Source organism: Nipponia nippon, unplaced genomic scaffold, assembly GCF_047370975.1.
Source record: "Nipponia nippon isolate SJK-2023a ecotype South Korea unplaced genomic scaffold, ASM4737097v1 scaffold_12, whole genome shotgun sequence".
Classification (NCBI taxonomy): Eukaryota; Metazoa; Chordata; class Aves; order Pelecaniformes; family Threskiornithidae; genus Nipponia; species Nipponia nippon.
Window position 1 is genome coordinate 147300 of NW_028262313.1, and position 133580 is coordinate 280879.

Here is a 133580-nt window from a genome sequence, read left to right on the forward strand (position 1 = left end):
TGCCGGGGAGGTGGCACGGTGCTGCTGCTGCTGAGCTGGCTCTGGGTTGCCCTGGGCCCCTGCGTGCCAGCCGGCCACCGCGGAGCGGGTCCTGGCACCCCCTCCCCGTGCAGCCCCACGACCCGGGGCAGGGCCGGGGGAGCCGCGCTGCAAGGGCAGCGCTGGCCGCTGGATGGCACCAGCACCCGCCTGTCAGCACACGCGCACGGGCGTGGGCGCGTGCGCACGCACACACATAGGAGTGCAGGTGTGTGTTAGCACACGCCCGTGTGGGTGGGCACGGGCGCGCATCAGTGAGTGCGTGCACATGTGTTGGAGCGTATGCCCACGCACGTTGGCACGGAAACACGGGAGGATGCTTGCGTGTGAGGCCGTGCCTGTGAGGGTGAGCACATGTGCACAGGGGTGAGCGTGCGTGAGCGCATGTGAGCACACACCGGGGTAAATGCATGCACGCACATGGGAGCATGTAGATGAATGGCTGAAAGCACGCTGAGCGTGAGCACGTGGCTGCATGGGCGAATACAGGCACACGCACTTCAGTGCGCTCAGGTGAATACATGCAGACACAGGTGAATGCATGCACACGCGTGTGAGCACACATGCACGCACAGGTGAGTACACACCGTGCGTGTGAGCACACGTGCACAGGGAGAGGCACAGCCCTGTGCCGGGGAGCACGAGCACCGGTGGTGAGTGACTGCACATGCAGGTAAACACACATGTGGGTGACCGTGTCCACGTATGTGTGATGTGCACATGTGAATGCATGCACACACAGGTGAGCAAATGCATAGGCAGCTAAGCACATACGGGTGAATGCATGCGCATGTGGGTGAGTGTGTGTATGTGTGCATGGGCAGGGCCACTTGTGCAAGCCCATGTGTACAGATAAACACAGGCACACGGGAAGGGGGCCGCATGCAGGTGTCTGTGCCCCGTGGCCTGTTTGAGACCCGCTTGCCCCTCCATGCGGCTCCCACTGCTGCCAGGCAGGACCATGGACCCAGGACACGGGGGGCATGGCTGGGCTGCTGGGTACTGGGGCCCTCAGTGCCTGCGCTGGATGTGGCCATGAGGTGGGGGGTCCTGGGGATCCCTGCGTGGGACCCCAGGGGAGCTGTAGGCCAGCAGGACCCTGCATTGTAGCATGCAGGGCTCCCGGGTCTCCCAGAGGTGCAGACAGGATCCAGACACGCTGGGGTAGCCCCTGGCCCTGCTGTCTGCCTCCCCATCACTACAGTCTCTCCGTTTCGCAGATCACCAGTCCGTCCCCCCGTATCCCACACCTCTGATGGACCAGGACCTGGGGGAGGATGAGGATGTGGTGGGCAGTGATGCTTCAATGAGAGCCAAGCCCCCCCACCAGCCCCCTGCCCCACATGGGAAATGGGGAGTCCCAAAACACAGAGGTCCAAACCCCGCAGCAGCCCCCCCTGCCCCCCTGCTTATCACAGCCAAAGGGCAAAGTCATGCACAAGGGGGGGGGCACAAGGGGGGGGGCACAAGAGGGGGGGCACAAGGGAGCCCAAGGCCCCCTGCCCCTGGGCATGGCCCATCGGGGGTGATCTGCGGTTTGGGGGGGATGTGGGACTCCTGTGTGGGCCTGGCCAGCTGCCAGCATGGGGGTCCCAGAGCAGCAGTGGGTGAGGGCTGGGCACCCCACACTGTGGGGCTGGGGCCCTGTGCACACCGTGGGGTGGAAAGTGGGGCCAGACCCTCTCTCCCTCCCCGTGGTGTGTTTGGGGGCACACCCCCACGCGTGCACACGTACGTGTGAGCTCCATAGGCATGCTTTGGAGCATGTTTCTACACAAATACACCTTTGTGGGGTGTTTGCATGCATGCACACCGTAGAATCACAGAACGGTTTGGGTGGGGAGGGACCATCCAGTCCAACCCCCTGCCGTGGGCAGGGACACCTTTCGGTAGATGCAGTTGCCCGAAGCTCCATCCAACCGGACCTTGAACGCTTCCAGGGATGGGGCATCCACAGCTTCTCTGGGCAACCCGGCCCTGTGTCTCACCACCCTCATCGTAAAGCATTTCTTCCTTATGTCCAGTCTAAACCTGCCCTTGTGCAGTTTAAAGCTGTTGCTACAGGCCTTGGTAAAAAGTCTCTCTCCATCTTTCTTGTAAGTCCCCTTTATAGATTGAAAGGCCATCGCGGGGAGTACAAATTTAGTGATATCCTCTCTGCATGTTACAGATTGAAATGCCACAATAAAGTCTCCCCGCAGCCTTCTCTTCTCCAGGCTGAACAACCCCATCTCTCTCAGCCTTTCTTCCTAGCAGAGCGGTTCCAGCCCCCAGACCATTTCCGTGGCCTCCTCTGGCCCCGCTCCAACAGGTCCATGTCCTCCTTGTGCTGGGACCCCCGAGCTGGAGGCAGGGCTCCAGGGGGTCTCCCCAGAGCGGAGCAGAGGGGCAGAATCCCCTCCCTCGCCCTGCTGGCCACGCGGCGGGGGATGCACCCAGGACGCGGCTGGCTGGGCTGCGAGCACACGTTGCCGGCTCACGTAGCTTGCGTGCACGTGTGAGTGTGCGTGTAAGTAAGTGTGTAGAGGTGTCAGTGCGTGTGCTCGCCCGTGTCTGTGCATGCTGACGCGTGTGTGGCCATATGCACATACAGTCGCATGGAGGTGCTGCATGTGCTTGCCCATGCCTGAGCTGTGCGTGCTGATGCATGCGTGGGTGTGTGTACACGTATGTGCATGGCCGCAGTGTGTGTGCTCGCCCATGCCATCCACGTGCATGGTGTCGCCCTTGTGGGTGGTGCACACGTATGTGCGCAGCGGCGGTGCATGTGCTCACCCATGCCTGTGCACACAAACGCGTGTGGATGCGGTGCACGTGCTTTCCCCACGCCTGGGATGCGCATGTGTGGCTGTGTTCACACGTATGGGCACGGCAGCCGTGCGTGTGCTCGCTCATGCCCGTGCGTGTGCGTGTGCCCGCCCGCGCCCGCGTGAGCGGAGCACCTGTCCGCGCAGGGCAGCGGTGCTTTGCTCGCCCGCGCCCGGGCGCTGCACGCGTCTGTGCGCGGCGGCGGTGCGGGTGCTCGCCCCTGCCCGCGCGGGCGCCCGCCCGTGCCCGCGTGCTCGGGGCCGTGCGTGGGCCGCCCGTGCCGCCGCGCAGCAGCGCCCGCCGCGCCGGAGCAGGCCGGGGCTTGCGGCGCAGGGCAGGGCCGGCGCTGCCTGCAGAGGCACGTCCCGGCGGGGCCGCGCTGCGGGGCCGGGGGGGCTGCGGGGCGGCGGGCGGGGGGCCGGAGGAAGAGCGACCTTGCACAAGCGGCGGCGGCGGCTCGGGGTGTGCAAGGTGTGTGCGCGGGGGGGGCCGCTCCGCCTCCCCCCTCCCGGGCGTGCTGCGGGATGCTCGGCGGAGACCCGGCACCCGGCAGCCTGAGGTCGGAGGGGGGGTGCGAGGCCCGCAGCGGGGGGCGGGGGGTGGGGGGCCGCGCCCGGGGGAGGGGGGGGGGGGACGACACAGCAGCGCTGCGGTGCCCTCGCTTCCCCCCCCCCCCCCGCCCCGAAACGCTTGTTGCTGCGCGGGGAGACGGCAGCACGTTTGCCGGCAGCCGCGGGGGGGGCGGCGGAGCCGGCCCGCGGGAGCCGCGTGGGGCCGGGCACGGCGCCGTGGGGTGCCCCCCGCCACACCGGCCCGGACACGGCAGCCCTGCAGCCGGCCAGGCTCGCTCGCCCAGGTAGGTGTCCCCCCCGGCCGCCCGCAGCCCCGGGGCGGGCAGGGATGCCGTGGGGAGGCGGCTTCCCCCGCATGCGGGGGGCCCCGCGCCCCCCCCATCCGCAGCCACCTGCTTGGGACCGGCGAGCCACCGGCGCGGCGCCCGGAGATGCTCCCAGCCCTTGCCGGCTGCCGGAGCAAGGCGGATGGCGGGAGGCAGCTGCTGCTTTTCATGGAGACCCCCCTCTCCCCCCACGCCCGGCCACTGAGGGCAGCCCAGCGCCCTGGGGATGGGCACCGGAGGGGGGGGCTGGCGCAGGCTGCGGCAAGGGAGGTGCACCCCAGTGCCAGGGCACGGGTGGCTGCCGTCTCCCACGGCGGAGTGAGGGATGGTGTTGGGATGCCAGGCAGGGTGAGGAAAAGTTGGGACATCGAAAAAAGGTAAGGAAGGAAAACTTTGTCTGCAAGGAAGCCACCTGAGCAGTGTTCCTGGGCGAGGAAGCACCGTCTCTCCTGATTTCCAGGATTGCACCTCCTGGCTGGCTGAGCCATAGAGGGCGAGGGGCTGTGCACCCCCTTTCAGCGCTTTTCCTCCACTCCCGTGTGTCCTTGTCCTCCCAGGGCTGTCACAGGAGGCGGCGGAGCCCTGAGCCAAGCTGGGTGGGAAGATGGCCGAGAAGCTGGTGCCCGGGGAACTGTTCCTGAGGAAGACCCGGGAATCGGTGTCATCCCTGGACTCGGACAAGCTGGCACCCATCTCGCCCGAGGCAGGCGGCGAGGAGTCGTCCGACAGCGAGGGCGAGCAGGAGGACAGTTCCCACAAGCTCATCCGGAAGGTGTCCACCTCAGGGCAGATGAGGAGCAAGGTCAGGGGCGCGGGGCTGGCTGGTGTGCGCGGTCCCTGCCGAGAACGGGGTGAGGGAGTGGGGGGTTCGCCCGCTCTGGGGTGTAAACCAGTGCCAGGCACTTGCTGCTTGCAGACCCAACCCAGCCAGTGCCCGGGGCAGTGCCAGGAGGGGTCCGGCCCCCTGTGCCCTGCGGAAGGGCACATGCAAAGGTGTACACCCCATGGTGGCAGGGTCAGCATTGGTCCTGTGGGGCTGTGGAGCACAGATTTTACCTCACCGTTCGGGGACAGGGTCTCTCCCATACCCGGACTGCCCCCCCCCCCCCCGCCCCGATTGCCTTTATCCCATGTTTGTATCCCCTGGGTTCCCCCCACCTGCCTCTGGGGAAAAGGGGGCTCTTTTGGGAAGGCTCTGCCCCACGGATGCTCTGGGGGTGAGATTTAGGGTCACTGTGGTGCTGTAGGCTCCTGGGATCCCGCACCCCGTTGCAGGCAGTGTGCATGTGGGGCCTGGTGGGCGGCAAAATGGAGTCGGCATCTTTCCTGGCGCCCCGGATTAATTTGGCTGTGCCAGCTCTCCTGCGGGCCCCGTTCCCGCAGCCTTCCCTAGATCCAGTCCCTTGTGGTGGTTTGCTAGGTGGATGGGGACACCTCTGAGGTCAGATGTGACACCGGCTCTTGGTGTGAGGGCAGCTTGTGTGTGTGTGTGTGTGTGTGTGCACGCAGCTTGCTCAGAGGAAGCTATTTTGGTAGGACCTGCAAAAATGTGGAGTGTGGTGCCTCCTGGCCAAACAGGAGTGGGTGGCCGTAGGTGTCCTAGGTGGGGATGGTGAAATGGCCAGGCACCTCCTACCTGAAGTGCAGGGAGAAATAACCTGGGCTGAATGGCCAGGTGGGAAGTGGGGAGAGGAGGAAGTTTTGGGGGGGGGGGCGTTTGGGGAGGGGGGGATCCGGGCACGGCGCGGGGAGGATGCTCTGGGCGATGTGCCGGGTGAGCGGTCCCTTTGCATTGCTCTTCCAGCTGCAGGAAGGAGGCGGTGGTGTGAGTCAAGCCGGTGCCTGCAGTGCCGGCAGTATGAGGGGGCTGCTGCGCCGCGGGGGGGACCCTCGCCCTGGGGCCATGCCAGAAATCCCGCCGCAGCCGGCTTCTAGCCCCAGCCACCCCTTGGTGGGGATTTGGTAGCCGTGCTGCCCTGGGGAGGGGGGACAGCTGAGAAAACACAGCGGGGGGAGGCAGTTGCGGAGCAGCGGGGTGCCCCCGGGCTCTGGTGTTGGGTGCTGCGGGCATGGAGGGATGCAGCGGGGATGGAGCAGTGTGCCAGGTCTGGTGGCAGCTTGGGGCTGGGGCGAGCTCCTCTCCTGCTGGCCCAGGCCTGGCTGTTTTGCCAAGCCTGACGCACTGGCACAAGGGGGACAAAGGGCATTTGCCCAGGGGTGCGGAAGTCTCATGCTCCCAACTTGGTGCCGTGGGGTTTTCTCACTTGGTAGGAGACGTTTCCGGGGTAGGCAGCACTGGGGGGGCTCTTGCCGAGTCCCTCTTGCTGCTCAAGGAACGTGCCTCAGTTTCCCCTTCTTTGGAGCAGGCTGGCATCTCCTCTGCCTGCTCCAGCGTGGCTGCCAGGTGGGTGTCGTGGGCTGTGCTGGGGTGCAGGGTGCTGTGCGGGGAGCACAGTGGGAAGCCAGTGGGCTGGAGGATGCTTAGCACTGTGTGCAAGCCCTCAGCACCCTCCTGGAGGGGTGGCAGCAGCCACTGGAGTTTGCCATGCAGCATTTGCCATGCCAGAGGAGTTTGCTGTGCTGTGGGGCATGGGGGATATCACAGGGGTCATCAATGCCAGGAAACCTGAGAGAAAAGGGCAGATGGCCGGGCTGCACCCATGTCCTGCGGCAGCAGCACAGGGACACGAGCGTGCCCCGAGCCCCCAGCCCAGGCGCCAAAGCCCCTCTGTGCCATCAGCAGGTCCGGCCTCGCCGGCTTACAGGCTATGCGTGGGGAAAGGCTGAGCTGCCAGCTCCCTGCCTGCCATGGTTGCTGCCTGCATCCTGCCCGGCGTCAGCAATTAGCCATGCAGGAGGTGATGCTGCCTAGCGTGCCGAGGGAGGCGGGCGGCATGATGGATGGGCAGGCGGAAAGGATGCGGCTGGGTTAATGGTCCGCGGAGCTGGGAGAGAGGAGGAGAGAGGGGTGAGAGCTGGGCAGGGCTGGTGCTGGAGGGGGCTGAGAGCAAGCTGTGTGTGCACCCTTCCCCCTCCCCCAAATCTAAGTGTTTTCAGTGTTGGGGTTCAGGGTTTTCCCCGAGGATTACTTTGCCTTGGTCCGGATGGACAGGACCACACTTGCCACCCTGGCTCCTCGCCAGATGAGCTTCTTCCTTCCCTATGGAGATGAGGATTTTGGGATGATTGCTGCTGCCATCCAGGTCGGGCTGTCCCTGGCTCATAGCCGTGCCGCGGTACACGTGCTGCCCGTCCCTCTGGCCGTGGCCACAGCTGCAGCTGGAGGGATGGGCAGCCCATGTGCTGTGGCAGACACCTTTCCGAGCCACTTCGACACCCCTGTGCACCCATGTGGGTTTGGGATGGTGGGGGAACCATTGCCTGCACTGCAGAGACTGGGGCAGGTACCTAATTAGCACACAGTTAATGAGTGAGGAGGAGTCTAGTGCCAGGGCTGCAGCTACCAAGAGATAACCGGGTTAGCGGGGCGGGGGGCGGCCAGGCTGGCCTATTTTTTGGCCGTCGGTTGTGGTCGGGGTGCTGGAGAGGCTCTATAGGAGCCTGCCATGTTGGGGGGCTGGAAGGGTCGGGACCCCCATCCCATTGCCCACCCACATTGACTGGGGGGACCCTGGTCCCTGGTGATGGGAGCAAGCAGCTTACCCCACGCCAGGGTGTTGTCCAGCCCCGTGGGGAAAGGAGCGGGCAAGGATCATTTTGGGATCTGCTGAATCCTTCCTGATTGCTGCTCCCCATTCCCAGCGCCCCCCCCAAAATGCCTCTTTCCCCATTCCCTCCTCAAACCTCCCCATCAATCACGTCTCCCCACTCCACACCCCCAGCTTGGCTTTCTCTGGGCTGTAATTGCCGGGGCGCCCCACAGGGCGCTTTGTGCCGGCTTCTGCGTGGAGGCGTCGAGGCCATTGTGCTCCGTGACAATGACAGCTGCCAGGCGCAGGTGCCCCTGCCGGGCTGAATGGCCCCAGGACGGATGGGGTCTTGCTACCGCCCCCTCCTTCTCCTCCTCTTCCTCCTCCTCCTCCTCCTCCTCCTCACTGTGGCCAGGGGCTGCTGGTTGCCTGCACTGGGTTTTGGGAGTGCAAGGGCAGAGCGGGAGGGGGATGCTGTGCTGCACTCCGGCACTGGTCCCTTTAGGGCTGGGCATGGAGGGAAGGGGCAATGGGGAAGGAGGGAGTGCCAGCTCCGGGGTGCATCAAGACATTTGAGGTGCTGGCATACGGGGGCGGGGGGGGGCACATCCTGCCTGCGTGGGCCGGGCACTCGGCTCCCGGCGCTGCCTCAGCACAGCCTCTCCCAGCAGCTGAGCGGAGGCAGGGAGCAATCCAGCAGCTCTGCTCTGTTTGGCTCCAGCTGCAAGGAGCTGCAGTGAGCGACTGGTCCTGGGGTGCTTGCACCAGAGCTGGGGGGCTGCAGGCACCAGGTGCATGGGGGGGTGCATGCCAGGGATAGGAACATTGCCCATGGGGTGGGCACAATGTGCATGGCCATGGCGGGCAGGGGCATGGCTTGTCTGCCCTTTAGAAAGGGGGATCATGTTCCCGAATTCCTGATGCTGGGGTACTCACAGACACTTGGTGGGGCTGGGGGACCCACCAGCATCCTCCCGGGGGGCTGGGGGAGGTCGGTGGGGTTATTGGTACCCCGAGGGATGAGTGCTCTTGGTCCTTACTGGAGGCACTGGGCACCCCACAGGCTCAGGGTGCCCCAGGGATGGGGTGAGCGGTGCCTATGGATGTAGTGGTGCTGGGGCAGCTGCAGGAGGCCTGGTAGGGCAGTGCTGCAGAGCCAGGCTGTGGGGAGTGCTGCCTGCCGAGGGCCAGATCCTGGCCAAAAGACAAGGAAAGCAAGGTAGGGCCCCTGGGGCCAGGCCTGGAAACCTCCTTCCTGCAGCGAGAGGGTGGCACGTGGCTCCTGGGCAGCGCGTCCTCCTGGCTTGACACTGGTAAGGGACTGGAGCATCTCTCCTACAGGGAGAGGCTGGGAGAGCTGCGGCTGTTCAACCTGGAGGGGAGGCTGGGGCCAGGGGGTCCTCAGCGATGTGGGTAGATATTTGAAGGGGAGGGTGCAGCAAAGAGGGAACCAGGCTCTTTTCCGTGGTGTCCGCTGATGGGACAACGGACACAAATGAAAAAAATAGGAAATTGTGTCTGAACACAAGAAAACACTTTTTCTACTGTGAGATTGGTCAAACACTGGCGTGGGCGGGCCAGACAGGCTGTGGAGTCTCCATCCATGGAGATATTCAGAACCCACGGGCTGAGTATCTCCATGATCCTGGGCAGCTCCAGGTGGCTCCCCCTGGGCTCCATCCCAGAGCTCCCTGCCAGCCACAGCTGCACTGCAGCCAGCCGACACCAAAGTCCATCTCCACCCCAGCCGTGCCCCACATTGCTCCCAGCCTGGCGCCATGTGGCCTGCCGGGGGCTGGTGAGGGGACTGGCCGGTCACTGGGTCACCCCCTGCAGTGGGACCGTACCACAGGGCACAGTGATGCTGCCTGGGACCGTCCCTGCTGAGGAGGCTGCAGCAGGGCAGGGGAGGCTGGGCTTGCTCTCGTTAATCAGGGCTCGCCGAGCCGGTGCCTGGGGTGTAAAGATAGCCCCAGTGTCGCCAGCCGGATGTTTGTGAGGTTTCTCAGACACGCTGCCCTCTCCCTGCTCACATTTTCCATTATGCAAGCACCGCTCTTGCCTGTCAGCGGCTGGGCAGGGTGGGAGAGCTGTGGCGCTGCCCGCCAGTACCCAGGCACGAGGGGCAGGGGGGGACTGGCACAGGGCGGGCTGGTGCGGGATGCCTGCTGGCAGGATGCTTGGGGACCGATGTGGCTGTAGACAGGGAAGCACAAGCTCATTTCTAAAAAGCAGCTGAAGGTCGTGACTGCTGGAGGATGAGGTGTAGGGGAGATTGCCCTTCTTTTGGGGGCTCCTTCCCTTGTTCCTGCCCATTAAACCTCCATCCCCTTTTGATGGCCAGAGGGGTGCCTCGTGGCACCATGTAATGGCATGTCAGGACCAGTGCTGGAATCTCCTTTCAAGGATCCCGTAGCACTGGGAAGGGGGATTTGGGGTCTTACAATGGCGGCAGGCTACATTCTTGGGGAGCGTGGATGCAGCTGAGCCTGTGGGGCTGTGGCACCCCCCAGGGCACTGAGCCCGCCGGCTGCCTGGTCCCGGAAGAGCTCTGCCATATCGCAATGCCTGATAAGGTTTCCAACTGACTCCAGCCCATGGGTTGCCCAGCAGATGCTGGTGGCCCTGTGGCCGGCTGTTTGCAGAGCTGCCGGCTCTCCCCTGCTGTCCTGATACCCGTCGGCTCAGGAGGGGGATGAGCTCTGACCCAACCGGACCCTGGCACGTGCCTGGTGGGCTGCTGCGTTTGGAGGAGGGTGGCTGCCTAGGATGATGCTGGTGCAATGCAGGTCAGTGTGTTGGCGGGTGTTCGGTCCCCTCTCCTCCTCCCTGGGCAAGGCATCGTGTTGCCACAGGGCCAAGCAGATCCCATCAGGAGTGGTGTAGGGCTGCAAGCCAGGTGGGCAGCCAGTGTGGTGCCCACCAGCTGTATGTGCCAGCATTCCTAAGTAACTCAGCCTTCCTGGCTCTTCTCTAGCAGCTCCTTCGCTGTCCAAGCTGATCCCAGCAGGAAAACCCTCCTGCCCCAGATGTGGTCAAGCCTGGCTGCACTACAGGCTCTTCCCAGGGATGGCGGTGGCAGAGCTGGGAGAGTGGGGTGGGGGTTCAAAGCAGCATCCCGGGGCTCTGCCTTAGAGCCAAGGGAAGAGCTGACATTTTGGGGTGCACCCTGCCCTGGAAGAAGCCCTGCTGGGGTGCGGTCCTGGAGGGAGACAAGCTCCCTTGGGCTGCGCCTCAAGCCCCCTTGCCTGTGCCGAGCACATAGCCAGCCCGCAGCATGATGGCCCTGGAGACCAGCCCGGTCCTGGCGGCGCACATTGCCAGTGGCCAGCCATCCTCGCAGGGGTATTTTTGGCTTTGTCCCCTCCAAGACCGCAGTGCTGCTTACCCTCCGCCAGCTGTGGCTGAGCCGGAGGTGGCAGTTTCTCCGCAGACCCCGGGTGGTTTTGTTCTTGCCTTCACCGCCCCACCCTGCGCCTCTGGGACTTCCCTGGTGCTGAGCACATCCCAGGTGGTGCTGAGCACCCCCAAGCTGGAGTGAGCAGGGAGGGTCCCCAAGATGGGGCAGGGGAGGGTGGGGGCAGAGCCCTGCAGAGGGGTGCCAGCCTCAGGCTGGTGGACAGGCAGGTTGCACATCGCTCTGGGCATTGGCATGGCACATCACCGCCTCTGTTGCTGGGGTGGAGCCAGCGTTGGCTCTGCTGTGGCTCCTTGCAGCGCTGGATGGGGCTTGCCAGCCAGAAAAGCTGTGGTTGGGGTGAGTGGAGGGGCTAGGGCTCGGTTTGGGGTGCGAGTGGCACCCCATGCTCGGGGCTGTGCAGCGGCCAGCGCAAAGCTCCCACCCCAGTGGCGGGGGGCTGTCACTGCCTCCGAAAGCTCTTTGGGAGGAAGAGGCAGCTCCCTACCCTCTGCTGCAGTTGTGGGGCTCCTGCTCCTGGGAGCTATAGGGTACCTAATAGCCATTTGTTATCGGGGATTGTATTATTGTGGTGACACTGAAGCCCTGGTTGGGGCTGCGGGGGAGCCAGCACGGCAGGGGTGATGCCACCCTGGCACATCCCACCCGCTGCTTGCCCCGAGTGCCGGCCTTTGCCCTCCCCACCCCTTTCCTGTTTGCAAGGGGAAACGACAGGCTTGCTCGATGCTGCCTGCCGCAGCGTGGCTTCCTACGGCATGGCCGGGTCTGCTGGTGGCCTTGGCTGTCAGGTGCATACCAAGTCTCCTCCTGTCCCTAGTGTCAAAAGCAGGGGTCCAAACCTGCTGAGCCACTGGGGAGCTACTCCCGGCACAACGCAGCACTGGGTGCTCCTGGCTCAGACCCATGGGCAAAAAATCGGGTGTGTGGGGGTGGATCGCCCCAGTGAGACCCTGAAACATCCCTTCGGCACCCCAGGCAGAGAGACTCATGTGCCTGCCCAGGCAGTGTGGCTCAGCCAGGCTCCATGGCTCATTTCGGAGAGGGAACCTGCCTCCTTTTCCCCAGGGAGGGGGCTGGCTGGCTGGCCCCACCCTGGCGACACCGGTATCAACTGAACCTGTGCCCCACCATGTCAGTGCTGGGGGTGACGGAGCCTGGACAGGCAGCTGCAGGCATAAGGGGTTATGTGGTAGGATGCTGTGCATAGTGGGGCAGAGGGCTTGGGCTTTGCTGCCATGCCTGGGGCACCCTGGGCATGTTTTGGGAAGCACCCAAGGGTGGACATGGGGAGAGGTGCCCCCCAAGCTTCTCTGCACCAGTGTTGCTGCCCCCACGCTAGGATGCTGGCGATTAGTTAGTCTGCACTGGGCCAAAACTGAGGCACATCCCCCATAACCATGGCACTGCGGGTGTGGTAAAACTCTCATGGGTGTCATGGCGGAGGTGGTGGGGGGCTGGGGCTGGCACCCTGCTGGCAGCCACGTCGCTGTCCCCGGAATGGCTGGGACTGTGACATCCTGGGGCCGGGTGATGCCTTGTTGCCGCTGGCTGCCAGAAGAAATTGCTGTAGTGGCCGCAGCGGCGCGGCTGGGGGCATTTCAGCTCTGGCCCCCTCGCAGGAGGGGATGCCTCTCCCAGGCAGCCTTCCTGGCCGTGTCCTGCCACCCACGTGGCCCTGGAGCCAGGCAGAGCTGAGCGCCCGCACCCCACTGCAGCGCTGGCTCCGGCCCCTGCTGCGATAGCCCTGAGCCACTCTCACGGACCTGCCTCTTCTTCCTTCTCCTTGTCATCACGTTCTGCTGCTCCTCGCCATCATGGGCTCCTCCGTGCCGCTCCTTGCCGTCACATGCTGCCTGTCCTTCGCAGCAAAAGTAATGATTGCAGCAAACTCGGAGCCTGTGCCTGCATCCGCCGCCTGCAAACAGGTGTGGTGGAAGTGGCGTTTGTGGCTGGATCCACCTGGCTGTGGCAGGACCCTGCCCTGTCCCCTCCTGATGTGGGGCAGGGACTGCTAGGGTGCATGGTTTGTATGTGGATTTGGGGGTCGCAGCTGGACCCTCCTCAAAGGCCATGTTCCCCTTTCTGGCTGTGTCGCAGCTCTGGGGTCGCCATCTCCTCTGTGTGCTCTTGCAGCTGAGAGGCCAGGGAGGAGACGCGGTGGGTCCCTGGGTGCTGGCACTGGGGACACCAGGGCTGTTTGAACTTGCACTGACACTTGCAGGCAGGATGGGGACCGACCACAGCCAAACCCTGTGCCAGTCCCGGGGGGCAAAGTGTTGATAGGGAGCGATAAAGGCTGAAACCATCTCTCCCCGAACTCCGGGCTGCAAGCTGGAAGAGAGCCGGACACATCCCGGTGCATGCCCTGGGGGGCTTGGGGAGCGGTCAGGCATTTGGGGGAGTTGAGGCTTGGGGAGCACCCCAGGTGGGGTTTTGGCTTCTTTGTGACCTTGGAGGCTCCTGCTACTCCTGGTGCTCTGGCCATCTCGTTTAGAGCTGTGGGGCAGTGGATTAACACTGAGGCCAGGGGCCGGTGTGTTTGCCGACTGGTGGGTGCCTGGGTGCCACCTCTTACAGCACATGGGCTGGGCATGGGAGCGCGGAGCCCTGGGGCTGCAGTTCTCTCATGATGCCCTTGGTGCCTGGTGCTAATTCGCCGTTAAATGTGCCTTGTTGTCATGTGCCGGGATCTGATACAACCGCTGTTGCGGCTAATTGCAGAGGAGCAGCTGAATGGGGCTGCCGGCGGTGTTTAAAGAAGATACAATCAAAGATTAGGCAGTGCCAGAGCATCTCTGCCACCCCGCTCAGCACAGGCTTGTAGCCGCGTCGCAAACACTAATTAATTGAGTCTTGTAAACACCACTGCGAGGAGGGTAAATATTGGCAGGTGCTGTGAATTGGGGAGGGCAGAGGACAGGCGGCCAGGCTGCAGGGATGCGCTGCACTGCAAGGGGATGCTCTGCCTGCCACGGGCTGCCCTCGGCCCCAGGTTGTCCCCTCCGGGGACTGCGGGTGCCAGGCGGGGCTGGCCATATCCTGGCCATCTGCTCTCCAACCTAGCAAAGAGTCTGGGGCCGCAGTGCCTGAGTAATGCCACCTCCAAGACGCAGTCCTGGTGGCTCTGGGGTGTCAGTATCACCTCCAAGGGAGCTCTCCTGGCCCCAGCTCTGCCCAGGAGAGCCTCAACCTGCTGCAGCTCCCCAGCAGCCAAGGGGATGCTCTGGGGTTGGGGAGGAGGCGACTGGCAGCAGTGGCTCTGTGCTGCTGGAGACCTCCAACCACTGGCACTGCTGTGCCCGGCCACCCCCCCAAATCACATGAAGTGCCAAGTGCCCAGGGTACGGCGGGCGATGGATATCATTTACCCTGCTACGTCCAGCACAGTGTGAGCCCCAGAATGTCCCGTCTGTGCTCTGGGCACTGCTTAGCTCCTGGGGACCCAGAGACCGGTATCACTGGAAGGTGGGGGGGTGGCTTTGGGGGTCCTGGGGGCTGCGGGAGCTCATGACCCTGTGGTCTCTGCAGAAGAGCGTGAAGGAGGGGCTGTTGCTGAAGCAGACTAGCTCCTTCCAGAGGTGGAAGAGGCGATACTTCAAGCTGCGGGGCAGGACGCTCTATTACGCCAAGGATGCCAAGGTAGGCTTGGGGGGACTTCCCGCGTGCTCAGCCCAGGGGGCTTGAGCCTGCAAGTCCGGGTAGGAGCCCAAAATCCCTGCGTGGTGGACTGGGGCTCCGGTTTCTCCCTCACAGTCCCTGATCTTTGACGAGGTAGACCTGTCCGATGCCAGCGTGGCCGAGACCAGCACCAAGAACATCAACAACAGTTTCACGGTGAGGGAGGTGTGGGGCTACCCACTGTGCCCCTCCACTTCAGCACCTCAGGGGGAGGCACCGCAGACCCCTCCCTGCAGAGCTGTGGGGCACCCCACAGCATGGCCTCGTGCTGCAGGAGGTGGCACTGGTGGTGGTTGTGCCGGGGTTTGCTAGGGGCTGCTCTCCTGGGGGCTGGCTAGCTGCGGGGTGGCCTTGCGAGGGGACACAGGGATGGTGGCTGTTGCAGGTGATCACGCCATTCCGGAAGCTCATCCTATGTGCAGAGAATCGGAAGGAGATGGAGGACTGGATCAGTGCCCTGAAATCTGTCCAGAAGTGGGAAATCCATGAGGTGACGCAGGCGGGGGGCTGCGCGGATGCTCATCTGTGAGCGGGTACCCCTCAGGAACTGGGGGTGCCTTTGGCTGCTGGACGGGAGCTGCTGCCCTTGGTGTAGCCCCATGGGGAGGACAGCAGCCGGGAGTGGGGCTGGGGGGACTCAGGGGGGCTAGGAGGGAGGGAGTGCCAGCTGGGGGTCCAAGGGGTCTGATGGGCAGGGCTGTGCCCCCCAGCAGGCCACGCAGTTCAACATGGAGCACTTCTCAGGCATGCACAACTGGTACGCCTGCTCCCATGCCCGCCCCACCTTCTGCAATGTGTGCCGCGAAGCCCTCCCGGGGGTCACCTCTCATGGCCTCTCCTGCGAAGGTCAGTGCCAGGGTCCTGCTGGGAGGTGGGCTGGGGCTGGGAACGGGGCAGGGGACCCTCTCCGAGGCTGGCCTGGAGCAGGAGGGATGCAGGGTGATGCCCACCAGCTGCCGGGACAGCACCATCACGAGCTGCGGAGGGGTTGGGGACCAGAGCTGTGCGTGCCTTGGGGACCGTCCCTGCTCCTCACCTGCTCCCCCCTGCGCAGTCTGCAAGTTCAAGGCACACAAGCGCTGTGCCGTCAGAGCCACCAACAACTGCAAGTGGACAACCCTGGCCTCCATTGGCACCGAAATCATCGAGGACGAGGATGGGGTAAGCAGTGGAGTCCCTGCGGGGGACCCTGGCAGGACAGAGCCACCAGCAGAGCTGGCCTTGCTGTGTCCAAATCAGGAGCAGGGGTGACCCTGGCACCCAGCTGTCCCCTGCACTGTGTGGCCTCTGGGCTTGACTCTGTGGGGACATGGCCTGGGGACACCTCTGCCACCTGACGTCAGTATCCCTTATTACTTTCCAAGTGGGGCCACCCCTAAACATTTACTGGGGACACCCCTGCCCTGCCTCACGCACTGGCGGCTGCAAGGGGCCAGGCGGGGATGAGAGGGCACGGGAGGGGTCCTACGGCTGCCTTGCCCTGCTGCGGGGCATCATCCCCTGCCCACCTCTTCCATGGCGCCTGGGGAAGGGGGTGGCCTGTGTTGCTGTCCTTCAAGCACGCGGGGGCAGCAGGGGTGATGTGCCGTTGGTGACTGCCCCTCTCCGCAGGTGGCTATGCCCCACCAGTGGCTGGAGGGGAACCTGCCTGTCAGTGCACGCTGCGCTGTCTGCGACCGGACCTGCGGCAGCGTCCGGAGGCTGCAGGACTGGCGGTGTCTCTGGTGCAAGGCCATTGTAAGGATGTGTCTGTCGCTGTCCCCCCCTCCACGGCACAGACAGCACTGCCCCTCCTGGGTGCATTGCTGGGGAAGCTGAGGCCGGGGGCTTTGATGCTGTGTCCCCTAGCTTTGCTTATGCACGTCTCTTTGTCCCCAGGTTCACAGTGCCTGCAAGGAGCTCTTCGGCAAGAGGTGCCCCCTGGGCCAGTACAAAGTGTCCATCATCCCGCCGACTGCCTTGAACAGCATCGATTCGGATGGTGAGTCATGGAGGGGACAGGGCTGGGCTGCGGGTGCGGGGGACAGGCTGTTTGGGACACAGCTCTGAGCTCCTCTGCAGGCTTTGACTTGTGGCACTTTCCTGTGGGGCACCAGGAACACCACCATCAGTAGGCTCCAGAGTCAACGCCCCTCCCTGCCACACCCTTGGTTGTAGGCTGCTTGTTGCCTTGCGCTCTGCCCCAGGGCTGCGGCGGTGCCATGCTTTGGGGTGGCACTTCTTCCCCGCATGTGGCTTCAGTTGGTCCTGCCAGGCTGCCTCTCGCGGTGGCCCTGGTCATGGTCCCTCTGTGCTGGAGTCAGCGACGCCAGCCCTGAGCACCTGATGTGGGGTGCCCCCTGTTGCACCCCAATGGTTCAGCACCTTGCAGGGCTGGATGAAGCCCTTGCTTGGGCTATTTCTCAGTGTCTGAACCTCATCTGTTATTTTGGTAGTGCAGAGCACAGCTTCTCCCTGGCATGGGTGGCTGCGGGGTGCTGGGGAGAGAAGCAATGTGCGGCCCTGGGGGATCCCCCCCACTGTCTCCCTCACCCTCTCCGGAGGGGCCCAGCTGGCCTCCACCAAGCAAAATCTGTTCTTCTCCTCCGGATATTTCTTTCCTCGTTCTTTAATGATTTTCACCACTCGGCTCAGCCGGTGGCTCATCTGCTTCTCGTTACTCATCAGGATGCTGTCAGGGTAACCATCACGCGGCTTCTCCTCCGGCTTCAGAGCCGCGGCTGCTCGCGGCTGTCTCCCCTGTAGTGTCTCTGCCCTGTCCCTCTCGTGGCAGTCCAGTCAACCGAGGCTGGCACGGCTGCGGGACCTGCAGCCGTGACTGCTGCTGAGCCCGACTGGGCTCTGCTACTGTGGGAAGCAGCCCGGCAAGGCCTCGGCCCCCCTCCTCCTGCCACACTGTTCCCCCTGGCGTACGGGTGCCGCTGGCAGCGGGCTCTTCCGCGGCAGCCCACGCTCTGACTCAGCAGCCCCCGGTGTTTTGCTTTGCCGATCTGCTCTGCTCAGCTGGGTTGGGAGCGGAGATCGAGTGATGCCCGGGCTGGGTGGCAGTGGGCTGCGGGGATGCTGCTCCCTGGGCGGTGGAGGCACCGGGCTGCCGGCGGCACCCCGCGGGGCTCTGGGTGCAATGGCTGTGGGGCCGGTGCCAGTGGCAGCGAGGGCTGATGCTTTCCCTGCTGCAGCATCGCCGAGTCTGCCAGGGGAAGGAGCCAGCGGGCACCGGCCCATGGCCTGGGTTGGCCAAGATGTGCCTGAGGCGGGTGCGGGCTGCAGGCCAGCTATCGATCCTCCTCTGCCTTGGGCACATTTCATTCCCCATCTCATTTCTTTAAAAGCACAGTGCTGGCTGCCAAGCCTCCCGAGGCGTCTGCGTCATTCACACCTACCCTGCCAGAGCCCTGGTAGGAGCAGGCAGCAGAGCTGGGGGTGACAGTACAGCCCCCCAGGGCTGCAGCTGGTCCCCTGTGGTCATGCCAGCTGCCAGTGCCACCCCTGGGAGCACCCCCAGGTGGGAATGTGCCCCGTTCCCCCATGGTTTTGCTGGGTCGGTCCCAGCTGGGCTGTTGGCACAGCAAGGAACTGACCCTCCTGTGCGCTCACCACCCCTTGTGCCCCTTTTGGAGTGGCAGGCCGGGGACATGAGTCAGCTCGGTGACACACTTTGTGCCTGCAGGGACAGTGGTGGAGCAGGAATCTAACTTGGATCTGCCCTAGTGCTAGCCTTGCCAATCCCTCACCCCATCCCCATCCCCATTCCCATCCCCATTGCCATCTCTTACTCTTCCTCCCACCCCTCACCATCACCTGGGCACTCTGATCACTGTCCTTCCCACCTGGCCCCAGTAGCCTGCGGGTCGGGCACAGCACTGTCAGGGTGTCCGTGCAGCCTCTGCTCTCCTAAGGCATCTCCATCAGTGTCCTTGGTGGGGTGGGAGCCGGGGCTGGGGACTCACGCGCTTGGGCTCCCCACAGGTTTCTGGAAGGCCACCTGCCCCTCGACCTGCTCCAGCCCTCTCCTGGCCTTCGTCAACTCCAAGAGCGGGGACAACCAGGGCGTCAAGTTTCTGCGCAAGTTCAAGCAGTTCCTCAACCCAGCCCAAGTCTTCGACCTCATGAACGGGGGCCCACACCTGGGGTAAGCGCTGGCTTGGGCGCCCCGGGGTGGCCCCGGCGGGTGCCCGGCACAGCCCCCAGACCCTCTCTCCTGTCCCCACCCCAGGCTGCGCCTCTTCCAGAAGTTCTCCACCTTCCGGATCCTGGTGTGTGGGGGGGATGGCAGCGTGGGCTGGGTGCTCTCCGAGATCGACACCCTTGGCCTCCACAAGCAAGTGAGCGGGAGTGCCTGGCCTCGCTGGCACGAGCTGGCACCATCCCCAGTGCTGGCACCTGCCACAGCTGGGACCCCCCCCCCGTGTGCCCCGGGGTGCTGCAAGCAAAGGGCACGGCAGGGTTGAGGGTGTCGCAAGTACCCTCGGGTGTGGCTCTGAGCCCCCCGCCCCGTCCCTCTCCCACAGTGCCAGCTGGGCGTCCTGCCCCTGGGGACTGGCAATGACCTGGCGCGGGTGCTGGGCTGGGGCAGCCTGTGCGATGACGACACTCAGCTGCTGCAGATCCTGGAGAAGCTGGAAAGGGCCACCACCAAGATGCTGGACCGGTAAGCGTGGCATGGGGCACGCGCCTCTCTGCTCCCCCCCGCCTTGGCACCTCTTAGTCAGCCTGTCCTCGTCCCCTGCCCACATGTCCCTGTGCTGCGGTGCCAGGAGATGGCAAGCAGCCGTGGTCTCTGCTTGGCAGGTGGAGCGTGCTGACCTACGAGGCCCCCAAGCAGTCCCCGCCAGCCCTGAAGGAGGAGGAGAATGGGGACTCTAACATACAGGTGGGCACCATTGGGGCCCGAGGGCTTGAGATGGGGGAGGGCAGGCTGGGGGGCAGGTCCCCATTCACCCCGTCAGCCGATTCGGGGGCATGCAGGGTGGGATCGCACAGGGAGAGGTCATGCTGGGGGTCCCTGGGGACTGGGGCTGCAAGGGGGCTGGCAGCCGGCTGCATGCGATGAAATGAGTCTGGCAAGTCTCGGCCTGGCACATGCACTTGGGAGCAGGCAGCGGGGTGAGGTGGAGCTGGCCTGCTACCAGCAGACTATTTTGGACTCTTCCGTGTGCTCCCCCTCAACCCCTTGCCTCAGTTTCCCTCCTGCAGTGGCTGAGCATCCCTTCTGCCCGGTGGCGTGAGCACGGCCACCCTCGGGGCTGGGGGAGTGGGCCAAGGAGGGCTGTTCATCCCTGGTCCAGGGCTGGCTGGGCAAGGCTCCATCCTGGAGCAGGGCACCCAGCAGTGTGTCATGGCTCCAGCTGTCCTCCCCGTCCCCCCCCAGGCCCAGATCTCCCACTATGCCGACTCTGTTGCCTTCCACCTGGCCAAGATCCTGGAGTCGGACAAGCACTCGGTGGTGATATCATCCGCAAAGTAAGGAGAGGGCTGGTGATTGGGGTGCTGGAGCAACTCTGCTGGGTGGGAGGCATGTCCCCGGGGGTGCTGAGCCCCCCCCAGGCTAGGCTGTCCCCTGTCTGGCCACCAGCAGCTGCCGGCTGTGCTGGTGCCTGGCAGATAACCCCGGCACTGCCCCCCTGGTGCAGGGGGGCATCATCCCAGCAGCCCCCGGCTGGCATCTGTGCCTGGCTGGTCAGGCCGTGCCCCTCTCCACCTGCCTACTGCTTCCCTCGGCAGGTTCCTCTGCGGCACTGTCAATGACTTTGTGGCTGAAGTTGGCCGGGCTTACAAGAGGGCAACGGAGAACAAGCAGGAGGCTGAGATGATGGCGCGGAAGGTGGGGAGCTGGAGGGCTGGGGCATGCCGGGTGGCACAGCCTTCGGGCAGTGGGGGGGCTGGCAGGGTCTGCTCCAGTGGCCCGTGCCCTTGCTATACATGCATTGGCGTGTGTTGTGCTTGGGGTGCCCAGGCACTCGGGATGGCCTGGCAACCATGGGGCACCCAGGCAAGCGTGGGGTGTCTAGGCACACGGGGTTCCCAGTCAAGCACGGAGTGCCTAGGCAAAGATGGGGTGCCCTCATGCTCGGGATGCCCAGGTGCTGCAGGTGCCCAGGCAAGCACGGGGTGCCCAGGGAAGCACCCAGCACTGGCAGTGGGCAGCGGCTTGTGCCAGGGTGCTGAGCATGGTGGGCGTCCTGCAGTGCGCCATGCTGAACGAGAAGCTGGACTCGCTGGTGCGGGAGCTGAACGAGGAGGCTCAGGCCATCGTGGTCCCCGAGGGAATGGCACAGGCCACCCCTGCTGACACCAAGGACCAGGAGAAAGGTGGCAGCTTCAACCCCAGCCCCGTGCCTCGCATCTTCAAATCCAAGGAGCAGCTCATGTTGCGGGCGAACAGCCTGAAGAAAGCCCTGCGGCAAATCATTGAGCAGGCTGAGAAAGGTGAGGGGGTGGCGGGGGCTGACAACTCGTGTGGCGCTGCAGCAGCCTGGCATGGGCTGTGGAGCCACCGCAGCTTGGTGCTGGACCTGTGCCTTGGTTTCCCCCTCTGAATCCTTGGGGTGGCAGCAGTGCTGTGTAATCCAAGGGCATCAGCCCTCTTCTGATGCTTGGCATGGCTGAGGGAGGTCCCCAGTGTGGGGCAGAGGTGCCACCCTGGGCCCTGCCTGGCAGGAGCCCACAAGGCTGACCTGGAGAGGGGGCACAGGGCCATGGGGCTGCCCAGGACTCGCTGTCATGCCCCTCTTTGACTCCAGTTGTGGATGAGCAGAACAAGCAGACCCAAGCCTACCGGGGCAGTGCGGGCCCCAGCAAGAAGGACAGCTCGGAGGAGCTCAACAAGGAGGAGGAGAGGCTCAGTAAGATACCAATGGGGCACGTGGCTTTTTGGGGGGCCATGGGGGTGAGCTGTGGGATGGGCTCAGGGTAAAAGCCAGTTCAGCAGCTGCCTCCTCTCTCCCCACCCCGGCCAGGCTCCCCACGGGAGACAGTGACCTCTGCGTCTTCCTCCGTCATCCTGGACCGGCCGGATACCTTTGGCAGCTTGCAGTTCCCTGAAGACCCCAGTGCCCTGTGAGTCTGGGGTCCTGCCTCCCCCAGGACCCCTGGCCCACCCTTGCTGCCCATCATGGAGTGGGAGCAGAGCTAGGACCACGCTGGGGCATCCTCTGCCCACTCGTGTGGCAGCCCTGGAGCACAGCCCTCCCTGGCCTGGTGGTGCCTGTGCCGGGGAAGCCTGCATGTGCCTGGTGCTGGATGTCTTGCTGCCAGCCCCCGGGTCTGGGCAGGTCCTGAGTACACCATGGGTGTCCCACCATGGGGACCGAGGGGGATCCAGCCATCCTTGCTGGCTTGCATCAGGCTTCCCAGTGCCAGTCCCTCTGGAAGCTCACACCACAGCTCTGGCTGGTTTTGTACCCCGTCCCTCAGTGCCAGCCCAATGGTTGCCCATGTGCAGCTGCCTCCCAACTCACCCACCCTGTCTGCTGCTTTCAGCCACTTCTCGGAGAAATGCGTCATGAATAACTACTTCGGCATCGGCCTGGATGCGAAGATCTCCCTGGAGTTCAACAACAAACGGGATGAGCACCCCAAGAAGTGCAGGTTGGCTGAAACCCCCCAGATTCCCTCGGAAAAAACATGTACCTGCCCCGGCTCTCTGATGCCCACACCAGGAGGGACTGTCAGGAGCCGGGAGCCGTGGGGTTGGCTCGGGGCTGCTGTGCCTGGCTGGGGACCCCTTCCTGCAGCAGGTTTTCCACCTGCACCCAGTGCTGCGGTGCTGGGGTGAGCACTCCTGGGTGGGCAGCAGATTGCAAACGCCCCTGGGAAGGGGAAGGGCTGCTGCGAGGCTCTGGCTGGCGATGCCCCCTGGGTGTGTGAACGGGCACAGGAGGGCTTGGTGGGATTTATTCACTCTGCACCTGGATAGAGCAGACATTGCCGTGCCGGCGTGGAAGGTGCACATCTGGGTGCCACATGCTGCAGCCTGCATCTCCCAGGAGGCAGTGAGCAGACCCCTGTTCTGGGAGTGGGGAAACTGAGGCAGGTGCAGGGCCAGCGGTTCAGGCCAGCTGGTTCAGCCCAGTGCCCCAGGGAGGGCCCAGAGCCTGCAGCAGGCAGCAGGGAGCCTGCAGCCCCTCTCACCAGGCCCGCTTCACCCTGCAGCAGCCGCACCAAGAACATGATGTGGTACGGGGTGCTGGGCACGAAGGAGCTCCTGCAGCGTACCTACAAGAACCTGGAGCAGCGGGTGCAACTGGAGGTACAGGGCCGGGGGGAACAGCGATGGGGCAGGGGGGGCGGCAGAGTGGCGGCCCCCCAGGCTCAGTCCTCTCTTGCAGTGCGATGGGGTGCCCATCTCACTGCCCAGCCTGCAGGGCATCGCTGTCCTCAACATCCCCAGCTATGCCGGGGGCATCAACTTCTGGGGAGGCACCAAGGAGGACAATGTAAGTGCCAGTGCTGCAGGGTGGGGAGGGGGGCACGATGCCCTTCCCACAGTCCCAGGGGAACCTGGGAGCCCTCAGGCAGGGCTCCAGGGTGTCCCTGCCTTGGGCACACATGGCGGAAAAAGCTGGGTCCCAAAACAAGCCCGGTTTGGGGTCTCACTTGTACTGGTCCTCTACAGAACTTTGGGGCTCCATCCTTTGATGACAAGAAGTTGGAGGTGGTGGCCGTCTTTGGCAGCATCCAGATGGCCGTGTCGCGGGTCATCAACCTCCAGCACCATCGCATCGCACAGGTAGGGGGGCAAGGGACCCTGTGGGACCCTGCATGGTGCCGGAAAGCTTTTGGGGCAGCAGCGGAGCCTGGGGTGGTGTGGCTCAGCCGGGCTCCTGGCTGGCACTGGTGTGGCGCTGGGAGGCTTTTCAGCCCTGGCACAGCAGCTGAAGCCAGTGATACAGTGCTAGCCGCAATGCCAACCCCAGGCTGTCCGCCCCACAGTGCCGCGTGGTGAAGATCACCATCCGGGGGGATGAGGGTGTCCCCGTGCAGGTGGATGGAGAAGCCTGGATCCAGCCGCCTGGCATCATCAAGATCCAGCACAAGAACCGAGCCCAGATGCTGACAAGGGACCGGGTGAGCTCAGGGTTGCGCAGCCCACGCGATGAGGCCATGCTGGGGCATGGGGAGGTTTGACAGGCTGAGGGGGGGCTATCTCCGTCCCCTGCAGGCATTTGAAAGCACCCTCAAGTCCTGGGAGGACAAGCAGAAGGGGGAGAGCTACCGAGCAGCTGCCCGGCCACGGCTCAGCTCCCAGCAGTCCATGGAGTATCTGACTGAGGAGGAGAGCAGCCTCTTGCAGCAGGTCTCTCGAGTCGCTGAGACCCTCATCGCCAGGTCAGGCTGCGGGATGGGGGTATGTGGCAGGCACGGGGAGGGGGGGGCTTCGCTGTGGCCACCTAGAGCTACAGGGGTCTCCTAGTCCCGTGCTGCCTGTCCAGGCCGGGGGAGCGCCGGCAGCTTCAGCCCCTCTCGCCCACAGGATCCACGAGGCAGCCAAGGCTCACAAAGCCGTGGAGCAGGAGCTGGCGCACGCTGTCAACACCAGCTCCCTGGCGCTGGGCGAAGCCCTCTCAAACAAAGCTGCTGGCGCCTCGGAGGTGAGCTAGGGCTGGGGGTGCAGGGCAACCTTCACCCGTCTGCCCTGGAGCCCTGCCACTCAAGGAGTCGCTCCTCCATGCCTCCCCAGTTTCTCAGCAGGAATGCGGCTGTGGAGGTGGTGCTGAGCATCAAGGAACTGTACGCTGAAACTAGGGCATTCCTGGAAGGGAAAGCGGTGAGTGGGGGGCTGGAGAGCACCCCAGGCCCCACAAAGGAGGGACTTGTGCCCTCGGCTGGCACCTCTGGGGGTGGCAGCAGGGCTGGGGATGGTCCCTCTCCCCCACAGCTGGACTCGCCGCAGGAGGAGGAGGTGCTGCACGGCCCCCTGAGCGTGCTGGGCCAGGAGCTGCAGAGGCTGCTAGACATCCACTGGCTGGGGCCCATTGCCCACCCCGCTGAGGAGGTGGGTGCACAGGGACCGGGGGGGTGGTATGGCCCACCAGCTGGCCCCAGAGGGGCTGTAGCACCCCACTCAGCCTGGCTTCTCGCAGGAAAGCGCTGGCAGTGCCAACAAGGGCAGCTTCAAGCTTCGCCTCAACATCCCCAAGCCCAGGAAGGACAAGGACAAAGTGCAAAAGCAGAAGACCAACAGCACGCTCCCAGGTAAAGTGGGCGGCATGCCAGGGAGGGAGACAGGCACAGCCCACACTGGTAGGGACCCCTGTGTGCTGACCTTTCCGTCGGCCTCCTGTCCTGGGCATGCTGTGGCAGGATGCTCTGGAAGGGGGACAGGGCATGTCCTGGCTGCCTGGGGATGTCACCTTTGTCACCAACAGCCCCTTAAAGCTTCATTTTTCTGCTAACGGACATGCAGAGCCCCCCCAGCCCTGTAACTCCACCACCACTGCAAGGGGGAGAAGGGGGCTATGGTACAGCTCAGCCTGTCGGGTAAGTCCCTGCCCCAGGGCTGGGGGGTCTCGTTGAGGGGGAAGAAGCTTGGATGCTCCGTAAGTAAGCTAAAGAGAGGAGAAACCTCTCCAGCCGGAGCCTGCTATGGCCTCTGGCCCTGCCAGAGCTGAGGGTGGGAGGAGGGTATGCTGGCTGCAGCCTGCTGCCTGCCCTGCTGCGTCCGGCTGTCGCCACGGGGGCCCAGTCCACCTCTGTGGTTTTCCTCCCTGCTAGCAGACAAGTGGGGCTCCGAGGAGGTGGCAGCTTGGCTGGAAGCGCTCGGTTTAGGGGAGTACAGAGACATTTTTGTCCGGCATGACATCCAGGGCTCTGAGTTGATCCTGCTGGAGAGGAGAGACCTGAAGGTACAGCCCCCTTGTGCCCCCCCAGAGGGACCCCCAGCCCTGGGGAGCACAGTGTCCTCCTTAGCTCCTCTCCCCATCCCTCCTGACAGTGGGGAGGGAAGGCGGGTGCTGGCCCTGCACCCAGCCTCAGCCCCGCAGGGCTGAGCTTGCACCGCTTGCTTGGCTTGCACAGAGGGGCTGGAAGCAGGGGATGGGGTGGGCCCTGGCCCCCGGCTTGCAAGGCTCTGTACGCCTGCCCAAAGCAGGATCAACAGCACCATGCCCTCTCCTGCACCCAGGCATGGGGATATGCTTGCAAGAGGACAGAGGGCTCCTAGCAAGGACCATGCTCTGGCAGGGAGAGCATAGGGAGCTGGGCTTCGCAGCCTCGTCCTCCACCCTGTGGCTTCCCTGCCAGCAACAGCCAAGGGCTGACCCGCTACAAGCACATCAGCTCCCCTCTCTCCTTCCTGCAGGACCTGGGGATCACCAAAGTGGGCCACATGAAGAGGATCCTCCAGGCCATTAAGGAGCTCAGCAACCCACCCTAGGCCAGCAGCAGGGCAGCAGCCTAGCCCACCCGCTGGGTGCTGCCCCTAGGGACCAGGGGTCAGGCAGGGGGGACTCCAGGTCCCTGCCATGCCCCATGTGTGTGGAGCCCCCCTGCTTGCCTTGCTTTGTTTGTTTGTCCCCCGGTGTCCCTGGAGCCACTGCTTCTTCCTGAGCCTGTGGGGCTGGAAACACTAAAGCAGAGGTCTTGCCCTATAGGCAACATGGCGTGACCCCCAGTCCAGCCCCTGGCAGGGTCACTCCAGGAGCCTGGGCTGCCGTATGTGCACCCAAGCTGGGGCCAAAGCAAAGATCCCCCTTCCTCACGTGGGTATTTAAGCTGTGTAAATATTTGGAGAAAAGATACTCATTGCTGCTGCTCGTGTAGTGTCATTGCTTAGGGGAAGGCAAGGGGGAGGGTGATGGGGACCTGCCCCTTCACCCATCAGGTTCCTGCTCCCCATCACACAACACTCCCCCACCCCAACACAGCAAGTGGAAGCACAGCTCAGGGGCTCAGCATAATCTCCACCACCATCCCCTACTCCTATTCCAGCAGCCACCACCACGTAAGACAAACATCATATTTTATTGACAGCTTCAAATTACTTTTTTCCCCCCCTCCCTCCCCTTCAGTAAAAATTGCTATTATTTATGTACACAGTGCTCCCCTGCCAGGGAGCACCCAGCTATTTACAGGCTATTTACAGAGACAGGGCTAGCAGCTCTTCAGTATCTCCTCCAGCTTGAGCATGTCCATAGGGGTGACTTTGGCAACCTCAAAGAAGACCCTGGAAGGAACCATGTTGGCTTAGAGCTCACCCACAGCCAACACCCATCCACAGCAGGGCTCCCCAGCTCTCTGCAGCACCCAAGGGTGCGTGCTGGAGGCGCCACCCTCCACAGAGGGGGCAGGCACGAGGCAGAGCCCTGGGATGCTCACCTGTGTGAGTACTTGGTGCGCACAGCCTTCAGCTTGTCGTGGGGCTGGTACGTGAGCAGGAAATTCAGCCTCTTCACCAGCGGATGCAGGTCCTGGGAGCGGTACCCGCTGTAGTACTCCAGCGTGGGGGTCTGCAAAGGGACAGCGGGGCTAAGCTGGGTCCTCTCAGCAACAGTACAGTCACCATCTTCCCTCTCCAGCCCCCCAAATCTGAGCATAGCCCCAGAGCATCATCCCCGCAGGCCAGTCCATTCACTCCTGCATGCCCACGGTGCCTCCCATGATGCCTCGGGGGGGGGGGGACAGCAGGTTGGGCAGGCGCTTACCCAGCCACCAAGGTTCTTCATGGTGAGTGCCAGCAGCAGGCAGCTGGCAGCCAGCTTGGAGGGGCTCTCCCGGGCATAATCATACTCCTGCAGGGTCATCTCGCAGAGGAAGCGGGCCAGCGTCAGCGTCTCCATGGTGGCACGGGCGCACTACAGTCGGGCAGGCAGGGAGAGGCTCAGTCTTTTGAGGAACACTGATCCCTGCCTCGGCCTTTTTGGGATCTAGAGTGCTGCCCCTGGGGCACAGGACACAGACCCCACACCCCCAGCCTGCCACAGACCAGCATCCTCACCCCTCAACCGTGTTGGGGGGGCCTGGCCAAACCCTCCTTGCTACCAGCTGGGAGCTCAGGGCATGCACATTGCCACCCCAGGGAGCCAACACAAAGGGTGCCTGGAGGCACCCTGACACCAGCCCGCCCTCCTGCTGCGCCCACCTTGGCAAAGCGTCGCAGGAACCGGTAGGGGATGGGGATGTTGATGTCGAACTTGAGGGTGCTGAGGATGCTCATCTCCATAGCAATGAGCTCTTCCCGCTTGTAGGCATCGTCACAGATGTAGAGGAAGTCATCCACGCACGGTGGGCAGCGCTCCTGCTGGGGCACAACTGCTCAGTACCCTAACGGGAGCTCATCCTGGCAACACTCAGGAAATCCTACCAGTTTGCAGGGCCTGTAAGGGCTCATGCCCTGCCAGACCCTGAAAGGACTGTTACAACATCCAGAGGGGCTTGTGTGTTGTCTATACTCCCCCAGCCCTTGGCCCTAACTCCAAGCCTTGCTTGCATGAGGTGAACTCAGGTGTCCTGATGGTCTCTGCAGAGCAGAGAGGAGCCAGGTCTCCACTGACACCAGGAGATGGGATCCAGCCCACTGGGACTGCATTTGCAGCCCTTGGGATAGAAGGGGTAACAGGACAGACATGCTGCCCCAGCAGCTCTCAGGGCAGTGGCCTGGCACCATGGGGACCTGGCCTTCTCCAATAACCCATGGGGACCACAGAGGCACAGCCTCCTCTGCCCCGGCACCCCAAGACAGCACACAAGGAGTCACCTCAAATTTGGAGGCGATGAGGATGGCAGTGGAGCCGATGAGCTGCAGCTTGTCCCTCATGCTCACCACCTCCACCAGGTAGTGGTCCACCAGCTTCACAGCCAGGTACAGCGTCTCGTGGTTCAGCTCAAAGTTCTCCTGCAAGAATGTGGGCAGGAGGGGGTGTCAGGCAGAAGCTAGGCCCACCTGGCCTCCCCAGGTTCCCTCACAGGGGCCAGAGCTGTCCACAGGGCCAGGCTCGGAGGGAGGGATGCAGGCTCATCCCCAGTCTGGGGAGGGGGTAGAGCAGCTTTGCGCTAGGGACACTTGCAGGAGCCTCTGCCAGCATACTGAGGTCACACATGCCAAAGGCAGGGTGGGGACTGCTCTGGAGAAGGCCATGACCCCTCCCCATGCCCACATACCTGCACCTCCACCATCCAGTCCACCAGGATGGCACGCATGTCCCCACTGATGTCTGGCTGCTTTTCCATGTAGTCAGGGAGCATGAATTTCTCCTGCCAAGGTACCAACTGTCAGGGACTTGCCAGACACCACCACTCTCAAACGAGCCCCCTCGTGGTGCTCAGAGCCTCTGGGCAGCAAGTGGCCCTGCCCGCACAGTCATCCCTTCCCTGGACAGGGCTGCTGGCCCCTTGGCCAGGCATCACCCACCTCTCTTCCCCGCATGTATTCAAAGATCTCCTTGGCATACTGTGCATTGGCGTAGGGGTCATCCAACTGCTCCTTGTCTATGTCCTCCACAGCTGGTACCTGGTGGGATGGAGGAGGCAGCAGTAAGGGGGAGGCCCCAAGCTCTGTGGGTGCCAGTCACCCCTTCAGGGCAAGGCTGCTGCACCCCCTTCCCCATCCACCCCCATCACCCTGCAGCCCCCACCCCACTCTTTCCCATGGGAGATAAGAAGGAAGAAGATGAGGGGGTTTACCCCCCTCTCCAGCTTCCCATCACACTGGCCCAAGTATCTCTGAGGTCCAAAGCACTGCCTGGTGGCCCGGTATCACCAGCGGCAGCCACAGACCAGCACCATCAGGATGAGACTGGGGGCCACGCTGCAGCCCAGGGTCCCTGCCCTCTCCTTGGAGGGCTTCAGTACCTGCGCAGGCACCGGCTCCTCTGGCACAGGATCCTTCTTGGGCTCTGCAGGAGCTTCTGTCGGGGGAGTTTTCTTCATTGACCTGGACAGGACAAGAGCATAAATCATTGCTGGGAGGAGGCCACATCTCCTGGCTGAAATGGGGCCTCCAGAGCCCCTTGCTGCTTCAGGAAGGGGCTAAACCACCCCTAAAATATCCCCATAGAGACTCTTAGAATCATTTAGGTTGGAAAAGACCCTTGATATCACCAAGTCCAACCGTAAACCTCACACTGTCAAGTCCACCACTAAACCATGTCCCTAAGCACCACATCTACCTGTCTTTGAAATACCTCCAGGGATAATGACTCAACAACTTCCCTGGGCAGCCTGTTCCAATGCTTGATAACCCTTTCGGTGAAGAAATTTTTCCTAATATCCAATCTGAACCTCCCCTGGTGCAACTTGAGGCCATTTATCTACTGTCTGCCCTCCCCATCTGACTCAGTCTCTATCGCCCAAAGGAAGCCCCCACCACTGCTTGTTCTTCCCCATGGGACAGGTTTGCAGGTGCTGGCCCTGCAGTGTCCCCCCTGTCCTGGTCCCTGTCCCTGTCCCCATCTCCCCTGGCTACTCACTTTTTCAGGTTGATCTCATTGTTCTTGGCCACCCCCAGGGCAGCATGGGTCCTCTGTGCCTTGTGTGGTGCCACTTTCACAGCCTCCTTCTTCCCTGCCACCACCTGGTTCTTGTGAGCCTGTTTGGGTGAGAACGAGGGTATGCAGAGGTGCACAGAGGGAAGCGAGGTGTGCCCTGCAGGGAGACCTCTCCTCCTGCTGATGGGGCACAGGACACCCCTCACACAGGTGACACCCAGCCCCACCCTCACGGGGGACTCACAGGAGGCACCAAAGCCCCCACCCCCACAGAAGCACTCACATTAGTGATATCCCCGAATGCCGACCTCTTCTTGGGCCCGCCCTGGGGTGAGGATGGAGACCTCTTGGCCTGACAGCTCTCCTCCTGCAATAGAGGCTGTTAGAAGATGGGGGCCAGCTGCCCCACAGGAGCTCCCCAGGGAAGGGGCCCAGCTCAGGACTCACCTTCTCAGGGTTGGCATTCTCCACAGCAGGACCCACCTTGCCTGCTCGGGGCTGCTTGGTGCTCAGCATCTTGGCATTGCGTGGCAACGGCATCCTCTCCCTCAGCCTCTACGAGCAAGCTGGGAGCAGAGCAGGGCTTGATGTGGGCAGCTGCCTGCTTCAGGGACACCCTCAAGGGCTAGGGGCAGAGCCGTAGGGCACTTTTCCCTCCTGGGGGGGTAGTGCAGCAGGGACAGACCCAACCCACTCCCTGCGCAGTCAGATGGTGCCTTGAGGCAACCCCAGGGAGGGTGCAGGTCTGGCTAGGGGTGCAGGGAAGAGCTGGTGTGCTCCTCCCAGGGAGGGGGGGACATGGAGCCCCACGACCCCCCCAAAAGCACCCTGCTGGGAGCGGAGGGAGGGGCAGTTCCCAGCTCCCTGCATCCCGGAAAAGGGCGTAAGGGCTCCCGCTCCCTTACCCCCTGCCTCAGCACCAGGTGGGGAAGCAGGTTCGGGGGTAGCTCCCACCCCTGCCCTCCCCCGGGGCACTGCGGAACGGGCCGGGGGGGGATACCGAGCCCATGGTGGAGGGAAGGCAGGGCTAAGCCTCCAGGGGCCCTCATTCAGCAGCCGCCCCCCGAGTAGCAGGCCCCAGAGCCCGCAGGCCCCAGAGCCCCCAGGCCCCCGCTCACCTGCGCCGCCGCCCGCGGCCGGCCCCGGCTCTTTTGAAAGTAGCAGTTCGGTAGCGGCCGGCCAGCACTGGCCGAGCATCGCCCAATCAGAGCGCGGGGCGGTGCCAGGCGGCGGCCAATCGGCGAGCGGGTGGGGATGCGGTTGCTAAGGGGCAGGGCGGCAGGGTTTAAAATTCAGCGCCGGGGGCCAATGGGAGGGCGGACTTGCGGCGGGGGCGGGGCGAGCCGGCAGGCCGGCAGGTCGAGGCGGGCGGTGATTGGTGGGACGGGTTGCCGTTTAAATCCGTCTCGCGGGGGCTGGTGGGTCCGGTGTCGCGTACATGGCGGCCGGCGGGCTCGGCGTGGTGCCGGTGCCCTGGTGGGACCCGCAGGACCCGGAGCTCCGGGGGAGCGGCCTCGGCTCTCCCGCCCTTCATGGGGGGGTGGAGGCCCTCCACAGGCCTCCCGGCCTAGCGCCCCCCGCAGGGGCCTGGGCCCCAGCCTGCGGCCCGCTTCCTCTGCCCTCAGCCGGGGCTGTGGTCACCCCTTTTGCCTCCCGGGGCTGCCCTTCCTCAGCGGGCTGGGGGTCTCTGGTCGGGGGGGCAGGGCGTGCCCCGGGCTGGCCGTGCAGCTCCCGTGCCCGCTCTCGCCAGTGGGTGATGTAGCTCGCTTAGAGAATGGTGTCAAAAGGATCAGCAAAAGCGGTTTCAGTGTGACGTCCTAAAAGCGCGATTTAACCAAGTTTGATGGCAAGGTTCGCTCCGTTACTCTACTGCACAGTCATTTGAACAATGATTCGAAACCACCAAGGCGGAGTCAAAGGTACCCAGGCACAAGCCGGAGTTACCATACTACAAGGTTATGCGTGATATCAGTCGCTTGCCGAAGACCTGCCGCTGGTGAGAGGTCTCCCTGCCTCGAGGAGCGACGCTGAGGGCGTCCCAGCTCACGGGGAGATCACCGCCAGGCTGCCTGGCTGGGAGAGCTCAAAGGCGGCTTGCTCAGGCTGTCGTATTTATGGAATAAAGTGGTTGGCTTGCAGTCAAATGACATGCGATGGGAAAGGTATGCATGAGGCTCCTTGTACCCACAACTTTCTTTGTTCCTTTGTAAATGATTCTTGGAAAAGCCACCTGCTTTTCGTGTGTTAATCGCATGATCGGTGTTCCAAGCTCATACGCATGGATGCTCACTGTGTCACTCTGCTCCTTTGGGGGTTTTCAGAGAACGGATTGGAACTAGCGAAGTTCTTGGCCTGGTTACAGCTTAGGCCTTTACCTTCTTTGGAGCCTGAACCAAACTACCGCGAGTTTGGTTAAGGGGTCGAGTGCATCTGTCACGCCTGCCCAGGCAGGGATGGCACCAGCAGCCACCAGTTCATCCCTGTTGGTCGAGCTCTGAGGGCTACAACCCACTGCTGCAGACACAGCCTCAAATGGGGCACGAGTAGGGGCTGTTTAACATGCTGGCCAGGGACAAAGCCCCAAAAAACCCTTGCAGCATGCCTAGGGGAAAGGGTCGTCCCTCTTTCCTCCTCCCCTGCCCTCTGTTCCTGCCTGCTGGGCTCGGGGGACCCAGGAGGGTCCATCTTGGGCTCTTCCACCAGCTCGGTTGCTCTCAGAGGGTCCCATCCACTTCTCATCCCCTGCCGAGATCACAAAGAGGGAGGGGTTGACGTCCCCAGCTCCCCTGGTGCTGCCGCTGCCGTCCCTGGCCTGGGAGCTCCCTGAGGTTCACTTGCTGTCGGTCTGGGATCCTTGTGGGATCCAGGTGTCTGCCTCTCCTTAAGCATATTGGGACAGTGCACACTCCAGCCAAAAATATGAGTCGGGTGCATACTTGCCAGGCAGAGCTGGGACGCATCCCACTGCTGATGGAAACATGGTGCATCAGCCTGTGGGGTAAGATCCCCAGCCAAAAACCCTCATCCAAGCCTGCCTGTGGCTCTGCGGGGGCTTGGGCGGGCTGCCTGCTTTGGGACAGGTTCACATCTGCCCGTCCTGCCCAGGCTTGGCAGGGGGAAGCCGGCTTTTCCAGTCCCCATGGTGCTGCCGCGCTGGCGCGCCTCAGGAGGCTCTCGGGAAGCCCGGCCCCACCGCAGGGGCTGTGGTTCACACCACACATGCCAAAATCTCACCCATCTGTCGGGGGGTACTGGAGGAAAGATGGGGGGAGCAAGAAGTGGACCCTGCAAGGTGAACGCTGTGGGTCTGCAGCAGGAGCTGTGCCAGCTGTCCAAGCATGGAGGCAAGTCTGTGGTCTCAGTCCTGCCCATCATCTAAAGATGCTGGGGTTTGAGGTGAGAGCCCCCCAAACTCTCCCTGGGCTCTGGCATCCCTCAGCAAACTCCCAAATCAGGCAGGATGCCAGTCCTTGCCCCGCCTTGTTGGAGCAGGATCGCAAGGCTGCTGCATTGCCATGGCACTCGGCTCCGCACCGGGAGAGCATCCACTGCCAAGCAGAGCGTGGCTCTGGCCGCAGAGATGGGGGCAGTGCCTCCCCGGCCCCCCGCAGACCACCAATGCCAACCGCTGGGTTAAGGGGCGCACTGATGTCCCCCATAGCCCTCTCTTGCTGCACCCAGCCCAGGCACGTGCAGTGGCAGATGGAAAAATAGACCCCGCTACATGCTAGCTCAAGAGCATCGGTGCCCGGAGTGTCCCTATTGTGAGAAGAGCTGGGTCACTGCTTCCATCCAGCCCCTTCCCACGGCACTACAGAGCCCGCACTGCCATTTGGAGCTGGAGCAGCCCCCAGACCCAGCCCGGCTCCCTGGCACCGTGGGGCTGCCGAGAAGCCCCTCTGCTTGGCATCTGGGGACGTTCGCTCCAGGTTTGCTTACCAGACAGAGAGCCTCAGGCTCAAGAGAAGCAGCAAGGGCAGGGAAGCATCGTTCATGGGATCCATGGGGACTGCTTTTCCCCCATTTCCCTTCCCCAGGCTAAAACCTTATCCTTTCCCATGCTAAAACAGGCCCAACTTGTTGCTCCCCATGGCCCAGGGCCAGAAACCCCAGCGGGAGGCAGGGAGCTGATCTGCACAGGGAGGGCTGAGCTTTGCTGCTTCCTTTTTCCTCCCTTTTCACTGTTAATGGCAGAGGTCAGGGAGGGACATTGTGTCTACGAGCTGTTGCATTTATTTACTGGAAAAAGCCCCAGCAACATGAAGGAAAGCACAGATTAACGCAGGGTGACAGAGCTCCCAAATACCTGCAGGGAGGTGAGAGCCAGCGCCGTGCCAAGCTGCTGGCTGCCCCAGCCCCGGGGTGCAGCTCCCCTGGGGATACCGGGGCTGCAAGGCACGTGGCATGGTAGGGCTGTGCTGGGTGATGTTCGTGGCGCTCTCCCACCCGCTCCACCTGCATCCTCCCTGCATCCTGGCCATTTCTGGGTCTCTGCCGGCGGCACGCTGCCTGAGTGCTGGGGGGTGTTCACGGCACCAGGGGTAGAAGCCAGCACCCAAGAAGAAACAGGAGCAAACAGCCTGGAAAGGCTCAGGGTGGGCTTGGCGTGGCTGAGCAGGGTTAAGTACTATAGAGCCAGCCGATGCGAGCCAAGAATGGGGAGGTTAGCTTAGGGTTAGCGGTGCGTTTGCGGCAAAGGAGCCAGCAGCCCCATGAGCCATCCCACAGCCCCGCATCACACGCAAGGACCGCATCTTGCCCCCAGGTTAGAGGTTTCCAGGCTGGTGGAGCAGTGGGTTGCCAGCCACGCTGGGGCTGCCATGGCCCTGCTGCCACTCAGGATGCCCACTCACCCCGAGGAGCCCAAACTCTTGTGTCTCTGCTGTGTCGGATCCCACTTAGCCTCCACCACCCACTGCTCTCTGGCCATTTTATTCTAGTTCTTATTTGGTGGCCGATTTGATCTTGTGGATGGCATATGGGCTCGACTCCTTGGGCATCCAGATCTCCTCCCCGCCGCGGCCCTGGTGCTCCACTGCTCCCTCCATGGCCGCCGTCAGTTCAGGGCTGAAGATGCTGTCGGTGGCCCGGTAGGTGCGGGTGAGGCGGCGGAAGGAGGAGTCCGAGGAGCTGTCGTCAGGAAGGTCTTCGTCCTGCTCATCCCGCAGCTTGGTCCTGCTCAGCTCTGAGCTGCTCCCCAGCTCCGGGTCTTTGAGAGCCTTCCCCATCTCCTGGAGGAAGGTCCTTTTGGGGCTGATGATGCACAGCAGGAGCATGAGGCCTCCCGAGACCCCGCAAAGAAAGTAAAGGCCAACTTTCTCTGGGACACCTGGGGGGCGAAGAGCAAAGAGAGACACCAGGGTACAAACTGCCTCCGCAACCTGTGGGGTACCAGAAAACCCCCTCTGCCAGGCACATGGGAGGAAGAGGAGGGGAGCAGGGATGCCCTCAGCACCCAGGCTGCAGGGGCAGGACAGACCCTGCCCCAGTGATCATGGCAGCATCACCCAGAGCTTCATCAGCACCCACCAGTGTCGTGAAATGCCCCTTTCCCCATAGAAAACCCCCACTGGGATGCAGGGTAGGCAGCATGGTGGGAGGATTCATCTTGCCAGGGATTTAAATGAGTAATTTCCCCTGGCAAGGGAAATTTTTGCCCGCAGAGGTGCCCTCCGTCAGTGCCCCTGCAGACAGGGCGGGAAGGAAGGAGACCCAGCGGGTAATTCAGCCCGTTGGAGAAGGAAGGTCCGCAGGCAGGACTGCAGCACCACTGCGACTGCCAGTGCTGCGGGACCTCGGGGCTCGTTCAACCTCCAAGCTCCCGCTCCCCATGGCCCCCCAAACTAGCGTGGGCGCTTGGTGCCCTCCTCCCTCGCGTGCCTGCCGACACTGCTGGAGGGGTCTGGGGTCCGGCTGCCTCTGAGCCGAGCCCTGGGCTGAGCGAGGGCCATCACGGGACCTGAGTCACCCTCCCAAGCCTGTCCCGCTCCCCCGGGTGCTGCGTGAGAGCCGGGGAGGGCACGTACCCCAAAGGTGGGCAAAAGCTGCCAGAGAGCTAGTAAAAATCATCCGGTCTTCCCGGAGCCTGGAGAACCTGGGCCCTTTGTACCATCCACCTGCAGCGAACAAGGGGACGCGGGCTGAGACATGAGGTGCTCCACAGTGCCCCGCTGCCCAGCTGCCTGCCCCTGCCTGCCTCCTTCCCCATGCCACACTCCTTCCTTCCTGCACAAGTGCTCCTCTGCCCACGGGGATGCTCCCCTGTGGGTCCTCCTCTCCCCTGCAGACAACATATCTCCAGCCCCTCAGACATGGGCACTGACCGATGGGTGGCTTCAGCCACGGGACAGCGATGCTGGGATGGAGCTGCAGGGCTCGTGCCAGCGGTGGGTACCACAGATGGAGACAGGCCATGGAAGGGGTAGTTCACCCGGGCGCAGACACGGTGCCGCACCAGTTTTGGTGTAGTCTCCCCCCCACGTTACCATGCATGTAGTCTGAGAGCAGGAAGGGGTCCGAGGTGTCAGGGCCCACCTCCTCCAGCAGCTGCCTGGGCACTGCAAGGAGAGCACACACTGAGCATCACCACCCTGCTCACCCCTAGCAGCCCCCTGTCTCCCCAGGGAGCCCCGTGCCCCTGCCTGCATGGCACTGGGTGGGCACAGGAGGGGCTCAGCCAGTGGCCCCCATGCCCCCAGCCCCACAGGTGGCTCTCACCGCAGGTGTAGGAGACTCGCAGCTGTTTCTTCGTGCCAGGGAGGCATGGGTCGCCGAAGGTGGCCCGGTCAGCAGCTATGGTGCAGTTCCCCTTGCGGTGGCACTTCTTGGAGACCCTCCGCAGAGCGTCCGGAGCCAAGCACTCTGCAAAGACATGGGGCATGGACCCGCAGGCAGACCTGCCTGTCCCTGCTCACTGGGCACCGGCCAGCTGGGGCCAAGGGGCACAGGTGCTGCCCAATGGCATACTTGTGCCACGCTCTCTGCATGGCTCCTGGCCCCATTTCTGGCTCGAACTGTTCCGGTGTACCTATATGGGGTCCCCCAGTGTTCAGGGCATCACACTCCGGTTTGCCCCGCAGGAATCGTCCGTAATTTGCAGAATAAATGGCCAGGATGGATTTTGGTCGGCACTGCAGCCTCAGCTTGTCGTTCTCGCACACGGTTTTGACCCGATGGTTCCCTGGGGAGTGACACCGCCGAGCGTCCCAATGCAGAATCACCTGCAGCCCCTTCCCCCCTTAGCCCAGCCAAGGGTCTGAGAGCTGCCAAGGGCAGGGCTGGAGGAGAGCTGCAAGATACAGGAGCAGCTCAGCTCCCCTCTCTGCCCCTTTCCGAGCAGCCGAGGCCAGGGAAGAGCCCACACGGCGTTGCCCAGGCCCCTCTCCACCTCACCTGGCCGGCACTTGTAGGAAGCGATGAGGTACTTGTGTGTCCCAGGGCATGGGTCTGGCCCAAAGACTTGGCTGTGCACGGAGAACTGGCACCACTGCTGGTCCTGGCACTCAGCCAGCAGCTTCTGGAGAGCAAAGCGGGACAGTCGTGAAGATGGGTGAGGAGTCCTGAGGCTGTTCTCGCCTCCTCTCCCTCCGTGCCATCACCAGGCTCAGGGAAATGGCCTCTCACCCCGCAGAGGTGTCCTATGGCTGCTCACAGCCCCCTGCCACCGCAGTCACCCTGCTTCTTGTGGTGGTTCCTGAATCAGTTCCTCCCCTGCACCTATACAGAGCTGGGTGCCGGCACACGTCTGCCAGTACCTGTGTCAGCACGCACGCCAGCACCGCAGCATGCCATGCATGTGCAACACCCGTGCAGGCGTGCACGCTAATGCAGCCCTGTGCAACACCCATGGGCGTGCACGCTGACACGGCTCCGTGCAACACCCGTGCAGGCGTGCACGCTGACACGGCTCCCTGCAACACCCGCACGTCCCGCCCGCGCGCCCGGGCACGGCGCTCCGTGCAATGCAGGGGCGCGGCCGCAAGATGGGGACGCGGGTTCGCACCGCCGGGCTGCTCGGGCAGCGTCCCCGCTGGGCACCGGGGTGGCCTCTGCCGCTGCCCGCTGTCCCTGCCTGCCCACGGCGGCCCGCGGCTCTGGCAGGGATCTCCCGGGCAGCCTGGGCTCGGGCAATTAATCTCTCTCCCCAGGTTTTGCCTAAACAGAGCTGAGCCTCAGCAGCAGCCTCCAGACGTCCCTTCTCCTCCATGCCAGCACGGTCCAACTCGGTGCTTGGAGAGCTCCTGGGACATGCGGGATGCCGGGAGGGGATCTGCGGCTGGAGCAGGACCGGGCCGCAGAGCCTCACGAGCTCCCAGAGCAGGGAACCGGCCCCTCAGCTCTTGTTCCTCTTCTCCGGCTCCATGTTCCCCTCCCCACAGGCAGCTGCACGCAGCCGGGTTTGCTGCGGTTTTGCCCCAGCCCTAGCAAGGAGCTGGAACAGGAATAGAAAAGTAGCACATGAAACCCTGTCCCCATGGAGGGACCCTCCTGCTGGCCCCCACCAGGCATCCGGCTGCCCTGGGTTTGTCAGAGCCCTGTGACCGGGAGGGAGAAGCGGCTATGGTTCAGGCGTGCTGTGCCTGGCGCGGCGCCTTGCCCATTTCACCCACTCTCCCGCAGCCGGCGGGTGCAGCCTCTCCCCGGCCATGGGAAGAGCTGAGTAGCCGGACCAGGGACTTGCAGCTGGGGCCGAAGAGCATTGTCCGGCTGAGCAGGGCCCTGGAAAAGGCAGCGACCAGGCTCCTGTGACTACAAGGCCAGCTCCAGCCCCAGGTGCTCCTGTGGGAGGAGGGGGTCATGGGCAAGTGCAGCCCCCAGGAGATGGGGCTCCATCCCGTGTTCAGCCAAGGCTGAAGTAGCTGAGAACTGGAGGAGTTTGGCTGGCAAAGGACACGCGCTCGAGGCTTTGCAGAATGAGCGTTATTGGTCTCCTTGCTCCCTCCCAGGTGCCTGCTATGATGCCTGGACCGGGCTGCTGCCAGCTGCAACGGCCCACCTGGTTGAAGGCATTCCAAGGCCATGGATGCTGAGGCCAGTCATGCTGGCGTGGAGAGCCAGAAGCCAGGGTGAAGCTGCAGGACGCCAAGGGACGACATCCCTCCCAGCTCCTCTCTGCCCCATTCCTCAAGCTGCTCATGGTGTCTCATGTGTGGGGCTGGTGGAGGGCTGATGTCCTCACCAGGCACAGGGGTTTCCCCCAAACACAAAAAGGAATTGAGCACGGAGCAGGCCGTGGAGCTTTTGGAGCAGCCTGGCGAGTGCTTCCTCCAGCCAGCCATCAGCTTCGGAGAGGTCCCTTCCCTTCTGCCAGCCCCTGCCTTCCTCCCCTCTGCCTGTGCTGGCTACTGCAATCAACAGACCCTACTTTGGGCTTGCTTCATTAATCCACTTCTTGGGAGCTGCCAGCACGGACGGGTGCTTCTTCTGGCTGGGGAAGAGCCGAGCTCTGTGCTAACCGCAGGGGATACACCTGCAGGGCTGAGTGCAGCATCCCTCATGGGCCCCTCTCCCGCTTCCCGAGCCTGGCACCCCGGCTGCTGCACCACCCCTCTCCCGGGACCCAGCCCCAGCTGCCAGGGCTTTCTCCGAGCATGCTGTGTCCTGCAGGATTACTCCAAAAGCCAGCTCAGGATGCAGCAGTGCCTCCTGCCAGGCTCCTCTGGCAGGGCTGCCCCACCCTGGGACCCACCGCAGAAGGTCTTGTCCACCCTTAACCCACCCAAAAAGGAAAAGGATCCCAAAGGTGAATCCTGATGCCGATGGCAGCAGCCTCCCTCAGGGCACGGGGAGGCTGTGCTGCCTGCAGCCACCCAGCCCAAGCAGGCAGCCCAGTGACCTGGGGAAGGAGGGGTGTGCAGCCCAGTCCCTTGGGACCCCTCACCCTTACCAGGTGGGCGGTGGTGGACGTACACTCAGTGCTCTCCTGGGAGGCATTGCCAGGGCTGGGGCAGAGGTTGGGGCTGGGTACGCGACGTCCGTAGAAAGCGCCGAGGATACTGATGGTGGTCTTGCGAGGGCAGACGATGAGGAGCTGCTCCCCGTCACAGGTGTGGGCGGTGTGGTTCCTCAGCACCTTGCGCAGGTACCCTGGAAGGGGAGAACATGGGCGGCATTGGCTGGAGGAGACACCAGGACCACGGCAGTGGCGGTGCTTGGGCTCCTGACGGTGGCAGTGAGGACGTCCTGGGCTGGGGCATTTATGGGGCAAACAGGACCAGAGTGGGGCTGTGGCAGAGAAGGTGGGTTTGCAGCAAATCTTATATCCAGCATTGCAGCCAAGAGGCTGGAAAGCAGCATGGAGTAGCTGAGCTGGTTAGCAAAGGGAAGCAAAAGCTGGAGGCAGAATGACAGGTCAGAAAAAATGGATGGAAGAATCCCATGAGGAGTACTCAAGGGTTTAGAGAAAGTCAGGCTTGTTATGGAGACATGGGGAGGATAGAGCAAGGATGAGCCAGAGATGATCACCCAGAGATGATCACTGGAGTCAGGGAGAGGATGATGCTTTCTGCCACATGATGCCGAGCCATGAGCTGGAGGAGAGAAGGGTCCAGCGGCTGCTGCGAGCTCCCACAGTTGGCTGCATCGGTATGGATGGGCGTGAGCCACCAAGTCATCATCTGAGCCCAGCTGACCCTGGGTCTCTGCTGGAGAAGCCCAGCGCATCAGTGCAAGCCATTCCCAGCCCACAGCCTTTCCGACATGCACTGGCCCTTCTCTCCCTCAGTTTCCGGCACGGGGTATATCTCTCTTTTAATCCTCCCTAGTTTGTGTCCCAGACCGCTTACCCTGTTGTTTTCCCTGCAAGGAACAGTAAGGTGGGGCTGTCCTGCTCAGCCTTTAAGAGGGTTTAACACCCTGCCCGGTATCAGCTGTGCTGGGTGAGTGAGGAAGCTGTTTTAGTAAAAGCTCTGCAAGCTGCCAGAGGTGCTCTGAGCAGGCACTGGTTGCTGGAGGAGGCTGAGGAAGCAGGAAAAGCTGACAAAAAATGATGTGTATGGCCCTGGACAGAGCAGTTTGCATCAGGCCTTTGAACAAAACAAAAGCAAAGGGGAAGCATCATTTTGAGGCTGGGAGGAGGCGACAGGGCAACCTGGTACCTGCCAGGCAGGACCCTGGGCTGCTGGGTGGGTCAGACCCCAACTGCCAGCTGTGGGGTCCTTGGAGGGACTCACACCCCAGCCCCAGCCCGGTGCTGGGGTCCAGGGCAGGACATGCACCCTGTCCCCCAGCCCACAGCGTGTCGAACTCCCCCAAGCCAATGTAAGAAGGTGGGAGCGCTGGCTCCAGCCCCACGCTTCTCCCTCTGTCCCTCTGTAAACGGGTACCAGGCTCAGCTGCACAAAGGGCCCCTTTCACCTTCCCTGCTGCTGCTAACCCTTTGGCATCTGTGGCCAGCATCCCTCTGTGGGAGACATCAGTGGACACAGCTGGGAGCTGACCCCGCTCAGAGTTAATCTTTCCCCTGGACACGGGCAGCTACTGGCATTTCTCCTTGCAAGCCTGGGATGAGCAAGTGGGAGGGCCACCAGCCTTGTGCAAGTGAGCCCTTGCTCGCTCCTCTGCGTGCTGGAGGAGAGAGGAAAGGAGAGGTGGAGGAGGGTGGATGGGAACAGACAAGCTGTTTTAGCCGGGTCAAAGCTCCAGTGAGATGCTCCTTGGAGGACACAGAGTTAGATCAGCCCCTTGGGGTGCAGTGCCCACGAAGAGGGGGGCAGGACAAGCCCCATCCTGCCCCTCTCCACCGGTTGCCCCATATCACCAGACACTGGGGGCCACGAGGGGCAGGGGACCCTGCCTGGGCTGCCGGTCCCCATCTCCTTCCTCTGCATCCCCTGCAGCAGCTCCACGCCTACAGCAGCAGCCAGGCTCTCGCGGAGGCTGCAGAGGGGGAGAAACAAGTTTCCCCAAATCCAGCCTGCCTTGCAGCAGGCACCCTCCTCTGCTGCCGTGCCTGCTGGCAGTACCCGTGGTTTGTATTTTAAAACCAAGGCTCAAACAGTGCCACTGGGACAGAGGTTTCTCCATCACACCATTTTGGGGCAGTGAGCAATCGTGAAGATGGGTTTTTTGGGGGGGGTGAAACCATGGCAAGGAGGCTGCAGGCAGATTTTGCGAGTGATTCTGGTCGCCTGCGGTGCTGCTGACTCAGTCCGTGATGGTGCGGTCGTGCAGTTAGCTTTGCCCAGATGAAATCACATCCTCTCTGCCGCAGCCCGCCCTGCTGCGCTCGGTGGCATCGTGCCGGGCTCTCGCAACCGCCTGGGCCCAGCAGAGCGGAGTGGAAGGTGTGCGTGGCTGTTTCTGGAAGATCCCTCAGAGGAACGGCAGCCCCCGGGCACCCAGCCTGCCTGCACCCATCCTGACTGTCCCAAGCACTGGGACACAAGGGATCCCAAATTTCTGCCTCAGCTACATCTATAAGGCTCACCGACGTTGCCCCCGGGGAGAGGATCTGGCCCTTGCTGTGCCTTGTGGCAGTGCACCCTGCAGCCCCCCTATTCATGGGTGGCTCTGGCTAGGGACTGCAGCCACCGGCTCCGGCCAGGGACTGGGTAGAGCTTCAGCCCATCTCTTCCCTCGCCTCCTCAGAGCAGCAAAGGCTTGCTGGGGAGCCCTGGGTGCTCCAGGAGCCTTCAGCTCCACACACTGCCCAGCACCGAGGGCATGAGCATCATGGCTAGGGGGGGTCTCAGGAAAGCTTGGGGACTGTCTTAAGATTTGTTTTTTTTGCATTTCTGCCTCAAAACCGTCCGAGGGAGCGCAGCAGCAGTGGGGGGAGCTGCTCCCTCACTTACACCAGGGCTGCAGGATGTGCACGGGGTGTTTTTAGATCCCAGCCCTGCTGTGGGGATAAAAAAAAACAGTTTTTTTTGCAAACTCCCTCTGGCCTGCACTGGTTTGTGCCTCACTTGTCCCTGCTCCACGAACCCGGCTGACGCTTCACCCTCCCCTCACACCAGCCCGGTCCCCGCCATCCCTCATCGCCCTGCCTGCGCCCCGACTCACCGGAGAGCTCTGGGCTGGCCTCCAGCCCCACAGCCAGGCAGAGGAGGACCAGGGCTGCTGCTGGCCCCACCAGCCCGGCCATGGCACAACCGCTGCCGGCTCTGTTGCGTCCCACCAGGCAGCCTCCGCCGGTCCGGTCCTCGGCAGCGGCTGGTGCCGGGGCTGGCAGTGTGCAGGGACAATGGCTCGCTTCTCTGCCCTGCCAAAGCGCCAGGGCCGGGCGGGCGCCTGTGTACCCGCTCTTTGTCTGCTGCCCAGGGCAAGGGGCTGCTCTGGACAGCTGGGACACTCTCAGCGCAGGGACACCTCCCACGGGGAGGGAGGGACATGTTTTCAAAGGCGCTCCATGGCGGGTGAGCGGGTGCTGTGTCTTGGCATCACCATCGCTGGCGGAGAAACCGGCAGCCCCTTCCCTCCCGCCTCTGTTCCCCTCTGAGCAGAGGGATGGGGCTTGGCGAGGTTTCCAACGTGCCCCCTGCTTTCTCACGGACACGGTGAGGCAGAAATCCGGCTACATGTGTGCCGTAATCTCCATCTCGGCAAATGTCCGGTCATTCACCGTTTGAGAAGGAAGGGAAGGGCTGCCTGTGCTGCCTCCCAAGGCAGCTGTTCCTGCAGAAAAGGCAAACACCCTCCCTGCATCAAACACCGCAGGCAGGGACCTCTTTTCTGCTGCCCTTCTGCCCCCACAGCCTCCACAGGGCCAGATATTGGGCGCTCTGACATCTGGCGAGGAGGGCACCGTGCCATCTCCATGCCCCCCGTCCCGCAGAAGTTAAATCCCTGCCTCCTGCTTCAGCTGGCAGCTTGGAGGGAAACACAACGGGCAGGAGCTGCTCGCCCTGCCCCTGGGCTGAGGTCAGCAGAGAAGGCAGCGGCCGGCAGTGCCAGGAGCCGGCGCAGCTCCCCGCAGGCTCAGCATCACTCGGGGAGGGGCAGCAAGGGGGGGGCCGGGGTGGCAGCAGGGACCGGCACACATCACCCAGGGGTCCGCAGCGGGAGCTGGGTCGGGGAAGCGAGATGGGCGCCGAGCTTGTGCTGAGGGTGCTGCCGTGGCCCTGCTTGGCACTCGCAATGCCATTAATTCATCCCTCTCGCTTATGAGAACGTCAGACAGCGTTTCCTGTCCCATTGGGTGAAGTTTCAAGTTCTCCAAAAGCTCTGATAGGGCAGAAAGAAAAATGCCCCCCCCCAGCCCCTGCTGTGCAGCTGCCAGTGCAAGCACCACTCTGGGCTGTGCAGCAGTACCCCGGAGAAACATCTCCCTTGGGGAGACTCCTTCAGGAGCCTGTGAAATCATTTCCCAGCCTAATTGCCTTGGGGTGGAGGCTTTCTTATCTGGGTTTGATTATTTTTAGGAAAGTCTGAGCTTAGCTGAGCTGGGAGGGTGCTAAGTCAAGCAATCAGGATCCCCATTTTGTGCAAAGCTCAGTACCAGCTACAGCGTCCCAAGGTGCGAGACGGGACTCACCCAAGAGAGGAGTTAAGCCTGTGGGTGCTGGGAAACTGCCTCCGCTGGGACAGCAGCCAGGACGATCTGATGGATCCCTCCCATCCTGGGGAGGAAAGCAATCTGGTCATCCTTCCTGAGAAACAGCCCGAATTCCAGGAACGGGGCCCTGCAGGGGGTCAGCCCTGGAGACATCCCTTCCCATCACCCCGCCACGCACTGCCCCAGCTGGGCTGCTGCCAGTGGTGCTCTGGGGTTCCTCGCTGTACCCCGACGTGCTCCAGCCTCTTAGCTTTCCTCCTTGGCTGTTTTGCCATGGCTCTTGCTCAAGGTCTGTGCCCTGGCAGCGCTTGGCCAGCTGCAAAGAGCTGGTGGCAGGCAGCCAGGTTGCCCCGCTCAGCTTCCCTGAACCCTTGCCCCACTCAGCCCCCACTCCTTGCAGCGGGGGGTGCTCAGAGGACCCCACCTGGGGGGGAACCCCGGGGGTGGTGGGCAGGAGAGGAGCGGTACCCTCCCTCCTGGCAGCTGCCCGTCGTGATGCAGCAGCAGGAGGGGGGGAGGCAGTGGGAAGCTCAGCTTGGTTCACCTCAAAGAGATAAAGTGGCGAGCCCTGGGGCACCAGTGTCCGGGCGCGAGGGTGGGAGGCTGGTGAAGGGGCAAGACCAGACCGGAGCAGCACGAGGAGTGGCAGGCGAGATGCGTCCTCTGCGAAACCCCCCCGCTCCCAGCTGGGAGGTGACGGCAGCGGTGCTGGGGCCGCCTGGGCCGCCAGCCCACTGCTCGGAGGCACCGGAGCAACGCCTGGGAGGGTGTGATAGACTGGAAGGGGACCCGTGAACACATCCAGATAGACCCGTGCTGAGTCACGACTGGGAGGTCCCGGCGCACACCGCATCGCTCCTCCCCGCTTCAAGAGGAAGGAAAGGGCAAGCCCCAGCCCTCCACAGGGCGCGAGCGCAGTCGAGGTGCTCGAGCCGCCAGCCCTCCGAAAGCCTCCCCTGTCGGCACTCTGCAAAGGACGAACCAACTCACCACAGCAGTGAGCGGCCAGCAGTCCCTCCCCACGCTGCTGGGATGGAGAGTCGGCAGCACAACGCCACCAAGGAGCCTGAGATCGAGCTGTTTGTGAAGGTGGGTCTTGAGGGGGACGGTTGGTCTTTGGCAGTTCCCTGCAGGCTCATCCTCACCAGGCTCCAGCTGGGCGTAGGGTGGAAATCCGTGGGTGTCTTCGCGTTTCAGGAGGCTGGAGATGGGTACCAAGTTTGGGATCGCTCGCCATGAAGACTGGCTAGGCGGGTGCCCAGAGGAGGGGACCAGGCACACGGTGGTGCGGGGACCGGTGGGGCGTCACGCCCAGCATCCTGGCAGATGCCCTGGTCTCGCAGCGGTCGCATACTCCGGGGGAACGGCGCTGCTGGCAGCTGGTGTAGCGAAGGAGTGGGCACACATGGGCCTCTCAAAACCCAGATAAGACAATCCCCAGCCTGGGAACAGCAAGCGTGAGGGCTGAGAGCAGCCACTTCAGCTTCTCCTGCAAGCCAGGGTTGCGAAACAGAGCGTGGATGGCTTGGGCAGCCAGCGCGGGTGCCCATGTGTGGGCGGGATGGGGCGGCTTCGCAGAGCAGCCTGGGGGGGATTATTCGCTGGAAATGTTTTTTTTTTTCCCGTTAAGCAATTTTCCAAGCACTTCCCCTGGAACATTTTAACACTCGAGTTCAAAATATCTGCAACGGACATGTGGGGTGTAGAAAGAGAGGAGCCAAAGCTGGCGACTGGTAACTGGGTGTATGAGCAGCAGTGCCAGCAGTGCCCTGGGACACACCGTCAAGTGACAGCGGCCGGGGGAAGCAATGCCTCCCTGTGCCACCACATCGAGGTTTTTAAGGGCGGTTTCCCTGCTGCCACTCAGCCCCGCGGGTTTCGCTCCGCTCCTCCTAGGGCAGCTCGGTGCCCGAAAGGACCGCGGTGCCTGGCTGGAGGCACTGGCTTCCGTGGCGCAGGCACCCGGCAGTGCTGTGTCGTAGCTGGAAATATGTGTTGGAAAGGATTATCTGAGCCTTTGCAGGAGGGATCTCTCCAATCTCCTTGCCAAAACTGTGGCCATGGCAGTGCTTGCCAGGCACTGAGCTCGGCCGAGCCGAATCCAGACAAGTGTATTCTCTTGGTGAAAGAAATTTGGGTCTTGAATTCCCTTCTTAGCACCACTTTTTCCTCAGGATGGCTGGGGAGAAGAGGGAAACGATACATGAGGTGACTGCAATGGCGGCAGCACCTTCAAGGGGGTTTTCAGAGGGAACGGAAACCGAAAACAAAGCAGCAGCGTCGTCAGGACTTCCCCGATGCCTTAATTTAGCGCAAAAAAACCCTTCTGCCTTGTCTGTTAACAGACAAATTGATGCTGTGCCTCCTTCTCCTACCATTCAGGCCCCAGTTTTACCAAAGTCATAGCAGCTCCCGGCTGCAGACAGGCACCCTCCCGTGCCATCAGCATCTCGCACCTCTCCTGGGCTGGGGTCTGCCCGAGACACAGCTGCTGGTGTAACCCGCGACAGCCGTAAATCACAGGGGCGCCGGTGCTCCCACAAGCGCCTATCGGCACGCTGCTCCTGCCCACCTTTCGCTTTGGCACACGCTGAAGTTAACTTGGTGAGGACAGGGTGGGTGCGAAGCAGCTCCTGCATTGCCTTTGGGTTGGGGTGGGCAGTCCCCAAAGGGCTGACTATTTCTCACCCTGCCGTGGTCCCGGTGAGAGCGTCGTCCCACTGGGACCCTGCCCGGGAGCAGGCTCTGCCCCTGAGCCCCGTAAGGCATTTAGCCACCCCCAAGGCTGCTTCCCGGCTTTCGGGGTGGCTGTAGGAACCGTGGGCAGGTCCCGGTGGGTGTTGAGCACTTAGCAGTGCCCCAAGCATGCGGAGCTGCTCTCTCCTCCCACTGCGTTTCATGCTGTTTCACCGAGGGGGAAACCACAGGAACTGCTAAGTAACTTTGGGGTTTTGATGCCTCGTGCAGCCTTGTGAGGCCTCAGAGAGTTGGGGCTAAAAACCTGCACCTCCCTGGAGATGCTGTGCTGGCCCATGCTGCGTTTATCCATCATCCGGAGGGGAAAAGAGTGAGGGAAGTCAGTCTGGGGGGCTGCAGGCTCCGCACCCCCTGCTCCAGTCCCCGGGCAGCAGCCTAGGGAGAGCAGGGAAAGAGGCTCTCTCCCGAGAAGGAAGTGAAGAGCGATGACTTCCCCGCCGTACTGCTGGGCTTTTGCTGGGGAGGAAGGGCGTGGGGCTATGAGTCTCCCCAAACCCCTTTCCCCTGAGCTCCCCGAGCTCCAGGAGGGTTCTCTCCATGGCCCCGTGGGTGCCAGCAGGACCATGCCAGAGCCTGGTGCCCTCCCGGCAGCGCCCAAGTGCTGGTGGAGCTGCCCTCCGCTTCCTCAAGATAAAGATTTGGCTCTGAGCATCCTAGGATGGTTCTGGCTTAATTTTTTTCCCCTGCAGAGGCCATCCTGATTTTCCTTTCACTCTGGTCCAAAATTCCCCACCTCTCTATTTTTAGAAGACAAGGGGGAAAACCAGCCCGAGCTGCTCAGAGGCTGGAGCTACAAGACAAGCACAGAGAAGCCTGAAGCAGGCAAGCACAGCCTGAGCCCCGAGCAGCCCCAGTGCGGGACGTCCCACCCACCCCCCTGTCCCCTCCAGCACCACCATTGCCCCTCGTGTGACTCAGAGCCACTCGCTGCCTCGCCTCGGCACAACGGCTCCCGTGGGGCCAACAAGATAAATTGCAATTAAGCCCCCTCGCTCCCAGCCTTGTGCTGAGCGAGGAAAGCAAAGGGGAGTGCAGCCGGCTGGCTGCCCTCTCCTCTGCCACCAGCAAGGGCCATCTCAGGAGAGCAGGGAGGAAAGCATCGGTCCTCGTGCCAGGCAGCCACAAAAGCACCTTCTGAGCTGTTGGTGGTGGAGGTGCTCCAAAGGACGGCATTAGTTTTGGCTTGTGGGTGCCAGCGACGATGGAGAGGGGAAGGGGAGCAGAGATACCCTGCTCACATGCCAACAGGTAGCCCCTGTGGCTGTTTTCTGACTCTCCCCTCCAGCTCCCTCACAGGACATCCGATATACACAATTTTATCCGTTACCAAAGAAGCCTTATTTGTTATAAGCTGACACGGGACGCTCCTGAGCGGCAGCTACCCAGGAGCATTTCTTATTAATAGCCAGCAAAAAGCCTCATGTGTGAATTCAGCTTCACTTATGGGTGTATCCCAGAGAATCAATACATTTCTCAGTTCCCATTTCCTTTCTCAGGAGCATCATTTCATGACAGCTGAGCATAGGAAATACTGGTTAAAAGTAATTTGCATTCCTCTAGAAGGACTAAAAAGTGTTGGCAGAGTGGAAAAGCAGACCATCACCTCCAGCTGACCACTCAGAGTGTCAGGGTTTTGTTTTCACCAGTTTACCGTCTCCCTTCGGGCGAGTTTGAGGCTGGCGTCTCTCTCCTGGAGAAGCTGAGCACTCCAGAGTCCACAGGTTTCTGGGCACCTGTAGATACAGACAGGTGACTCGTAGCATTTACCTCCAGCCCAGGAGAGCCAGGCACAGGTCTCTGCATCTGCTAATGAAGCATCCGCAGCCATCCTGCCTTTGGGGTCCCAGTGAGGTGTGAGCTCTGGAGCCACCTCCAGCTGCCCACCCTGTATGTTATTGCTGCTACTTGGCTTCTGCACCACCAGATCCTCCCAAATCTCATCACCCTCCTGCTTAGCCTCTGGACTTCAGCTCGCCAGCTGATATCAAGGCTTAGCGCGGAGCCGCAGGGCACGAGCCATCCCACTGGGGCTCATGGGCTGACACAAGCCGCTCCGTGGGAGCAGCGTCCCTCTGTGAAGGAGCGGGCGTGAGCTGTGCTGCTCCTCCCTGCAGCGGCAGGACTGCCACATGTGCCGGAGGACCATGGTTCGCGTGCAGCTGAGGAACCAGTTAATTCTCTTAAAGAAGTCGAGTTTCCTGTGAGCCATTTTACCTCTCATACCACAGCGCAACTTCCCTCTCTGAGCAGCATCTGTGCCAGTTTGCTCGCACTGGGGGGAATCTGCCCCATTCCTCTTGACCAAAGTCCTCATAAGGAGTTTCAGTCCTTTTTGCAAAGGATATTTTCAGTTGCTACACAGCAAGGAAATGGGCTTCACTCCACCTGCTGTTGCTTTCCCTTGGGATTGCTGAATGGGCATCATCTGGGTGAGACCCTGATGAGGGAGCCCTGGTGGGACTCAGGCAGATTGCCCAGGCTCCTCGTTTTCCCATGTCCCCGCTGCTGTTTGACCCCATCCTGGTCACAGAGCAGCCCCCGAGTGCTGAGACACCACGGCTGTGTCCATGCAGAGGCGCTGAAAGGGACTGTCTGCACGTGGTCGAAGCTTTAGGAGCTGACACGCAGCTCTGTTCCCCACCGATGCTGGGTGGGATGCCAGTGCGAATCCACCTCTGCGCAGCCTCACCACCGCCAGCCTCTCCTCCCCGAGGCTGAGGAGGCTGCTCGGGTAGTTCTTGGCCATCACCAGCCCGGGGAAGTCATGCCTGGGTTCGTTAAACGCACACAAGACCGGAAGCAGACGCTAACAGCACACGAAAACAAACCGCTCTTTTCCTGGCAAACATGAGCACATTTCCCTTCTCACCGCCCTCTCCGGCCTGGCCTCCCGGCCAAGCGGACCCTCCCTTCCTCCCCATCCATCAGCAAGCACTCTCCACCTCCTTCCCCTGCCTCCTTGTCCTCTTCCTCCTGGCTTTATCTCACATTTCTGGGAAGGAGCTAACCCCGGGCATCCTGAGGATGCTCTTCAATGCTTTCCAGTGGCATCAGGACCATGGCTTAGGGAGGGGATCCTACAGCCAAGCCCCTGGTGCCGGGAGGGGCTGCCTGCAGCATGCAATGCCAGGGTGCCAGGCCCAGCCCTCCGTGTGCCTTCCTCCAGAGGCTGGCTCCAGTGGCTCTCCATCTCCAGGCATCCCATCTGGGCTGGGTGAGCCCAGACGATGGGTTAAATCCTCGTTTCTCTGCTTTCTCGGCAGGCTGGTCTGGATGGAGAAAACATCGGAAACTGCCCCTTCTGCCAGCGCCTCTTCATGGTGCTGTGGCTCAAAGGGGTCAAGTTCAACGTCACCACAGTGGACATGACCAGGTGAGATGGCACCATGGCCCAGCCCCGTCCCAGCAGCCAGGCGAGACACCCGAGGCTCAGCTCCCCCCATCAGCACTTTCCTCCCTCCTGCCTGCACCGCAGCCAGCGTGCCACCGCGAGAGTGACAGGGGTGACAGTCCCTGCCCACACACTGGCTGTCATGCCGTGGGGTGCAGGGGGTGGGCCAGCACAGAGCTGCAGCTGCATGCCAACACGTGCACGGCACAGGGACCCCCTGTCTTGCGGGATGCGGGCATGAGTCTGAGGCACCGAGAGGCTGGAGGGTGCTTCTCAGCCCCCCAAACCCAGCAGAGCATGCAAGCGGGGATGCTCCCTGTCCCGCGCCCCCTCCCACACACCCACCGCAGCCTTGTCCGTTTGCCCCGTGGAGGCTGGCAGGTGCAGACAGACTGCAGGCTCTGAGCCCACTTATTTTCTCCACTCCAGGAAACCTGAAGAGTTGAAAGATTTAGCGCCGGGCACCAACCCACCCTTCTTGCTCTTCAACAGGGAGCTGAAAACAGACTTCATTAAGATCGAGGAGTTCCTGGAGCAGACCCTGGGCCCACCCACGTAATTGCAAGCTCGCTCCTTCCCCCTTTCGGGGCCTGGCAGGCACGCCGCAGCATTGCGTAGTGCTCGGCAAATTGGGAAACCGAGGCAGGGTTCTAGATGGTGCCTGAGAGCAGCTCGGGGAGGGGGCTGGCTCCCCACCCAGCACCCTGAGCCGTGCTCTGCAGGGCCAGGGGTTGCGATGCTGAGGGGCTGCGTTCCCCCGGGGAAGGCGGCGGGTTGGGCTGCGGGGGGACTGGGATGGGCTAGGATGGAAAACAATGGGAGGAAATGCACCGGTCCCTTGGCGCAGGCAGAGCTGGGGGGAGAGGGAGAGCGGTGGGAGGTTGCAGGGACCCCCGGGAGCTGGTGGTTTTGCACCTGGCTGTGGCAGTTGGTGTCGAGGCAGAGGGGGAATGTGAGACCCCCTTTGTCCGCTCGTATCTGGTGCGCTCAGCTGAGCGAAAGCAAATGCCTTTGCTTGAATGCAGCAGCGCAGCTGGCCGAAAGGGCTGCCGGGAGGGGCTCGGTCCCCCTGAGCTCATGCAGGGCACTGCCCGCAGCCCGCCGAGCCAGCCTGCGCCGTGTCCTGCGTGGCTGCAAACCCTCCTGCTGCATGCAAAAGAGGAAGCTTCAAATGCATTCGTCATCCGCCTCCTCGGACGTGTCTGCCCTTGCAGTGCACCCTGGGACGCATCAGCAAACAAGAGACTGTTACTGAGGAAGTCATGGGAGCTTCTGGCTCCCCCAGACACCTCCCGTGCCAACATGCATCCTCTGGGCTGGGCCAGAGCTGCCTGCAGGCAGAGCTCTGCTCCAGGGCTCTGCTGCCACCAGAGTCCCCAAACCGTGCAGTTTCTGCCCTGTGATTTTCCCCTAGCAAACACCCAAGATAATGGAGCTCCCAGGGTGGCAGCTGCAGTAATTTAAAGCACCACCATTCTCCCACAACCAGCTGAACATCTCCCACAACCTGCATCCTCCAGTACCAGCCCTGGGCACCATGGCCCAGGAGATAACACAGCTGAGGACCATGCAGCTGTATCTCTGCCTGCATCCTTGCCTGCACTGACCCGAGTGTCTCTTTAAAGGTATCCACGCCTGAGCCCCAAGTACAAGGAGTCCTTCGACGTGGGGAGTGACATCTTTGCCAAGTTCTCGGCGTACATCAAGAACCCGCGCAAGGAAGCAAATATCAGTAAGAAATGCGTCTGGGGGCTGCGGGGCTGTGATCTGCCATGCGCAGGGGGGAGAAATGCTTTTGTCTGCAGGCAAATCCTACCACCAGGTTAGGGTTCCTGCTGTCTTCCCCACCAAAGCCTCCTTGGCAAGCGGCAGTCCTGTGCTCCACCGGGCTAACGGCCCCGTGTGCAGGCGCTGGGGAGAGCAGGTGCTGGAGGGGAGCATGGGGTGATGCTGCTGGGATCCCCTGGGAGCAGAGACTCTGGCCAGGGTCCAGTGCTGTGCACCACCGGCGTGGCCCTGAGGGCTTTGTCCCTGTATGCAAAGCCTGGGAGAGGCTCAGCCGCCCTGGCACAGCCCTGGGCTGCGCTGGGAGCCCAGGGCACCAGACTAACTGCACTTGTTTCCCTGCCCACCCAGATTTCGAGAAGGCCCTGCTGAGGGAGTTTCATCGGTTGGATGTCTACCTAAACACTCCTCTCCCCGAGGAGATTGACCAGGACAGCGTGGAAGACATCACCGTCTCCAAGAGGAAATTCCTGGATGGAGACCACCTGACGCTGGCTGATTGCAACCTCCTGCCCAAACTGCATATCATCAAGGTAATGGCTCCGGCTCCCAGGGCCAAGGTGGGGGCGCCCGCTCCAAGAGGGGGTGACAGGGTGGGGTGATGCAAACAGGGGGCTGGGAGTTCCGCATTTGTCACCCCCTCAAAACCAGAGAGCGGATTTTCCCCAGGTCTGGGAAGTCTCAGCCTCCTCCTCCTCTCCGCTCTAGATCGCAGCCAAAAAGTACCGCGACTTTGAGATCCCAGCAGACATGACGGGCATCTGGCGCTACCTCAACAACGCCTATGCCTGCGATGAGTTCAGCCACACGTGTCCCGCGGACGAGGAGATAGAGCACACCTACGCCAGCGTCGTCAGGAAGATGACCTAACCCCACTGCGGGGTGTGCCGGCAGCACTGCCTCTGGCCGAACCCTCCACCTCCACAGTCCTGACACAACCAAACCCCGGCCGAGGGAGGGACTGGAGGGGGTTTACGGCATCGCTACCCTCTGCCTTTCAGAAATAGCACCTTGCTTCAGAGCCCCCCGCCGCTCCCTCCTCCTCCTCTGCCGGCTGGCTGCAGCCCCAGTGCGCCATCAGTGCTGACCGTGTGTATGGACCGATCCCTGTGTGGCTGCAGTAGCAACTGCATCCCTACTCCCCGAAAACGGGTCTCATGGCCTGTGACCACATGTCATGGCAAAAGCTGAGCGCTAGCCTTCTGCAGCAGCACTTAGTGGAAGAGATGAGACCCCCCCTAAATGGCTGGGCGAGCCCTGCCTCCCCATCTGCTGCTGGAGCTGCTCTGCCAGCCCCACGTGGCCCCAGCCATCCTGTACACTCGGGAAGAGGTGTCCCGGGATCCCCGCATGTTACCTGGGCTGAAGCTCTTTGAATTTGCCCGGCCGCCCTTCCGCACAGCACCCTGCAGCCTGCGTTTGGGCAAGCCCTCTCTTCCACCAAGGCATCCAGGCTCCATCTGAAGACAGTGAAAGGCTCTGCCCCAGGTAGTTTATTGCAGTGGCAAATTGTTCTCACTTTTAGAGAGTTGCAATGTGCATCTACCTCCCCATTAGGACATGGGGTAGGAAGATGCTGGGGATGATGCCTGGCGCGAAAGTGTCAGGACCTGCTGTGGAAGGGAAAGAGGAGTGTGGGGACTTGTGAAGGGCTGACGATGGAGGGCTGAGGATCAGGGCATCCCTCCCATGTGTGCCAGCACCCAGGGCCGAGTGCTGCTGGCTGCAAGGTCCCGCTCCTGTGAGCTCCAGCTCCAGCTCCACCACCCCCTCCCCGGTCCCCACCAACAATTCAGGTGCCTGACTGGGAGATGGAGGCATGGGGTAGGGCATCCATCTGGTTTCCACACCCCAGTACCGGACAGCCTAAGAGAGCAGGAAAAAGCTGCTTTGCAAAGTGCTGTGTCTGTGGGAGATATGTGGGCAGGTTTGGTGCTCCCTGGCTCAGCGGTGTGCCTTCCCATCCAGTGTCGCTGATGCAAGAGGAGTCAAAGCTGCTCTGCACAGCCATGACATCCCATCCTCCCCCATTTGATGCCTCCAGCTCCCCCAAGGGCTCCTGCCAGTGCCTATGAATTCAGCTAGCCCTCCCCAGCCAGCCCTGTTGGCAAAAAAATACTGTACAGTGAGTGTGGTGGGTCCTTTGGGGACACGGCGACGGCAGACCCCCCCCTCCAGCCCTCACTGCCACTTCCCTCTTTGCACTAATGGTGTGTCCTCGCATGCCTGCTTCTGATAGCACTGGGTTTGGGGACAGGTTTTGTTATCAATGGGTTTGGTTTGTTTGGGTTTTTTAAACTAAGAACAGCAATAAACTATATTTTAATATGCCTTGCTTGTGTACTGTCAGTGCACGGGCCAAGGCCACCAGGCATGGAGGGTGCTGCAGGGGGTGGAGCACCGTGGTGGAAACCCTTTTGAGATTTAGCATAAGTGAAGCTGTAGCCCCCAGTCTCTGTTGCCCCGGATCACTGGGATGCACATGGCAGCTCCTGCCCTGCCTGCAGGAGAGATGTCCCCTCCCCAGGGCACATGCACTGCGATCTGCCTGCGCCATGCACGTGGCGGTGGGAGGATGTGGGACCCTGCAGTGTTGGGATGGAGTAACCACAGGATGCTGCTCCGGTGTGAGGGGTTTATTCAGCTCCTGCTGGCAGCCAGCATGTCCTTGCCAGACCATAGCAGCAGCTCTGCCTTGACATGGGTCCTGGAGGTCCACTGGTATGGGAGAAACACTGTCCTGCACCCCGGATCCTCATGGAACTCTCCCCCTACCCCGTGACACCCCTCCTCTGCTGCAGGCCCTCTCCCCTTTTCCCCACAAGGGACCAGAGACCTTTCAAAGCTCTGTGCAAGCCAGCCCACAGCGAGGTGTGGGGTCATGCATGGGTGGGCCCGCTGGAAGGCACTGGGATAGCGGTGGCAGGGAGCGGGCTGGCAGGCAGGTGACCGGCAGAGCTCCTCCTGTACCCCTCATTTGGTGACACAGTACTTCCAGAAGCAAGCTGGGAGAAAAAGGAAAAGATGCCCATGTGAGGGGCTGTAGCAGTGCTTGGCTACAGCCAAAAAGTTTAAAGGAAGGGAGATGTCCATCTCATCTCCCAGGCTCTCGTTCAGCCTTGAAGTCAGTTCTAGGATCACAACCTGGGAGCTGAATGCCTTAGTCCACACCATGGGCACCCTCTACCCCAAACCACGGGCACCCTTCGCCCCACGTCATGAGCATCCTCCACGCCAAGCCCAGCCCCTGCTTGCCATGGCCTCTTTGCAGGTCAGTGATGGGTCACGTCCCAGGACCCGTTGGGAGCTGGGCACTCACCTCTTTTGCTGGGTTGCTGAGGGGCCTGGTCTGTCTGGGTGAACCCCTGGCTCTGGAGCTCACCCACTGCCACCATCCCAGAGGACTGCATCAAGGTCTTCCACCTGCCATGGCACAGCAGCCCCATCATGCGTGTGTGGTGCCCATCTGGCAAAACCAGCCCCCAAACCCCTTCTCCTCACTGCCGGACCAGGGAGGGGAGCAGTGTCGGCACCTGAGCAGGACTGCCTCCGTCCCCGTTTACTGGGTAACAGGGATGGGGTTTGCTGGGACCTCGTGTGGAGCTGGCCCATGGGCGTCCCCTGCCCAGCGGTGTCTCCCTGGGCCACCCTCCTCTTGGCCAGAGAGGCATCCCCCACTCACCAAGCGGTCGGGGACATCCTTCTGGAGAGTGCTTTTATTTCCTGAAAAGAAAAAAAAAACAACAAAAAAACCCCCCTATATATACCTTACCCTCTGGTAAGTGCAAGCAAAAATCTTGCCTGGGTGGGTCTGTCCCATGGCCTGTCTGCGTTGCTGAGGAAAGGGATAGTCTGAGGTCACCACAAAAACAAATGTTACGCATGTGGCTACGACTAAGGCAACAAGTCCCTTGCTGTCTGACTGTATTTAACTGGAAACCAGCTGGTGTGTCAGGGGCTTTCCAGCATCTCACCCTTCGACCCATCCCTCCTCCAGTGCCTGCCTGTGCACAGCCCCCAGGAAGCTCCCACCAAGCTCTGGGAGCTGAACAATCCCAAGCACTTGGCCTTGTATTTCCTTTGCCTCAGACACGTGGTCAAGCTACTAAAGCTCTGGAAGTCCCCATGAGTCACCCAAGCTAGAAGAGGAGCTCCTGTGCCTGCTCATTTCCCAGAAGCACCAGGCAGCGTGCTGTGCTGGGTCCGCTTGCAGGGGCTGTGCAAGCGGATCATGGGGCTGGGGTCATGCTCTCCTTCAGAGCTCAAGCTCTGCCCAAGTGACTTTTTCTCCAGCACCAGGAAGCCCAGAGTGTCTAAACTGGTGCTTACCCTGCCGGTCAGTACTAGCACATATGGACCAAGACCGCAGGCTGGATGCAAACGGGTGTCGTCAGCCCCAAGCCCAGCAGATGCTGGCTCTACCGCCTGCGGTCCCCTGGGGCACTGGCCCGCATGCAGTGATGCGCTGCAGGGCACCACGCTGCAGCAAAGCCCCCACACATGGTGCAGTCGGCCAGCATCGTGGTGCTGGGTATCGCGGCTGTCGGGGAGGCTCATACCAGCCCTGTGACCATAAGCAGAGCTCACCCCATCCCAGACCATACCAGGCAACCCAGCGTGCACCGCTCGCTCCGCACGTGAGCTGCAATTCCCTCATCTCCACGTAGGGTGTCAGAAGAATATCCAGTCTAGAGGGATTTTTTTTTGTATGCCCCAGGCTGTCTGATTTCCAGGGCAACATTGTCTGTCATCCCAGAGTACCCGGACACGTCAACCAAACTCTGCTGTCTGCAGATCACAACAGCCAAAGCAGTCCCTCTGGTACAGGATGGTCTTCTCTTGTCCAACCTGGTCACACTAGGAATGGGTTTAACCCTGCTGGACATACACTACTCCTAACAATACTGGGGAAAACCCTCCCCAGGCCAAAAGCTCTTTCTGCCCAAAGAGAAAGAGGGGGAAGCTGCACTGCTGTGCATTTCTGCAGCCACCAAGCCCCCGTGAAACACCTGATACGAGCCACAGGGTTTCAGCCAGCATTCAGTGCCAGCCATAAAGTGGTGCACAGGGACAAACCCCACCTGGCTTTCAGGCACAAACACCCAAGTCAGTTGTCCTTACCTTGGGCACTGTCACCTTCAGGGTAGACAGGATAAGTGCTGATGCAGCAAGCCCCCAGCAGTAGGGCCAAGGTGACGACCATCCTCTGGGAAGGCATCTTCTCTCCTTCTCCAAGCCTTGACCAATTTCCTAGGAGCCTGTGAGTGAGAGAGTGTGAGGCCGTTCTCTTTTATGTCCTCCAGCTCTCTGCGATCAATATGCTCTCATCAGGTGGGTTATCTTTTCTGCTGGGTTGGCCATCCATCCTGATGGCAGGAGATGACTGGCCCTGCTCTCCCCTCAGTTCGATCTCTGCCACTCTCGAATGAGGATGCTTGATAAATGCTTGGCTGGGTTTTCAGAAGCGTTGCTTTTTACCATGGCTCTGCCGTGCTGGGGGAGGAAGCGCTACGGAAGCCTGGACAGGTTAACCATGCCTCTGGTGGGGCCTGGAGGAGGATCAGAAGAGAATATGGGGCCAACATTTGGACAAAACATGTGGATCCATGCTTCCTTTTTTCACGATCTTCCTCCCCAAGGGTCACCACGTCTTCCGCTCCTTTCACATCTCATGGCAACACGAGGGCAGTGGCAAAGCCCTCAGCATCCCAAGCTGATTCTCGCTGGGCGCCCCGGTCCCTAATGACAGGACTCAGCGAGTGACAAGGCTCATCCTCTGCAGACGGCAGCAGCAGCAGCTTCCTTGCTGGAACAGTATTCGACCTTGCTGGTGTTCCGAGGAGCCTCTCTCCTTATCCCAGCAGCTGGCAGCACAATTCCCCCTTCTGGGGGATGCACCTGTGAGCTCCAGGCGACCGAGAAGTCCCAGCCCCACTCGGCTGTGGACATCCAGGCCAGTAAGTCACTGCAGACTGAAGGGACTCAGGCTGGGCTTCACAGCAATATGAACGTGGTGCAGTTCAGAGTCAGCGCTGGTGTCTGGATAGTTTTGGCTAAGAGTTAAATACACATTTTTCTCTCTGGGAAAAAAGGTAGCCAGCGATGGAGGCCTTGCAGCCAGTGTCCCAAAGCCACATCCAGGAGACAGGGTCATGAAAAACGGCTTTCCTGAGAGAACAGTACAGGGGTGGTGCACACTCTTCTCAAAAGCTGCAGGTACAGAGGCAGACCCCAACCGTTCACTGTGTCAGCAGGGGCCTGGCCCAGCTCTCCTGTGTCCAGGTTTCTCTAGTTCCCATTTGAGTCCCCGTCTTATTCACAAACTTCACTTTCAAATTACCGTAATGTCAGCCAACTGGAATTGCTTCTAATTAAATCTCTTTGCCTGGAAGGCTTAATTCAGAAAAACCCAGCTAAAACTGGTCCCTTTGGTGACCCCAGCCGGGCCATCTTTGCTGTGACAGCAGCCCGCACCCTTGTGTCATGCATCCTGAGAGCAGTGACGAAGAGTCTGACAGACATGAGAAGACTTTTTAAGCTCTCAGGAGCTGCAAATGAACCTTGGGTGTTATTTGTGGGGGAGAGGAGACAGAAAGGTTCCTTCGGTGCCCCTTCCTACCCCTGCCAAGGCAGGGGCTCAGCCAGGTTGAGCAGTACCTGCTTCAGAGGTGCCATGAGGAAAGTCCCTTTGAAATCTTGGTGGGAGATCTATGTTTCTCAGTCTCTTCTGTCCTCTCCTCTTGTGGGGTGGGACATCATGGAGCCTTTCCTAAGGGAGACTGGACAGAATACTTGGGAACCCGAGCATCTGTTTCTTAACCAAGAGGCTGACCATGACCCTGCTGACCACAAAACAGGGAGACAACATTGTCTGCACACCCAGGTACAGGCTCTCATTCTTCATAAAGTGGTTGAAGGTGCATTAACAAGAGAACATTACTTCTGTCTGAAAATCCCTGTCTGTCTGGCACAGATCAGACTGGGAGACAGATGAGGTGAAGTGTTCATCCATCTCGACCAGGCACACCGCTCAGCTGGGACCTTTCTCCTAACAAAAATCCATATATAGCCTGTTTTCCAGTTGCTCCCATCCCCTGGATGCCAGGTTTCATGCCACATAATGAAAAATCCTGGAGGCAGGCTCATCACTTCTGCTGTCAGGACACAGATAGGAAGCACAGCCTGGAGAGGGTCGCCACAGGGAGAAAGCATGGAAACCCCCTCCAAACTCACCTGTGCATCACATGAGATGATGCGCACCCAGCTCAGAGGGCAGCTCTGCCCATGCCGTGTGTCACCGGGAGCACGAGCGGTCTTCACGAGCAGAGAGCTACACACAGATCAGCGTGCCCAGAGCAGGGCAAGGGGAGTGGGAAGGCACTGAGCTGAGCCACCTCGTCCATTCCTTGTCCACAGACCAGAAATCCCCTGACACGTGCATCAGGAGGATGGGGAGCACAAGGACTGGCCATATCTCACAGACCCTGCCTGAGCCCGCTGCTGGGAAGAGCAGGGGCGAGCTGTCAGGCTCCTCCATCCAACACAGGGGAGTTCATCCTGTGGAGCAAGGGGACCTGGTGACAGAGCTGGGTGACACATGGCTCTGTCAGCGCGGCTTCAGCAGGGTGCCCATGGCACCTCCCGAATGCAGACACTTGCCACGCGTCCCCAGATGAGGGCACTCCCAGACTAGCACATGAAGTGGGAACAGTTTCACTCCGCAGCCTCCGAGCCGCAGGGCTTGGCCCTGGGGTGACCTGGGCATCCCCATCACCCGTCGGTGCTCAGCGCTTGGGTCCCTGCTGAGCTACAGGGAAGCTCCTGCCTGGGGAGAAATCACACAGGTCTGAATCAACAAGTTCACATCTCTATAGCCTGTTAGCCCTGCAGCCCTCTCCATGCACATGCTCCAAACACATTATGCTTAGTCTCAGCTTTTTGGGCTTCCATAGTCCCCACCCGCATCCTGGTGGGCTTCCCAGCCAAGCCAAGCAGCTAAGACCACCCATCTCCCGACCCGCTGGCCCAGCACTGCGGGGAGAGATGCAGCAGGAGCCGGTGCCCTGGGTCACGTTGCAGCTCAGACCTGTCAAACCGCAAAGACCTTTTGGGCTGAAGGATGGGGTCAGGACAGCTCTGACGCTGCTGCTCCGTGCCACTCCGGGGACCCACCTGGAGCTACAGAGCCATCGCAAAGGCAGCTTGCACAGGGGTGGCTGGGTAACAGGGCCTCAACTCAGCATGCCTGGGGCCCCGCAGTCCCAGGTCCCTTGCCAGATACGCAGGCACATGCTGGACAGTGCTTGGGCTGTCTGCAAGGATTTGGGGTGGCTCTGGGCTGTCCCAGAGTGCTGGCAGGATGGGGAGCGGGCAGAGCAGGGTGGGCACAGGGCCACGGCGGATCCAGGGGGTGGGCTGCAGCTCTCTGTATCTCTGCCTCCCATGGCTTTCAAAGGCAAATGGGGATCTTCCTTCGTTCTGGCAGCCTGCAAAATATTAGAGCTTAACTTTTCCCTGTCATTTCAGGAGCTGCCGTCTCCCTCATGTTTGTTAGGTGCTATGTTTCCTATGTGGCAGCTGCAAAAGTCCCATTAGCCCCCGCATAGCAATTTTCCACTCTCCAATACTTTTATAGGCTGGCAGCTCAGCTCTCCGAGAATTAGTAATAAGAAATACCCTCTTGCATAGTCCTAAAACTGCTGTTTCTAATAAAGAGCTGTTTTCAGCTGCATTCCTCTCATTGCTTTGATCTGGTACCGGCAGAAGCTGAAAACACTGCCAGCAGCATGGAGAGCAGCCAGGAATGAGCCTATCGATCATGGTGAGCCAGAGCTTTCACAAACCTCCGCACCAAATACCTCCAGGCACAGCGTTGTGGCTGTGGGCCTGAGGCCAGCATGAGAAACCGCAGCCGACCCCCGAGATGATGGGTGCTGCTGGGCTGGACGTCTGAGGACCCATCACTGGCTCGTCCATCTGCAGGCTGCGGAGGGAGCGCGGCATGCCCGCGAGCACAGAGTGGGAGGCAGGTGCGTGCACATCCCTGAGCACTGCAGCAGTGATGGAGGGACCCGACCGGGCACCCTGCTGCGTGGGCTGGGCTGGGGCTGGGGGCCTGCCCCTGGATCCAGCTCCATCCTCCAGCACAACCCCATCCTGCTCAATGCGTAACGGCTGGACCGGAGCAGGGCGTGATCCAGACACACTCCACCCAGACCCTGAGCTGTGCACGGTGGTGGCAGGTCTCTGTTGGGGCATGCTGGGACCTCACCCCCGCAGACAGCATCGCACCTTCTTGCTGTGCCTCTGCAGAGCCCCACACACCACTTGCACCTCTGAGGTGAAGCAAAAAACCCCCTCTCACATCAACTTGGAAACTTCAGCTGCTAAAATGCCATCTTGAAATGTCACGAGCCTTTTGCCTTTTTCCGCTCTGCATGAACATCTCTGTTTCACACAGAATGGGGACATCTCAGCTGCTTCAACCGCCTCCTGGGCCGGGGTGAATCCCCGCTGCCGGTGAGTAACTCGCCTGAATCACCCGCGGGGATCCCAGCACAGCCGCCCTGCCAAAAACTCAGAAAAGAGCTGTTTTTCTTTTGATCTTTAAAGACAGGCTGTTATAAAAGCACCGGCTGTGCCTCAGCACGAGCCCAGCATCCAACAACAAGGCGGCTGTGGGAGCCAGTTTAGTCCCACCGTGCTGGGCCAGCATCTCCCAGCAAACAGCCCAGGTCTCGGCTGGTGCAGCACAGGCTGGACTGGCACGATGCACGCTCTTTGCTTGGCCTGGAGGACCTCAAGCTCAGGATTCGGCTCTTTCCCAGAGTCTAATGGCACAAACAACAGGGCAGCTTCGATCGATGCTCCTGTTGAATGGCTCCTTGCAAATGCCCTGCCACCATGCAATGACCTCCAGGAGCGGTGGTGGGGCTGGAGGCCCCACTGGCCCTGCTGGGGGCGAGGCGGCCAGTCAAACAGGGCTCCCCATGCCTAGGGTTTTGACTGTGACATTGAGACACACCGGAGACTATGAAGCACAAAGGGGATGGTGACCAGACACCACAACGAATGATGGGAAGAGAGCAAGCCCTTGGCATGTCATCTCTGTTCATGCCTGAACAATGGCCCCAGCCTCCTTGTCTTGCTGGCCAAACGCTCCCATCACCAAGGGCAGTCCAGGACTGCTGCAGGATGCTCAGAGTTGTGCAGTCTCCACCTTCAGAAGTTTTCAAGGCCAGACTGGAGAAGACCTGATCAACCTCATCTGGCCTCAGGTTGCTGACCCTATTCTAAGCAAGAGGCGATTGCTCCCAAGGCTCCCTTCCAACCTTGACCTGCTGCATGGGGACACGGCACCGCTTTTACTGAGCTCGCTGCCTGCAGCCAGCGTCCTGGCAGTGAGAACACGCCTGCCTTTCTGCACAGCTGCAGCACCGCACTGCTCCAAACCTCAGCTCACACCACCCGTGAGGAGGCAGCTTCGCGTTACCCACCTCCGGGTGAACGATGCGCAGATGCGTGCTCCCTGGTGCAGATGTAAAGTGGTTTTTAGGGCTCATCCCAGGCTGCAGCTGTGATACTGGCCAGCTGCAAATGCTCACGTTGCTGAGACACATGGGGCCAAAGGAAACGCAGTGGTCCAGCTCTGAAAGAGCTCAGCACTCCAATACAGGGCATAACAAACACAGTTTATGAGACCAGACCAACAGGATCAAGAAGTTAGGCTAAAAGAGAGACTGAAGGAAGATGTAGAGAGCTGTGGGGAGAAAGGGAATAAGCTGTTCCTTGGGGAACAGGACAGGAAACCACAACATGGAAAAGTGCGACGTGTCCTTGGAGAAACCGTTAGTGGAGAAAATTGACCGTTTGTGGGGAAATTACAGGGTCTCCACTCCCAGAGGTCTTAAAACAGAAGCAGGACACACAGCTCGGGCACTTGTCAAGGAGATCAGTCACCACGAGGTTCCTGTTCACCCCCTAGAAGGATGGCATGGCCGTGGGGCCACAGAGGAGGAAAAGCAGACACGTGGTTTTGGCTCCATGAGCTTTGGCAGAGCAGTCACAACTACAGATCAAATGCCTCAAAAGCTTCAAGTTAAAAAAAAATAAGAATTGGGGTGGTGGGAGGGAAGGTCAGCATGGAACATTTTGCTTGAGGATTTACAGATTGCAATGTTTCGGCCCCTGTGTTTGCCTCAAAACCTCAGCTCCTCTGAAGTCTGCCTGATTTTAGCATGGGAGAATTCTTCTGTCTCGGCTTTTGGTTTGCTTTCTAAACACCTGAAAGTTAAAAAGGTCAAGATGACGGCAGATACCTAAATTTTCATCCTATCAAAAAGAGAAAGTGAAACAAATTAAGGAAAATCAGACTCTTGTTTCAGCTGAGCCTAAGAGGAACTTTGTTGGCAGCAAACAGCATGTGGGTAACACGCGTGGTCCTTCGAGCAGCTCTTGGGACCATCGCTCTCCTTTTTTTAAAAATTCAGCTCAATCATCTATTTAATACACCACATGTCCTCACATCATCACTAAGGGAGATTTTGCTAACAAGATGCACAAAGCACAGCTGCCTGCTTTGAAGCAGAGACAAAGCTGTCGCAGCAGCATCGCTGCCCGGGGAGAGGACACCTCTTTGCCCTGGTTCGGGAGCGCTCAGACGGGGCTGCCCTGCGGCCCCGCTCAGCTGCCAGAAAGCCGCAGCTGGTGCTGCTGCAGGTCTCCAGCTGAGCCAGCCATGGCGGCAGGGGACGAGGAAGGCTGGCCGCCTGGCAGAGTCACCCTCGGGAAGCTGCACCGCTGGGGTGTCAGGGACGACTCACGGGGCTGGAAAGTGGCCCCGTGCGGCCCTGCTTTACCCAAAAGGCTCCCCGAGGCTGGCAGCGCTGTCCTCTCTCTCCCTTCCACCAGATGCCTGGATGCTGGACACCAGTTTCTCACCTGTTCCCAAACCTGGCTTAAATCCCTCGAGTCCAGGAGCCTGGATTTGTCCCCCAGAGCTGGCATCCACCAATCCCAGCCGGCTGCAAAGCACAACGCTGCCTGGCGCTGGGGGAGAGGGTTTCCCCTTGCCTCCGTGGCTGCAGGCACAGCCTCACAAACACATCCCGGAGAGACAACCGCAGGGCTCCGCAGAAGAAAACTGCCCTGGTGCTGGTAGAAGGAATAATAAAACTATCCAGCGGTTGCTGAAGAACCAGCCTTTCCCCACACAACAGCAACACGCAGACCAGCTGTGGGTGCAGTTTTCTCCCAGGGAAACCCCAAGTTTTCCTAGCGCCTTTCCCAGATGCTGCTCAGGCAGGGCAGCGCTGGTTCTGTAACACAGAAAGAATAGCACAGAAGCTAGTTTTTCATAATAAATTAATGTTTTTTAAATAACAGCTCCAGTGCACAATCAGTATTTCCAGACAAGTAAAAAAAAAAAAAATCTCCTCTTTCATTAAAGAGGCTTATATATATATATATATATATATGAGTATATACACAAATCTGCATCAGTATATATACTGTACACACACATATAGACACATATAGATGGATAAATAGATAAAAGTTTTGGGGCTTCAACCTTGGTATGTTCCTTATGCTTTGGCTCAAGAGCACCAAAACCACAGAGGGAAGCTCTGAAGATACTGATCTCACCCATCCACGGCAGCCGTGCCTGGAGCGTGCCTGTGCCTGCCTGCACAGGAGCCTGCCCCAGTCCTATCCCCAGCAAGGCGCAGGCAGGTCCGAGCAGGCAGCCGTCGTGACCAGGGCAGCTCCAGGCAGCACCTCGAGCTCTGCTTGACGCTGTGATCTGGGTCCCGGGAGCTCCGGGCGTGCCCCTGCCTGCCTGCTACAGCTCACCATCAGCTGGGGGACGCAGCTCGTACCCAGAGAAGGCAGCTGCCCGCAGGATGTCAGGGGGCAACTGGGGTAGCTGGCAGGGGCTGGGGAGGGGGACGCCCAGTGCTGCCTGCTCCAAGTCACCCTGCTGCATGGTGCTGTCATCTGGCTGCGGCTCAGTCCCACGGGCATGCAGGGGCTGGAGAGCACAGACAAGCTGGCCTCCATCCTCCTCCTTGCTGGCCAGCAGCTTCACGGAGCTGAGCGGTACCCAGTGCCCTGCCATGCCAAGGCTCTCTTGCAGGTCCTCCTGGCTGAAGCTCCTGCTCGGTGTGGGCAGAGGAAGGCAGCTGCCTGCTCCCAGGGCTGGGCACTGGCATTTAGAATAAAGCTGGAGCGGCAGGGAGAGCCACGTCTCAGATGTCCGATAGTCCCCGTCACCTGCGTAGCTGTCTCTGGTCAGTCCCACTGGCACTGGCTGCTCCGGGACATCATCCCCATCACACGCCTCCCCATCCTCCTCCAGCCGCAATGAGACCCCAGAGCCCAAGGCATGCCCCAGCTGGCTGTGGGTGCAGGATGGGTCCCTTCCCTCATGGCAGTCTGGCCCAAACCCGTTGGCACAGTAGCCACTCACGTCCTGGGAAAGGCTTTCTCCGAGGAGCAGCTGGACTGCAGGTGGTGTCTGCTCAGCTGCAGGCAGCCCGCGGGAGGGGAGTACGGTCGGCAGGAGCAGGGTGAGCGAGTCCTCCTTGAGCTCAGGGGTGGGCACCCTGATGGTCACAGTCAGCTCCCTGTTCAGGAGAGCCTGCTGAGAAACAAGCAGTGAAGCAGTCAGCCTCAGCTTGCTGAACCCTCTGCCAGCCTGGGGGTGATGAACCGCACACCCCGGGGAAGGGAATGGTCCCGTACGGCCTGCCTGCCATGCTCACGCCCAGGAGAAACGCAGGCAGGGCTCTGCTCACTACGGCACGGGGGCTCTGGTGCTGGGGGATGGTCACAGCAGCTATCATGCTGCTGCTTTTCAAGCTATGCCCCAGCTGTCAGAGGCTGATGGAAGAGCTCTCATCTGCTCAGAGACGGAAGCAATCCCTGAGCAGAAGACAAGAAGAGGAAAGCAAAGGGCGCTGGCACTAAGCTGGGCCAGGGCAAGCGGAGCAGCCTGCCACCTCCTCTCCACACTGGCACAGGGGACTTCTTTAGCTTAGGAAGTTGGTTTTTTCCCCAGAGTGCTCAAAGGGCTGCTGTCACCCCCAGCACTGGGAAACTGGGATGCAGGAGGGAGCTGGGACTCAGGGATAAAGGCTGTCCTGGCTTTCCACAGGGCTCATTCCTGCCAACGCAGAACATGTTTTGGATCTGCTGAACAGGGCTCTGCAGCCCTGGGAGCCTCTCCGAGCCTCAGGGCTGCATTTATCCCAAGGGCAGAACAGTGAGGGGCTGCCTCTCACCCAGGCCAGACTGCCCCAGGATAGCAGCCCCACTGTTTGCTTCTCTTCCCCTCTTTCTCCCCTTCAAGCTGTTGTAGATGGACATGCAGCCAAGCAAAAGTCAACCGCCTAAAGCAGGAGGCTCCTAACACCGAGGGCTGTGCTTACAGGCTGTGTGACCCTCCAGTGTGACCCATGGCTGACTGATGCATCCCACCAGTATCTTCTCCCATGCAGCAAGGCCTGGGAGTACGGTGGGTTTGATAGTGGGGGAGGCACCTGGACGCTGAGACGGGTTTGGTGGTGCAAGAGGTGGAGGGAAGGAGGTGCTGAGCCCCCTGCAAACACAGGGGCCCTCGGCTCAGCCGTGGCACACGCAGGGCAGAGGCTGGAGGGGGGTCGTTCACTCACAAGCGTTTTCGGGAGGTGCATCTCCGAGGGACTGGGCCAGACGTGCAGGTGGATGAAGCAGAACCCGGCCACACTCAGCAGCAGGAAGACACCACTCAGCGCAGCAATGAGGACCCAGGGAAAGCCTGCCAGGAGGTCACAACAGGCTGAGGGGTGGAAGGACCCCAGCCGGCATCCCCCCCACCCTGCCCTATGCCAGCGCTTCCCCAGAGCCCCCACGGCAGACTGAGATGTTCAAGGAGGAGATGCAGGGCAAGCCCAAGGCGGATGGCAAGAGAGCATCTCCCCAAGAAAGGTCCCCACAGGGCATTACTGGGCCACCAACCCTGACCAGAACGGCTGGGGGGTGAATGACCCAAACCTCCACACGTCTGTGCCGCAAGCAGGACTTGAGATGCAATGGCAGTGTCTGAGCCGGCGAGAGAGCTCCCACCTGCGGGGTCTGCCGGCGTCACCATGCACTCCTCGGCCTCCCGGCTCTGCTCCCCAGCCACGCTCGCAGCCACCGTCCGGACACAGTACTGCGTGCTGGGCTTCAGGTGCCTGAAGGTGCATGGCGCTTCCTCCCCGCTCCGTTTGCAGGGCACCTGGAAGCAGAGGGGGCACGTGGCCAAGATGGCTAGAGGTGGGGTCTGTGCACTGCTCCACTCCCCAGTGCAGCATCTCCCCACTGGCCCCACGGTGTGGAGCACAGACCCTCCCTCCCTGCTCCCCAGCACCTCCAGCACTTGTTTCTTCACCCCAGGAGGCGTTCAGGTCCTAGAGCATCTCGTTAAACACCTACGGCATGCTTTCATCTAAACAGAAATTGTTACAGGTTTTTCTTATTCATGCAGTCTAGAAGAGGAAAGGGATCTCCTGCCACACCCAGGTTACGAGCCCCGAATTGGGAGCGCAAGGCATCTCACGCCCGTTTGCACTGCTGGATGTGGGCAGGGCTGGGGCAACTCTACGGGCACAAGCACTATCACACCAGTGCAACTGGACACGGGCACCTTTGCTGCACCAGGAAAGCTTTTGCAAGTCCTGTGCCCTCCGAGCCTTGCCCACCCTGCCACGTACTTGCTGGATGAGCACGTCCCCTTCGTACAGATTCAGCCGGTACCACAGCTTCAGCAGCACTTGGTCAACTGGCTCAAAAGAGCCGGTTTTGCTTCGGTAGGGAGTGAGCGGCATGATGATATTTACGCTGAGGTTGTGACCCTGGAGCAGCCAGGACAACTTGGGGGGGCCCACAATTGCTGTAGGGAGGGAAAAAAAATGGAGGAGGAAAATTAAGCACTTCAAAACAGAAAGCAGGCATCTCATTTCTTTAGAAATGATGTTTTTCCGTTGGACATCCCACTCCCAGCACACAGAAACTTCCTCAGGTCTAGCCTGATGGCACTTTGTGCTGTGAAACCAGCTCTAGAAACGGCAGCCACCAGATCTTTGTGACAGCCAGCGCTGCTTCTGCTTCCTCCGGTCACACCAGCACAGGCCAGGCGAGACCTGTTAGCACCTCCGGCTCCCTGCCGCTGAGCACTTCATCTCTGAGCCATCAGACAATGGTCGAGACTCGCTGCGGAGTGCAGCAATTGCTCTTTTAGCTAAGCGCATCTATTTCCATGCCAGTTGGATGCAGAGGGAATGAGAAAGGGAACCCGAACAGCCGATGTCTATCCCACTTTAGCCGCTCGCACATTCAGTTCATTGCGACACCCCCCTGCGAGGTGGATTAGGGGAAGGTCCTGAAGTTCTTCCTTCCTCCAAAAGACAGCTAGGCTTTTTGGACAGGACAGCCAGTCTGTGACAGAGAAGAGGCACGTGCCCGCACCTTGCAAACACGGCAGCCGGGGCAAAGGCAGCGCTGGAGGGACTACTCCTGCTTTCACCAGCCTGCGCCAGCTTTACTTTGCTGGAACAAAAATGCCCTCACCCAGCATCTCCCAGACCCGTGGCAGGGACGAATGGGATGCTTTTAAAAGGCAAGCCTGGAGGGGTATCCTCTTTCCTACTCCTTCTCCCTGCGTTCTCCAGAGACCCAAATTCTCACAGTGCCTCAGTGGCCTGGGGCCTCCCATCCGTGGCCCTCACCTCGCTGTGTCTCCTCCTCTGTTCCCTTGCTCTTCACCCAGCCCTTCTCCAGCAGCTCTGCTCCCATCCCTTTCCTCTGGTCGGGGCTCTTGGCACTTTTCCCACCAGCATCTTCATATGATTTCCCACCATATCCCACCAGACCTCTCCAAGGACCCCTCTCCCCATCAGTCCCCCGGGAAGAGCAGGAGCCCAGCTGAAGGAGCTCCCTGGTCCTTACTGTCTCTGTACGGCTGCAGCTCGCTGGAATAGGCCCACTCCGACAGCTCATCTCTGGCCACCGCTCTCACCCTTGCCCAGTAGATATCGTGGATCTCATCAAAATACAGCTCACACACCCAGGACGAGCCGGTGCTGTTCCCCCAGCAGACATCTGCCTTGGTCCAGTGAGAGGTTCTGCCCGTGGAGAAAATGCAGGGATTCCTCCTTTTCGGCACCTTCCTAGCCAAAAAGGAAGGCTGCCTAGCCATCGCCATCCTGTCTGAGTGGAAAACGTGGGAGAGCACAGATATTGGCCAACAGCATCCTAGGCTGCATTAGGAAGAGCCTTGCCAGCAAGTCGAGTCCCCTCTCATCGGCACTGGTGGGATGGCACCTGGGATGCTGCGCCCCGAGCTGTGCTCTCTGCTACAAGAAAAAACATCTCCACGCCAGAGAGAGCTCACTGAAGGGCCAAAAAGATGACCAAGGGCTTGAGGCATCTGTGGTATGAGGGAGGCTGAGCGAGTGGGGACTGCTTGGCCTCAAAAGAAGGTGGCTTAGCGTGGGGGTCTTATCAACATGATGGAGTAAAGAAGATGGAGAAAGGACAAGAGGCAGCAGGCACAGGTTGAAATACAGGAAATTAAGTTTCAGCATAAGGGGAAAAAAAAAAACAAAACCCAAACGCAACCCCTATTTATTTTTTTAAAGGGAGGGTGACGAGGAAAGGGAACAGGTTGCCCAGGCAGGTCGTGGAGGCTCCGTCCTTGAAGGTGGTCAAAACCCAACAGGACACAGTCCTGAGCTGACCCTGCCTGAGCTGGGGTTGGACGAGCTGGTCTCCAGAGTTCCCCTTCAGCTCTGCTATTCTGTTATTCTGTGATATTTACTGCCAGATAATAATCCTCTGGCTACTGGGGGTCCCCGACAGCCCTCTGCCAGCGGGCAGGGGGACGAGCCACCTCCTCCTCCTCGCCACCCCACCTACCGATTCCTCCACTCCACCTCGTATGTGGCACTGCTGGGCGAGCCAGGGTCTGGTTCCCACCGCAGGTGGACGTGGAAATTTTGTGCCTCCAGCCTCACGTCCCGTGGAGGCAACAGCGTGCCTGGGGAGGGGGGGAAGCAGAGGGGTGTCAGGCAGCATCGCTCTGCTCTGCGGCTCCTTGGCGGCTCACCGCTTGGTCATGCTGCATGGGTCTCCCCGCTTTGCACAGGCATCGTGGGGCCTCCCCCCACCCTACAACCCCCAGCTTCAGTCCCGCACAGGCAAACACCGACGCTCTGCAAGGCTCAGGCAAGCGCTGGCTGCCCATGCGGTGCTCAGCATCTGCATCCCATGGATCTCTTGCACATCCTGGAGCATCCTATCTGCGGTCTCGCGAAATGCACCGACACCCTGACGTGGTCGCTGGTGACCCTGGGATTTTCTTTCCCATCACGTCTTGAAGACCACTCAGTCCCCTCCTCCCTGCAGGTACCTCCTGTAGGTCTGAGAGTTGTCCCCGTGCTTCTCCCCCGCCCACTGCAGCCAGGGCCACCTCCCAGCCCACCGCGGCAGCTCCGGAGCTGGACTTACCCCGGAGCAGGGTGCAGCTGGCCAGGGACAGAAGTAGGCTCAGGGCAGGGCTCATCCTGCGGCGCCCCGTCCATCTGCCCCCAGCTCTACGCTGCCGCGTTGGGTGCCATGGTGAGAGGACGGGCGTGCTGTTCTGCCACCCGCAAGCACGACAGGCAGCCGGAACCTGGCATTCGAAAAAATATTTTTTCGTGAAGCCGTGGCCAGCAACACCCACTGCAGGCACGCCTTGCACACAGAGGTTGCGTACCCAACTGTGGCACGGAGGTGCCTGATGCAGAGTGGCGGGGAACCCCCTGCCGCCCCCCAGGGTGGTGTGAAGCAGCACCAGGGCAGGTGCCCTCAGGGCTGCGGTGGCAACCAGGCCCGTGGGGACAGCGGGCAGCTGCCACGCTCTGCCTTGGCACCGTGCATGTGCTGCAGGGACCTTCTGCTGCACCCACCTCTCACTGGTTCCCCTGGCGTTTGGTCCCTCCCTAAAGGCAGCAAGAAGTCACGCCGCCGGTGTCACCGAGATGTGCGTCTGAGAAAGCTCCCGGCCCGATGCTCACACCGCTCTGGCAGTGACTCAGCCTTGCTCCGGGTGTGACTCACACCGGCACAACCGGTGATACAGCTGCCGCAACACTCCCAGCCCTCCCGCAGCCTCCGTGGGATGGGGAGGGTGCCATGCGCGCTAGCACAGGGCCAGGTGAAACCGGGCACCATAAGGCACCCCCTTGGGTTGCCGGGTCCTGAGTAGAGACCTCGGTCCGTGTGAGCCACAGCAGAGGCCGGTCCCACCGGGCACCTGTGTCGCAGCCCTGCACAGCCCCGGGGGGACGCTGGGGCAGCGCTGCGGCATGTTACTGCCCCGCTTCCTCCTCCCTCCCTCTGAAACGCGGCCGGTAGCTCCTTACCTTGGCCCTGCCCCAGCACTCAGCTCCCGGGGGAATTTTTTTCCCTGCTCTTGCCAACTATGAAGGTAACCTCGCTCTCCGGGGAGAGATGTGCAAGGGCTTTGAGTCCACCAGTGCCGACCTCCTCGTCATGGGGACATGTCCCCCAGCGAAGGTGGGGAGCCAGGGGCCACCTCCAGAGGCAGATGGGGGGGAGCATCCCCTTGGCTGGACTGGACATCCGTAGAGCTGGCTTACTCCCACCCGTTGCCTCTTGCTCCTCCCGTTTTATACCGACTCTGCATTAGTGTTATGAGCGTGATTGTCTTGGCAGGTGTGTACACAATGCTTTCGCCATGTTTTCCGTCCCTTGCAAGCATTCAGAGTTGGAAACAAGGCGGAGCAGCCAACAAGCGGGGATGGGCAGCTGCAAACTGTGGGCAAGGGCTCCTAGCCCCAAGGCGAGACCTCTAAAATGCCAGAGCTGAAGCGCAGGCGGTGGGTTTATGGTTTCCCCCTGCCCTGACATTAGCATGTGCCGTCCTGGCTTCGCAGCCGGCCCCCAGCGACGGCACTGTTTCTCCCCAGAGGGAGAAGGGGCCCCCAGGACTGCTCCCGGGACTCGCAGAGGTGCAGAGCGGCAAGTCAGCTCCCTGGGGAGACCCCAGGACCCGGCTGCCTCTGCAGGCAGGGACAGGGCTGCTCCTGCCACAGGAGGAGGCAGCACGCTGGGCGTCAGCACTTTTGCAGCAGCGAGGGCGGCTGCAGGATGGTCCCTGCCAGGCCCTGCTGACCCCAGCACACCCGGTCCTGGTCTGCCTTGCCCAGAGGGAAAAACCCAGCACCCTCCCCATGTTGCGGTTTCTGTAAAAATATGATTTAGAAGCTACCCCATCAGCTGGGCCCACAGAGATTAAACCCCCTCTCCTCCACGCATCTCCTCCTCTGCCCGCATCCCCCATTGCCACGCCACCCTGAAGCATCAGCGGCCTCCCCTACCTTGGGCTACGCAGTTGCTCATCTGGCCATCGCCGTAACAGGAACCCGCTGGAGCAAACACAGTGGTGCCGTGCGTGCCCACCACGCTCTGTTAAACACAACTGACTTCAGCTCAGCAACCCCCATTAGGCTCCGAGGGTGTTCGCTGGAAGCGTCATCAGGGTCCACCCAGCTCCCAGGCTCCCTCCAGCCAGGGGCCTGTGTCCTCTGTGCCACTGCGCTGGGAGGCTGCAGGAGACGTCCCACGGCACGGCACGTGATTTGGCTTTGGTGGTTCGTGCCCTTTTTCCTGGGTCAGGGCTTTTTTTTCTTTCTTCCTTCCTTGTTGACGGTGTCTCATCTGGCTGCAAGCTCCCCGGGCTGGCAGCCCTCGGCCGGCTCAGCAGTGCCCTCTGCGAGCGGGTGGCGAGACGCAGCCTGCCCCCAGCACCCTGGCTGCACCGTGCCCAGGTCCCCCCTTGCAGGGACCATTAGTGGCCTGGGGACAGAAGACAGCAGCACAGGGATCAGGCCAGGACCAAGGGTGACACGTGGCAGGACAGACACAAGCCAGGACACCCCCGTAAAGCCAGCGCTGCGGGGAGGTTTCATCCTTGCCAACATCAGCACTGCAGGCTGGGCGTGCAGGCCTGGGACCCCGCGCCCTGCTCTGCCCTAGAGACCCCAAGGAACTGGCGTCTGGCTCAGCATCGCCCTGCGAGCCCCAAGCCTTTGGCAGCCCATCGGGGAGAGAAAGCAGCGGGGCTTACACTTTCTGAGAGCATAACATTGTCCAACCACTACAAGACTAACAGAGCCATCGACTGCGACACCGCCGGAGCTCCCGGCACCCTTCAGCTCTGCCAGGAGCTGAGCAGACACCGTGAGTCCAGGCATTTTAAAACAAGAGCCCAGCAGTGGCCAAGTGCCACCGTTGGGGCAGATGCTAGCACCTCCACTGCTGTCCCCGCACTGCGCCCACAGCCAGCAGCATTCGGCACCCCCGGCGCATCCCACGGCGCGAGTGGAGACAGGGCCGGTGCCCGGGGGGACAGCAGCCCCGCAGCCGGCAGGGCAACAGCTGTCAGGAACAAGGACACACAGCCAGCGGCAAACTGGACAGATTGTTTTAATACCACCCTCGCTGAGAACATCTTACGCTTGCTGCCTGCCCCAGGAACAGCCAGCTGCCCACGTTTCTGCCTGTGTCCGCTCGTGGGGGCAGAGGCTGGGCAGCTTGGGAGGGTGGTGGGCAGGGGACACCAATCACGCTGGGTGAGCCCCCCAGGGCAGAAGACAGAAGCAGGAGATGCTTTAGCCACCTCAGCACATGGAGAGGAGCATTTAAAGAGCTCTTCCAGTGCTGTCAAAAGCTCCTTCTCCCTTGCCCACCAGCTCCGCACTGGGCAGAGCCCAGCACCATCCACCCCACAAAGCACCGCTGGCGAGACGAGTGTACGGCTGCCTGCAGCACCCTCAGCCCCGCTTCCTTTTCGGTTAGAGGGTGGGGAAAACCCTGCAGCAGCTCAGGGAGGCTGCAGGGGCCAGCAAGCCTGCAGTGCACCAGGTGCAGTCCCAGCCCCGCAGACAGGGTAGGACCAAGGAGGATGGATGCACCCGGGGGGCCCCCAAGGGTGGCGCTGGGTGGTCGTCCCCGAGCAGCCTGGCAGCACCTCCTCTCCCCAGCCTTCACTGAGCGTCTTCAGAGCAGCAAGCATTACAGAGAGACGGCTATCTCCACACCTAGGAGGAGACAGGTGCCCGCCGCAGGCAGGATGCGGGCAGCCTGCTGCCAGCCCACGGCACCGGGGCTCCCGAGGGGGCACAGGGCGGGGAGGCCTCTGCCCTGGCAGAGGGTGCTGCAGGGAGGAGACGACTCCAGCGGCAACAGCCTGGCTTCCTCAGGGGCTGGAGGCACCGCAGGCCGCTCCCAGGAGGGTGCAAGGTGGGGTGCAGAGGGAGCAGGTAGTGACATGATGGGACTGGGCATCAGCACCCGTTGCTGCCTCGCTGGGCACCACCATCTCCATCCCTGCCTCCCTGCAGCACCAGGAGCCCAGGCTAAACTTTCCCAGGTAAAACCCATCCTCCGAAGGCCTTCTCCAGGTATCGGGCTACCGCCAGCGTCAGGTGGTCATTGTAGGAGGCTGCCACCAGCTGGATGCCCAGCGGCAGGCCCTCGCTGCTCAGGCCCAGCGGGCACTGCGTCACCGGCAAGCCCAGGACGTTGAAGATAGCTGGAAGAGAGAAGGCTGCATCAGAGCAAGCACAGCAACCGGGATAAATCACTGCCCGGCTCTCCCACCCCAGGCAGGTAGCTGCTGCCACACACGGCGCTGGGCTCCTGGGAGCTGGTCCTTGCTGGAGCGGTGCAGAAGCAGGATGACAAGGGGACATCGCTGGGCAGAGGTTCCCAGCGCCCACATCACTTATGTGGCACTTGCTGCGGCATGCCAAGGTCTGCTTTGGGACATTCCTGTCCCAGGCACCATCCCTCCATTACTCCAAAGCCAGACAGCATTGCAACGTGGCGCTGGCATCAAGGAGCTCAAGCCATGGGAAAGCCACAGAGAGACCCAAACTGTACCCCAAGAGACACAGCAACTCTTGGGGGCTACCAAACAACAGCACCAGCTGTAACAGCATGAGCGCATCCCTCTGGGGCAGGGTGGCCCCCGCCCAGAGATGAAACCTGCTCTGCTGTGGACAGCAGGTACAAATGCCACAGTTTTAAAGCATGACCATAATCCTTGCCCCATGTTCTGGAGCAGCGAGACACCCCTCTGCGCTGCAAAGCCCGCTGTCACTGATGGAAACACTCTGGGTAAAATACCCTGGCTTCCAGCCTGCACTGCTGCAGTGGGCAAGGGCATGCTTGCGACCCCTGCCTCCACCCCAGCAGAGGAGTCAGAGCTCCTCACCTGTGTAGGCGAAGTTGAAGGGCATGCAGATGGGGGAGTGGTGCCTGGGAGCGACGGTGGGGTGCGAGGGGTAGAGGAGCACGCCGTCAGGCCCCAGCAGGGCCTCCATCTCCTCCTGCAGGCTCTTCCCCATGCTCACCAGCTTGGCATTCCCACCAGGGTTGAGTTTCATCAGCTTCTCCGTCAGGCCCAGGGCTGCAGGGCAAGGGCACAAACAGGAACAGAGAGTGAGCGAGAGGACCGTGGGTTAAGCAGGCTAGAAAGCGCATTGCCCGGCCACACGCAGCATCCCCCAGCTCCTAGTGGGCCCCCCCAAGTCCCCCTCCCTGCTGGCATGCCGGCTCCCAGGGCGGATTGCCCGCTGCATGGCTCTGCAGGCAGCGTCTCCCCAGCTTTGCCAAGGGAAAGGCTTTCAGCCTGCCCATCACTTCAAGGAGTTTTTCCAGTCACTGGGATCGAGCAGAGCTGGCAGTGACCTCAGCACTCATTAGACAGCAGCACAACAGCACTAATTAGGGTTCTCTGGTATCTGCTGCTAAGAAAAAAGATCGGTGCAGACCCCTGACTGGCTCCCTCCAAGCCCCAGCAGTTCTGGCAGGGCTCACAGCAGGAGCAAACCCTGCCTGCAGCTCTGTTGTCCTCACTTCTCCCAGGATATCCAATCCCAGTTATCAAAGATCCAGCCAACTCCCCCTCAAACATGTGTTCGACTTGAAGACACTGAGTGTCATTATAAAAGACCAGTCTGAAGCTGCTCAGTGCAAACTCCAGAGTCCCTTCGAGGGGCACTGCAAGGGCACTATTTTCATTTAACAACTCGCCCGCCCTACCACCGCCTCTGCACACCCCGGGGCTCCTCCCAACCTTACCAATAGCTGGGAGAGTGTGGGAAGACATCCCCATGAGCCACTTCACCAGCTCCCACAGCGGCCACACCGGCTTCCCGTGATCCCCCAGCAGGTCTGTGAATAGCTGTGCCTCCTGTAACACAGACACACGCTCCCTCCATCAGCACCGTCAGCTAGCGTGCGACGGGGAAGGACAGGCTGACAAACGGCAGCGAAATCTCCAGCTGTCCAATTATCCTGACCCAAGCTGTTCCCATTTTCAGACAAGAGATGCCCGTCAGGAGCGTTACACAGCTCCAGCACTAATCCAGAGCGGCAGCGGGAGCATCTCTCCCTGCCAGCGACAGCAAGAAGGGGACCTCGCTCTGCGGAGGGAGAACCCCCCAAAGCAGCACCTTTCAGTACCCCTCCTCTGATGTGAGGCACGGGATGACGCTCCGGATAACGTCTCCTGGAGGCACTTACTGCTGTTATATGGCTGTGGGATCAGGAAAAAGGAGGTAGAGGGAGCCAGGCATGCCCACCTTAGCAAGGTGGGGTTGGCTTATTTTTCACCGCTGCCTGTGTGGCAGAATGCACAAGGTATAATATTCCCAAGAGTTTATTTTTGCTACAAAATACTTCCATGCATGCACAGAGCATGGCGCAGGGGCTACAACTCCAGGAAAAAAAAAAACACATGCAGGCCTGCTGCTGCAAAGCTGCTAATCCACCGCCTCAGTCCTGGCATCCTAACAGCCATTAATCCCAACCTACAATGCCAGGAGACACAGTAGGGAGGCAAGAGCAAGGCAGGATGCTACCTGCTTGGCTGACTTACCACCTTGCACAGAAAAGGTCAACATGCTGAAATGGCCTCTCCCTCCCTAAGCCACGTTGCTCCTCTGCTGGGAGCCACATCGCCATCTCATGGGAAAGCGAGGGAGAAGGGGCTGCATAGCTTTGGAAAGAGATGAAAGCAGGATTTGGGGGAAGAAACGGAGCAGAGAAAGCCCCCTGGCAGGTCTGGGAAGCCTACAGCTCTCTGTGGCTGGCCCCAAGCAGCCGATTCTTCCCTGCTGCCGCGAATCTGTGCCTTTGCCAGCTCGGTCTGACACACCTGCCCATCGCTGTCCTTGGACGACATCATGGCTGACCAGATCTGGAAAGAATACTTCATCTTGTGGATTGCCACACGCCGAACTTGGACACCCAGCTCACTTTCGAGGTGCTCCACCACCTAAGGGGAAGAGCAGGAAGGGTTTGTTTCTGCAAGGATGTGATACACTGCGGTCAGTCCACGGAAACTAGGGACAGGAGAGAGCCCAGGAGCATCTTCTCTTTGCTGCCACGCAGGGGATCCTACAGCTCCTGCCCACTCCCCTCTGCCCTGAGCAGCAGGATCTCCTCCATCCAGTAACAACCTTGGAGCTCCCCAAACAGCCCTCCGCACCACCCCCAGCGATGCTCCAGAAGAGCACCAAGAGCAGCATAGAAGATTTCATTGAAAAACAAGAGTTCCTTTGCATGACTAAATGCCAGGCAGCAACCCTGGGAAGACTGCAAACACACAGCCACCCCTTCGCCATGTGATGTGCCCCCAGGAGGTCTCCATAACATGGACAAGAGATGGTAAGAAAGCAAAATACAGCTATTGCAATGGAAATTGGGCCAAAAACTTTGGACACCCCGGTGTACTCCAACACATGGGTGGTGCTGGCAAGGGCATCTGCAGCCACTTGCAAGATTTTCGCCTTGTTTCTTCTTTAACACAGAAGAAGAAAAAGATCTTTCCACCTTTTTTCCACTGGAAGCACAGGACCGGGACTCGAGGCTGCCTCCATGGCACTGCAGCCTGCAGCCCTCCAGGAGCCAGGCACAGAGCAGCTCACCTTGCCTCCGAGGGACTCCTCGGCCTGGTCTCCCTGGGTTTTATCTCCAGGCTCACCCCAGTGAGAGCTAACATCCAGTGAGAGCCAACCTCTGTTCCTTCCTACCTTCTTTTGGGCCTGCAAGATCTCCTTGTCCACAGGTGACACAAAAATGGACCCGCCATCATGATCCATGCAGTGAAATTTAATTTTCTCCAGCGACACCTTTTCATTCAGCTTCAGCCTGGAAAGGAACGTCACTTTGCTCACAAATCCATCCCTGAGTCCTCCCTGGCTGCCAGAGCTGCTCCCACACTTGTTAATGCGTCCTCAGGACACCTGATACGCCCTCAGGACACCTGCTCTACCCAGCAGGGTGGGAAGGAGAGTCCCTGAAGACACACAGACACCTGCTGCCCACAACCCATCCAGCTGCTCGCCCGCCCCATCAATCCCAGCTAGTTCTGCATATCTGTTGCTGTTAGGAAAATCCTCAACTCTTGAGATGTGCCTTATAATTACAGACCCTGGCTATGGCTGAGGTTGGGATTGCACCACAAGAGCCATGGAGAAACAAAAGTGGTAACGGAGAAAGCAACCGTGTGCAGGCTGCAGCAAGAAGCAGGACCTGTCCGGTCTGCCCCACCTCCATTCTGCTCCTTACTGGTACACGCGCATAAAAGGCTGCTTGGTTCCACGGACCTATGAAGAGACCAATGGGGGCCATGGTGTAGGATGGAAAACTCGTTATTCAGCAACCAGAAAAAGCACACATAAAACCCAAAAGAAAGGCCAGCCCCAGGAGGGAAGGGCCATGCTGGACGGCACTGGCTGGAGCAGTTCACAGGCAAAGTCTTCCTGCGAGGAGGACCCAGCTGACCACGGCTGCCTGCTCCCCAGAGCACGTGGTGCTGGGAAGGACAGCCCTGGCTGCAAGGGTCCTGCTGAAGCCAAGGGCGGAGGAAGGAAACCAGTAACAAGCAATCAGGGTGGTGCAGACCTGCCTTGTACACCAAACAGGACTGACCCGCTGCGCTGGCCAGAAAGCAGCTGAGACTAATTTGGCAGCTTGAAGCAGCAGGAGCAACTTACTTGTTGACTCCAGGACCAGCCATGACCCTCAGCATAGGCTCCAGGTCCTCTGCGTAGCGGCACATGGGCCCCGTGCACAGGAAGCTGGTCCGCACCCCTCGAGCGTTTGGGAACTGGCCGTCGTTAGGCACCACCCCTGCGAGCACAGAGGGAGACGTCGGGCACCACCCTGCAAGCATCCGTGAGCGCCCACAGGCATCGCCTCCGGCCGGGGCAGGCCATGCAGGAGGGCGGCCTCCAGGTGCAGGGGGAAGCTGTTGCCCAGGGATTGTGCACGTTGGCAGCGCTTGCAAGCTGACGGCGAGGTGCACAGGGCGGGGAAAGGAGGAAAAGCACCCAGCCAGGACACTGGCTGCCAGGGAAACACCCCAGCAGCAGATCCTGACCCTGGGAAAACATCCCACGCTGAGGATGCAATACACGGGGATAAAACGCCTCCCATCTCCCATGCGCTTGGAATTCTGCCACCACATGGCTCCCCGCTGCCAAGGCCAAGTTGCACTCATACAGCGGGCTTGTCCCGTGCAAGAAGTTGCCTGTCCCCTTACAGCAATCCCACCAGAGGCAAGCACAGGAGTGTCCCCAACAGGTTCCTCCCGCACCCCGCATTCGGCCTCCTGGCACTTCTGCTGGGGAGGGGAGGAGATCCTCGCGCCTGCTTTACCTGTTGTGGGTTTATGGCCAAAGACTCCGTTGAAGAAGGCAGGCATCCGGATGCTGCCGCCGATGTCGGAGCCCACGCCTATGACTGAGCAGGCAGCTGCCAGGACACCACCCTCCCCGCCTGCATGGGAGAAAAAACAGCAGAAAACCCCACAGGCTTGTAGTGCAAATCATCCAGCAAAGCAGGAGCATCTCACGGCAGCTGCTTCCCTTTGCACGCAGATAGGGTGGGAGCCACCCCGGCTTTTGCGATGTCTGGGGGACAGCTGGGGAACATGGGTCAAAGGGATTTTTCTGCCACAGTGCCACACCAGCACTGCTGTTTGCACATAGAGTAACAGAGAGGGAGCCGAAGCAATGCCAGGTGTAACATTCAGGAGGTGCCAAGCTGTTGGACCTCCAAATGGCCTACTGCAACGCCCAGGAGAGGCCTGTGAGCTCTGCAGGAGCCCAGCAACAAGTTAAAGCAGCGGGCAGAGGACCTGGGAACTCTTTCCTTGCTGCATTTTAACCCTCTGCTCATGCAGGACCGTGCTGAGGTGCCGGGGCTCACCTGAGCTGCCGCCCACGATCCTCTGCAGATCATAGGGGTTGTTGGTCCGGCCGTAGACCCTGTTGCTGGACTCGTACCACATGCACAGCTCGCTGCAGTTGGTCACGCCCAGTGGGATGGCACCAGCCTGCTTCAGCCGGGACACCACTGTGGCATCCGAGGTAGCAATCACATTGCGGCGGTTGACCAAGCCAGACGTGTTGGGCATCCCTGCGGTGCCAGGGACAACAGATGGAGGGAGGTGTCAGAGCCAGCTCCCCCTGAGGTCACCCTTGGGGCAGCAGGCTGCAGGGCCAGTCGCAGGACGTCTGTGAGAAGCAGGTCCCCAGCAAGGGCTGCTCCCCTGAGGCACCACAACCCCCATAGCGTTTGGGTGCTAGAAGTGAACACGGATGCATGAGAGGAGTGCAGAGCTGGGAAAGGGAAGCTGCTTCCCTCTAAGTGCCCTGCCACTGCCACCCGCCACCCTGGGGAGCACGCGGCCACGGAGGAGCGAGCTACGACCTGTGAAGCTGGAGAGAAACAAGGGCAAACGTACCGTGCAGAGAAAAGGCCTCCTTGACGGTGATGGGAACCCCTAGCAAGGGGAACTTCTCCTCCAGGTAGTCATCGCTGGGGCCCTCCGAAAGCAGCTTATCTACCTGCCGGGCTTCCTGCAGGGCCTCCTCAAACCTGCAAAGAAGCAACCGGTGGGGATGCTCTGGCGCTGCTCTCCAGCCTCGAGGGCCTGGCAAGGAGCAGGCGTCTCCGCAGGGCGGGCGCGCGGCAGGAGCTGGTAACGGAAGATGAGGCTTCCCCAGCTCTTCTTCACGGTCTTGCAAGAACGTCTTGCTTCCGCACCCGGCCAAACCAGGGCCAGCAGCGGCGGCGGGAGCAGCCGGCACCAGCGCGGCGCTGCAGCAGGGGCAGCGGGGCCGCACGGAGCCCGCTGCGCCCCCCGGTGCGATGCAGCCCCCGGCCGCGGCGGCGGCGAGCCAGCCCTGCGCTCCCCTCCCCGGCTCACCTGTCCTTAACGACGGCGTTGATGAGCGGATTGACCTCCCTGGTCCTCTCCACGTACGCCTCCACCACCTCGACGCACGTCACCTAGGGCACCAAACGGAGGGGAAACGGCGGTCAGCGCGCGGCCGGGAAGGGCGGCGGGGCGCCTCCGCCACCGGGACGCGGCGGCCCCGCAGGGAGGCGCGCGGGCCCCGGCCCCGGCTCCGCTCCCCGGCCCCGCCCCCCGGCCCCCCGGTACCGGTCGCACCTGCCGGGCGCGGAGCCGCGCCGCCAGCTGCCGGGCGGGCAGCAGCAGGAGCGGGCGGCGCGGCGGCGGGACGGCGCGCGGTGGCGCGGGGCGGGCGGGGCCGGCGCGCGGCGGCGCGGGGGCCACGAGCCCCAGCAGCGCCAGGCAGGCGCGCGACAGCAGCCGCAGCAGCAGCGCCAGGCACCGCTCCGCGCGCGACAGCGCCATGGCCGCTCGGGGCGGGGCGCCGCTGCCGCGGAAGTGACGCCAGAGCGCCGCGTCGCGTCGCCATAGCAACCGGCAGGCCGCGCTCCGCCGCCTTCCCCGGCGCCGGCCCGCCTGCGGTCACGGCCGGGCCCCGCGGCCTGCGCCGGCCCGCCCGGGGCTGCTGCGGGCGCCTCCGCCCCGCCGCCCGTCCCTCCCTGCGGGCTGGGAGCGCAGCGCGGAACGCGGGCCGCGCCTCCGCCCGCCCCCGCACGGACGGCGGCCGCGCTGCGGCGTTGCAGCCCGTGGAGGTTCGCCCCTTCCCGCCGCGCGGCAGGCAGCGGGTCAGGGGCAGTGCGGCAGCTGAGCCGCTCTTGCAAGCAGCCTGGAGAGGGGAGGCTGCGCCGCTCCTAACGCGCGTCCAGGGCAGCGTAAGCCGGCCCTGGGGGGAGGCCTTCGCCGACAGGCCGCCTTGGGCCGGCCGCGGAAGGGGCCTGAGGCGCCGGGGCCGAACCGCAGCGCGGCTGAGCGCGTCCGGGACGCCGCGGGGTCGCCTGCGGCAGCGCCCCGCGCTGGGGCCGCGGCGGAGATGCTCGGTTCCCCGCAGAGCCCGCCCGGCCCCGAGGCCCGGCTCCGCACCTAGGTCCCGTTACCAGCCGCGGGACCTTAACGCTCAGCAGCTTAAAGGTGCCACCGAATTACGTCGTTCCGTTCCGCTGTAAACACGGAGCTTCGTTCGCAGGCTTTCCCCCTCATTAACGACAAGCATTAACGTACTTATTTTCAAACAAGCACTGAGGTTTTTCAGTCGTTCGATTACAGGAACTGGAAGAGCACTGGGTAATCCTCAGCCACCAAGGCAAAAGTTACAAGAACTGGTAACGCTGGGGGGGAAAAAAATCGTGTTTTAAAGCAAGTACTTAAGCAGCATCTGAGCTGGCCTTATTACATCTCTTTCGTCCACATAGTTGGCAATTACATTATCAGTGAAAAGCAAGGGAGATGAGGGGATACATTTCTTGTGAAAATCTTTTATGACCGCAAAGTCAACAAGTCAGCGTTTATAAAAATAATCTGCAGTGTACACGCCCTGGGAGGATATCGGGTTGACCTCTGTCCTGTAAAAACCTAAGCTGAACAGAGGAGGAAAGTCGTCTTGATAATAGTCCTTTTAAGCAAACCCTTATCAAAGAGACCTGTTTTTTTCCTGCCAAATGCCAATGGAGGAGAGGAGGGAAGGAAAGGGAAAGCTGCTTTCCCTGCTTGGAGTTAGTGTCCTTTGCCCTGGGAAAGCACAGAAAGCTCCTCCGCCCGCTGGTGGGTTTAGCCACCAGATACCTCCGAGGGGCTCGGAAAGGCCCCTCCAGCTGTAAAAGGCGGGGGAGTCCCCTGCTCCCACCGGGCCAGGGGAAACGTTTGTCCCCTGCTGATTTTCATCACCCGGCTTCTCCTTTTTCCTCGGCAGGTCCGCCCTGCCCGCGCACACCAGCCAGCTCAGGGACAGGCACAAGCAGCGCTGGGCTCGGTGCTGCCTCAGGCAGGCCAGCGTGCGCGTGGCCAGCAGTGCAAAGGCAGGTTAAAAGCTGCTTTTTCCGTTTCCCTGACATCGCTGAAACACCTCTGGCCTTACCTGGATCCCTGTGTAGCCTTTGCCTTTTCCCCCGTGATATCCAAGCACCTGCCCACCCTCAGATTACAACAGGTACGGCTTGGAAAGGTTTGTGCGCGTACCCTAACCTTTCCTCACACCTGCATCTCTGTGCAATCGCGGCTTAACAGAGCCCCAAAGTCGCCTGCTTAGAAGAAACTGTAAGTCAGGACTTGTTAAAACCTGGCTTGTGAAATCTTCTGGCAGCACTGGCAGTTGCATCTTCAGTTTGCCAGATGTGGAACTGGGGATGACAAGGCTTCCTCAGAGCTTAGGAGTGGCCCGGGTAAGCCAGCTGTCCCAGAGCCAGAACGGTAAAATGCGTCCTCTGCAAGGAGGCAGGGAGAGGACGTCCCTCCTAAATGTAATCCCAGCACTGCTTTTGTCGTTTTTTCCCCAATCTCTTGGTGGATTTGCTATTGTTTCCCCCCTCAAGTCCTGCCCAAACGTTGGCGGAGAGGGGTATGCGCAAAACCACTTCTGTCCCGGGTCTCTGCTTGCTTTGCTGCTCAGGAGCTTTAGCAGAGATCTTCCCTAAGCAGCCCAGCTTTGGCGTCTTGTTTGCCGCGGAAAGTGTCTCCCTTAATCTTCATCTTTCAGCTTTCGAGAAGAGAGCTTTGAAATTCATACCAGATCAGCTGCCGCGTACTTGGCGTGAGCTGCCCGCATCCCCGCTAGTCACGCTGTATACCAGCCCTGCCCCAGATAGCAGCTCCTGCTGTTTCTCATTAGGTCAAGCTGGTGAGCTTTCCGGGAGTCGAGCCAAAAGACAGCTACCATAGTTCCTGGTAGCCCAGTGGAGCTTCATTTCCACGAAAAATGGAAAAAGTGGGATAGAAGGTGCTCTAGAAATAAAGCACTAAGATCTGGAAGCCTAGGGTCAAAATGATTAAGACTGCTTTTCAATCACCAGAACCAACCAAACAAGCAAACACCACCCCCTACGCACACTCAGAAGCCAGTTAATTCCAATCTGACTAAAAAACAAGCAGCCAAGAGCAAGGAGGTTGGAAATACGCAATGAAGCTCACGCATCCAAACCTGGCCCACTGCTTTATCCTAAGTGCACCAGCTGGTTAGAAGAAAAACACGATTCGGGGTCTCGCGCTCCTGGAACTTATGCCTGTCGTTATCCCCAGTTGTTTCGTTATTACCCAAGGCTTAAAAAAACACGAGAGATTAGCAAGAACGCATGGAAAGTTGGAGCAGTTCTGCTCACTGTGTGTTTGCGTGTTGTAACCGCTAATTGGCCAGGAAACCATGGAACAACAGGCTCAGCAGCAGAGCTCGAGGCTGGCGGGAAGCAGAGGCGTACGCTGAGCGGCAATACCGTGTTCTGGTTGCCTTCACCGAGCTCACCAAAGCTGTTCTGGATCTTCTCCCCAGTGCAGAAAAAATACCTTTGGGGAAATGAAAAGAAGAGCCTGACAGCACAGTTCTTTCCTTTGCAAAATGAGCCGCTTACAACTTACCCTTAAAATAAAGCTTCAGAAGAAAACTGGGTTTTGTGTAGAATGGTGCTGGGGTGGGGGAAGAGGGAAGGGACATTTAAAGGTTCACATTTCAGAAGGGACATTTAAAGGTTCAGATTTAAACACAACAACTCAGGTGCTCAATTCCCAGCTGATCCCAGAACCCCCCCAAGTTTAAAGGCGGCTCCTCCGAGCCTGCTCTTAACCAGAGCCGCCACTGCGGGATGCTGTGCTCCGCGTTTTCGTTAGCTGTCTTCTTGCGAGCTTGCCCGGAGCCAGGCCAGGGTTATGTGGCCGTTGAGTACCCGTGTTCTAACACCCGGGGTTTGGAGAGAAAGGTCTCTGCCATTGCCTTGCCCTGCTCTCAAGCAGCAATCGCAGGTCCTGGCATTGCACAGGAAGGCACTCGGAGGTCTCGGGTGCACGCAGAAAGGCGCCTGGAGGCCCCTGGGCTGCGCAGAACGGCACTCAGAGGCTCCTGGGATGCATACAGGGGCGCTCGGAGGCCCCTGGGGCACTTAACCAGATTCTGCAGCCTCCAGTGAAAGCAGGATCATCCAGGGGAGCCTGGCTGCGCACAGGGGGAGAACGGTCCCCGGGGAGAGGGACGGAAGCGGTTGCATTGCCTGCACGGTGGGGACGGCGGGGATGGGGGCCAGGCTGGCTGAGCTCTGCAGCCTGGCCTGCCCCTCTGTCCTGGCTGCCCCTGGCTACAGAGGAGCCTCCCGAGGAGGCATCGGGGTCGCTGTGTGCCAGGAGCTGCAGCTCCCCGGCAGGCAGGACAGAGCCATTTCAACCCTCCCTGTGCCCCGGGGTGGCTGGGGAGCAGGGCTGGTGCTCACCGGAGAGGTCTGGCTTTGGGTGCTCTGCCATGGCCAGCAAAGCTCTCGAGGACTTGGTTATTGCTTCTGGGATGAGCTGGGGGGCAGGATGGCTCCACAGCCACTGGTGTCCCACTGCTGACCCTCTTTCCTGCATGACTGGCCTTGGGGGCAGCTGGGGAGCAGGGTGGAGATGCCACGGCTGGCACCTCCAGCGGCCCCCAGTGTGGGGGGGTCAAAGCTAAACCCCAATGTGGCTTTGGGGGCCTGAGCACCGCAGTCCTAGAGGAGCAGGAGGGCCCAGAGGGGATCCCATGCTGCGTGTCTGGGAACACGGTGATCCCGAGAGTGTCTGCAAGGACCCCATCACTAACACGTTTGGTGGGGGGCTGCTTTCGGGGCCATGCAATGGGAGCAGGGTGCTGCTCTGCAGAGGCAGTGGCTGGAGCGCTCTCTCTGCACGGGAAAGGCCACCCGCCTTGGACTTCACCTGTGCACTTGGACTTGGACTGGATCTGCACAGATAAACCTGAGCCCCAGCATGGGGCAGCCCTCGGGGACACCTCATGGTCCATTTGCTCCCTGAGGTGGTTTGGGAAGCTGTCCCACTTTGCTAAAGGTGCAGGTGTGAGCGGGTGCCTGTGCTTGCCCTGCAGTCCCCGCGAGGTGGGGTTTTGCTATCAGCACCCTGTGCTTTACGGCGATGTTGGGAGCGCTTTCGGCAGGCCTGGCTGTCACCGAACCGCTGCCAGGTCCTGGTGGGGACGGTGCAGTGCCCGGTTAGTGGCGGCCCTGCTGTCAGTGTGGGGAGGGAAGCCTCGGGCTTGGCTGGCACTGGGCTCTGGGGCTGCTGGAGCTGTGGGCACAGGGACACTGTTTCCAATTCCAGTTCGAGATACAAAGAGTGGCTTTTTTTCCCCAAGAACCTGTCTGAAGGAGCAGGGGCTGGGTTTCAGCTCTGTCTCCCTCCAGGGGCTGGTGCAGAAGCGGGGGGCTGCATCTGCCGGCTCGCTTGGCTCCCTGCAGCCCTACCGGGAGCTGCGCCCAGGAGGAGCCGAGCGGCAGCCGGGCACGGCAGCACGTGCCAGGCTGCTTTTCTTCTTGGAAATAAGAACTGGAGCAAGCCACAACTGAGACAAGGCGATATTTGATTTATTCACTGCATTGTTTATTTAACTGCTGCTAACAGCTCTCAGAAAGAGGCATCCGTCCCTTAGCTCCCCGAGTCCTTGTCTCCTCCTGCAGCGAGCTCTTGCTAGCCACTCCGACGGGCCATGGCAGGTCCCCCAGCCACGTGTGGACGATGCGGTTGCTGCAGAAAACCCCCGTAATGACCCACCAGGCCAGAGCAGTGGGGTCCCAGCTGCCAGGGGTGGCTGCTGCCTCCTCCTCACAATTTGGTTGAGGCTCGGGATGGGTGCGGGTCTGCCTGGTTATGGGGCAGGCTGTTGCTGTGGGGCAAGGTGGTGGTGACTGGCGTTTGCCTGTCGTGGGAGCCCTCTTTGCAGAGATGCTCCCTGGTGCTGCAGAGGTCTGGGTAAAACGCTGCTATGGGGCTGCCCCTGCAACCGTGGGTTTTGCAACCAAAGCTCTCCCAGCCCGACCTCCATCCCAGCCCGACTGCAGAAGGGCTGGGCCAAACCGAGTCTTGCACAGCGCAGCTGCCAGCGTGACTGCCCTCCTGGCTGCGGCCAGAGCCGCTGGCGTCGGGTGGACGGCTTCCCTCCGGAGCAGAGCTGCGGGCCAGGGAAGACGGGTGTTTTCGGGCTCCCTTTGCCCGCTGCCATCGCAGCGGTGGTGTGGAGCACCCTGGGACAGGGGCAGTGCCACGGGAGGCCGCTCTGCTACCGCTGTTCGGCATCCCCGGCCCCTGCCCCGCAGGGCCGCAGCTGTTCCCGCTGCACGGAGCCAGAGTACACTGTGTTCACCCGGAGGCCTTGATTAAACAAAATGTTTATGCATGCCTCTGCTCCGACGAACATCTTGGCCGGCTTGCACGAAGCCTGCTTTCCACCATAGCTCCAGCTGCGCTGGGGCGCAAGCCCCGGCTGCCAGGAGGTTTGGGGAGGGGTCTGTGTGATGCTAACTTTAGGAGCCTGCTGGCCTTCTCTGGATGGTCCCCACTCCAGGAACCCCCACCCTTGGTCCCTGCGCCCCCAGCTCCGCTACGAGGGGCTTTGGCTGCCAGGGAGGTGCCCGCCCTGCAGCCCCTTGGTGCCAAGGGGAGCTGCTGGCCCCTTTGAGGGGCTGCGGGGGGGGCACGCTTTGCTTCTTTACCCCAGGGGGGTTGACACCCACCCCATGAACCCGCTACCCCTTTCCCACTTGAGCAGGGCTTTGGGGTGCATCTTGAGATTTCAGGAACAGCTAAGACATTTCCTGGGCTCCAGGGTGTCTCCGGCAGTGCAGAACACTGTTCCTGACACTGTGTCTTCTCAGCACCCTCCCGGTGACCACCCGCGCATCATGCCTGTGTACAACACCATGGGGTAGAGTGAGCCATTTCCAGCACCAGCCAGGGCAATCGCAGGGCTAACACGAGTTTCCAGGGCTGGCCTGCTTGCAGCTCCATGTCCCCTGTCCTGCCTGGCCAGCATCGTCCGGGATGTGCCCATTTCCTTCCCTGCCCGAGGGGACTGTTTGTGCCAGTTCTGCACATCTGAAGTTAACGGGGGACAGGCTGGCCCCGCCGGCCTCTGTAATCTCTCAAGCAGCGTGTGGCTGCCCGGTCCATGCCTGCACGGCAGCCCTCAGCCAGATGTGCCATCATCATATGCATGGTGTTGCTCCTGCTGATAGCTCCAAACCCCTTGGAGGGCGTGGGGTAACTCCCCCCAAGCCATTTCCCCTATGGGGAAGGAGCAGCATGCCTTGGGCAAGGGGGGACCAGCATATTGAGGTCATGTACAACCTGCCAGCTGAAACCAAAGCCAAAGAGAGGTGTTTGGAGGTTTATGGGGAGCTCTGGATGCCGATGTGACTCGGGGATGGATACCGGAGCCGGGATCTGCTCTGTGGACCTGAGAGTTGAACAGTGCCTTGGAGACTGGCACTAACCCGTGTTTGTGTACATGCTAAGGGCGTGCTGGGAGAGTCGCACGAGGTGGAGCATCCCAGCGTGCAGAGTTTAACAGCCTAATAACAGCTAGGGACAGGCAGGCAGGGAGGCTGGAAGAAACTGGTGGGATCGATGCTAAACTCTCAGTCTTCTGGCTGGTAGTTGGGTGATGGATACCTTGCAAGAGAGACCAGCCCTGTGTGTTAGCCAGCCCCGCGAGGAGCGGGGAGAAGGGGTCTGCAGGACTGAGATAGGGCGAACAGTGAAGCTCAGAGCTCGGTGCCTTGAATTCAGGAGGCCAGCAAGGAGAAGAAAATGCTGATGGCCATCAGGTGCTGATGGCCACTTCGATGATGGCAGCCCTGCACTGGGCTGCCAGCTGTGGCTCGCTGGCTGTGGCAGGCTGCGGGATTGTTTCCCAAGAGCACCGGCTTTCAGCAGAGCCAGTTGCCCAAGCAGCTTGTGTGCCCCTGCCAAGCTGTGTGCCATGGCCCTTGCGAAATGGTGTTGATAAACACTCCAGGGCATGCCAAGTCCTGCGAGACGACAGCTGATGTGCTTGGGCTGCAGGGAGTGCCCGCACGGTGAGAGGAATTTTCCACTCCTCTCCGGCAAGCATGTCTGACCCCGCTGGGGGACTGTCCCCAGCAAAGCAAAACCATATTTTCTGGTGTCCCAGCTGCCCCTGTCTGGCCCTATAGACCCTGCCACGCAAGGGTGCCTAGGCACAAGTCAAGGCAAGGGGTGGCTGTGTTGCTTGGGGCATGGCGGCACCCTACAGGGCTAGGCTGGGGTGCCACCATCCCCAAGGCAACCTAACCACCCCCATCTCACCATGGGGCCATTATTGTATCCTGGCGATGAACTGCCCATTAGCTTTCCCTTTCCAAGCATGTGGGCCAAGTTGGTGTGAGCCCTGCGCTGGTCTGGTCCCTGTCCCAGGGACTTGCTTTTCAGCGACGCTTGTCCTGTTTGCAGGGGGCACTGGGTGACCCTTGCCAGGGCCCTGCAGGCTGCCTGGATCAGCTCTGATCTGCTGTGTCTTCTGGCATATTGGAAACGTCTCAAAGACCAGCACGTTCGTAGTATGAAAAGAGTGTGCTCCATCATGTGCTGGCTGATGTATGGTATTTAGCATGCTAAAACCCAATTTAATTTGACCAGCTAACGTCCTGGAGCTGCAGCTTGCTTTGTCTGCCTTGTGATCCCACTGTGCTCTCAACAGCCCTGGAGCAGCGGGGGGCTCTCCTCCCTGTGTCCCCCCGGCTGCTGGGGGGACACCGCTGCAATATATTTTCCAGTGCTTTGGCCAGCTTGATTTAAAGTGACCTAAGTGACAGAGATCCTGGTCATTCTCTGGTGAGGGCTCTGGGATGACTCTGTTTCCCCTCTTTTTTCCTTCTGTTCCTCCTTCCTTCCCTCCCGCCTGCCTGCCTTCCTTCCTTCCTTCCTTCCTTCCTTCTGCTCTCCCTCTCACTTTCACTCTCTCCTCTTTCCCTTCCTGTTTCTGTTTCTTTTTCTCTCTTTCCTCCCTTTCTTCCTTCCTTTTGCTGCCTCCTGGACATGCCCCTACTGCCACCCTGGTGCCCCTGTGCCCATCCCTCTGGCATCTGGGCTGGCAGCAGCAGAGCCGCAGAGATGGTGTGACACCCTGCCTGCGGGGAGTCCTCCAGCAAAGTCCCAGCAGCGGAGGAGGGCTATTCTCCCCGTGTCCCTTGCCATCGGGGCTGAGGTCCCTGCGTGGGGTGGACAAGGTGGGCAGGGAGCAGACGTGCGTGGCTGGGAAGGCACTGCTGATGTGTCAGCTATGTATAACTGCACTCACCACGCATAGTGGCTGCGCTGACCTAAGGATCCTAAGGTGGATCATGGTTTTAATGTAGAGTAATCGCTATTATTACCAAGCTGGTATTACGGGGGAACAAGCCAAGCTTTGGGCACACCACCTCCTCTCCTGTATTGTGCCCACAGGGCGTCCTGTGGCCCACGTGTAGTGGAGGTGGGACAGCATGGCAAGTCCTTGCCGGCAAAGGCAGGCGTGGAGGCAGACTTGGCTTCCATCGAAGGTGTCTGGCAGGGCAGGAGGAGCCCTTTGTGCTCCCTTTCTCCCTGTCTTGGCTCGGACCATCCGCTCCCCCTGCAAGCTAGAGCCACCCTGAGGCTGCTCCCCTCTGCGTTACCCATGGCAGTATCACCAGAGCTGGGATGGCGTCTTCACTGTGGCCTCAGAGAGGAGGTAGTAGAGGAGGAAGGAAGGTTTCCTTCACTTCTGTGCGAAAAAGACTGGCAATCCCCCAAAGCCAGATTTTCCCACCAGGTAGAAACAATTCCCAGTTCACAGGTTTCCCCCAGGGCTCCCTTGTGCTCAAGTGCCATCACCTAGAACTGCCTTGGCTGGGCACCCACCTATTGCCTGCTCCGTGTCTCACCCACAGGATGAATAAAAATGATTAATTGGGGTTTTACTGCGCAGTCAAGCGACTGCTGTAGTTACAGGATCCAGCCAGTGTCACGGCTGCTCACAGCCCAGGGTTGCTCGTACCATTTTGCACCCGGCTGTTCCCCCCGCAGCATGTGCGATGGCTGTGCCAGCCCAGCCGGGCGCTGCTGCGTCGGAGCAGCACCGACGCTTGCTCTGACACCAGAGGCAAATCAGGCTCCCCCGTCCCTTCCCAAGTCCCTGCAGGCTCAAGGCTGGTGCGTGCTGGATCAGGGCACGGTGGGAGTCAGACCCTTGCCAAGACAGCGGCGGGGTGACGGGATGCACTGGCTGAGGGTCCTCCCTGGGAAAGGGCACGTGCTGGGCCTGACACTGTGCGGGGAACCCGGTCTTTGGATGGAGACAGGGCAAGAGAAAGGGGGAATGTGTGGTTTGCTTATGGCAGCAGATGGCTGGGAACAGAGGAGAGGCTACTTTCTTCTCTCGCCCCCAGCTCCCGGTGTCGTGGCTTGTGCACGCAGGCAGAGGCCGGGGCAGGCAGCAGGGCACTCGATGCCTGCACATTCTCCGCTGGGGAGAGACAGAGCTTGGGCAAAAGGCATCAGAAAAGGCAGCAGGTCCTGTCCTGCCCCCGGATTCTTGGGACATGGTGTTCTCTCTGAGCGATGATAAGGACAATCAATAATAAAAACAGGCAGTTGGGACGCAAGCCCAGCCTCTGGCCAGCGACCTTCAGGAGCTGGGTTACTGGAGCGAGCGCAGGCGTTCTTGGCAGCGGCGAGAGCAGCGCCTCATCGGGAGCAAGCGGAGGGTAAACACTGCCGCTGGACGCGCGCAGCGGAGCGTGTGGCTGCCCGAGCACACGGCTGGCAGCCCCACAGCACACCCCCCGGGTGCGCAGCCTTTCACACCTTTGGGTAGCCACCCCCGCGCAGACGCTGCTGGAGCGGCTCACACGCATGCATGTGCGCACCGTGCACCTCGATAAAGAGCTAGGACAGTAATGAAGCTCCCACGGACGCACAGGAATGCGTGTGCTTGTTACCCCGCTAACAGCACTGGCGAGCAGGCGGGCAGCGCGCCGTGCACATGCGCAAGGGGGAGGCACGGCCAGCCGAGCCTCCGGAGTAACCCTGAGCACTTACATAACAATTTGCATTACAAACCTCTGCACAAACACGACCCACTTGCCGATAACACAGCTGATCTCAGCAAGATCCTGAAAAAGCGAAAAAAAAAAAACCCAACCCAGCTCCTGGACGCAGCTGGTCGGGACTGTTTGGGTCTTGTGACGTGGGAAGGCTTGCAATGCCCTCACCAAGCAGTGGTGGTGGGGCTCCAGCTCTGCGTAACAGCCTGGAAGGTTCGAACTGGCCGAGGGCCAATGTGGGCGTCTGTCCCGCAGCAGGTTCTGGCTCTTTCTGAGCTTCTCGGAGCTGCAACGAAACTCAGAGTTTTGCAGTTCTCCAGGGGAAAAAGGGCTGTGGGGCCGCACCGCCTCTTCCTGCCCCAGGAGCGGAGAGTCCTGACCCAGCCCCACCACGATAAAACGACCTTTTTGGGGGGCTGCAATAAGAGGACCCCAGCCTCAGGCCAGACCTTCACTGCTTGATGGAGATACAGGCTGTTTCTTTCTTTGCTGCCCAAAGAGCGCTTCCTTCTGCCGAATGTGGCCATGGCAAGGGCTTTGGGATGTGCTATTTCATGTTGTATCCTCTGTTTTGGGGACAGGGCAGCATCACCCCCATCAGTAGTCTCAGTGAAGAGGCTCCGGCCATGGTACCGGTACACCACAGTGCTGGTGCGCACCGTGTCCCTCACACTCTTCTCTCCCACTTAGGTTCCCATGGAGGCTGGTCCTTATCCCAAGCCTGAACGTGGCACCGGCTGATCCCAGCTCTGCCAGCCCCATCCGGTGGTTCCTGCGCTGCCACAGCAGTGTTTGACCCTCTCTGGGCATCCCAAGCCCTGCACATCTCCCCAGGTCCTGTCCCATCAGCTTCCCTCAAGGAGATGTCCCTCCCTGCGCCTCCGCACCCCCACCTTGCCCCGGGCTGCAGCAGCACCCCCAGCCCTGCTGGCACCACATCGAGGATCTCCCTTGGTTGGGCTTTGGAGAGGTGAAGGCTGCTGCTGACACGGTCGGGAAGATGTGGGCATCATGGTTCCCTCGCGGGAAGGCCGACTCTTGCACGCCACGGTTGCGTGTGAGAAGAGGAGCTTGCTCTTGCGTGCAGCACAGGGCAGCTGGTGCTCCAAGGCACGTGCGTTCCCCATCCAGTTCGGGAAGCCCCGCTCCTTCCCGGCACCTCCCGCCCTGCGCATCTCTCCTCTTCCTCTGGGCATGCAAAGCAAGCCACCTGCCCCAGCCCTTTGAAAATGTCTGTGGCAAAGACCCACTGAGAAACGCCTAAAAATAGCTTAGAAATAGTGGAGGGGGGAAAAAAAGGGCTCTTTATCACTCAGCAAACAGCAGAACCGGTCGCCGCCCGGCAAAAACGAGAGAGGAACTGGGAGATAAAAATAACATCTGCTCGCAGGGAGCCAGCCCGGCCCACCGAGTTCCCAGCTCTTCTGCAGGCAGTCTGCCTACGCGGGCTCGTGAGAACTGCGCTCCTGCACCGTGTCTGAACATTGCACCCTGCTGAGCTCCCATCTGGGGGAGCACAGGGACGCGGGGACCCATCCCAGTGTCAGCTGGACACTCTCCATCGCTGCAAGGACAGCTGCCTGTGCTCCCGGGAGCCGTTCCCCTGTGGAGAGCAGCGGGATGGGGTTAGTCCCGCTACACCAGGTACACCGGGCACCACTGAACGCAAGCTTGGGCTGCTGGGTTTCCAGCACCTGCTGGCATGGAGAGCAGGGATGTGGCTGGGGAAGTCTGGGAGAAGCCATCGGAGTGAGGGGAGCCAGGCTGTGCATGTCCCCTTCCCGGGCCTGGCCCAGCCGCAGGATGGCTTGCGGGCTCCTTCTGTAGCAAGGATGGGAACAGCCTGTTCACCACTACTGCAGCCTGAGCCTAATCTGGAGGATGCGGTGCTGCCTTGCGAGGCTACCTCGTGGGACTGGGCAGCTTTTCATAGCAACTGGGGGAACCAGCCCCTTGCAGCCCTTTCATAGCCAGCAGGCGTGCAGGCTTTTGGATGCCTGTGGCTTTTCCTTGGAAGGCGCTGGAGGCAATCAGAAAGAAGAGTTATATAAACGCTCATTTACAGAGTCCTGTCAAGTGGATCCGACAAATGCCCAGCACATCCCGACCCTCCTGCGGCGTGCAAAGGCCAGTTCCCTGAGGTAGGGAGCAGCCTGCTTAATGTGGCCAAGAGCTTGGCCGGGCCCTCCCTGCCGCGGAGAGCAGCGAAGCCGAGTCCTCCTGATGTCAGGAGTCTCTCCTCTGCTTGACCTCAAATGCACCTGCAGAACGGGAGCGGCAGAGGAGGCTCCCGGCGAGCCCAGCTGCAGCAGCGATGCCTTATCTCACCCTCCGTGCCATTGCTTTGCTCCTCCCAGGGAGCAATGCAGTGTGCAAGGCAGTGAATAAATACCCTGGGCTCTGCTCCTCATCCCCTGGCAAAGTGGCAACTGCATCCCTCAGGAGGACCACTATTTCTGATGTCCACATTGGGGACGTCCTGCCTATGGGAAGCTCCTCCCGAGCCTGCAGGCAGCAGTCTGGGCAGCTCTGCCTTTCTGCAGCCAGGACAGCCCGGAGCACTGTGCATCTCGGCTTTCTCTTTGGAGGAGCCTCATGGCTGGGAGCAAGGGGACTTGAGGCTGAAGAAATGGACTCCACTGGAGACTAACCTCACCACTTTTAAATCCTGCAGGCTGGGTTTTCATCCCTGCCTTATGCTAGTTCAGCATTTGGCCCGTTCCTCTTGTCTCCCTGCCAGGGGCTCCTGAGGAGCTGGTGGAAGTCACGAGCAAGCAGATAGCATCACGCAGTTTCTGCTGCACTGGGCCGGGAACACGTGAGAACGGATGGAGGGTGCGCTGCTGGCACGGGGGAATGCAAAGTAGAGCTGGAGCCTGAGTTTGTCCCCAGAGCTGAAGCCTGGGCCTGCCCTCGTCTCAGGCAGGTTGAAAACTAGTCTGCCCTGAGACCACATGAAAGCGCACGTGCCTGTAGCTTTCTTGCTGTCTCTGATCTTGCCTGTTCCCCAACGTGCTGGGTGTGGAGCCGTTGAGGTTGCGCAGTTCCCCAGGACACCCTGTCCTAGGTGAAGGCAAACCACATCAGCTGCCGCAGAGCCTGCCCTTACCTTTAAAACCCTGCCGGGACGTGTCCCACCCCGTTCCCTCCATTGCCTGAGCAATCCACGGGGCTTCCCTGGTCAGCGCCCCGGGGCTCCCCCAGCCCCTGCCCGTGGGGAGGCTGGTGGGCAGCAGGAGAGGTGCGTTGCTGGAACATGGTGGCTCCCGAGCTGGATGCGGAGAGCGCGTGCTGTGCCAGCCCTGGGGCAGTTTTTAGGACCAGGGTTTCACAGGTTGGTGTGCACCAGAGGGAGGAAGAGGACTTGAAAAACCAAATCGTTTTCCCAGGACTCACAGGGCTGCTTCTGGCCAGGCCACAAGCTCCCTATGTGGCTGGCCGAGCGCCGTGGGGCGAGCACGCTGCCTGCCCTTGTGTGCCTCCTGCCTGGGCCACCGTCCCCTCCCCGCTCTGCCTCGCATGCGGTGACTGCGGCCTGAGTCAAGGCGTGATGCCTGGTCACACTGCGGCACTCCCCGGCCTCCCGCGGCTCTGCAGCCACCACGGCACACAGCGTGACCGAAGCAGGCGAAGCTTGGGAGGGCTGTGGATGGGTGGTCAGCCTTGCTTGTGTCCTCAGCTGGGTGAGCCCCAGCCTGCACAAGCCTGCAGCATCCCCATCTCCACGTCCACTTGGCTTCTGCTCCATCCCTGCCTGTCCTCCCTCCTGCTCAGCTTTACTGGCCTCTCTCTCCCTCCAGAGCAGCCATATCACTGCTTTCCTTCCCCACCTCACCACCTCCAGCTCCTGGACAGGGCTGCAGCACACCCTGCTCCTCACCTGCTGCCTGGCCCCAGCCTGGGGATGTTTCATCCCCAGTGGCCCGGCACTAGGAGAGGGTCTTGGCAGACTCCAGGGTGATGTGCCTGGTCATCAGACACAGGATCAGACCCTCACCACGGTCCTTTGGACAGGGACAAAGCCTGTGCTAGTGATTCGGCCTCAGCCCAACCTTGCCTTTGTCCCTATAGTTGCTTGGAAGCTCCCAGTTGCTGCTGGGAACTGGGACCCTGTGTCACTGGTTGAGATGCTCCAACATCTGAAAGGCCATGTGATGCAGCCCCAGTAAGAGATGTTGGTACTCAGCCGTGGAAAAATGCCTTTCCCTTTGATCAAGTAGGGGTGTCCCCCTTTGTGGGGTGGGTTTTGTGCCACCCGAGGGGATGTCAGAGCTGTGGATCCCAGCGCTGGTTCAGACCCAGGTGCCCAGCCTGCACAGTCGGGCAGCTCTGCTCCCAGCGCTACCATTGCCATCGCTTCAGCCGGGTGCAGAGGAGCAGCCTTGGAGGGTCTCTCAGCATTGCTAATTTTCCCTTTGTGGCAGAGAGCTCTGTGTGCCTCATGTCCTCACCTCCTGGTGGCTGGGAAACTGAGGCACAGCACCGTGCCATGCCAGGGAGTGACACCCTCTTTGGGCTCAGGTGCTGTGTGGACTCTCCTGGTCCCCGAGTGGGTGACACCCGAGGACTGCAGCCCCAGCAGTTCCTCCTTGCCTGGGGAAATGAGGCTGCCTCTCCCCGGGAGAGGCATGGGCCACCCAAAGGTAACCCAAGCCCGCTTCCCATTGCTGCCCTTTGGCAAAGCCGTGCCGCACACTCCCAGGCATATGGCCTGCTGTGGCCTTGCTGTCCTCCCTTGTTCTCTGCCCCAGGTGACAGCGGCTGGCTGTAGGGCAGGTAAGGGCTGTGCAGGGGGAGGACATGCCGCCGGGCTGCACAGCGGTGTTTAACCCTTGCTCCTTCCCCTGCGCGGCGGGCGATGGCTGGGCGCAGGGTGCAGCCCAGGGGCAGCCCTGCCACCCTGCCCGTCGGGGTGCCCGGGCAGCACCCGAGTGCCGCGGGGCCGGGAGCACGACCAGGAGGTGGCAGCAGCCCCTCACCGTGGTGCCAGGGCTGGGGTGCAGGGCTGGCACCCCTGCAAAGACGCATTCCCACTGCTCTGGCCCCTTCTCTGGCAGCAAGGAGGGCACAGGGAGAGGGAGGCAGAGCCCCGCACAGGGCTGCGAGGGCAGATGTGCCGGAGGGGGCTTCGGTGGCACCTTGCGGGACGAGGACCAGGGACGCGGCGGCTCTCTGCACGGCGCCTCTCTGAGCGGGCACAGCTGGGCTGTGGTTTAAGCGTCTCACTGCTGGGCCCCGCGAGGCGTTGTGGCTTGAGGCAGCAGCGTGTGGAAGTCGGAAAGAACAAACTGTTCAGCCGCCAGCCCTTCCAGCTTCTGCTTTCGAAGTTATCTAACAGCCCAAACAAACACAGAAAGCGCTGGCTCAGCCACAGCTGGCCGGCCCAGCCCGGCAGCGCAGGGCAGGCACAGCTTGTCCTGTTCCCATTCCTGCAGCCGAGCAAGCCGTGCCGGGTCGTTGCTTGCTGCTGCTCTCCGTGGGGTGGGCAAGGGGCTCCGCTCCCCCGTTCCCCACCGCGGCTGTGCACCCCCTTCCAGCACCACCGCAAGTGCCCTGGCACAGGGCAGCTTCCCGGGCATCCCTCTCCAGCGATGGCTGGCGGTCACTTGTCCCTGCAGAGATGGACAACCTCTGCGGCTCGGGAGGGGTTCCCTTGCCTCTGCTCAGTCCTGCGTGGACACTGGCAAACGGCATGGGATTGCCATGCCGATGCCGTGTGTTGGGACGCAAGGGCAGGGTGGAAGGACTGGCACAGAGATGCTGTGGCCACCCTGCGCGAAGGAGAGCGCTGACCCACCATCCCTGGGTGTTTCAGTGCAACCCATGGCTCCGGAGATGGGTGCAGGCTGCTGGAGCCCGCAGCCTGGGGAGGATCCACGTGGTTCAGCCACGCATGGGGACAGGGACAAGGTTCTGTGCCCCTAGACAAGCTGTGGGACCAAGAAGCTGCCAGCTTGAGGGACGCAGGAGGTGACTGAAAATGGTGCAGAGAGGGGGAAACTGTGCCCGGAGCTGGGCAGCAGCGGAGAGCTCGGAGCAGGGTCCCACGAGTGGCCCTTCCAGCCCTGGCCCGTGGCAGAAAGGGGAAACTGTGGGCTGTAACCAGCTCTGAAAAACAAGGCTGTGTTGTGGTGTCTTGTCACAAGTGCCGAATTCACACGCGGGGGTGCAGGTGGGAGGGGGAAGTGGGAAAGGGGTGGGGAGCCCTGTTACGTAGAGCGAGTCCTCCAGCCTTCCTTCCTGCGGCTGCGGGCTGAGGGTATATAAACAGCTGAGCTATAATTATCTGGGGCTGGTGAGCAGCGAGCCTGAGCTCCTGGCTGCCACGGGCATGGCTGCAGGGCCAGCGGGCTCAGCGCTCCCCAGGGCTGGCACCCACGCCCCAGGAGGGCTGCGCTGCACTGCGCTGCTGGGGAGGAAGGTATGGCCCCCGGCTTGCTGCCTGTGCAACAGGGGTGGCGGGGCTGTGGAGACCCGTAAGAGCAGACAGAGGCTGCGTGGAAGGAAAAGTCGCCATGGAGGCGCCCAGAGGCTGCGGGATGATTCTCCATGGGGCAGGAGGGCCCGTCAGTTTACACCGGGCTGGTCTGGGACTGGTCCTCACCATTGTGTTTCCCATCCAAAATTGCCACCATTTGTGAAAGGCCAGTGCACGGAGAAGGCACCTGGCTCTGCAGTCCTTTTTGTTTGCATTTTGACCATTTTGATCTGTCTTGCAAATCCTGCTCTGCTTCCCAGGGAAGCCCCTTGCTCCTGATGCTCCCGGCAGGTACCTGCTGAAGAAATGGGGGCCGCACCAAAGACCCCATGCCCCTCCCCAGCGAGGAAAGGAGCGCTCTTTCGCAACACGAAGAGGTCTCTCAGGCAGCTTGAGTGAAAGCAGGGAATCATGTTTGCTTGGTTAAAAAGAGCCTGGCAAGGGGAACACCCTGGGGGGGTGAGAGGCAGACCCCAGGGCAATGGGGTGTACCCTGCACCCTGGCCTGCTCAGATGCCACAAACGAACCCCTGATTCAGACTGCAAGGTCAGGCAGCTTCGCCTGCTGCCACCTGCACGTGTCCCAGCTCCTCCAGGAATTTTTCGTTGTAGGGTAGTTGCTCTCTGCATTGCACTAAGAGGATCCAGGATGCTCGGTGTTTAAATGGACAGAATGGACACCTGAGAGTTTTACTGGACCTTGATCTTTATAAAATTTGGGCCAGAGGCACTCCAGGATGCATTCTGGAGGCAGCAGTGTCCCTGAAGGTGCCCAGCATCCCTGGGTGCAGGCAGATGTTTCCACTGACCACACCAGCACGTGTTCACCAAGCGTGGGAGGAGAGGAGAAGCAGCACATAAGGGTCAGGGCAAGGCTAGGCACTATTGGCGGGATTGGGAAGGGTGAGAGGGTGCTTTGGCTGATCCCTGTGTTGGAGAAGTGCTAGTATGGTGGTAAGACAGGGCAGAGAGGGAAGGACCAGCATGAGTTTGGAGGTTGTCCCCTGGAGCAGACAGAGGTGCACGGTCTGGGGTGGATGGTGGCTGCATCCCTCTGGGGCACACCTCAGCGTTCTGCTCCCACGCGTGGGTCGCATCGGTCCAGGCCAGGCTGAGATAGCTCTAGTTTGGGCTGGGATTTCTGCAGCTAATGGGAAACAGTGAGCCGGGAATGACGAACTAAGACATGGCATGAAGACACTCGGTCATTGCAAAAGGCTCAGCCAAGGGCTGGCTGTAAGATGTGGAAAGTGCTTGGGGTTAGTTTATGCTTAAAATTTCCAGCTCCTCCAGCCTCCCTGCTCTCAGCTGAGCACAGTGTTTGCTTTCACTTCCCTGCCTGGTCTCCAAGACAGACAAACGCTGAGAACTTTCCATGTCCAAAACAACAAAAACAGAAGACACACAAGAGAAAACAATGTTCGGATTTGGAAGTAACGAAGGAATCCATCATTTCCTACCCAAAAACAATCCACACTTGGCGGGGGGCTGGGTAGGGAATGGAAACAGCCACCTGAAAAAGCTGAATAGGTCACAAAACAGGTCATGGTGGCCCTGCTGGGCTGCCCAGCTTGGGGCAGGTTGTCCCCCTGGTCACCCCACGAAGCCCAAAGCCTGGGCTGCCAACCCCAGGGAGATGTTTTGGGGTATTTTAGGGCACTTTGGAGCAGGCTGTTAGCTCTTGAAGAGCTCAGTGTTGGTGAGCGCAGGGCTGGAGGTTGCGGGGTGAGGAGGTGTCAGGCTGTGGCTCCAGTGTCGGTGGTTGCTTGTCACAAGGAGGCAAGCTGGGTCAGGCACGGGCACACCTCTGCACGTGGGAACGAGGATCTGCTTCATGCTGTAGCCTGGGGTGGTTTGAGCTGGCTCTGGCCACCCTTGAGTGAGATCCTCTGCTCTCTAGCTATGGATTCTGGCCCCCAGTGCTGGCTTGAGCCATTCGCTCATGGGGTTTTTCAGCCCGAGCCCAGTGCTGCTGCACAGGAGCTCCTTGCTCTCTTCCAGGAGCTCAGGGGGGTTGGCAGGTCTCAGCTCCCCCTGTCCCCATGCCACTTCCCACCCTGCTGAGCACTGGCTGAGAACAGCCTTCAGCCAGGGGCAGCAAACGGGGGATCCTGAGTGCTTTATCAGAGATACCAAATGGCGATGGCAGGGACATGTTCGATGACAGGACTCCAGTGGTTTGGCAGAGACCCCTTTCCCTTGCAAGAGAGAAGGGGACAAACCCCCATGCGCAGGCTCCGGTCTGGATGGATGCAGGCACAGGCATGGTCCTTGCAGACAATTTGCCGCAGGGTCAGAGCAAGGAGGAGCTCCAGTCCTGGCGAGGTGGCCGAGTGCTGCTGCCTGGGAGGGCAGCGCAAGCTCCTGCTGAGCAGTTCGGGAAGCAAGCCAGCGCCTGCAGCCCCGTCTCACCTGCCCTGCTCCTCTTCTTCTGTGGGGAAGGGCAAACCCTGGATTAGCTGTTCCAAGCACATTCCAGGTATTTACCTCGTGGGACTCCTGCTCCAAAGACCTTTGCTGATGAAAGACGCAGACCTGGAACAGGCGTTTGGCTGACGAAAGACGCAGTGGAAGTTGCCAGCAGAGCAAGTTCCCTGTGTACTTGCATCAGGCTCCCAGGTTTCACTGGGGTGAGAGGCACGGCCAGCACCCTGTGCCCTGCAGAGCTCTTGTTTGTCTCATGGACCTCCTGTCCCAAAAAGAGATGAGGGAGCTGCCACTGCGGTCTGGTCCTGCTGGGGAGACTGGCAGGGAAACTGGAGTGTATGGCTGCATCTGCATGGGTACCCTAGAAACAGTTTTTTTTCTTTGGTCCTCTTCCCCCCTCGGCTGCTCTGGGGACAGCTGGAGCGGGGACGGGTTTTGGCCCAGGTCTGATGCAGGACGTGTGGCTGGAGGGTAAGGGGTGAGCAAGAGGGGAGGATGCTGAAGCCGGTACGGGAGCTGGTGCGGCTCCGCGGGTCTGAGGGGTACCGTGCTGCAGGCAGAGGCAGCACCCTGCAGCACCAGCACTAGTTCACGTGCCCAGGTGGACACCTACCCACACAGGCTGACCAAGGACTTCTCTTCCTTGGGCACAAGCAGAGGGTGAAACTCTCCCATTGCAGTGGTGTAATCCTGAAATCACCCCTGAAGGCGCTCGTCCAGACTCCACTTTGCAAGCTGACTCACGGTTTGGGGGATAAAATCGCTTTAATTTTGGAACACACCATGCCCACAGGGTGCTTTTCTCAAGCAGCTCTGGTGGCGAGCGTTCCCTGTCAACAAGCCCCGCAGTTATAAAACATCCCTGGAAGAGCAGCAGAGCCTGCTGGGTGTTTGCCGAGCAGCCGGGAGCGCATCGGGCGTGCAGGCAGTCGCACTCGGCTCTTCGCATGCCTGCGACCCTCCGGCCCTGCTGTGCCCCCCCCAGCCTTCTCCCAGCACGACGTGCTGACCTCAGCCTTGCATAAATCTCCTTGTGGGGCGACAGGAAAAAAGGAGAAACAGCGAAACCTGTGGACAGTAGGCAAAGTTTTTTACAGGAGCTCCATCCAGCTTGGACCATGCAAGAAGGCTGGAGAGATCGTTGGTTTGCCAGGCACCAGGCTGAGCGGCGAGGCTGATCCTGAGCCAGGACCATGCGTGGCGGGGTATTTAATGTAATCCAGAGCTGCAATGAAGCATTTGTCCTCTCTTCTGTCCTGTGGGGAGGACAGGTTCCCAGGACAGAGGTGATCTCCTGTTTGTGTGGGCAGCGCTGGCTCTGGAGCACGGCACTGGGGCTGGAGGCAGAGCAGGGACCCGTAGGTGGTCTTGGCAGAGAGGATCCCAGCGGGCATTTTATGGTCATTGTGCGACTGCCTTGGCCTTGCCTTAAGGGCAGGTCGTCTCCAACCTGGTAAGAAGAGCTTCCCTGGTGAGACGCCATCTGCTCCTCAAGAGCCTCCCTGTCCTGGTGCAGCAGGACCTGCCCGCTTCACCCTCAACCAAAGCCCATCGCAGAGGGGCTGGGTGTGGGGTGAGCTGCCCCCAAAACCCAGCCCGCTTGGGGGTGAATCCCAGCTCCCTGCCTTTGCTTCACTCACAGCTTATTTTCTCCCAGCACAAATACATCTGGACTGGCTCATGGGCTCTGTTTTCTTCTTTGGGCAGAGAGTTGTGCCAACAAAGCAAAGCTTCTTCCTTATCCCTCCCCTTCCTAATTGTTTCCGTATGGATCTAATTTCACCACGTCCCGGAGCAGGGTTGGGTTCCCTGCTGACATAAAGTTGAAAACAAGGGGTGAGGCACTGGCTGTTGGCAGGAGAGCATGTCCACCCTGCAATGCCCTCGGAGCATAGATCAGCTTCCAGGCTTGGCTCTTCCAAGGGCCTGAGAGCAGTGGTCCTTCCTCAGGGAATGAAAGACCGGGGAATGCTCCTGTTGGTGCAGCAGGGACCCAAGCAGGGCTAGAAAGCCATGGCTGAGCCCTGGGCTGGCCAACTGTGGACATCACACTGCCGACACTGCTCCTACCCCCTTCCCTTGGGCTCTGGGTCACTTCTCCTGAGGCAGCCCCTTGCTCGGAGGCCTCTGGTGCCACAAGCGCCCACATCCTTCCTGCTCGAGTCAGACCCTGAAGTGGATTACTGGGGTGAGGGCCAGCCATGGGGGTTGGCATTGGGGTGCACTTTCCAATGCCACATTTCCCCGCTGCAAGCCCTGGGTCTCCCCCTACCCCTTTGGCTCTTCTCTGTGCAGTGCAGCTGTAGAGGAGGATGGGAGGAGACACCATGGAGCTAGGATGGCCTGGCCATGCCAATGGCCCTGGCAGCTAGCCATGTCCTGAAGGGGAAACAGCAAGCCTGTTTGGAAAAGGCTTGAGGCTTTTTTGTGTCTGGTTTCTCTTCTGTCTCAGCCATCTCCTGGCACATGCTGGGCCGTGGTGTGAGTCCGCTCAGGGGAGCAGTGTCACCTGGCTGGTGGGAACCGAGCGGCAGCAACGGGGCTGTGGCAGACATGGCAGATCAAGGAGTAGGGGATGCAGCAGCCCCCGGCTGTGCACGGGGACCGTGGAGGGAGACACACTTCCCCTGCACCCAGCAGCCGCCGGGGTGCGTGCGCCGGCCATGCAGGAGGAGGCATCGGCCAGCCTGTCTCTCCAGCAATGCCGTGGGCAAAGGCAGGTACTTTCCTGTGCTTCCCACTCCTCTGACCCCAACAGCCACATTTTTGGGAGTAGCTCCCCCCAGCTCTCCAAGGAGCCAGGGCTGAGGATAGCTGCAGTACTGGGTGAGAACCCGAGGCTCTCAAGGACTGCGTAGGCAGGATCTGCCCTAGAGCTGGGGGCGTTTATGCCCAGGGTGAGAGGATAGCCCTAGGAAATGCACCAGGGATATGCCTGAAGACAGAGTGCCTTAAACCCTAACAAGTGCCCGTAGCTAGAGGCTGCCACTGAGATGTCCCAGCCACACTCAGTCGTGTCCTGGGGAGCTATATGGAGGGTGGTGGGTGAATCGCCACCCACTCCCACCTGCTCAGGGACCTGCACGGGGACCAAACCAGTCTGGATGGAGCTGGTGGTGTGCAGCTCAGGTCAAACGGAGCTGCTTCAAGCCCAGTTCAGTGCACTCCAGGCCGGGGCTGAAGTCTGCAGTTTTCTCCAGAAGCTGCAGCCCTGGCTGTTTCCCAGACCAGCCTGGCAGCGTCAGTGGGCAAAGGTGGTCCTCCCCAGCCATGGCGATACCCTGATGCTCACCCTGCTGTCGGAAGGAGCCAGCTGAGACTCATGGTGGTGGTGAGGACGTGCTGCTAGCTCTGTACTGGCAGGCAGTGCCAGTGCCCCTGGAGACGGCCAATACTTTACTGGGGACCTGGCAGCCCAATCCCTCAACCTCTTTCCTTGGGTTGCAACTCCTGCACCATGGTTTGTGCATGAGCCACCCTGCTTGGCTGGGCGTCAGCCTGCCCGGCGGGACGGGGCCCTGGCTGTGCGTGCGGACAGGGCTGGCTCAGGTAAGTACAGCTGCAGTGTTGCACGTGGCCCCAGGCAGGCACTGTACTGTTTGCAAACAGGAGCTTTGCTGACACGCCGACTGCTGCTTCCGACTGCTGCACCGTCCTGGCCTGGGGAAGAGCGAGGCAAGGCTGCCTACCTGCTGCCTGCAGCTGGCAGCCTGAGGGCAGCCCTCTGCTGTAGAGGGCTTGGACCTGGGGAAAGGCTGGCTCTGGGAGCTGGCGTGGCAGGTGCCAGCTACTGGGTTTGTTGGTGTCCGGCAAGGCTGCTGTGTGAGCCTGCCTGCTCCCTGCCAGCACGGACACAGAGAGGAGAACTTGCCCTTCACCAGGTCATGATCTGGCAGCGTCCACTTGTGCTTACTTGGGTTTACAGAAGCACTGTGGTCTTCGCAGAACTCCTGTCTCCAGAAAGAGGGATTGTTGCAGAAGACATTGCACTGCTCAGAGGCTGGGTGCCGGTGACTCACTTGGGACGGGCTTTGATCTCAGTGAGCCGCTCTGTTGAGGGTCTGGAGCTGTCTGGTGTTCTGCATGGCTCCCTGCCATCCCTATATGACACCTCTCTCCGTCAACTCAGCACTCATACGCACCTCCCCCTTGGCAGATGGACTGTGTTTTGAGGAAACCTCAGTCCTGCTGCTCTGCAGGGGATGGGGATGGGAGAGGAGCTACCCCGCAGTGAGCAGCCTCAGCACCCATATGCCACCCCCCCAGAGTCCCCAGCAGTGCTCCGAGCCCAGGGGTCCGCACCGCGGGGAGCCGAGCAGGTCTGAGTCTGCCTGCTGGGGTGGGGAGGTGGGTGCTGCTGGCAGCTGGCGTGACTCAGTGGGCGCTGCTTATCCCTGCTATCACACTGCTCGGAGGCACCAGGCTGGCTGTCGGGTGGCGAGGCCCTTCCTATGTGTAGCTCGTGTGGCCATGAGGCATGAGTCAGACCGACGGGACGATGGGGCGGAGCAGGGCTTTTGGGACGGAGCAGGGATTTGGTGATCTGGCAGAGCTGTGGAAAGCAGCCGGCTCCAGACACCTCAGCCTCCTGGGTGCCATCCAGCCTTGCCAGAGGTGAGCCAGTGCTCCCAGTGCTTCCCATGTACTGGGCCATCCACGCAGACCTTGTCTGGGGTGACCTGGCTCCAGGGGAGCCCAGCCCCATGGCCCGGGCTGTGCCTGGGGACCCGTGGTGGTTGCAGAGCTGGAGATGCTCAGTGGCTCACAAAGACCTTTCTGTCGCGGAGGGCTCGCGCTGCTATTGTCCCCGTCCTAGTTTCAGTGCCAGCTGCACACATTGCTCGTCTTTCTAGGTCAGTGAAGGCGGCCTTTGTGTGCCAACAAAAGTGGTTTTCTCCCCATGCAGGGTCTTTCCCTTGCTCCTTGGATCACACTGCCTTGTGTGCGCTGGTTTTGACCAGAGAATGAAGTATCTTCTCACGTGCATCCATCCTCCTGCCAGAGCTGCCAGGCCTGGCGCTGCCAGGCAGGGAGAGGTGCCCTCTGGCTGGTCAGCTCTGCCCGGCGGTGCCTCTGCCCGCGTCCCCGCAGCAGTGGTGGGGCAGTGCACGCTGGCTGAGCGGCTCAGCGATGCAGCCCTCGGGAAAGGTGATGCTCTGGGCGGCTCAGGTGTCCCCTGAGGACAGTGGCACGGTGGGAAGGGCAGGAGCAGGACAGTGTGAACTTTGCTTCCTGGGCACAGAGAGACTGGCAGCACTCTGCCATCCAGCACCCCAGGATAGGGCTGTGGAGAGGAGGAAAGCTCCATCAACCCAGAGCTGAGATGGAGCAGGGGCCATGGGTGGCGGCTGTCTCAGACCCCTGCCTGCCTGCAGACCTTCTATGGGGCTTTCCTGGGGAGTCCGGAGAGCATCAGCCCTGAGTGTCTTTGAAGTCAGACCTTGGCTTTCCCAAGGGAGGATTTGTCCTGAACCAGGAGATGCAGAATTACCCACCGCCCCAGCAGCATCTCAGGGGCTGGGATTATCCCGGCTGTCTCAGTGGGATGTGGGGAAAAGCAGGAAAGCAGGACCAGACACCATCAGAGGTGACGGCAAGGGAGGGCAGGGGCATAAGGCAAAGACAGAAGGGCAGGCTTGGGAGGAGGCCAAGAGACAGATTTTTGCCAGCAGCAGGCTGAGGGCTGTGAGCAAGGAAATCCGCTCTTTTATCCCCCAGTTTGTTCTCTCTGGGTTCAGGAACAACGATCTGAGGACTCCCCTGGAGCACGATAACCAGCTCCACTAGGTGCTGTCCCTCCTGGGAGCAGGGCCCTGCGGGGCTGGGGGCAGAGTGGGACCCACAGCGGGTGTGAGGCTGGGTCTGGGACCCTCAGCCCACGCGTGCCCCTGTTCACACACACGAGCTGCCTGTAGCCGGATCCCAGGGGATCCACGCACCCATTTGAGAGCGTGCGTATGCACATGTGTGCACACACGTCCTGTTTACGTAGCTGGATCCCACAGGATCTGAATACCAGCGTGAGAGTGGGTGTGGGTGTTTGTGCAGGCATGCTCCCTGTATGCAGCTCAGCCCCAGCACAGCCGGCAGCGATTGCTGCAAGACTGTTCTCTCTTCTATTATTTCTTGACTTTTTTTTCTCCTCAAAATGCAGCATTTAATCATTTCACGCCCCAGGAACTTCACTGCTTTCTCTCAGCAGCTAAACTGATGCCCTGTGTGGGATGGGGGGATGAGAGGAGCTGCAGGCACGTGGTCTCTTCGTTGTCAGGCCGTTTCACCTCGCTGTATGCTTCCCGTTGCTGTGGTGACATGACACAACGTGTAGGCTGCGTTTGGAAATGCCCGTCTGATGGAGACGCACGCCGAGAGCTGGGCACGCCGGCGGGCTGTGCGCAGCCCAGCATCTCCCATCCCATCTCCCTTTGGCCGGGCGCAAGGGACGCCGTGCCGGCGGGCACCGTGACTTTGCTGTGGCTGGTGACGGAGCACTGAGCCCCGAATGCGACATCCCTGCTCATCCTCGGCCCCGGGCAGAGCGGGAGGAAGGCGGGTGTGGTGCAGGCAGGGAGCCGGTGTGCCTGCCCTGCCTCGTATGGTTGCACCAAAGAGGAGAAAAGGCCCTTTCCCAACATCAGCCACATGCTGTCGTTTTTCAACACAGCCTTTGGGAGAGAAATCTCTGCTGCATACGTGTGTGCAGGCACACACCCGTGGCCCAGCTCGCCCCATGCCCCCATGCTCCATGATCCTCCCGTGTCCCCGGGCTGCAGCAGCACCTTGCGCGTCCTCGCAGGCCACCCCAGCTGCCGGGACGTGTCCAGCTGCAGCTCCGCGGCTGGTGGGGGCACAAACGCACCCTGCTCATCCCCACGGGCCCCTCTCTGGGGGCGGCCTGCCACCCCCGCAGCACCCATTTTCTCTCTCCCCTCCTGCCTGTTTCTTAAAGTTTTGCCCTTATTTCAGCAGGCAAAAGCAACCACTTTCCTTGCACCTCCCCTTCCTCTCTGGATTCCAGCTGTTCTTCCTCTTGTTTTCAGCCAGCTACTATCCTGGAGCTAAAAATAACAAGGAATTTACAGCCCTCGACCTTGAACTCGGCCAAGTGCAGCGCTCCTGTTTTGTGCTGTATCAGCAAAGTGCTCGATGGCTCATCCTCGGTTTTCCTCGCATCTCTGCAAGTCCTTTCCCTTGGGGGCACAGCACTGGGATGCCGGCCGGACTGGCATCGGCTGCGAGAGATGCTGCGAGCTGGTCACGTAAGAGGGGTGAGACATGCCGCACGGGCCGGGGGACCCGGGCCGTGTGTGATCCCAGGAGTTCAAGTCCCCAAGACGTCATGGGATTTTGGTTTTTTGTCCTTTCAAGTCATGTATTTTCACTGTCTCTCTACTGACATTTCCTTTGTGGATGTTTTTAGCATACATTTAGAAATGTTTCCAAGTTTTCCCCACCATAATTGGGAACGCAGGAAACTCACTGTTTCTGTGTCATTGTCTTTAAAAGGAAAACTGAGATTGTCACATAATCATGCGACTCCTGTAACCAAAGCCTTCAAGAAAGACACCCCACCCAGCTCCATCAGGTTTGCAGTGCTTGTTGCTGTTTCAGCAACGTAAGGATTCTCCACGTCCATCCACTGTCAAAAAGTAGCTTGGAGCCTGCTATCCCCTCCGCCGTAAGGAGGATCAAAGCCTCACAGATCACTTGGGATCCATCCTGGGTCTGTGCTGAACGAGAGCAATGTCTAACCCTGCCATAGCTGTGCTGATCGCGGAGGATCCCCCGGTGAGGGACAGGACTGGTTCCTACCCCTGTGTGCCCAGTGACAGCACAGCGTGAGGCTTTGCCATCCTCTCCCTGCCCCAAATCAGCACACAGCCTGCTTAATTGCTTCCTTGTGGGGTGAGTTTGGAGAGTGCCCATCGCCTGGAGAGGGAACACGCTGACATTATTGTGGGTTGATGGCTCAACCCTTGCTGTGAAAGTGAAGCCAGAAGCCCCTCCAGCAGCTCAGTGCCGGGCTGGGATAGTAGCAGCCTGCCTTGCTCTGCCTGGCTATGCCTGCCACCTTCCCGATGGGAGCAAAACCGTGGCTGGCTGTCCTCTCCTACCCATGGCCAGAGGGCTTGCCAGTAGCCCAAGGCACGGTGGGGTGATGCATCACATCGTCGCGGTGATGCAGGGCCCCATTCCCAGCCTCCCCACGGCAGCCATCCCTCTGTCCCTGCTCGAAAGTGAGTCAGGCGGGCAGGGAGGGAGGTGAGCGGTGGGGTGCTGGCGGGGGTCCCCGGCTGGCACCCATCTGGAGGGGCTCTCCTGAGGCAGCCTGTCCTGGGGCTGCTGCTCGGCTGTGAGTCAGTGTACGTGGGCATGGAGCAGCCCAGACTGAGCTTTCCTCTTGCCAGCGTGAACCCCATGGTGCCTGGTGGCTCTGCCCATGGCCAGGGATTATTTAGGAGGTGGTGGCTGTGGTGGTGGGGTGGCAGTGGCCAGGCGTCAGGACTGAGAAATGCCCTCCCCTGTCCCTGGGGGAGCAGCCAGGAGAGGAGCCTCTCGCTTCTTCTTTCCTCAGTTTCCCCACCGTGGGCACAGGGGTGCGGCTGGGACAGCAGCAGTGGGAGGGATGCAGCAGCCCAGCCCACGGGTCAGGATATAGCCCGATGTCCAGCCCAGGACAGCAGTGCCAGCACATGCCCACATCTGTGGGTACCTGTGCGTGGGGCCAGGCCATTCCCAGCTGTGGTTCAGCAGGAGCTCTGACAACTGCCCAGTGACCCACCGGGACATGAGCAGCTCTGGCATTGGGCACATGGCCAACAGCCCGAGATAAGCAGCTCCCAGCCACGCCAGCCACACCACCAGGGCTGTTTGTCACCCCAGGAGAAGGGACAGTCCCCGTGGGACAGGTGGGGGCTGCACCTTGCTCTGTGCCTCCATGACTGGGGTGGTACCCAGCCAGGGTGCTCTGGGGTGCTGGGACAGGGGCTGGCCAGCCCTGGGGAGCTCAGTGGGAGGGTTGGGACATGAAGCCAGGATGGTGTCCCTGTCCATCAGCCTCATGGACTTTGTCTGGCTTTCTACTCAGCTGTTAGCATCGTCCTTTCCTCCTGTAGTCCATCTCATGCAGGGATGTCTTCGCACCCTGCCCATGGTGTCTGGAGATGGGGGACATGAAGCTGTTCGAACCAAGCAGCCTTGTCTCATCTTGCTCAGCCCAAACACCTCGCTCTAGCTCCTGAAGACCTTGCTCCAGATTTTGACTGTGTCTCAAAACCCCGGGCAGCCCCAAGAGTGCACAGCGAGCATTCAGTTCCCGCTGACGGGCGGCATTCCCAGCGGGGAGCACAGGGGGACGAAGCACTGGCTGCGGTCTGCCTGACATGGTATTTTCTCTTGTGGTTGCTGCAAGTGGCTGCCCCGTTGTTCCCCTGCCACCCATGCTGGTATCAGCCATGCAGCCATCACCGTGGCCTCGGGTGCCTTTAGGTCCCCAGGAAGCTGACCCCGCTCTTGCCTGGTTTTAGCCAGCAGCAACCAGCATCCCAAGGGGTGGCTGCAAACGCTGTCCCTGCGTTTTTCAGTCATAACTGCTTCCAGTGCCTGCTGTCCTCTTCCCTGCTTGGCCCGGGGAGGCCGGGAGAGGGGAGCTGGAGGCTGTCTGGCTGCTGTGGTTGTGAAACCCATGAGTCAGGGAGCCGGGGGATGCGGCACCGAAACACCAAGCGGCTCCCTGGCGGGGAGGCTGGCTGTGCTGGGAAGGGTGGCGAGGGTGCGGGGAAGGGTGCAGGCAGACAGTGCTGCTGCTGTTGCTCAAGGGATGCTGCTTGGTTTTTGGGTTTTTTTTGTCTGTTTTTTTTTCCCAGAGCAGGGGCAGTGAGGCTCAGCTCATGGGAAGGGATCCCATGGGGAGTGGGAATGATTCATTGGCCACATTAAGCAGATTTATGAAGTTATTTCTTAAACGAAGGCTGAGTGTGTGTGTCATGCCATCCTGGTCTGGGCTGCATCACAGCACTGCTGCCAGCAAAGAGCCTGCCAAACCTCAGCCCTTCCAGGAAAACAACTTCAGTGGGCAAAAAACCTGGGATAAACACAGGTCTGTGCACGAGGCCACGCGTGTGTGCTTCCCGGGGCCAGGCTGTCCGTTATTTGCAATCATTTGTGGTGCCCTGGGTAGAGGGGGAGATGGTAGGGACTCAGCCAGGGCTTGAACAAGCAGCTGGGCAATATTTCTGTAGTTCATCTCGACCGGCACCACCTCTTAGCCATGAGGGTTAAACTTGGGTGTCCATCTAGCCTCTCCTCAGAGGTGCTGAGACTTTCCCATTGCCAATGCGCTCCCCGAGAAAACATCATCCATCCGCTCAGCTGAACCATCGGCGTCCCCTCAGCTGCTTCCCTGCGGTGCCCCCTGCACCCCTGGTCCACCAAGGCACCGCCCGGCCAGTCCGTGAGCTGTTTTGCTAAACTAGCAGAAAGCGGGTCCTGGGACATTCCTGCCTGGGATTCATTTTAGAGCTACTAAAGAGGTTACAGCCTTCCAAGAACTGTGTCTCTGGGAAGCTGCCCAGTGGGAAAGAGGACAGACCCAGAACATCACAGCAATGAGGGAAGACTGAAAACAAGCTAGAAATAAAAAAAATGACTATATATATAAACACGCTGGGCAGAAAAGCCAGTGCTTCAGCCTGTGTTCTTCATTTGTTGTTGTTGTTTTTAATCTTTGATTTGGAAACTTGCTGCTATTTATAGCCCTCCCCTTTCCCTGCAGCGGTTAGCGGCGCTGATCCTTTCCAGATGCTGGCTCCTCGCAAGCCTGCAGCCTGGGCTGGGGGGGCTGCGGGGCCGGCCGGCACCGTGGGGAGCGGGCTGGGACTCCGGGATGAGCTCCACCATCGCTGGCCCCCACCAACGGCCAGCTCTAGCAGGGGATGGAGCCCCCTGCGATCCCGCTGACCTTCGGCGAGCTGGGGATAATTTTGCAGCATTGCAAAACTAGGGGAATTTGCAGCACTGAGGGGAGCAACACTCCAGTGATGTGTCCACATTGGGGTCTGGGGGCTGCCAACTCCTCGGGGAGCCACAAGGGATGCCCAGGGAGCTCAGGCTTGGATTAGCAAGCAACAACATTTCTTGCTATGACATTTTTTGAGAGCTGTTTTACCTTTGCCAGCTCCCAGTTGATGGAGGCTGAAGATCTCCCTCCAGAGCCCCCAGCCCTTCCCAGGCAGCCCCAGGTCCTGCCTGTGGCGGGAGCTGCCTGGCAGAGCTGGTGCCTGTTCAGGGAGGCAGGGGGCAGATGTGGGGCTGGGGGATGCCCACCAGCTCTGCCCCATAGCTGCTGGCCTGACCCAGCCCCTTTGGAAAAAGCGCTGCCAGAAACAGAGGCTGAGGCTGTCTGGGTTGCCTGTCTCTGCCTGCTGATGGACCAGTTGGGGGGAGCTGGGACACCCCTGGGGCGGGGATCCCTCCAGCCCCACGGCAGAGCACGGGCACCCCAGCTGCACCCAAGTTTGCCCTTGGTGCCTGCAGGCGGCATCTCTGCTCTGCATCCCCACCCTGGGCTGCAATCCCCCCGCAGGCAGGCGTGCAGGCAGGAAGGGGTGAGCAACCTCAGCACCCACTTATGGGTTCACTCTGCACGCATGGGGAACAAACCCGTAAGCGGGTGCTGAGGTTGCTCAGTGAGGGGACCGCCATCTGTCTGTCCGTCTGTCTGGGTGAGAGGAAGGACTGGAGGTGACGCGGTGCCTTCAGGAAGTCTGCTTGCCCCACCGTCTGCCGGGCAGCAGCGAACCCGCTCACCTCTGGTACGGCATCAGGGCTCTCGTGTAAGCTGGGATCCTGACCGTCACCTGCATCCCACCCCCAATGGCAAGCTCCCACGTGCAGCGGCTGCTGCGGGATTGCCATGCCACTGCTGTTGGGTCCCTGCCTTCCCTGGCTGGTGCCGTTCCCTGTCCTGGCACACCTCCTGCCCTCTCCCCTTTCCAGACCAAGTGGGAGACATGAGGGGGTGATGGGAGCCTGGGAGGCAGTGAGTGTGAAGGGATGAGCGTTCAGAGCAGATGGACCCAAATAGCATCCCCGAAAGGATGGAGGAATCCCCTTCCCCTGTGGCAACTACCCTCCATCCCTGCATCACAACTCCCCTCCCTGTATCCTCATCTGCCCTGGAGCTGCTTTCTCGACAATGGAAGCTTTTGCTGCTGTTTGTTTGAGAGCCATTTGGCTCCGCTGGCCCCTAAGGGGGCAGGGATTTGGCCAACTGGCAGCAGAATGGCTTTACTATCAGAGTGCAACAGCACGTCTGGATGAGTTGCATCTGCAGAGCCTGGGATCCTGGTTGCCTGTGTGTCCCCAAATTGCTCTCAGGATGGAGAGACTCTAGCAAGAGCCCAGCTTGGCACAAACCCTGGATCTCTGAACCACTGCCACCGAACCGCTCTTCCCACGGGCAGCCCTGACTGCCCAGGGACCGAATGCCTCCTGGGGCAGCTTGGCATGAACGCTGCCTCTGGTGTGTAGGCAAACACGGAGCCTTGCAAACACCACCCTGCCTGACCTCGTGCAGCCCAGGCTGCCCGGCTCTGCTATGTACAGGGGCCAGGCATGCTGAGCTTTGTGCTGGAGGCACCTCCCATCTGCTTTCCTGGCTCTGAAGGGCCTGCGGGGCATGCTGGGGCTGGGTGGAGAGGGCTCGATCCTGTCCCCAGCTGGTTCGGCCAGGCTGCACACACTGCCACCATCCCCTCCAGAGGGTTGTGGGGGGGAGGCTGCAGCACGGACATGGGCTTGGATCCTCGCTGGATGGTGCAGTCATCCCAAAGGGACTTGCACCGTGGGTCTGGCACTAATCAGCCCTGGGGAGGTCGGGACCCATCAGTGCCACGCAGCAGAGCTGCTGAGCCAAGCCCTGAGCTCATGCTGAGACACTGCAGGAGCCGCCTGACGGGCGACGTCTTCCACCTTCCCCGGAAAAAGATGGTGCAAGGCTGCAGCCGCGAAATGACGGGTGCTGCTCGTCACACCACGGCCTCTCTGCCAGCCCCTGTTGCCCAAGCTTTGCCTCATCTTACTGGCATCCGAGCTCACTTCCCCCAGCTCTCTGCTCTGCAGCCAGACCAGGTCTACCTGGAAATCCTATGACTCTGGAGCTGGCCAGGGCATGAGGCTGGCAGGGTCCCCATGCGTGTGGCTGGGGGGCACAAGTGCAGGGCAGCATGGGCAAGGACTTGGGGATGAAGATGCAGCTGAATGGGTGATGGAGCAAACAGCCACGTTCATGCATGCACCTAAGCGGCCCATGGCTGCACTGCTCCAAAGGGACCCCAGCGTCCCTGCAGGGCTTGGACGTGTCCTTGGCTGCTCCCTGTGCAGGCAGTCCTGGTCCCTGGGAGGTCCCTGCTCTGTATTACACCCTGTTGACATCTCTCCCCACCTCGAAAGGCTGAATGAGTTGTAGGGTTCCCATGGAAAATATATGAGTCTGGGCTTCCCTGCCCGTGCAGGGAGGTTTTGTGGTGACTCAGTGGCTGGTAACCAGGGCAGCAGCACACAAACAGGCAGCGCTGAGCACGCCCGGGGCGAGGGGATCCCAGCCGGACCGGAGCCAGGCGAGGAGGGGCCATGGGGACCCAGGGGAGCTGGCAGTGGTTCCTGGCCCCTTTGCCAGGGGTGAGCGTGGGGATAAGGAGAGACTTGGGGTGTCTAAGCACCCAGCCTTGGGCTCTGCTCAGAGATGGGTGGGGGTCCAGAGCCTATTTGAGAAACTCCAAGGAGAAGATCTCAGGGAAGCAAGCCGAAGGCTTTCAGGAGCCTGCTGCTGCCATGTCCCGGCGCGGGCAGAGTGGAGCTTCCCTGGGACAGTCCCTGGATTTCCCGGCTGAGATGCTGCAGCCCTGAGGAGAGGCCGTGGTTTTGGGTGCAGCTTCTCCACTCTTCCTTTGGTTGGCTGTTTTCAGTGGGTGGCAATGAGCAGGAATAGGGCAGCTGCGACTTTTGGTCCTTTCCCTGCCTTCTCAGGAAAACTGCTCCTGAAAAACATCACACCACAGCCCCGGCCCTGCCTCCGCCAAGAGCCTTCTGCGCACAAACAGATCAGCTTGTAAAACTCCTTTAGCAAGTTTCCGCACTGGGAACTATGTGCAGAGGGGTCCCAGGAGCCCCCTGCGCCTGCCACTGGGCTGTGGGCAGGGAAGATGCCAGAGGACCAAAAGAAAAGCAGGTAGCAAAGGCTTTAGTGGCCGGGTGGCAATTGCTGATAGGGCGGGGTGGGAGCCCTGTTGCACAGGAGGTGGCTGTGCACCACTGAGCATCCCCCCGCTGTAACCCGTCTGCGCCGTGGCTCTGCTGCCGGTCTGGGCTGCAGAACAAGGCTGTTTTTGTTTTATTTTGTGTTTGAATTTGAGATGGAAAAAGGAGCAGAGGGGGGCAGTTAAGTGCCACCAAGCAGAATTGGTGGTGCACCGGGCACATGGCCCTTCTCGGCTTGCCCTGGCCAACATAGCTCTGGAGCAGCTGCAGAGACTGACTGTCAGCAGGGGATGATGCAGAGGAGTTGGCTCCATCACGGATGCTCCTGTGGGATTTCACAGCCAGATGTGGGATCGTACAGCTGCCTGGAGCACGGCAAGGTGCTGCCCTGCTTGCAGAGCCCACTGTGGGCTGCTCCGGGCCAGGACTTGGGTACCCAGGTAGTTAGCATGAGCCAAGCGTGGGTTTTTAGGTCTGGAACCCCCTGCAGCCGCTCTGCAGACTGCAAGAATAAGATGTCAGACCCCTTGGTGCCCAGGGCCGTGGGGCTGGGGTGAAGGCTCTGGCTGACCATGTCTGAGCCCCCTGCTGTACCTTCTGGCCCTGGAGCAGCTTGCAAACATCCAAGGGGAGCCGGTACTGGCTCCGTGCGCCGGCTGACAGCACCCACCTGCCTTGTCTTTCCTTTGAGCTGTATCACATCGCAACCCATCATGACAGCCCTGGTACGGCAGGGCCGGGGCCGGTGGCCAGCACTGAGTCACAGCCAGGAGAGGCTGGAGCCGCGCTGGCCAGCGGACTGCGGGCTGCTGACGTCACGCTCACCCCATTTTGCCGGAGCAAGCAGAAAGCGCTGAGCTGTCGCCACGGCAACAGCTGTTTTCTTGCGCAGCCCTGGGGAAATCATGCTCCCATGGGATGTATTTTTTTGGGCTGGTCCCTCCACTTGCCCACCCCTACCCTTGCACGCACTCCTACGTCTTCCTCAGGGTACCGAATGGGCTGATGAATGGGCAGCGGCGGATTATTTTAGGGCTTTTCGAGCTATTTTGGGCAGTGACTGTGAGACACTGTGGGCAGGCAGGAAGGGCCAGGCTTTGGTTTCTGCTCTCAGAGCAGCGGTCGGGTTGGGAATGGGGATGGCTGGGGTAGGGCAGGGTGGTGGAAAGCCCTGGGGTATCCACAGAAAGCAGCTGAAGGAGAGCCCGGGGAGCCCCTGGTCAGGCGGGCTGGGAGGACGCACATGGCCACTCTGGTGGGCTTGTGGTGGCACCGGTGACACTTCTGTCCCCAGAGCTCTGGGGCTGAGCAGGCTGAACAGGGAGCAGCATGCCTTTGAAGAGCCCTTTCGTCTCAACACCCCTCCTCAGCAGGCAGAGCTTCCCGCGTGTGGGCAGGAGCTGCCTGCTCTCCCACCCTGCCAGCACCCACCTGGCTCCAGCACCCGCTACCCAGCACCCAGGACACCTACAAAGCTCCTTGACAAATGCTCCCCAGCACTATTGGTCCTTAATTTATCCCGTGGCTGCAGCCCACCACCACCAAGCCCTGCTGTGCACAGTGCTGTGCAGCTGCACAGCACCGCAGCTGGTGCATTGCCTTGCTGCAGATGCCGTTTGCTGTTGCTCGACTGCTTCCACCCAAGTGCTTCCCCAGGCACTGGGACGTGGGTGACTGCTTTGCTCAGCCACATTCTTCCTCTGCTTGACTCTTTCCACATTCAGGAAATGTGCAGTTTTCACTTTCGGTCTGGTAGAAAAGCCGTGGTTTGCCTGCTCGGCTCCAGCCAGGGGAAGTGACATCGCCTCCATCCCAGCAGCACCTGCAAGGATGGAGCAGCCAGGCCACATGGCATGGCTCTCCTCTCCTGCCACGTGCTGCCTTGGCACCGGGCATGGCCAGTCCCAGAGCACCCCCTCTTAGCGAGGCCACGGGGTTTCCCCCCAGCTGGAGCCCCCAGAGCTCAGCTCCCCAAGCAGGTACGCCTGGCCGGGCAGGCTGGGCCAGGTCTGTGCCAACGTGGGCTGGGCACAGCTTCCCAGCAGAGCTTTGCTGAGGGTAAGCCCATTGCTCAGGGAGCGCAGGGAAGGAAAAATAGAGGAGCAGGAGCCTGCTTTGATGAATTTTTCTCTCTCCCTCTCTCATTTTCTTTGTCAAGCCAGATGCTTTCATGGCTGAGAACCAAGTAATCCAAAAAGGTTTGTCTTTTCAGCACAAAGTCAACACTTAATGGCAAACAAGCCTGCTACGATGAAGACTGTGGAGCAAGAAATATCCCCCGGGGTCTGCAAGCACCAACCCCAGCGCGTGGGCTGTGATCAAGACCCCGGGGTTCCGTTCCAGCATCGCAGAACAGAAGGCTGAGCTGAAGGCCGGGGAAACCCTGCAACAGCCTTCCCCTCTGCGCGTCTGTGTCTCTGCCTGCCCTGCTACAGGCTTCTTGGTGGCATCTGGATGAAAGCAGCCACCTGGAGAAGCCCAGAGACATCCATCCCCCTTCCCTCATGGCGGGCATGGTGCCAGGGGCTGTGCTGGAGGCTACAGGCATCACCAGATGCCTAGGGCGAGGCAGGAGATCAGCGACTTGTTTCCCAGCCCTGGGGATTTTTGCACTGTGTTTGCTGAGCTGCTATTCCAGGCAGGCCAAGAAGTGGCTTGGTTTCCAAGAAACCCCAATGGCATGAGCTCCATCAGCCAGGCATGCAAGGGGATGTGTGCCAGCTGCTAGCAGAGCACCGGTGGTGGGACAGGAGCATAGCTGTGCCACGGGCACGGCTGGCAAAGGGCAAGGGACTGCATAGCAGCAAAATTAAGTAAGGAAAAAAGAAGCTGCTGGGCTGATCCTGCTGGGAGGGAGTAAACCAACCTGAAACAACCTGCTTTGGAACAGCACACCTGGGACTGCCTCTGCCTCCCGGTGTGAGCCCGGGCCTGTCCTCCCCAGGGGCTCTCCTGTGCTCGGTGCGGGTCTAGCAAGCTCCCGCTCCCAAAGGAGAAGCCGTTCCTCGCTGGCCTTGGCATGAGCACGGGAGCGGGCGGCAGGGCCAGCCGCACGTGGCGGGCACGCTGGGCACCACATGGCCGCTGCGCTGCCAGCCGTGCTCGCACACGCTCCTCCCGCCCCGGCTGTGTAAACAAGTCCTGGGAACGAAGATGTGAGTCATCCACCGGCTCAAAAACACCCAAACATGGTAACAGGCTGAGCAACAACTCCGGCAAGGCTGGACCGGAGCTCGGCAGCGGTCCAGGCATGGAAGTGATTGGGGCAGGGACGTGGTGCCTGTGCGCAGACGGAGTTTTGCGGGACCCCGTGCTGGGGGGATGCAGCAGCCCTTCCTGGGGGCACATCCAGGCAGAGTCATCTGGTGGCACAGCACGGGTGTCTCGAGGCACTCCTGCATCACACTGCTGTAATGTACCCAGCTGGGCACAGACCAGGGCAGCCTGATCCTGCCAGCGCTGCTGCACTCACACAGCCCTGGGCACGCATCTTGTGTCAGGCCCTGCGATGTGAGCGGCAACTTCAAAATATGTTCCCTCTCCAGGGAGGGGTACAACAGACATTATGAATATTATCTACGTGGCAAACACCTGAAGAGACCAGCTTTAACCAAAAAATAAGCCCTATTCTGCATGACTTTCTTCATCAGCAGCACAACGCTGCTGGGGGCAGAAGCTTGTTGGGTGCCTCAAGGCATCTTGGTCTGGAGGCCCAGAGTTTAGAGAGTCAAAACAAGGTAGGGGAGGGTCCAGAGTGGGATCCAGCTGGCTAGCTGCAGCCTCTAAAAATACAGGGCACGGCACATCCCAGCTTGCCGCCCAGGGGTCCTCCCCACCAGGCTTCCTTCACACTAGTCAAGCATCATCTGTGGGATCTTTTAGACCTGATAACTGGGGGATTCCCAAAAGAAACAAAGTTAGCAGAAGCACAGTGCCTGTTTCCAGGTTTATGGCTTCAGTTAAAAATAATCAGTCCTGATGCAAAAATTAAGCTTGAAACAGGAAGAAAATGTTCTGGTTTCGATGTGTCTGGGAGCTGATCCCTCTTGGAAGTGGTTTGGGCTGGAAAGTACCTTCAGCTTCTTCCTCAGCCCACCTGGGCACTGGTGCCTTGCTCGGTACATGTGGGTACATGCGTTCCCCACTTCCAAATGATCTCTAACCAAGACATCTGGATGGGATGAGTGGGGCTTCAGGGTGCCTGGATGCTTTCAAGGGCTGGCTCCTAGCCCAGTGCTTAGGACCCATCTCTGGAAGCTGCCCTGGAGGAGACCACCCTGTGCTGCCCTGCCGGCTCTCGGGCTGACGGAGGGTGGCAGAAGGTGTGAGAGCTGGTGGGCAGAGTGAGGCTGCTCAGAAGCAGCTTGCAGGCTCAGCAGCTGACTGAGCCCCGGCAGCGGATAACCCATCAGTGATGGGGCCCATCCCAGTGATGGGGTGCAGTGGGAGAGGCTGGGAGTGGGGGGACCAGGCCAACCTCGGGGTTCAGTTTCTCTCCCCAGCCTTCCCCATGAGCTTTCCAGCTCCACCAGTCCTGCTGCCCTGGGAGGTAGGAAGGGAACGGCATTTTTGGCCCGGCGCCTACTTGCCACTGCGATGGGAGCAGCAGGCAGAGAGCAGACGTACTGGACTTATATAGAGCGCTGTGCCTGGCTCCTGGCACCCGGCTGCCCCAGATGCCGCAGGGATGAGCACACCGGGCGGCTGGCCTGTGGCTGGGGGGATCAGACACCCAGGGACCTCAAAGCACCCTTTGGGCCATGAAGCAGTCCCATCACCTTCCCACCCCTGGCTTCTGGCCCCTCTTGGCTGCTGGGGTCTGAGCTGAAGTGAGCCCAGGGAGGTGGAAGGGGAGCAGGGGATGGTTCTTCCAGCCCTGGGCAGAAGTGGGTCACCCCAAGCCGTGGGGCAGGGATGCAGCCCAGGGACAGGCATGCTGGCTGCCAGCCCCAGGTGCTGGTCAGGCACCCGTGCACTGCAGGGGCATTTTCTCTTCTTGCCCAAATCCCTGTCAGCCCTGGAAGATCTAACCCAGCCCCAAGCCGGTGCCTGGATTAATTAGTATTACAGCTCTCCCATGGTGCGGCTGTGCTATTCTCAGCAGCCTCCGGCTGCCTAATGACACCCAGCATGTGTGCAGAGTCAGGCCCTGCTCACAGCCTGCCCCGCTCTGCTGTGCTGGCGGTGCCCATGGCTCACCAGCAGGCAAAACTTTTGTGCTGGGCAGACAGAGGGGAGGGGATCTGGCAGAGATTACTGGGGTGGACTGGGAGCTGCTGGGATTCAGGACCAGGGAGGTCAGAATGTAGCTGGATAGAAACTTTCCAACAGAGCTTGTCTTTTGATAGCAAGCACATTTTGTGCAGGGCTGGGATGTATCAGGAGAGCATTGGTGCTGCTGGCATATTTGTATTGGGGAAACAGAGAAGCAACATGTCATTTTAGCAGCTCTGCCACGGCTCTGCCACATTGCTTCTCTGTTTCCCCAATACAAAAAAGCCAAGAGATCACAGCCTCAGTGATTCAGGTACCGGTGGGATGCCCAACCCAAGACCCTGGTGGAGGGTCTCCATGCATGCTCACGCGTCTCCGCACGCGTGCTCCTCCCCCCCTTGGCATGACGCTGCAGCCCCAGGGTGGTGCGGAGGGCTCCTGGGCAGACCTGCTGCTGCAGCAATCCCCTTAGTGTAATCCAGGCCTGGCTCAGAGGAGGGATTTGCTCTCTGGGCTGAGAAGGACCTTCCTCCCCTCTGCGCCGTGATGCAGTGGCGTTCAGCAGAAGACGTGTGAGCACCATCATGGCTGCATTGCATGCAGCGGGGCAGAGCTGAGGCTGGCCAGAAATGCTCCAGGGTGCTCCTGGGGCTCAGCCCTGTAAAAGGGACAGTGGTTGCCTGACCCCGGGCTCCAGCTGCTTTGCTCCCCCACGGCATCCTGAAGGAAGCAGGCGGCCCAGGGCAAAGGCAGTGAGGGCAGAGCAGGAGGGATGGGTGGCCTTTGCGGGGTGCGGGCTGCCTGTGCTGGGTGTCTGTGTGCTTCTCGTAAGTGTGAAATTAGGGAAGAGCGAGCAGTTATGGGAAGCTGGGGATTGTTTCCTTTTGCCCAGGGCAGCTGGTAAGCTTTTGGGCAATATTGGTTCCCAGGCACTGCTCCACCCCACCAGGAGATTTGGCAGCCCTGTCTTGGTCTCTAGTAGAGCTGGGAGCCCCAGCCGTGCAGTAGGACCCCTCCAGGACCTGGAGCTTAAGGACAGGCAGGTGACATGGAGGGAGAGAGGGGCACAGCACCCTGCTTCAGCGTCCTGAAGGGAGCAGAGCCCAGGCGCTGCCAGCCAGGCTGGGCACCAGCACCCATGGGGCTCAGCCCTCCAGCAGCACCGGCTCCGGCTGGAGAGGTGCTGGCACTAAGCCGCTGTCCCAGGGTAATCCCTGTCCCTCAGCAGCCCACAGACCAGACCTGCTTACCGCACAAACCTCTAATTTCCTAATAATCTGTCCATTAACAGCAACGTTTGCTGAGGCGGGAGGAAAGCTGGAAAGCCAAGTGGTCCCTTCCCATGAGTGAGGCATCCGCCCTGGCAGAGGCAGAGCTCTGGCCAGTGACACTGGCCCTGGCTGTCCTCCAAATGACACCCTGCTCGGCCCCTGGGGATGGGGTGAGCCCCTGCAGGGTGCTCAGGAGTGACCCAGGGAAGAGGAACAGCCCCTGGATCAGCAGGGTGCTTTGGAGCTGTCAGTCTGTCTCCAGCCTTGTCTGTCCTGTTCAATCCAGACACCGAGGCACCTGCAGGCAATAAAGCAGAGTCCTGGGTTGCTGGTCCCCCAGAGAGGGGGGACAGACCGCAGGACAAGCGCGTGCACAGGGTGGGTTCCCTTTCCCATCGCGGTTCCTGCCCTTGGGGCGTCAGTTTCGAAGTGAAAGGATAATGGCGAGGATGCCAGCAATGATACAAATGTAGCAAGCAGTAGCTATTACTGTCACAGTTATTGTTATTGTAATAACAATAATAACAATAATTACCCTGTCTGCCAGAGCCTGCAGGCAGCCAGTTGCTGAGTGTTTTGCCATTCCGGCTCTTTGCAGCACTGCTGCCTGGATCCCAGGGCCCCTGGGCTGCACGGGGGGGGGGCAGGGTTCTTCACAATATCAGCACCCGTGATTTCCACCCCAAATCTGCTGCTGGACCTGAATTCCCAAATGCTGTCATGGGCAGCCGAGCTGCTCACACCCTGCTCCCTTGCAGCAGGGTCTTGCATCTCTGGAGCCTTTAGCCATCCCAGAGGCTGCCCAGGGGGACGATGAGGCTTTGGTCCCTCTGAGCATGGAGCCGTGCACGTGCCCGGAGGCACTTGTGTGTGTGTGTGCCAGTGCGTATGGGTGCAGGGCTGTGTGGGTGCAGTCTCCCACGGTGCCAGTGACACTAGGGCCAGCAGCAGCACTGCCACCAGCAAACGGGCTCTGTCTGCTGGGCAGCCCCAGCCCACGTCCCTCCTGCCCCCGGCGCTGCCCCTGCGCCACAGGCTGGCAGAGGGCCCCAGGCACGTGTCCATGCACCGTCCCACCCGGTGTGGGACGCCTTTAGGTCTGTCTCCCTGGAGCCACAGCCCCAGGAGTTTGCTGCAGTGGGGCCTCGGAGCATCCTCCCATTAGACAGCGCAGGTCCCTGTCACCGTGCCGTCAGGCTGTCTGTCCTCAGCTTATGGGAGTGCAGCTCCTGTGCCCCGGAATGAACAGCTCAGCCCACCCGGCTGTTGTCCCTTGTGCCCCCAGCTGTCAGCACAGGCTCTGCCTGCAAGCCTTGCTCTGTCACCCACTGTGACACCCCCACCCCCACTCCACCCCAACCACTCTGAGTATTTGTTACATGCTGGGGCTGAGCTCTGGCAAGTGGAAGGGGGTGCTTGGAGCAGGAAGATGCCCATTTCCCCCGCACGCCAGGGCTGGCATGTCCCCCAGCCCCACGCTGCCTCCCCATCTTCCCTGCCACCCCCCAGCCAAATCTTCTCTTTGTGCCTGGCCAGGGCCAGTGGGGAGCTGAGGCAAGAAGGGCTTTGATGTGCCACTGCTCGGCGCCACGGCTCCTAGGCACAGCGGGCTGGCACCAGCGGGACCCGGGACGGGCGGCAGCTTCAGAGGCGCCTCCGTCTCACATCCCAGCATGGTGCTGCCTTGTTTTCGCCTGGCGAGGCCGGGACAGTCCCCAGCGCTTGGCCCCCACTGGGATATGTTCCCAATAAGGCTCATGGAGAGCAGCGGGGCTGGCGGCGGCACTGCCCAGGGGATCGGGGCCACGTGTTATACAAGAGAGCAGGTGCTGCCCCGGGGATGGGGAGGGCGCCGGGGGGACAGGGAGACCCCGGGGGTGGCCCAAGGGGCCGCGCAACTACAAAGCCTCCGACTCCTGCATCACTGGAGCCATCCAAGAAATTGGTTTAATTGGGAGCCTCCATGGGAGGAAGCCGGTCCCGGCTGGGAGCCGAGGCGGCTGACAAGCAGTCGCGGTGCCCAGTGGTCCCTCCCCACTGCCAAGCACAGGGCAGGGGCTGCTGCTGTGGCTGTGTGAGCCCAGCCCGGGTGCAGGAGCTGGCCAGCCGCACTGGTGTGGGGTTGACACTGGGATGGAGACTGCCTGGAGAGGCCCAGCTGCTCTCCTACCTGGGACGAGCTCTCTGCAGCGGGCCCCAAGCTGCCAGCTGTGTTCCAAGGAGCCCCTTCACACCATGACGGGATGGCACCGCAGCTCAGACCTTCCCGAAACAGAGCCAGGGCTCTGCACGCCCTGTGCTGACACTCACTCACCCTGCATACGGGTTGCAGGGGCCTGACCCCCCCACTTGGCTTAGCCCAGATGGAGGGGGAATGTGAGTGAGCACGGGAGCTAAAAAGGGCCTTCTGATGTATGGGCTTTGCTGCGGGAGGAGGTGCACCAGCCCTGCATAATGCATTCACCCCAGCCCTGCAAACAGGTGTCCCCAGCCTGGCGGTCACCCCAGCCGAAGGTTGTTGGGCAGCCGGATCCGAGCCTGGACTCTGCCTTCCCCCCGCCCTTCCTGAGCCTTGAACTTTCCACGGTCCAAAGATCTCCCTCCTGGAGAATGAGTAACAGGGTGCTGGCAAGGCCTGGTGCCTGGCAGCTCCCACCCCCCCACGCCTCCCCTCCCGCCCGTGGGAGCATCTTCCCACGGCACCGACCCAGCTGCAACGCCCCCGCCACCGCACAGCCTGCGTCCCCCATAGTTAGCCAGGACAGGGGAGTGCTTTGGGGTGCTGCAGGGAAGGCCAGGGGCAGCCGAAGGGCTCCAGCATGCAAAGACCGTCCTGCCTGCCTGCATCGCCCAGGCTTGAGCATCCTCGTGGGCCTTCTGCCAAAAGTGTGGGGCAGCAGCGGCTGTTCAGGCAGCAGAAGCAGAGTGGCTGTGGGCAGGTGGCGACGCTTGTGCTAGAGTTTGCTGCTTAAAAATGGGACCACACTGATGTATCACACTCCAGGGCACCCGGGTGCTCCTGGTGGGTCAGGAGCCCCATTTCTTGCCTCTGGGATCTCTCAGACAGGAGGTTTAGCTGTGTTTGGCTCAAAGGTGGCCAAGGACTATCTTTGGCCTTGCCAGTGTGTCTTCTGCTGTAGGCATGAAAGAATTACCAAAACGATTGAGGGGAGAGTACAGACAGGTTCAGGGGGAAGTTTCTCCAGGGGTGGAGGGGAAAGGCTGGAAATGTTGTGCTGCTTTGCACTGCTACAAGTACAAACAGAGCCCACACATCCTCCAGGAGGGTGGTGGCTTCTTGCAGACCATCTCTTGCCACTTCCTCTGAGCCTTGGGTGCCCCCGGTACTTGCTGCGAGTGGGGCTGAAGGAGCCTTTTCTGTGGGGATCCCTTCTCCGAAACGCTGGGGAGGTTCCGCAGCAAAAAGCAAAGACCAAAAACCATAGCAGGGACTCCAGCTTGTGATCCCACAGCCTGGGACATCCCACAGCCCAGGAGATCTCCTGTTTCAGAGTCAACCCTTAACCCTGCCGGGTTACAGGGGCCAGCTTCATCAGGCAGAGCCCAGGCAGCGGCTCATGTCTTCGCTTGCTGTGTGCAGTCGCGCGGGGTGGAGGATGGCTCAGACAAAACAAACACGCTTGAACGCCACGCTGCATCGCCAGCCAGCTCCAGGGCCCCTTATCTCTGCCTGCGCAGCAGTGGCCCGTGGCCCCGCTGGCTGCAGGGGAGGCTGCTTGCTGGAGGTGCCTCTGCAGCCCTGACCTCGTCCCATTTGCAGCATCCCCTCTGCCCAGTTTGGGGCGGGAGCCCTGGGGGGCCCCTGCCTGGGCACTGCCTGCACAGGGTCTGCTGAGCTGCGATGGGGAGGGGGTGCCAGGGCATGGAGGCTCCCTCTACCCACCATGCTTGGAGGGCAGAGCAAGTCCCTTCCCAAGGGACATGGGGGAAGGGGCTGCACTGCAAGCATCGTGGTAGTGTGGCAGCTGTTTTTTGTGCTGTCCTCCACCTTAAGGTGCAAAGGAGAGGAGCCCCACACCCCCCTTCTTTCCTCAGCCAGGGCACCCGCTCTGCGAGTGGGAGGATTTCCTGGAGGCTCCGTGGAGTGGGAAAGGGGAGATCAGGAGCCCTGGCTGGCCCTAGCCCAGCCTAGGGGCAGCAGAGATGGGGTTAGATGCAGGTTCCCAAGGCAGCTGCTCAAGTGCTGGGGGGCTCCAGGGGTCTCTTGCCCTTGGCAGGGGCCATCCCTGTCAGGCAGGGCCATGGAAATCCGGTGTGCGTGAGCTGGGCAGCTATTTCCCCGTGGTGAGGGCTGATGATAGGAAAGGCAATTCACAGTGGATGATCAGCTGCCTGACCCTGCCGGGGTTTATCGGCGCCTTCACCACTTCCTCCAGGTCCCCAAAGAGGACAGGGGTCATGGACCAGCTGTGGCGCGGAGTGGGCCACCACGCCAGGAGCCAGCGCCAAGCAAGGGCTGAGCCACGGCCGTTCCTCAGAGCCAGGGGCTGCTGCGGAAGGCGTGGAAGTGGCCGTGAGTTTGCCAGGGTGATGCCAGGGTGGTGGGCAGGCAGCGAGAGCGGGGTGTGCCCTGCGCCCGCATTCCTCTCCTTGTATGGTACCCGAGCGGCCGGCGGGTGCCCTCCTCCCCTCCACGCCTGCTTCAGCAAACATGCACGTCACGCAGGAGGCAGTAGCAGTGGCTGCAGGGCAGCGCTGCCGTGCCACCGCCTCCGTGGGATGAGCATCTCCTCCAGGAGCAGAGGGGGCTGTCACGGCTGATCCACCATCATGATGGGATATTGGCTTTTCAGAGGCAGGGAGGAGGGTCGGGCTCCTCTGGGGTATCTTGTCTGTCCCACTGCAGCAGATCACCCTTGGGTGACGAGGTGGGAGGGCGGCCTCACGTGCCACCAGCTGTGTCAGCAAAGGGCTGTGGCAGCAGGGGCTGGCACCCTGCCCCGGCCAGGGCTGTTTGTGTTTGTTCGGGGATGTTGTGCCTGATCCATTCCTGACCTGGTGGCTCTTGGGCAACCTCCCTCCAGGGTAATCATTGACAGAGTTGGGAAGACTGGCAGGACAGACTTTAAACACCGGCTGGGGAAACCTGAGTGCTGAGCTCAGGGGAAATTTCCATGGCAGTGTTTGGGGACAGTGTAAATCTGGCCCAGAGCTGCCCCCAGTATCACCCATACCGAGGCCGCCAGCCAGCTGCCTGGCCCTTCCCCGGGCATGGCCCACAGGCAGTCCTAGGTTTGGGGTAGCAGTGGGACGTGGAGGGACAAGATGGAGAGGTCAGCCTTCCCCAGGTGCAAATCAGCCCGTGTCCCTCTGTTTTGCCCCCGGGCTGCTTTCCGAGTGTTGCCCCTGGGGCTGGACAGCGTGGGCAGCTTGCCTGCGCAGGCAGAGCGCCGGGCAGCTGGGCCGGTGACAGAGCCAGGCTGTGGGCAGCCCCCGGGGGGTCGCGGGCCAGGCTGAGCCGCTCGTGCTCCGGAGCCTCTGTGCCCCCTTCTGAGATGGAGACAGCCCCTCCGTGACTTGTGCCCTCTTGTAAGCCCCAGCAAAGTCCTCACGGAGCCTGGACGCCCGGATTTCCCACACTGATTTTCCCAGGGATTATGCTGTTTCTAATGATCAATTAAAGCAAATTGGCCAGGTCCCCCAGGCCCCTAAATCCTGGCTAATCCCTGGCACCTTCTTTAACTCCCATTGCTCATTCATTATGTGGCAGTCCCCTGGGTGGAAGCGTTTGCTCCAAGCGTGGCCCTTCCTACACGAAAGCCTTCCAGGTCCCTGGGGCGTTTGTCTGGGTTTGAGAACTTGCTGTTTCTAATTGATTTATTTGTGCTGGTGCTGTTTGCTCTGAATGAATCTCCCTTTCTTGGCAGGAATGAGGAAGTTCACTTTCTCAGGAACATTTTACTGCTTAGCAGCCTCCTTATCGCCTGTAATAGCTCCCATTAACCTTGCGGAGCAGTCATGCTGGCTCTGGCACCGACAGGCAGGAGGGATCCCAGGTTGTTTGTGTGTCTTGTGCACTCTTTTCACCCTCCCACGTGATCCAGCTGGTTTCCATCTTCCTCAGCTCCTCTTGTAATCGATGTTGTCGTTCGACATCATCCCCTACTTGTCTTTAACGCCACCCTGACATGCCACCTCCTTCCCTTTCCTCTCTTGCTCTTCCTCCAAGACCAGCTCCTTTGATCTTGTTTCTATCTGGGAAGCTGAAATCCTTTTGCGGTCATGCAACAGCAGCTCCCACCACCGTCCCAGCCCTGGGAGGCATCTATCCAGAGGATCGCCCTAGCACACAAAGCCACCTCACCGTGGGGACAAAGCTGCAGCTCTCCGTGTGCTGGCCCATAGCGGACTGTGGGCAGAGGGCTCCTCTCTGGGCTCGCCTTTCTCCAGCTGGCTGGGGATGAAAGGGTGGCCAGTGCTGCTGGCTCCCTGAAGCCTGACGCCCCTGTGCCCACGTGCAGGGACGTTAAGGGACAGCTGGACCCAGCGTCTCACCAGACCATAGCATTTGACCAACCTGAGGACACAGCTGCAGCCCACAGGCCATGTAGGTGTTCAGGGCATTTCTTTTTCCCCAGTGGGAAAACCCATCCTGCGGTCCATGAGGATGCAGGGAGGACACCTGAGGGTGTGAGGAGGAGCTGGCTGAGGTAGAAACGCCCTGCCTGCTCCCTTCAGGCATCCCCAGCAGTCCCCAGGGAGGCAGAGTGAGGCGCCATGCCCGAGGGCAGGTGGTGGTGGCGGTGTCTCATCCAGGTGCAGGGTGGACCCTGCACGCCCGGTGCACTGGGGCTGCCTGCGGTCTCGCTGCCAGGTGACTGCGCGCTGTTAATTCCACTTCCTGACACCGGCAAATGCCCATGGACGGGTGTCAGGGCAGGGTGCTGGGGACCACAAACCGCCGGGGAACATGGCATACTCACCCGAGCACCCCTGCCCATGGCCTGCACCCTGACACCGAGCCCCGTCCCTGCGGCACGCAGCCCCTGCCCTCCGTGGCAGGCTGGGCTCTTGCTCTGGCAGGTCACCATCCTGTCGGGGCTGTGGGGGTGACGGGGGGTGGCAGTGCACCTGGGAGGGGGAAACAGCCCCATGATCTTCCAGGGGGCCAAAAACCCTGATGGGGCCGGAGGCCAGCACTGCTGGGTCCCATCCCAGCACCGTGCGGGAGGGAGCAGGTCTGGGCTGGTTCCCCATGGTTGTGTAACTGCGGCGCGGTACACACCGGGACAGCAACAGCTTCTCCTCAGGGACCGCCTGTGCCGTTTCGGGAGGCGCTGCCTGCATCCCACAGGTGCCAGTGCCCATGGGCAGGCAGAGCTGGCGGCGGGCACAGCTGCAGCGTGCCCGCGGTGGGCAGGCTTGCCAGCTGCTCTGCCGGAGCCTGGTCCTGGCACGCATGCGTGCTGGAAACAGCTCCTTTCCCCTCTGACTGGCTTGAGCCTGGGGCCTGATCCTGACTGTCATGTGGTCCCTGCAACCTCATCCCCAGCTGGGGACTATCTGCAGGGCTGCTGGGGTCTCAGCCTGGCCCTGCCCTGGAGAAACCCCCATCCCAGGGGACGTGAAACACTGCAGAGGGGAAACTGAGGCACAGCAGAAGGGTGGGTACTGCTGAGCTGTGGGGAAGGAGGCAGGCTGGACCAGGACCCCTGGCTCTGAGCATCTTCCCAACTCTCAGCACCCTCTGGGCCCAGGTGCAGCCCCAAATAGGGGGTAGTCCCTCTGCTCACCCCCATCTGCCCTGCTGCAGGGGTCCCTGGGGGACAATTCCTGCGTGCCCCTGTCTTGTCTCTGCCTCATCCTCCGGCCGCCTCTCTCCCCTCTTCTGGCTTCTCCTGCAGGGCAGTGCCCAGCTGGGGAGGGGGTGCCAGCGCCTATGCAGTGCTTGCGCACATATCCTCGGCTCTCGCTCCTGTTGCGCACAGATCCCCAGTGCACCGAGCCGCGGATTGCTCAGGCCTGGCAGCTGCTCTCATGCTGCTCTCCAGTGGGAACCTCCGTTTTGTAGCACAGCTTTCCCTTCCCGAAGGGTCCCTGGGCCTGGGAGTGGTCCTCAGCAGCCCCAGGTGGGCTAACCCCAGCCCAGCCAAAGGTACGAGCTGATATGGATCCACAGGGGGAACTGGGCTCTGAGGGCTACGTGGAAAATCCCAGCCACGCATTTATCTGCGAGGCTCCCGCGGGGCTGGGCCGGGCTGGGACATGGCGTTCGAGGTGCAGGGAGGGACGCTTGCATAAGACCGACTGCTTTGGCTGCAGCTGAGTCTTCCCAGATGGGCTCCTGGCATGCAGAGCCCAGCGAGGAGACAGCAGGAACCTGCAGAGTTGCGGGGTGTCTCCCCACACACCCCTGACCCTTGGGTGGACCTCCAAACCCTTCTGCTCTCCCCGTGCGGCTCCGAACATCCTCCCAGGCAGCTGCTTGCCCTATGCATGCTGCATGGAGCATCAGCTAGCATGCACTCCCCCGCTCTGCAACAAAAAGTCCCCCAACCTCTTTTCTCCATCATGCCCCTGATCTGAGCCAGGCTCCTGGCTGGCGGGAGCCCTGGAAGCTCAGCCTGTCCCAGCGGGGTGGGAGAAGAGGGCTGCATCCTCATCCTATCTCCCTTTCTCTCCCCTTCCCGCTTCCATCCTCACCTCATCTCCATCCCTGTCCTCATTCCCATCTCTGTCCCCATCCTCATCCCCCCCTCACCCCCACTCCCATCCTCATCCTACCCACATCCCCACCCCGTCCCATCCCCATCCCCGATTCCGTATCCTTCCCCATCCCCATCCTATCCCATCCCATCCCCAGCCCCATCTCACCCCCTTCCCCACCCCAGACGCGCCCCAGCCCCAGGACAAGGGGGAAGGAGTGGGTGCACAGTCCCGCCCCCCCAGTGCCACCTTTGCACCCGCGCGGGTCGGGGTGCGGGTGCGGGTGCGGGGTGCGGGGTGGGGGTGCGGGTGCGGGGTGCGGGGTGGGGGTGCGGGTGCGGGTGCGGGGCGGGGGCCGGGAGCATCACGCCGCCGGGAAAGCACCGCGGGGCAAAGCGGCAGCTTCTCGTTTTTTCACAAATCGGCCGTTTCTTGGAAGCTTCCTGCTGCGGCGCGTTAACCCTCGGGGCGCCGCTGCGCAGGCGGAGGGGAGGGCAGCGCGCCGCGCCATGGCCACGGTGCAGCGTTAACCCGCTGCTGCCCGGCCTGCTGCAGTCCCCGCCATCGGCACTTGCTGAGCTTGACTCGTCCTCGGGAAGTGGGGTACGGCGAACTGGGGGGAGCTCAGGTCGGCCCCCGCCGTGTCCCGGGGCAGAGCTCAGCCCTGCCTTAGGGCCTGGCTCTGCTTCCCCTCCTGCTGCCCCTGGTTTGCCTCCTCACGCAAGGTGCATCCTTGCTGGGGGAACAGGAGGCTGAGGGAGAGGGCTGGGGTGCCACGCTACCCCGGCACCCTCGCTGCACCCTCGCCGCACCAGGGGATTAACGCTGTCGAGCCCAGGGGCTGGTGGGGGCAGAGAGCCAGAGAGCGCAGAGCAGCGGGCAGGGAGGGGCCCTTATCTCGTCTTGGGTGCTGCACAACGTGTACCGCTTCCTTCAGGGCCTGCGGCAGGCGCGAGGGGACATCGCGTACAGAAGGAACAGGTGGTCTGGGAAGGGTGTTTCCAAGCCTTTTCCATAACCAGAGGCCCTGGGAAGGGTGTCTCTGGGTGATGCAGGGGTGTTTGTAGACCTCCTCCAGCTCCCCAGATGCAGCAGGAGCTGGGGAGCGGGCCCTGTGCACCCCGGGGGTGGTGGCAGCCCCTTTCCCTTGGCTGCTGCACCCACAGGCTTGCTGGTGCTCAGCCCAAGGGTTCAGCTCCTGTCCTGCTCCCAGGAGACGCCGGGGACAGCACCGGGGCTGGGCTCAGCCATGCACGGCTCTGCGGTGGCATGTGCCAGCCGCAGGGAGGGGTTTCTGGTGGGGCTGCCCTGTGCCATTGGCTGGGACTGTGTCACCCCACGCTGGGGACAGGAGGAGGCTCTGCCCGCCCGTGGGAGGAAGGCTGATCTGGAGCAAGTGGTTTGGGGCGGGTGGGTTTTGCCGAGTGGTTGCGATGAGCCGGGCCTGCCTGGGTGCTGTTGCCTGACTCCCCTGCACAGAGGCATGCGAGGGCTGTGGGGAATCCCAGGGCCATGGAGAAGGGACAGAGGATGGGGAGAGGTGGCAAACAGGGCTCCATACTCCAAATGCCATCGCTGCATCTGTCGAATGCAGCTGGGGTGTGAGATGCAGCAAGGCCAGATCAGGTACAGAGCTCATCACTGCAGCCCAAACCTTCCCCGGGCAGAGAGGTGCAGGAGGATGGGCAGATGATTTCCCAGCAGCTGGGAGCCCGGTAGCACCCCTAACACCTACTATAGCGAAATGGCCAGTGCAAACACAGCTGGCATCCAATTGCCCTGGGACAGCCCTTCCTGGAGAAGCGGTACCACCCAAGAGCCTGGCAGCGCTGGGGGTGTGCTGCATGCGTGCCCCCCAGCTTGCTGCAATGCGTGTATGTGCAAGGGATGTGTATATACATGGTATGGGGGTGCCTGAACCTGTTTGCACACGCATGCACCCAGCAGGTACTCGCACACTCAGGGCACACGCATGTGCACACTGAGCCCTTGCACCAGTGTCTGCAGGGCTGCCTGCGTGGGCTGCGGTTGGGTCCCAGCCCTGGGACTGACAGGACGGGGAGGGGACAGGCACCCCGTAACGGTTTCGAGACCCCGTGGCCTGTGTTTTGCTGTTTACCCGGCGTTTCCAGGGAGCCAACCGTCCTCAGCTCCCTGGTTCTGCTGTGACTCACACTGGGCTGGGGCTGAGTCACCCTCGCTACGGCAGAAACCTAAAGCAGTGCTGCTGGCAACGCAGGCTGTGGCCATCTACCAGCTACCTGGGGCACTGCCGGACCCCTTCACTGGGCTGGGGATGGCTCCAGCTGGCTGAGAAGTCATGTCCAGGGTGTAAAACCACAGGGGAGGATACTGCACCTAGCTGCAAACATCCTGCCAGCCTGGGGCTCTGCTCACACACCTCCTGGCTTTCCTGGTACCCACCAGCCTTTAACTCCCACCCCGATGTCACAGCCAGCCAGCATCCCCAGAGATGGAGGGGTTGAATCCAAGGCTGTCTGTACCCTAGGAAAGGGTTGGGGCACCTTCAGCCCCCATCCAGCACTGTCCAATCCAGCTGACCCATCCTCTGACCCTCATGCTGCG

At 60.9% G+C, this 133580-nt stretch overlaps 6 protein-coding genes and 2 long non-coding RNA genes across 44 annotated transcripts; 3 read left to right on the plus strand and 5 right to left on the minus strand.

Annotated features, from left to right (window-relative positions):
• The first annotated feature begins 3189 nt into the window (after positions 1–3189).
• Positions 3190–26245, plus strand: DGKK (diacylglycerol kinase kappa). 11 transcript variants are annotated; one of them, XR_015702491.1, is made up of 31 exons: positions 3190–3318; positions 4303–4547; positions 14342–14452; positions 14567–14647; positions 14877–14981; positions 15205–15337; positions 15546–15652; positions 16103–16228; positions 16370–16472; positions 18461–18623; positions 18708–18816; positions 19003–19142; positions 19283–19364; positions 19863–19954; positions 20216–20315; positions 20680–20920; positions 21235–21336; positions 21451–21550; positions 21974–22081; positions 22646–22742; positions 22822–22929; positions 23109–23222; positions 23426–23560; positions 23655–23821; positions 23967–24084; positions 24174–24260; positions 24372–24488; positions 24562–24688; positions 24900–24973; positions 25208–25338; positions 25794–26245. XR_015702491.1 is itself a non-coding variant. In XM_087748295.1 (30 exons), exons 2-30 carry the CDS (start codon positions 4350–4352, stop codon positions 25866–25868), a joined length of 3477 nt encoding a protein of 1158 aa, XP_087604421.1. In that variant the 5' UTR covers positions 3190–3318; positions 4303–4349; the 3' UTR covers positions 25869–26245. The 11 variants fall into 11 exon arrangements, 8 of the variants coding, with proteins under 8 accessions (XP_087604421.1, XP_087604425.1, XP_087604426.1 ...); XR_015702492.1 differs by having other exon boundaries at positions 24577–24688; XR_015702493.1 differs by lacking the exon at positions 25794–26245 and having other exon boundaries at positions 24862–24973; positions 25208–25282.
• Positions 26246–26502: 257 nt separating this feature from the next.
• CCNB3 (cyclin B3) lies at positions 26503–34354 on the minus strand. Of its 5 annotated transcripts, none has more exons than XM_087748197.1 (12): positions 34223–34354; positions 30364–30482; positions 30200–30283; positions 29899–30017; positions 29282–29363; positions 28842–28940; positions 28592–28684; positions 28188–28325; positions 27573–27731; positions 27136–27285; positions 26810–26940; positions 26503–26657 (listed from the first exon to the last, which is right to left on the minus strand). In XM_087748197.1, exons 2-12 carry the CDS (start codon positions 30454–30456, stop codon positions 26585–26587), a joined length of 1221 nt encoding a protein of 406 aa, XP_087604323.1. In that variant the 5' UTR covers positions 30457–30482; positions 34223–34354; the 3' UTR covers positions 26503–26584. The 5 variants fall into 5 exon arrangements, with proteins under 5 accessions (XP_087604323.1, XP_087604322.1, XP_009463290.1 ...); XM_087748196.1 differs by lacking the exon at positions 34223–34354 and adding an exon at positions 31035–31871; XM_009465015.2 differs by lacking the exon at positions 34223–34354 and adding an exon at positions 31035–31853 and having other exon boundaries at positions 27573–27728.
• LOC104012620 (protein eva-1 homolog C) lies at positions 34143–45266 on the minus strand. Of its 6 annotated transcripts, none has more exons than XM_087748192.1 (9): positions 44958–45266; positions 44393–44477; positions 39803–40002; positions 37309–37432; positions 36944–37096; positions 36634–36777; positions 36402–36473; positions 35943–36032; positions 34144–35245 (listed from the first exon to the last, which is right to left on the minus strand). In XM_087748192.1, exons 1-9 carry the CDS (start codon positions 45264–45266, stop codon positions 34860–34862), a joined length of 1563 nt encoding a protein of 520 aa, XP_087604318.1. In that variant the 3' UTR covers positions 34144–34859. The 6 variants fall into 6 exon arrangements, 4 of the variants coding, with proteins under 4 accessions (XP_087604319.1, XP_087604318.1, XP_087604321.1 ...); XR_015702471.1 differs by having other exon boundaries at positions 35197–35245; positions 36240–36473; XM_087748193.1 differs by lacking the exon at positions 35943–36032 and having other exon boundaries at positions 34143–35245.
• Positions 45267–45289: 23 nt separating this feature from the next.
• LOC104012621 (CLIC family member 2) lies at positions 45290–54677 on the plus strand. 2 transcript variants are annotated; one of them, XM_087748200.1, is made up of 6 exons: positions 45290–45502; positions 50434–50543; positions 51054–51116; positions 52187–52293; positions 52698–52879; positions 53055–54677. In XM_087748200.1, the coding sequence occupies exons 1-6, from the start codon at positions 45446–45448 to the stop codon at positions 53214–53216; spliced, it is 681 nt and encodes a 226-aa protein (XP_087604326.1). In that variant the 5' UTR covers positions 45290–45445; the 3' UTR covers positions 53217–54677. The 2 variants fall into 2 exon arrangements, with proteins under 2 accessions (XP_087604326.1, XP_009463278.1); XM_009465003.2 differs by having other exon boundaries at positions 45291–45502; positions 50991–51116.
• Positions 54678–54794: 117 nt separating this feature from the next.
• LOC148056615 (uncharacterized) lies at positions 54795–64495 on the minus strand. Of its 4 annotated transcripts, none has more exons than XR_015702475.1 (4): positions 62843–64495; positions 57468–60832; positions 55666–56069; positions 54795–55351 (listed from the first exon to the last, which is right to left on the minus strand). It is a non-coding gene; the product is annotated as an uncharacterized LOC148056615 (long non-coding RNA). The 4 variants fall into 4 exon arrangements; XR_015702474.1 differs by having other exon boundaries at positions 57468–60171; positions 60519–64495; XR_015702476.1 differs by having other exon boundaries at positions 57468–59185; positions 59580–64495.
• Positions 64496–64569: 74 nt separating this feature from the next.
• LOC148056616 (interferon upsilon receptor 1-like) lies at positions 64570–73233 on the minus strand. 14 transcript variants are annotated; one of them, XM_087748189.1, is made up of 9 exons: positions 72752–73233; positions 71318–72051; positions 70875–71040; positions 70284–70404; positions 69433–69490; positions 68081–68259; positions 67380–67605; positions 67019–67143; positions 64737–65988 (listed from the first exon to the last, which is right to left on the minus strand). In XM_087748189.1, the coding sequence occupies exons 3-9, from the start codon at positions 70946–70948 to the stop codon at positions 65188–65190; spliced, it is 1584 nt and encodes a 527-aa protein (XP_087604315.1). In that variant the 5' UTR covers positions 70949–71040; positions 71318–72051; positions 72752–73233; the 3' UTR covers positions 64737–65187. The 14 variants fall into 14 exon arrangements, 13 of the variants coding, with proteins under 13 accessions (XP_087604315.1, XP_087604310.1, XP_087604308.1 ...); XM_087748184.1 differs by having other exon boundaries at positions 69433–69535; XM_087748182.1 differs by having other exon boundaries at positions 69315–69535.
• A 608-nt stretch (positions 73234–73841) lies between these two features.
• FAAH2 (fatty acid amide hydrolase 2) lies at positions 73842–82134 on the minus strand. Its single transcript, XM_087748191.1, has 11 exons — positions 81907–82134; positions 81661–81743; positions 81196–81329; positions 80658–80867; positions 80106–80225; positions 79442–79577; positions 78476–78593; positions 77599–77718; positions 76521–76632; positions 75652–75846; positions 73842–74967 (listed from the first exon to the last, which is right to left on the minus strand). Exons 1-11 carry the CDS (start codon positions 82111–82113, stop codon positions 74792–74794), a joined length of 1611 nt encoding a protein of 536 aa, XP_087604317.1. The 5' UTR covers positions 82114–82134; the 3' UTR covers positions 73842–74791.
• Positions 82135–94016: 11882 nt separating this feature from the next.
• Positions 94017–95654, plus strand: LOC148056617 (uncharacterized). The gene is made up of 2 exons (XR_015702443.1): positions 94017–94322; positions 94744–95654. It is a non-coding gene; the product is annotated as an uncharacterized LOC148056617 (long non-coding RNA).
• The last annotated feature ends 37926 nt before the right edge of the window (positions 95655–133580 follow it).

What these genes read in the sequence shown, in the direction of transcription:
- DGKK (XM_087748295.1), top strand. Translation starts at nt 4,350, where the DNA reads ATGGCCGAGAAGCTGGTGCCCGGGGAACTGTTCCTGAGGAAGACCCGG. An exon ending in TCATCGAGGACGAGGATGGG is followed by an intron (nt 15,653 to 16,102) that starts GTAAGCAGTGGA and finishes CCCTCTCCGCAG; the next exon opens with GTGGCTATGCCCCACCAGTG. An exon ending in AAGCTGCTGGCGCCTCGGAG is followed by an intron (nt 24,085 to 24,173) that starts GTGAGCTAGGGC and finishes ATGCCTCCCCAG; the next exon opens with TTTCTCAGCAGGAATGCGGC.
- CCNB3 (XM_087748197.1), bottom strand. Translation starts at nt 30,456, where the DNA reads ATGCCGTTGCCACGCAATGCCAAGATGCTGAGCACCAAGCAGCCCCGA. An exon ending in TCCTGCGACGCTTTGCCAAG is followed by an intron (nt 27,286 to 27,572) that starts GTGGGCGCAGCA and finishes GCCCGACTGTAG; the next exon opens with TGCGCCCGTGCCACCATGGA. An exon ending in CGCACCAAGTACTCACACAG is followed by an intron (nt 26,658 to 26,809) that starts GTGAGCATCCCA and finishes GGTTCCTTCCAG; the next exon opens with GGTCTTCTTTGAGGTTGCCA.
- LOC104012620 (XM_087748192.1), bottom strand. Translation starts at nt 45,266, where the DNA reads ATGCGGTGTGCGCCGGGACCTCCCAGTCGTGACTCAGCACGGGTCTAT. An exon ending in CGCCACTTTATCTCTTTGAG is followed by an intron (nt 44,478 to 44,957) that starts GTGAACCAAGCT and finishes TTTCCTCCCCAG; the next exon opens with GATGGGAGGGATCCATCAGA. An exon ending in AGGCTTAACTCCTCTCTTGG is followed by an intron (nt 40,003 to 44,392) that starts GTGAGTCCCGTC and finishes CTCCCCTTCCAG; the next exon opens with GGTACCTGCGCAAGGTGCTG.
- LOC104012621 (XM_009465003.2), top strand. Translation starts at nt 45,446, where the DNA reads ATGGAGAGTCGGCAGCACAACGCCACCAAGGAGCCTGAGATCGAGCTG. An exon ending in AGATCGAGCTGTTTGTGAAG is followed by an intron (nt 45,503 to 50,433) that starts GTGGGTCTTGAG and finishes CTTTCTCGGCAG; the next exon opens with GCTGGTCTGGATGGAGAAAA. An exon ending in CAGACCCTGGGCCCACCCAC is followed by an intron (nt 51,117 to 52,186) that starts GTAATTGCAAGC and finishes GTCTCTTTAAAG; the next exon opens with GTATCCACGCCTGAGCCCCA.
- LOC148056616 (XM_087748183.1), bottom strand. Translation starts at nt 70,929, where the DNA reads ATGAGCCCTGCCCTGAGCCTACTTCTGTCCCTGGCCAGCTGCACCCTG. An exon ending in GCTGCAGCCGTACAGAGACA is followed by an intron (nt 68,260 to 69,314) that starts GTAAGGACCAGG and finishes CCCTCCCTACAG; the next exon opens with CAATTGTGGGCCCCCCCAAG. An exon ending in GGGACGTGCTCATCCAGCAA is followed by an intron (nt 67,606 to 68,080) that starts GTACGTGGCAGG and finishes CTCTGCTTCCAG; the next exon opens with GTGCCCTGCAAACGGAGCGG.
- FAAH2 (XM_087748191.1), bottom strand. Translation starts at nt 82,113, where the DNA reads ATGGCGCTGTCGCGCGCGGAGCGGTGCCTGGCGCTGCTGCTGCGGCTG. An exon ending in CGCGGCTCCGCGCCCGGCAG is followed by an intron (nt 81,744 to 81,906) that starts GTGCGACCGGTA and finishes TTGGTGCCCTAG; the next exon opens with GTGACGTGCGTCGAGGTGGT. An exon ending in GATCGTGGGCGGCAGCTCAG is followed by an intron (nt 80,226 to 80,657) that starts GTGAGCCCCGGC and finishes TCTCCCATGCAG; the next exon opens with GCGGGGAGGGTGGTGTCCTG.